This window comes from Cololabis saira, chromosome 24, assembly GCF_033807715.1.
Source record: "Cololabis saira isolate AMF1-May2022 chromosome 24, fColSai1.1, whole genome shotgun sequence".
Lineage (NCBI taxonomy): Eukaryota > Metazoa > Chordata > Actinopteri > Beloniformes > Belonidae > Cololabis > Cololabis saira.
Window position 1 is genome coordinate 24,544,535 of NC_084610.1, and position 137,964 is coordinate 24,682,498.

Consider the following 137,964-nt stretch of genomic DNA (forward strand, 5'->3'; position numbering starts at 1 on the left):
TTAGGTGGGCAGAGATCCCACCCTTAGGTGAGCACCCTAAGGTGTGCATCGTGATCTTCCAGGTCTGATTGACGGCTCCTCCCCCTCCATTGACCAGACTGCCAGTAAATAGGATTACTGTTCTATCTTACTGATCTATTCCTAGCGCCGCGTGTGACGGGAATCAGCGTTAGCGCCGTAAGACAGATCGGGGTGGAAGGTGAAGGTACGACGACACCCTTCAGACACACCTGTTCACCAGGTTCCTATAAAAACCACGTCTGCATCCTCCAAAACAAGGTCTGCATCCTCCAAAACAAGGTCTGCTTCCTCCAAAACAAGGTCTGCTTCCTCCAAAACAAGGTCTACATCCTCCAATCAGGGGGACAGACTCTCAAGGACTCTCAAACTAGCATCGTAGCATCGTAGCAACCGAAGACGTCTCTGCAGGTCTGGACGTGTTCAGGAGCTTCACAGAGTTAAGTTAATTAGTTAATTACCTTCTTCAGGAATAAAATCGGCCCGTAGTGAAAAACTAACGCAAATATATTTGGGTCTGTTTCAGTCCACTTTAACACTTTTAGCTGAATTTAACCAGATTGTTTGGTGTTTGGGTTTGGTTTAGTGGATGCCAGTGGAACCGTGACGCCTGAACCCCCTGATCTACACATACGCATGGATGGAGTTGTGTCGGTTGCTGTGAGCAGAGCCGTCTGGGAGATTTGCGAGGCCCTGTGCGAAACGGCCGGCGGGGGCCCTCGCGCGTGAGCAAAATTTTGGGGTTTTTCGGGTCGGATCAGGTGTGTATATGTGCAATTTTAACTCTCCAATGATCAAAATACTGGATACCTTCCCCTGCCTCATCATCATCTCTTGCCTCGACGCGGGCCCCCACGGCTGCTGGAGACCCGGTCAGATCGGTGATTTTTGTAACAAATTTATCAAACGAGCCTTTCAGAGAGACATTAAACTCTTCCATTTTCTTTAGTTTTTTTCTTTTTTCATCCCCTGATGGAAGTTTCCTGAATCTGTCTCGTTCTCTCGACATTGTGTGACAGTTTGTTCCAACTCCACCGTCTGGATCAGAGCAGCTTGTGTCTGCGCTTGGTCTGATCAGTTGTATTGAACAACAGACACATATATTTATTGATATGCACAGACTAGTACACATTTATGTCTGTAATGGAACGTGACTGTTGATATTTATAAGGGAAAAAAGGAAAAAAAAAAAAAAAAACGAAAAAAAATTCAAATTTTTCTTTTTTTTCAAAAACGGCCCATAGTGCGAGGCCCGTGCGGTCGCACGGTTCGCACACCCCTTGCGGCGGCCCTGGCTGTGAGGATCATGTTCTCACTACAAATTTAAAAAAACAACCGCTCCAGGTCTGGAATGGAAGCGAGCCGAGAACCGAACCCTAACCTCTCCTAGGATCTCGGCCCGTTTGTTTTGTGCTGCCTCCGAGCCGATTGTTGTGTTCACATAAACCAAACGTTCCGATCTTTAGGGGGAAACGCTCCCTTTTCCGGAACAACTGCTCCAGATGGGACAGCGGTGGAAGCTTCTTAAGAGTCCAGCGTTGTCGACATTAGCATGAGTTAGGACTCGGGGGAACAGGAAGCTGTTTCTAGCTACGAGGCGGCTACAGGTGAGTCTTACCTGACAGCAGCTCCGTGGTTCCTGTCGGGTCGGAGATCTCGTCGCTGTTGGACCAACAGAAAACACGATTAACGGAGAACAGAGAACCTGAACTGCTCTAGACTAAAGTTCCTTTGACGGCTGAGAGGATTCAAGAACTACGTGAAATCAGCCGGCAGCTAAAGCTAATCATAGCAGAAGCAGCCTAGCAAGTAGCATCATCTCTTTTAGCAGAAGCAGAAGCATTTTGGACTACGGTAGAACGTCATCTGGTTAATTCTTGTTTGCCAGTGTGTGGGGTCCTTTAAATCAGCCGGATTCCCCATTAAATCAGCCGGATTCCCCTTTAAATCAGCCGGATTCCCCTTCAAACCCATCGAGCTGCAGACGGTTTTAGCCAAACACGACGTTAGCCATCGCGTAGCTACGAGAAGCAGCGAAGCGGAGCGTGTGACGGGCTGGAGTCTCCCACGCCTCAGTGTCTCAGAATTAGGGATGGGAATTGATAAGATTTTTTCGATTCCGATTCCATTTTCGATTCTGCTTAACGATTCGATTCTTTATCGATTCTCATTTGGAAAAAAGGAAAAGAAACAATTTTAGTATCTACTTTGTTTTAATAAAACAAAGTTGATACTAAAATTCCTCCTGGATGGTGCCAGGGGGCTCCCACAAAATGATTTGTAATAAACAGTAAAATATGTATTTAATATAAATTAATAATAATAAATATTCTTCTGTAGAAATTAACTAAAAACAACAAATTATTTTGTAGCAATTACACAAGAATGTCCAGTAACATGTTCAACACCACAAACTTAGTCACTGCTGGTGACATTCATCTATTCTGGCCTGATACTCTTCCCTGCTGATGAAAAGAGAATCTAGCGGTAGAAGCTAGCGGTAGAAGCTAGCAGTAGAAGCTAGCGGTCTTTAACTTTAACTCTTTAACTTCTCCCATAGATGAGCTGACGAGCTGCAGCTGTATCAGGAGTGCCCGGCACGTCCGCGTGGCCGAGAGCGCAGCTCTGCTAAAGCATGAATTATGGTTCTGCGTTAAATCGATGCAGAACCTACGGCGTAGGGTACGCGGGGACGCGCCGTACGGTGCGTGTAGCCGCGTACCCTACGCCGTAGGATCTGCGTTGGTGTAACGCGGAACCATAAATCAGCCTTACCAGACGCCGGCTGACTCCGCGCTCCCAGCGCATCAGCCGGCCGAGTCCTAACAGTTCCCTTTGTTGAAATGTCCACATTGCAAGAATTGTCGCCCTGTTGTCGTCCTTTTTGGTAAAATGTAACCAAACTTTCGAGCGTTTATGCCGCTTTGTGTTTTCCTGCTGGGCGCGGATGCGCACGTGGCGCAACGTGCTTGGTGACGTCATTCGCGCCCACTGAAATCGATAAGGGAATCGTTTGCGAAAAAGGCAAACGATTCCAAGGAATTGAAACACTGGGAACCGGTTCTCGATTCCCATCCCTACTCAGAATCCAAAATAGATTTTTGAATCGTAAAAATGGTATCAATTCCCCATTTCTAGCGGAGATGATTGTGGGTAAGGGAGTCCCAGATCTGAGGGGTTTCCCGCCCAGACCTGCAGGGGCTCCAGGTGGTCAGTTACCTGCACGCAGGCGGGACCGTGGAAAAGTCGTCACTGCATCGGGTGATGAAACACAAACACAACACAGACGCTTCAATCAACATCAAGCTAACAAGCTAACGCTTCAAAACGAGACCTTCCTCCAAACCAGTGGAAACATCCTCAGTTTAAGCAGAAATAATTTAATAAAGACACTCACCTGTTGAAGGAAGCGGCCAGCGCTAACCTCTGAAATACAGAAACACATCATCAGCAAACAGCATCACGTAAAAATGTACAGCCTGAGCTGGAAGAGGAACAACCAGGATGCAAATAACTATTTCAGACAAATACTAGCATCCCTGACATTCAGTAAAACATGAATGGTGTTTTTAAATTTAGTTCCAAGTCCAAGTTAACAGTAAAATCAGATGAGTTTCTTTACAGGTTTACTTTTCCGCATTTTTCTGTTCATTTGCCTGTATGTGAACTCTGTTGTTTTTAACTGCTATATAAATAAAGTTTAGAGTAATTATTTCTGATTCTGGTTTCTGTATCAGCTGTAAACCTCTGCAGACTTGGTTAGCGGTTAGCAGTTTAGCGGTTAGCGTACCGTCCTGATCAGGTCTCTGTGCTCCTCTGATTGGCTGAAGAAGCTGCCGATGTCCACGATGCTAACGCTGCCGTCCATGCAGCGCGTCACCCAGTCCTGGTACTCGTCCCCCTCCGGCAGCCGGTCCCAGAAGATCTTGAAGGCTTCCCACACCGTCTCCTGGCAAACTGGGACAAAAGAGGACATGTTAGGAACCAAAACTAACGACAACGAAGACGAGGCCGGTCCCAGAAGATCTTGAAGGCTTCCCACACCGTCTCCTGGCAAACTGGGACACAATGGGACAGGTTAGCAACCAGAACTAGAACCATAACGGTCCCAGAAGATCTTGAAGGCTTCCCACACCGTCTCCTGGCAAACAGGGACACAATGGGACAGGTTAGCAACCAGAACTAGAACCATGACGGTCCCAGAAGATCTTGAAGGCTTCCCACACCGTCTCCTGGCAAACTGGGACATGTGTTGAGGAATTCAAGGCGCAAAAGGCAGGGAATACACAAGCCAACTGACAGACGAAGAGTAATTTACAGTTGGATGTGATCTGTGGCCAAATGTCCCCACCGGGCATTTGGCATGACAGTCACTAAGTTCCAAATCCCCCCATGGGGTGCTCTAGTGTTCCAAGTCTGTTTGAGACAACTTCTAAGGTGTCGTCTTCTGCAGGGGGGGTAGGAAGCTGATATTCAGGACGACCACGGTGCTATTACAATGCCTCATCACATGTTAGGACATGTTAGCAACCAGAACTGACGAGAACCGCTGGTCACCGTTGACGGTTTTCTGTGGCATTCTGGTCTTTTTCAAGTGGGTGTCACTAATCTGCTTGTTGTGTTTAGTTCAGGTGGAGATGGAGCTTTTTCTGCATCTGTATCAGTTTATGTGACTAAAAAGGGCTTGAATGATCTGTGTTGTTTTCCTCCAGGTCCAAGGACGCTCATTAGCAACAGGCTAGTTGTTAGCAGGAACATAAGTGGATTGTAAATGGACCAAAGTTCACTGTATTTAATTGGACTGCATTGATCTGGTTTACTTTACCTGAACTGCCCTGACAGGAACTTGAGGTACTAGAGGTACTAGTACCTCTAGGTGTAGTACTAGTACCTCTAGGTGTAGTACTAGTACCTCTGAGGTGGAAGTATCGGTAGTATTAGTACCTCTTAGGTGGAAGTAATTGAGGTGGTTGCTGACGGCCTGGTTAAACGTCTCCTGGTTGCAGAGCTTCACTCCGCTGGGAAACAGGATGTCCCTCTTCCTTCGGGTCAGAGACGAGTGTCTCCTGAAGGAAAGATGGTCAGAACCCTCCGCCAGCTCTGGTGGTCCAGGATTCTCCCCCGAACCCCCCGACCAATCCAGACTGGCACCTGGAGACACCAGAAAACAGGATTCATTATCAGGTCTCCAACAATCCCAGAGACAGACTCTAAACATTCCTAAAGATATTTCTGACAGTGATGTCATCACTGTTACCATCAGTGGTGACATCACAACCAGTAACTATATTCTAAAGTCTCCAGATCTGTTCAAGGTTGGATGTTTAACTGGTTTCGACCAAACTGTTCATTTCAGAGTAAAAGTATTGGAAAACAAAGACACATAAATGCGTGATGTAATAAAGGATTCTTTAATATTCAGGCCCTGTTTCCACGTATCAAAAACGCTGGTGTTTTCATGCGTTTTGTTCGTTCATTTACACGAAAACGAAGCTCAATGTCTCCAAAAACTATCATTTCTGAAAACTCCGGCCAAAGTGTAGATTTTTCAAACCTCCGTCTTCACGTTTGCTTGTAAACGGAGAGAAACGGACATTTAGGCTTCAGAACGTCACATTATGAGACAGAAACGTCACATTATGAGACAGAAACGTCACATTATGAGACAGAAACGTCACATTATGCCACAGGAATATCCGTTTTTGTAAATACCCGGCTACGTGTAAACGTGGCCTAAGAACAAACAAAAAGAACAAACAAAAACCCTCCATGGACGAATCTGCCTGGTTTTCAAGACCCAACATCAGCTTGTTCCTGTTTCATCTTCAAACCTGGTCTACACAACCATGAGGAACAAGTTTGGACGTCTAGTTGGCTTCATTCAAGGACTAAAGGTTCATCTGCAGCTGAAAACATTCAGGCTCCGGCTGGTGGACCAGATCTGACCATCAACGTCTCCAGAACTTCTCCAGAATTCATTTGTTCCATTTGAAATGATGGTTTTTGGAGACTTTGAGCTTCGTTTTGGTGTAAATGAACGGTCAAAACGCATGAAAACACCAGCGTTTTTGAACGGAGCCTAAGGCGACTCTACAACATTAGACGGCCGGACAAGATCAGGAATGAAGAGCTGTGGGGGACGGCAGGACAGGACCCAGTGGACAAACAAATCCATGAGAGGAAGTGGTGTTGGATAGGACACACCCTCAGGAATCCAGCATCACAACACAGACTCTGACTTGGAATCCACCAGGAGAGAGGAAGAGAGGCCAGTCTCGCGACAGCTGGAGGCTAAAACGACTGGACACCAACCGGAGTGGAGCAGTGTGGTGGCAAAAATTGTTCTTCGTTCAATAAAAGGTGTTCAAAAATGAATGTCAGGACACTCAGCTGTCTTTCTGGAGTTTTAATAAAAAGAGAAACATTCAGTGAATGGAGGATCACACAGTGCCGATCTGATCAGACGAACAGTCAGCCTGTAATTCCCTAGCAATGTTTAAGCACACGCTATCTTATAATGGCCAGGCTGGCAACAACTAGACAAAATATCACCCTGGCAACCGTGCTAGACTCTGTATCAAAGGAGCATGGCCTCGCCAAGGAATGTCCACTTGAAATTAGGATTTGTGCATTAGTCTTAAAGCATACAAGACAAAAAACATTGTCATACCAAAATGTCCCATTACAGCAGCGAGAGCAGCCCTGAACAGAGCGATGGCGGGCGGTCGTGGACGGCCTACGCTCAGTCACGAGCAATGGGCCTAAGTAAGTAAGTAAGTACATTCAACACATTAGAGGCGGTTTGACTTGGTCAGGAATCTCCGTTATTACATTATAGTCTCCGTCAGCACCTCTTTCTTCTGACTACCACCACTTTAATTTGACCTTTTTGATTTAGTTTTAAGGCATAAAAGACTCTCCAGTGTTTTACGGTGTTGCCGTGGTAACCAGCTCGACACCTTGACTCTTAACCCTGTTTTGATGGGAGGATGATGATCTGCTGAAGCCCCACCCTCTCCAGGACCCTCCTGATCTTTGACATCTTTGACGGACCAGCGTCCAGTTCCACATGGACCCGTCTGGGTTCCTATTGGAGTTCTGCTGCACTCGGGTAAGCAACGGTGTCGGGGGTTCAATTTGGACCCAAACAGGAAGTTAATTTAGCAAAATATAACAAACCATGAGGAACAGAAGTGGACAGAGGAGTCTGGGTTCCCCAACGTTCCATTAATGTCAGGATTAACTATGGTAGTTGGTCCCACAAAACCAGCTAGAACCAGCCAGAGTCCAGGTGTCCATCACAGGTAGGACCTCAGTGGGACCAGAGGACAAACACAGGTGGGACTGGTTTTGCTACATCTGGACCTTCTGGGACCAACATGCTGCCGGTTTCTCTTTGCTTGTCTGACCGGGAACTGTCAGGATTTGACTTTTCCCTGTTTTGTTTTGTAGCCCATGTCCTTGAGTTTCAGTTCTGTCCCTCCTGTTTCCATCTGCCCTGAGTGTCGTCACCTGTGTCTCATTATCCTCTGTTATTTCTAGTCTTGTCTTTCCTGCTCCTGCTGGTCCGGACTGTTTCCTCCCTCCATGTTCTCCTCGTTGGTTCTACCTAGTTTTCTTGTTCATGTTCCTGTTCGGTTATTGATCCTGCTCAGCAGCGTTTTTGGTTTTGTTTTTGGAAATAAACCTAAGTTTTTGGAACTTCTGCCTCCTGCTCTCTCCTGCGTTTGGGTCCTCACCTAACCATTCCTGACAGGAACCACCAACATCCTCAACCGCCCCGTTTCTGGGGTTCCCCGCACCGTTGCCGGGGTTCCCCATCATGGTCTCAGCTGTCACTTGATCCACGCTTCCTGTCAACTCAGTAAATCCCTAGTTTGACGGCTGCTACCTAACCAACCTCTGAGAGCCTGAAGTCTCAGAAACCAGAAACCCTCTACGCTGACGATGCTGTTCTCTCCGTTCAGAAACTAACGTGACGAAACTAATGTGATGAAAACTAAAGGAACAAAAACTAACATGAAAAGCACAGGTAGGACCAGAGGACATGTGTGACAGGTTTTGCTGCTACATCTAGACCTTCTGGAACCAACATGCTGCCTGGCAACGTTTCTCTTCGCTTGTCCGACCGGGAACCACCAACCCCTCCGCCCCGTTGCCACGGTTACCCGTCATGTTCTCAGCTGTCACTTGATCCACGCTCCCTGTCATCCCAGTAAATCCCTGGTTTGACGGTCGGTGCCTGACGTAACCGACCTCTGAGACCTGAAGTCTCCGACCAGAAACCCTCAGAAACCAGAAACCCTCAGAAACCAGAAACCCTCAGAAACCCTATACGCTGACGATGTTCTGCTCTATATCCAGGTTCCCAGGACCTGTAGAGACTCACCTGTTCCCGTGTACAGGTAACCCGACAGCAGCAGCGCGGCTGCTAGCGTCCACAGCACCAGCCTCCCTCTCCACCCGGACATCTCTGCTAAATCCTGGTCCTGGTCCCGGTCCTGGTCCCGGTCCGTTAGCTCCCCTGCAGGTTCCTGCTGGTTCCTCCGCCAGCTCTCATGGCAGAACTGAAACCCAGACGTCCTGGTCGTCACGGCGACGGCTGCTTCCTCCTCTCAGTCTCAGGAGCAGATGGGACTTTAACTGCAGCCGCAGATTTACAACCTGTTAATCCCATTAGTGGAGATTAGTAGGAGCTGCAGGAGGAGGAGACGGGTCTGGGTCCAGGACCAGGTCTAGACCTGGACCTGGTCCTGGACCTGGACCAGGTCAAATGGGCAGCCCTGTGGCACTCTCGAAATGTCTGCAAGGGAATTTTTCTAGTTAGTGCCACGGCCTTCTCCACAGCTATGCAATAGTAATGGAGGAGGCGTACACACACACACACACACACACACACACACACACACACACACACACACAGTAAATACACCCCAGTAAATGCTATAACCTTTGAAGTAAATACCCCCCCCCCCCCCACCCACACACACACACACACACACACACAGTTTCTATGAGTTCATGTTTGTTTTAGTTCTGGTTAAAAAAGAAAAGTACAAAGGCTGGACATTTTGTGCTACTTGTGCTTAATTTATTTTTTATTGTTATTTTATTTATTTTATTATTTATTAAAGTACTTGGATTTACTTTTAGATTTTAATTTAAGCTATTTTTTATTAATCTTATTATTTTATTGATTTAATTTGCCTGAAGATGATTATTTTGTACTTTTGTCTGTTTGAATGGTTGTGTTAAAAAAATAAATCAGACGTTACTCAACAGTTACTCAGTACTTGAGTAGTTTTTTACTTTTACTCCAGTAATTATTTTATTATTACTTTTTACTTCTACTGGAGTCATTTTATTCTGAAGTAACAGTACTTTTACTTGAGTACAGTTTTTGGCTACTCTACCAGCTCTGGTTTTAGCAGTTCCGGAGGTGAAAGCTGTTACTTCCAGTTCTTTAGTATCGGGTATAAATAAACTCCTCAGGAAGAACAAACATGGCGTCAATAGTTTTGGAAAAAACCTTGGACTTGGTGTCGAAGGAAACTTGTCAGAAACTTGTCAGAAACTTGGACAAGAGAAAAACATCAGCAGGCTGATCCTGCAGATCCGTCCCAAACATCAACATGTTTGGGAAAGTCCTTGCCAACCTTGTCTTTGAATAATGACGTCTAAATACAACTTTAAATTGTATGTGCATGTACAGGACTGTCTCAGAAAATTAAAATATTGTGATTTTCTGTAATGCAATTACAAAAACTAAAATGTCATACATTCTGGATTCATTACAAATCAACTGAAATATTGCAAGCCTTTTATTATTTTAATATTTCTGATCATGGCTTACAGTTTAAGAAAACTCAAATATCCTATCTCAAAAAATTAGAATATTCTGGGAATCTTAATGTTAAACTGTAAGCCATAATCAGCGATATTAAAATAATAAAAGGCTTGCAATATTTCAGTTGATTTGTAATGAATCCAGAATGGATGACATTTTTGTTTTTTTAATTGCATTACAGAAAATAAAGAACTCACAATATTCTAATTTTCTGACACAGTCCTGTATTTGCATTTTAATCATTTTTTTTCTTGTGACAATTTCATTCATTCATTCAGGCGGATCAATAAAGACCAGCGATCAGTTTTCTAGAATCAGACGGTCCAGACTTTAATCCCCCAAATCCCCCCAGAGTCAATAACAACGGAGGGTTTTTATTGGATAATGAGATTAAAGAAGAGATGAGGAGCTGGAAACCAGCAGGAGTCCAGGGCCCTCATTTATCAACAGTGCGTACGCACAGATCTGTGCGTAAAGTGTGCGTACGAGCATTCCCACGCAAAGTATGGTATTTATCAACATGTATTTGTGCGCAGAAACACGTGTAAATATACGCACAGCTCCGACCATGCGTACACACAAAACCTAGTGGTAGAACAGTGAAACTACAAATAGAACCCATTAAAAGAGTCTCAAACTTTACATGTGAAGTTTGAGATCGCTGAACTCTGACTGAACGGGGAAGATGTGCACATGTTCCCCGTTTCCTCCAATTAATAAAAATTCTCCATAAGTAATTCAGACATTTTGAATAATTGGTGTGACAAGCTATAAAAGACAGCTTTGGCAGGACGAGCTGAAAAGAAAATACAAGTACCATGGCTTATCTTGCACTGTTGGAGGATTTAGAGACCGTGCGCTCCGCAAAAACGCGCTCCGCAGAGAGCGTGTTTTCAAAGAGCGCGCTGATCTGTTCAGTGAGAGCACGGAGCGGCTGCTCATAGGAATCGCTTCCCCCAAAACATTCTGATGGATCTATGCTGTGATTTACAACTCAATCCCAGTCACATCCAGCTCCTGTCCACCCTGGGATGTTTGCACCGGAACATTTCAGAGAGAGATTGGAGACATGTGGCATTTCGCAGCAAAATCATGCCGGCAGTGTTGGATGCAATAATTTCTCTGGCCCTAATTTACACCCAGTTTCCATACACACATCACCAACAAGCCCAAATTAAACAAGGATTTCACGCCATCGCCGGATTCCCAAACATAATTGGAGCTATATTGCACCCAAATCGCCATAAAAGCACCATCACATAATGAATTCAGTTACGTGAACATGAAAGGATTTCATTCAATCAATGCACAAATAATCTGCGATGCAACTATGTCTCTGTTTCCCGTCGTTGCCCGGTGGCCTGGAGGAACGCAACACTCATTTATTCTGCAGAACAGCTCGGTTGGTGTTTGCACCTCCAAGCAGGAGCTTTTGACTCCAACCAAATCTTAATTTATGGATAATCTTCCAAGAAATATGTCAAACATGGTCAACATAATTATTTGACTAGGTAAATATCACATACATAAATGCAAATGGAATAACAGCAAACCCTCCATTGTACAACTGAAAAATTAATGTAAACTGTATTTAGCGGCCAGTGTTTTTCAATCCTGGTCCTCGTGTTCCCTGTCCTGCATGTTTTAGATGCTACCCTGCTTCAGCACACCGTGATAAAAGTACCTGTGTCATCAACAGAACTGTGCAGACCGTGGTGACAAGCTAATGAGGACCTTTAATTAGAATCAGGTGTGTTGGTGCAGGAAACATCTAAAACATGCAGGACAGGGAACACGAGGACCAGGATTGAGAAACACTGTCTTAAACTGATGCGTGAAAAAAACGATATTGTCAAAAGCTTATATGAAACGATGTCTTTGTTTCTTAATTTTTATTAATACACTTCCCATAGCTTGTCAGTAAATGTATTTTTTTGTATGTATTTTTTTTTTTTTTGCTCTCAACCCCCCCAAATGTTGAATGTCTGTAGATAATTGATTATTTTGTTTAATTTGCCTTTTGTTGTAAACTCTACAGAATTTTGTTCAATAAAGTTTGTAAACCTCCAAGCGGGAGCTGTTGTTGCTCCATATATGGCCAATTGGAGGCGTTTCTGAATGCAAATGACGGTAACCGTGCACGAGCACGGCAGTTTAGAACAGGTGGGATTTATCATCACTGATGTGCGTACGACCAGCGTCCGCACGTTTGATAAATCCGGATTTTTTTGTACTTACACACATTCTAAATTTCACTCCTACGACAGAATTTAGAACCTTTTCTACGCACCGTTGATAAATGAGGGCCCAGGATTGGACCGGGTTCTGGTCCTGGTACCAAAAAATAAATAAAGATTAAAATGCATATATATGCTTTACATTTTACCCCCAAAAAATGTAAATGCATTTATATGCTTTAAGTTTTACCAAGAAAAAAAAGATTAAAATGCATATCTTTGAATATATGGATTTTAATCTTTTTTTTTTTCTTGTTTTGGTAAAACTTAAATCATATTTAATCAGACGATCCAGACTTTAATCCCCAGAGTTAAAACCACATCACTGTGACGTTTTGATCAGGAATAAATGTGAAAACGAGAAGTTTCTTGATGTGACCAGGTGTTAATAATAATTAATACACAAGACCCAGAATAAACCAGGGGCAGAGACGGCTGTACCAAAAAATATAGATTTTATTTACAATGCATAGAATCAAAGTTTATGTCCAGTTGGAAACTTAGATGCCTCAATAAAATGGATGGATGAAAACAGTCAAATCAATAAACCAAATCAACAGGAAATGAACCCACGAGGAAAAATACACAATGTGGGATCAAGGTGCAGAGTTAAGAGTTATAGTATATAGTTATGCAGAGTTATGCATAAGGATAAACTGTCCAAAAATACGTAGGCAAACACCACTACACACAATCCAAGTCAGCTCAATTCAAAACTGTCTGCCACTCTCAAGTAAACGCTAAGGGGACTCAAACCACACAATAAAGTGCATTGTCAAGTTGTGCGTTTTTTCTGACCACAACTCTGCCCAAACTTGAAAAACTGCTTGATGGATTGTAGAAGGAAAAGCAAAGAACAACTCAAATCTTCTTAATAATAAAAGTTTTTATTTTCTTGAAGATGGGTTAAATGGGGATAATCAAATAATGGAATGGGATAAAGAAGAGTAGGTTGATAACCTTTAAGATGAACAGAAAATACATTAATTAGACTCAATTTAAACAATCAGAAGCACGTTTCCTTTAAGAGTCCTCAGAGTAACTCAAACATTTAAATTAACTTTTCAAAGTCAATTTCTTAACTTAATAATCTCTCAAAATGATCAATATTAACTAAACATGAAGTACCATCATGTTTATTTTCAATAATTTATACATGCATAAATTAACAAACAAATTAAGCCAACTTAAATTCCATTGGATTTACTAAACTAGAAAACCCAATCAAATCCACATTCAAACTGGTTCTTTCCTACCAGTTGCGTCTTTTAATGGATCAGGTGTGTGTGTGTGTGTGTGTGTGTGTGTGCGCGCGCGCGCGCGCGTGCGTGCGTGCGTGCGTGCGTGGTCAGGAGTGAGATGGAGCTAACTGAGACCAGTCCAAACATTTCCTGTCATGCCTTTCCGTGCACAGGTGAACATTAGTCTCAATTAGTGACTTCCTGGGAGCACCAGTACTGTGTGTGTGTGTGTGTGTGTGTGTGTGTGTGTGTGCACCAGTGCTGTGTGTGGTCGCCCTCTGCTGGTTTGGAGTATGAACTTGGTATTTGACACAACAGGCATTTGCCAAATGGCTACTGGACCACTCAGCCCCTCCTTAACGCAGCCAAAAGCCCAACATGAAAAATACATAAACAAAAGATGGCCCCGTTCATTGACTAGTTAAAAGCACAATAAAATATGTTAAGTCTGGGAAAAACTGTGGTTGGCTCCTCCAGTAATGTCCTTGTTTGAAAACTAAAAGAAACAAAAGCACATTAATATACAAACACAAACTTAAAAGAAACATTCTACAAAAACATGTGCAATATATAAAAAAGTAAATGTACCTTGCTAGACTGGAACACCGTTCCTTCCACCAAACAGAGACGAGCAGGTGACTGGACTCTTGTTTCTTGGCTGATGTGCAGAAACAATCACTCAGTTTTAGTTTTAGTTCCTCACCAAACATGAAAAATCAAATGAAGCACCAAACCAAAGCTGCTTCAGCTGCTGGAGGAGCTTCCCTCAGGTGAGCTACCTGAGCTGCTGAAGGTACAGGTAACTTCCCTCAGGTGAGCTACCTGAGCTGCTCTCCCTCAGGTGTGTCTCAGTGCAGGAAGAGAGGCCCAGGTGAGGCCCCGCCCCCTTTTATAGACTCCGCCCCTCACCTTGATGCTAATGCTAGACTGCCTGTTACCTTCCCTTCCACATTGGGAAAGAAACTGAAGAAAACAAGAGAAAACACACACTGTTTGACTGTCAGTCTCAGCAAACGTGTGGTTTTTACTCCAGAAACTCATCATTCTGTTATTTTCTATATTAATGATAAATGACGTTGGTGGAACAACTAATACTTTCTGGTGATTATGATGATGAGTTGATAAATCCTTTCTGTCCTTCATGTGATCAATTATCCTCCAGTTTCTGCATCTTATTCCTCTTTTCTCTGACTCTTTCCAGGAACAGCTTGTTTCTTCCATTTCTTTTGACGTTTAATTAAAGATGAAGTTTCAAACATCGGGTTTCATTTCAGACAAAACAACATCTGGGACTAATGAGGTGAAACCAGGATTACACTGAAAAACTAGAATATTTGTCTCATTTCTAGTTAAAACGTTTCATTTTTAGTTAGAAAAAACTCATTCCACTTAAAACAAGAGTCAACACTTATTTCATTACAAGCAAAAAAATCTTGTTCCACTGGCAGATTTTTCTACTTATTTCAAGTGAAAATTTACTTGAAACAGCTGAAAATTGTCAAATAACAAGTTATTTTTATGGTAATGACTCTTGTTTTAAGTGTAATGAGATTTTTTTTACTAAAAACTAAACATTTTAACTAGAAATAAGACAAATATTCCTGTTTTTGCAGAATAAGAAAGTAAAACCAGGACTAGTAGATCCAACTTTACTTTAAATAATTATCATTTAACTTTCATTTTAAGATGATCTTCTAATCAGTTTAACTATGTTTCTCCTTTTTAGTGTCATTATTGAGTAAACCTTGTTTTCCATTAAAGGTCTAAACTGCACTGGCGACTTTCCGCCACCAGATGGAGCCAAACTGAAAACCTGCAGTTCTTTCTCCTGCAGTATTTTATCTGTATCTTTATCTGTATTTTATCTGTATTTGTATTTTATTTTTAAAGGAAAAGAACAAGGGACATTAGTACATATTAATAACATTTTCATGTAAATATACTAGATTATAACCAGTAATTATCATCTTTAGTCCCTGGTTGATGGAAAAGACAAACATTAAATACAGTCCAGGAAATGACAAACAGCAGTAAAATACACTAATAAATACACTCATAAATACACAATACAAGAAAATACTATCAAATACACTAAGATATGAGATAAAACTATAAAAGTGAGTGAGGATCCTTATTAGATCATTAATAGATCATTATTATTAGATCTTAACAACGGGACTCTCCATCTTTCTCTGCTGCAGCTGCTGATCCATCTGTAAATACTTTAAACTCATAAAAGAGGAAAGTTTAACAGAGTCAAACAAATATTGAAGCTTCTTCACATAAATGAACATCTTTGACTTTATTCATGAAATTTCGACTTTATTCACGAAATTTCGACTTTATTAATGAAATTTCGACTATATTCACGAAATTTCGACTTTATTAATGAAACTTCGACTTTATTCACGAAATTTCGACTTTATTCACGAAATTTCGACTTTATTCACGAAATTTCGACTTTATTCACGAAATTTCGACTTTATTCATGAAATTTCGACTTTATTCATGAAATTTCGACTTTATTCATGAAATTTCGACTTTATCCTCAAAATTTCGACTTTATTCACGAAATTTCGACTTTATTCACGAAATTTCGACTTTATTCATGAAATTTCGACTTTATTCACGAAATTTCGACTTTATTAATGAAATTTCGACTATATTCACGAAATTTCGACTTTATTAATGAAACTTCGACTTTATTCACGAAATTTCGACTTTATTCACGAAATTTCGACTTTATTCACGAAATTTCGACTTTATTCACGAAATTTCGACTTTATTCATGAAATTTCGACTTTATTCATGAAATTTCGACTTTATTCATGAAATTTCGACTTTATCCTCAAAATTTCGACTTTATTCACGAAATTTCGACTTTATTCACGAAATTTCGACTTTATTCATGAAATTTCGACTTTATTCATGAAATTTCGACTTTATTAATGAAACTTCGACTTTATTCACGAAATTTCGACTTTATTCATGAAATTTCGACTTTATTCTCGAAATTTCGACTTTATTCACGAAATTTCGACTTTATTCACGAAATTTCGACTTATTAATGAAATTTCGACTTTACTCTTGAAATTTCGACTTTATTCACGAAATTTCGACTTTATTCACGAAATTTCGACTTTATTCACGAAATTTCGACTTTATTCATGAAATTTCGACTTTATTCACGAAATTTCGACTTTATTCACGAAATTTCGACTTTATTCACGAAATTTCGACTTTATTCTCGAAATTTCGACTTTATTCTCGAAATTTCGACTTTATTCACGAAATTTCGACTTTATTAATGAAACTTCGACTTTATTCACGAAATTTCGACTTTATTCACGAAATTTCGACTTTATTCTCGAAATTTCGACTTTATCAATGAAACTTCGACTTTATTCACGAAATTTCGACTTTATTCACGAAATTTCGACTTTATTCACGAAATTTCGACTTTATTCTCGAAATTTCGACTTTATTCACGAAATTTCAACTTTATTAATGAAACTTCAACTTTATTCACGAAATTTCGACTTTATTCACGAAATTTCGACTTTATTCTCGAAATTTTGACTTTATTCACGAAATTTCGACTTTATTCATGAAATTTCGACTTTATTAATGAAACTTGACTTTATTCACAAAATTTCGACTTTATTCACGAAATTTCGACTATATTCACGAAATTTCGACTTTATTCATGAAATTTCGACTTTATTCACGAAATTTAGACTTTATTCTCGAAATTTAGACTTTATTCTCGAAATTTAGACTTTATTAATGAAACTTCGACTTTATTCACGAAATTTCGACTTTATTCACGAAATTTAGACTTTATTCTCGAAATTTAGACTTTATTCTCGAAATTTAGACTTTATTAATGAAACTTCGACTTTAGTCACGAAATTTCGACTTTATTCACGAAATTTCGACTTTATTCACGAAATTTCGACTTTATTCTCGAAATTTCGACTTTATTCTCGAAATTTAGACTTTATTCACGAAATTTCGACTTTATTCATGAAATTTCGACTTTATTCACGAAATTTAGACTTTATTCTCGAAATTTAGACTTTATTCTCGAAATTTAGACTTTATTAATGAAACTTCGACTTTATTCACGAAATTTCGACTTTATTCACGAAATTTAGACTTTATTCTCGAAATTTAGACTTTATTCTCGAAATTTAGACTTTATTAATGAAACTTCGACTTTAGTCACGAAATTTCGACTTTATTCACGAAATTTCGACTTTATTCACGAAATTTCGACTTTATTCTCGAAATTTCGACTTTATTCTCGAAATTTAGACTTTATTCTCGAAATTTAGACTTTATTAATGAAACTTCGACTTTAGTCACGAAATTTCGACTTTATTCACGAAATTTCGACTTTATTCTCGAAATTTCGACTTTATTCTCGAAATTTCGACTTTATTCTCGAAATTTCGACTTTATTCACGAAATTTCAACTTTATTCATGAAATTTCGACTTTTTCTTCCCCTCTCAAATAATTTTTCTCCTGCATGGCCCTGATAATCTTCCTCACTTCCCAGTCTCTGGTTCTGGGTGTTTTATGGGGGGGATTCCCTGATCCAGGACCAGATGATGACTCAGCAGAACTCAGAGGGGGTTCCTGCTGAGCCATCATTTGGCTCCGGACCGCCCGACAGCTGCTGGATCCATCTGTGAATACTTGAACCTCATAAAAGAGGAAAGTTTAACAGAGTCAAACAAATATTGAAGCTTCATCACATAAATTAACATCTGTCTGGATTTAATCCACGACAACCGGAGGAATCCTGGAATCCTGGACCAGGATTCTGTTTCCATGGTAACAGAAACAGAGAGGAAAGTTCTGAATATTCGTCCAGTTTTCTGGTGAAACTCCAGCTGAACTTTAGTCCAGTTCAACATGCAGACCAGAATCTGGGACATCCTATGGTCCAGAATGTTTCCCAGAATTACTTTTACATAAATACAAACCGATCAATTTTTTACCTTTTAAAGTCTTCGTTGGGAAAACTCCAAGTTTCTCTCTCTTTCTAGCAACATTGTCATATTTCCGGCGTCTGTCTCTGGGTAAAGATAGTAGGGGTCTGAAGATCAGGGCAGACAAGTGCGTCCTTTTGATATCAATAATCTGCGATTGGTGCCACAATTCAGTGAGAGGGACCCAGATGTTTTTTTTGCGTTGTTTGAACGTGTTGCCATGGCGACGAGCTGGTCTGATGCGGACCAGGGTTATAATAGTTTTGAATTTTTCATTTTAGTTTAGTTTTATTTCGTTTTGACTTTTTCTCCTTCAATTCAGTTAGTTTTAATTCGTTTTTAGTGTGGGTTTGCTAGTTTTTATTAGTTTTTATATTTTCAAAAATGCTTAGTTTTAGTTTAGTTTTTATTAGTTTTAGTTTAGTTTTTATTAGTTTTAGTTTAGTTTTTTTTTAGTTTTAGTTTAGTTTAGTTTTTATTAGTTTTAGTTTAGTTTTTATTAGTTTTAGTTTAGTTTTTATTAGTTTTAGTTTAGTTTTTTTTAGTTTTAGTGTAGTTTTTATTAGTTTTAGTTTAGTTTTTATTAGTTTTAGTTTAGTTTTTATTAGTTTTAGTTCAGTTTTTATTTGTTTTAGTTTTAGTTTAGTTTTTATTAGTTTTAGTTTATTTTTTATGAGCTTTAGTTTAGTTTTTATTAGTTTTAGTTTTAGTTTAGTTTTTATTAGTTTTAGTTTTAGTTTAGTTTTTATTAGTTTTAGTTTAGTTTTTATTAGTTTTAATTTAGTTTTTTTTTAGTTTTAGTTTAGTTTAGTTTTTATTAGTTTTAGTTTAGTTTTTATTAGTTTTAGTTTAGTTTTTATTAGTTTTAGTTTAGTTTTTTTTAGTTTTAGTTTAGTTTTTATTAGTTTTAGTTTAGTTTTTATTAGTTTTAGTTTAGTTTTTATTAGTTTTAGTTTAGTTTTTATTAGTTTTAGTTTAGTTTTTATTAGTTTTAGTTTAGTTTTTTTTAGTTTTAGTTTAGTTTTTATTAGTTTTAGTTTAGTTTTTTTTAGTTTTAGTTTAGTTTTTATTAGTTTTAGTTTAGTTTTTTTTAGTTTTAGTTTAGTTTTTATTAGTTTTTATTAGTTTTAGTTTAGTTTTTTTTAGTTTTAGTTTAGTTTTTATTAGTTTTAGTTTAGTTTTTATTAGTTTCAGTTTAGTTTTTATTAGTTTTAATTTAGTTTTTTTTTAGTTTTAGTTTAGTTTAGTTTTTATTAGTTTTAGTTTAGTTTTTTTTAGTTTTAGTTTAGTTTTTATTAGTTTTAGTTTAGTTTTTATTAGTTTTAGTTTAGTTTTTATTAGTTTTAGTTTAGTTTTTTTAGTTTTAGTTTAGTTTTTATTAGTTTTTATTAGTTTTAGTTTAGTTTTTTTTGTTTTAGTTTTAGTTTAGTTTTTATTAGTTTTAGTTTAGTTTTTTTTAGTTTTAGTTTTAGTTTAGTTTTTATTAGTTTTAGTTTAGTTTTTATTAGTTTTTATTAGTTTATTTTAGTTTTTTTTTGTTTTAGTTTAGTTTTTATTAGTTTTAGTTTAGTTTTTATTAGTTTTAGTTTAGTTTTTTTAGTTTTAGTTTAGTTTTTATTAGTTTTTATTAGTTTTAGTTTAGTTTTTTTTTGTTTTAGTTTTAGTTTAGTTTTTATTAGTTTTAGTTTAGTTTTTTTAGTTTTAGTTTAGTTTTTATTAGTTTTTATTAGTTTTAGTTTAGTTTTAATTAGTTTTAGTTTAGTTTTTATTAGTTTTAGTTTAGTTTTTATTAGTTTTTATTAGTTTTTTTTGTTTTAGTTTTAGTTTAGTTTTTATTAGTTTTTTTAGTTTTAGTTTAGTTTTTATTAGTTTTTATTAGTTTTAGTTTAGTTTTTATTAGTTTTAGTTTAGTTTTTATTAGTTTTTATTAGTTTTTTTTGTTTTAGTTTTAGTTTAGTTTTTATTAGTTTTTATTAGTTTTAGTTTAGTTTTTTTTGTTTTAGTTTTAGTTTAGTTTTTATTAGTTTTTATTAGTTTTAGTTTAGTTTTTTTTGTTTTAGTTTTAGTTTAGTTTTTATTCGTTTTAGTTTAGTTTTTTTTTTAGTTTTAGTTTAGTTTTTTTTTCGTTTTAGTTTAGTTTTTTTGTTTTAGTTTTAGTTTAGTTTTTATTAGTTTTAGTTTAGTTTTTTTTGTTTTAGTTTTAGTTTAGTTTTTATTAGTTTTAGTTTTTATTCGTTTTAGTTTAGTTTTTTTTTTCGTTTTAGTTTAGTTTTTTTTCGTTTTAGTTTAGTTTTTTTTTGTTTTAGTTTTAGTTTAGTTTTTATTAGTTTTAGTTTAGTTTTTATTCGTTTTAGTTGAGTTTTTATTAGTTTTAGTTTTGACGTCACGGACCGTGAGGCGTTCAGGTGCCGTAGCTGCCAGTTGGAGATAAACGGCCAGAGCAGAATAAATTGATCAAACTAAGAGACTTATATTGACAGGGAGGAAAATGATATCTATAATTTCAGTTTGTTTTAGTTAGTTTTCTAAACACGCAATATAGTTTCAGTTAGTTATCGTTTTTGTCTTTTAATTTTCGTTTTTATTTAGTTCAGTTAACAAGTTTTTTTTTTTTAGTTTTCATTATTTCGTTCGTTTTCGTGAACGATAATAGCTCTGATGCGGACTGTGCGTTACTGCTCCAGTGCGTTCTAACGGGAAAGGCACAGGAATAATATTCGTCTTTGAGCCCTGAAGATAGCGCTAGCTATCAGAAGATAAAGTCTGCTGTGCTCAGGATTTATGAGCTTGTGCCAGAGGAATATCGGCAGCGATTCAGGTCAGGTGGGAGAAGAGAAATGGCCAGACGTATGTTGAATTTGCTAGCGACTTGGCTAGTCATTTTAAACGCTGGATAACTAAACTTGAGATAACCACTTTTGATGACTTGTGTGATTTGGTTATTTTAGAGCAGTTAAAAAATGTGCTCCCTGGCCAAATGGCAACATACATTAATGAAAAGAAGGTCACCACTGCTGCGGACGAATATCTGCTGCTCCACAAGGGGAGTTTTAGAGAGCGCACGGCTGTGCGTGATGACACGTGGAGAGGTGAAGGAAGAAAAAAGAAGTTTTGTGTCCTGAAATGTCCTTCATTCTCAAAAGAGTCATATCAGCTATGCACCTGTTGTTTATTGTAACTGTGAGAGAGGCGCTTGGTTCACACGGGAAGTTCAGTCCCGTGTGAGCCAGACCTCAGCGTGAGAACTGGCAGTCGGGGGTTGAAGGGGCAACCCCTCCGCAAGGTGCTGAGTAGAAAGGTATAAAGACGCGAGAGCCGGAAATCCGGATCAGAGTCTGCTGTGGGTCTAGTGCACGGAAGCCCAGCCGGGGTTTTTATCGCTTTGCCTGGACTGTCCGGCTCTCCAGTCCTTCTGTGTTAAGGTAAGAGGTACATTGCCTAGCCCCTATGTAATTGTCTGTTGCTCTGTCATTTGCGGGGGATAACTTGACACACAGTTATCCTAGCGAAGGACAGTTGTGTGTGAGTCTTTTTGTGAGCACTGTTTTTAATAAATGTATTCATTATAACAAAAGCGAGTGTGTGTCTGATTCATTTTTGCACAGCCGACCACTCTCGAACCATAAGTGATATTTCTCCCAAAACAAGAGGAAATCAGTTTGGAGCTAGGGTAAAGAGATTTGTTGTAATTATATTGAACTGTTTTGTTTTCTTTTGATGAATGAAATAAGGAAATAAATAAAGAAAAAAGAATGTCGTCAGCATAGAAGTGATATGTTAAAACTGCGTATGACGAGTTCTAAAAGATAAAGAGTAGATAATATGGGCCCCAGCACCGATCCCTGAGGGACACCAGAGGGATCAGAGAAACCCCCCTCGTCCATCACCTTGTTCCTCCCGTTGGTGCTGGAACCGGCCCGATTTTCCTAAAAACAGGGAATCCCCGAGCCAGAACGAGCAGAGAGCTGGAAATCTCTCCACATCGTAACTCAAACTGTCAGAAACTCACAACAAACACTGCAAAACTCCAAATCTTACCAGGAATATTTATCTTATTTCTTATTAAAATGTCAAATTTTTAGTAAAAAAAATCTCATTACACTTAAAACAAGAGTCATTACAAGAAAAATAACTTTTTATTTGACAATTTTCACCTGTTTCAAGTAAATTTTCACTTGAAATAAGTAGAAAAATCTGCCAGTGGAACAAGATTTTTTTGCTTGTAATAAGAAGATAAATCTTGTTCCACTGGCAGATTTTTCTACTTATTTCAAGTGAAAATTTACTTGAAACAGGTGAAAATTGTTGTTTTTTCCAGTGATGAGTCTTGTTTTAAGTGTAATGAGATTTTTTTTTTTTACTAAAAATGAGACATTTAACTAGAAATAAGACAAATATTCTTGTTAAGAATTTAAGTTTTTGCAGTGAAGAGAGGAGTTAGGGAACAAAGAGAAGAGTTAGAGAAACCCCCAAGAGAGACAGAAAACTCTGTCCTGAAGGTCAGACTTGGTAAGAGACGAGTCCGAACTCCCCGGCCCTGCAGAGTCACCACGGCAACGGTCCTGCAGAGAGTCGCTACGGCAACGGCCCTGCAGAGAGAGCGTCACCACGGCAACGGCCCTGCAGAGCTGTCACCACGGCAACGACCCAGTTGGGGGTCCAGACTCGGGTCCTCCCAGTCTCTGGTTCTGGAGGTTTTATGGAGGGGATTCCCTGATCCAGGACCAGCTGGGACCCCCTGGAACCTCTGGTGACTCAGCAGAACTCAGAGGGGGTTCCTGGTGACTCAGCACTTGGATCCAGACCTGGTTGGCTCCGGTCCTGGTTGGATCCGGTCCTGGTTGGATCCGGTCCTGAAAGGGAACTGAACTCTCAAGAGAGTCCGAACAACAAGTGGAAAACCAGTCTGATCCAACTGTCGGTTCCAACGGAGACAAAGCAACAGTTTTACTGAACGATGTGATGGATTAAAAACAGCTGCTTCTGCAGCAAATCATCTAAATCTGGAAATAAAACACATGAGGGAAAGTTGGTGATGGTTAGAATGTTGTTGATGAACTTTAAGAGGAAAACATTCTGGAATCAGCTTCTTTGTGGACTAAGAAGAACTGGACCTGATTTATGTCGTCCAGGTTTCAGAAGAAAAGACAAGTTTATCTGTAGAACAATAAACACAAGGTCATTAAAGTGTTTACATCAACATTAGAAACAGCAAGACACAATTACACAGTAAATAACTAATAAAAGTAATAAAAATATAATAAAAGAGGTAAATAATATTATCAGCAGTTGTTAGTCAGTAAGGGTTAGGGTTAGGGTTAGTAGTAGTAAGGTTAGTCAGTAAGGGCAGTCGATCCAGCAGCTTCATCTCATTCTAATGGTAATAATTACGTTTCTATACGTTAAAACGTACAAAGACCGGGTCAAATACAGGATTACAAAAGTAATCTGTAAAAAAATAAAAAATAAAAAATAAATAAATATATAATAGAATAGAATAGAATAGAATAGAATAGTAGACTTTATTGATCTCCCAGAGGAGAAATTCAGTCGTGCAGCCAAAACACTAACACACTTTATACAAAAAATTTAAAATAGAAATAACCAATAAGTAGTTAAATAATAAAAAGAGCAATATAAAAAGTAGAAAAAGAATATGTACAAGAGAGAAAAAAATAGTAAACACCAAAATAAATGGATAATATTTACAAAAAAATTACAAATATTTTCAAAAATGCTTGAGGTATTTGATAAAATATAAAAAATACATTTAAAAAACAAAATAAAATTATATATATATATATATATATATATATATATATATATATATATATATATATATATGCCTCAGGTTTGGTATTAAAGATTAATATAAATGCAGACAAAGTAAAAAAAAAAAAGAAGTAATCTGTAACAATTCATACAGTAAATAAAACCAGTTTGACAATTCTAGACCTGTTTCCAGGTCTGATTTACACAACTGGCTAGAATTAAGTTTCTATACGTCAAAACATACAAACACCAGGTCAAATACAGGATTACTAAAGTAATCTATTACGTTTCTATATGGTGAAAACGTACAAAGACCTTGAGGGTCAAATACAGGATTACTAAAGTAATCTATTACTCTTCTATACGTCAAAACTACAAAGACCTGGTCAAATCCAGGATTACTAAAGTCTGAAAGTCAATAATCTTCTCTCTTTATCTTTATCTGATCTTTATCTTTATCTTTATCTGATCTTTCTCCTCCAGTTTCTGTTTTTATTCCTCTTTTCTTTGACTCTTTCCAGGAACACTTCTTAGATTTCTCTTGACGTTTAATTCAAGGTGAAGTTTTTTAAACATCGGGTTTAACTTCAGACAAAAAAACATCTGCACTTTATTCTCTTTTATTCTGGAATTACATTTCTGTTTTAGTCAGAAATGTAAAAGCAGATGTGGACGATTTCCAGGAACACGAGTTCCTGGTCCTCGGGTTCCTGGAAATCCTCCGTAGAACCAGAACCAGAACCAGAACCAGGACCTGGATCAATCAAGGTGATCGGTTCTGATCGGTTCTGAACAAGGAGCATCATGGAAATCATTATTATTTCCTGTGTTTATCAGAAAAACCAGACAGAAGAACCAGATTAATCAGATTCTTCATCTTCTTTCACTTTAGTTTCACATTCTTCTGTTAAATTAATTTCAGCTCAATCGTCTCTAACTCTAAATCTTCACATTCATTCTTCCTTGTACATTCTTTTCTTGTCTCCGTCTCCGTCTCCTTCAGATTGGTTTACGTCTAAAATTGACACATTTACAGAGTTTTTGCAGCCAAATCTCCTCAGACCAGAACCAGAACCAGAACCAGAACTAGGACAGATGTCTGAACTCTTCTAAAGCTGATGTTGGTACTTTAGTTCTTGTTTTTGCTCCTGCACAAACAGCTAACAGCTAACAAACAGCTAACAGCTAACAGCTATCAGCTAACAGCTAACAGCTAACAGAAATGGTGTTGGATTTGTCTCAGTTAAAGGAGCTTGAGGCAGGATTTATGATAAAAATCCGTATACATTTTAAGTTTTCTAGTAATAATGTCAGATGAAGCGTTCCAAACCCAAAAGAATGATTCCTCTAGTGTATCTCTCCGTTGCCTTGAACAGGCTGTTGCTGCAAAATGTGCTGCAATTCCGGACCGGAATACGACTATTGGTGTTCTAGCTCATAGTTGTTGTAGTTACTGGTTAGTCACTCTAGGGGGAGACGTTGAGCTGGTATCAGACCAGCTGATCCATAACTTTGTGCGGTTTTCAAAAGGTATTTAATTTAATCTGATTTAATCTGATTGGTCCATATTTGATAGTTCCTACTTTGTGCCATAACTTTTGAATAGTTTGAGTTGGGGCTGGTTTCATCCACTAAATGTCCAGGCCTGAAGAATCTACATTAGTCAGGGGTCAAACCCTAAGATTGGTAACTCTGCTCACGCTTCTGGGTAAAGTTAAACCTTATGTTTTTGTTATTAGGAACCTCTAGGAGGAATAATAGGGTGTTTCATCTTGGATTGTTTTGCTGGTGACCACTGGAGGCACTGTAACATTCAAATACTCCATTCATGCATATGGTCACAATAATGGTCCAAATGTACAGTTTATATGCAAAATCTGCAATGTTCAACATTTTATATTTAAGGAAATGGATAAAACATCAATTGAAAAACATTTTTTTTTTTAATTGTATTTCTATATTTTGTCCAATATTGGTTAAAAAATATGACTTTTTTATAGGTGTTTCTAACACACATAACCATCTTTTTTTCTTTTTTTTTTTTACAGTGAAACACATTTTCTATGAAATCCTGTGTCAAAAACGTCTATAAAAAAGTGATATTTTGGATCCAATATTGGCTAAAATATTACAAAATGATTCATAAAGGCTTTTTTACTATTGTTTTATCTATTTCCTTAGATATACAATGTTTTAATCTTGACAATTATGCATATAAATTGTACACGTTGACCAAAACTGACCATATGCCTGAATGGAGAACTTGAATATTCTAGCGCCTCTAGTGGTCACCAGATAAAACATTCAAGATGACACAGCCCTAAAACTCCTTCTAGAGATTTGTTCTAACAAAAAAAATAGGTTGTCAAACTTTACCCAGACATGTGAGCAAAAGTCTTAACGGAGGCTTTTATAAAGTTGCCTCTTGACTACATGAAGTCATACAAGTTTCCACTGCAACCTGAACCTACACAAGGTGGAGGGACGTTCATCCGTTCATCTGTTCATCACTGCTGCAGCTTTCATTTAGTTTTATTAGTTATTTACTGTTTAATTGTGTCTTGCAGCTTTTAATGTTGATGTAAATCACTTTAATGACCTTGTGTTGAATTGTTCTACAGATAAACTTGTCTTTCCTATGAACACAGACACCTTTAGCAGGACCTGCTTTATTCCAGATCCTCAGCTGTCAGTTGAGTCTCCCCGGTTTTCTGGGGGATTTCCTCCGTTCCTGACGACCGGGTCTTATTTACGAGCCAATGAGAAGAAGGGGAGGAGGAAACTCCTCCCTCTTCCTCCTCCTCCTCCTCCTCCTCCTCCTCTTCCTCACAGAGCTGCTCTTCATTCAGCTGGGGTGATGGAAAAACCTCTGTCTGCTGCTCCGCTCTGCCTTCCAAGGCTAGTGGGGGGTTAGCATGGTTCCAAGGCTAGTGGGGGGTTAGCATGGTTCCGGGGGGGGTTAGCATGGTTCCAGGGGGATGACATGGTGGCGCTGCTAACGGCGACATCTGCTAACACTCTCCACATCACAGAACCAGCAGGAGGAAGATTCACAAACACGTGTCCATGTTAGAACTGTTTATAATGATGAACATTTGGATGTAAATAAAAATGTACCCAAAATTCTGCTGTCACACACCAGTCTGATAAATGATTAGGGTTAGGATTGTTTTCATGTGAGGATGAATCTAAAAGTCTTATGAATACAACTGTAATTTCTACGACTACGAGTCACGAATTCCAGTTTGTGGCTACGAGTCGAAATCCTGTTGAAATGACGTCACAGGGGAAAACAATCGAACCCTGAACAATGCTGAAGCCGAGGACCGCTAATGCTAACATGGACACCACTAACACTAACATGGACTACTCCAGAGTAAGGGGACGTGACTACGCTGACGAAAAAACGTACGAAAAAACGCACGCAAAACGCACGCACGCAAAAACGCACGAAACAACGCACGAATGCACGCAAAACGCAAGCAAAAACGCACGCAAAACGCACGCAAAACGAACGCACGCACGCAAAAACGCACGAACGCACGAAAAAACGCATGCAAAACGAACGCACGCACGCAAAAATTGCACGAACGCACGAAAAAACGCACAAATGCACGCAAAACGCAAGCAAAAACGCACGAAAAAACGCATGCAGAACGCACGCAAAACGCACGCAAAACGAACGCACGCACCCAAAAACGCACGTACGCACGAAAAAACGCACGCAAAACGAACGCACGCATGCAAAAAGGCACGAAAAAACGCAGAAAAAAAACGCACGAAAAAACACACGCAAAACGCACGCAAAAACGCACTAAAAAACGCACAAAAAAACGCACGCAAACGCATGCACGCACGCAAAAACGCACGAACGCACGAAAAAACGCACAAATGCACGCAAAACGCAAGCAAAAACGCACGAAAAAACGCACGCAGAACGCACGCAAAACGCACGCAAAACGAACGCACGCACGCAAAAACGCACGCAAAACGAACGCACGCACGCAAAAAGGCACGAAAAAACGCAGAAAAAAAATGCACGAAAAAACACACGCAAAACGCACGCAAAAACGCACGCAAAAACGCATGCACGCACGCAAAAACGCACGAATGCACGCAAAAACGCACGAATGCACGCAAAACGCAAGCAAAAACGCACGAAAAAACGCACGCAGAACGCACGCAAAACGCACGCAAAACGAACGCAAAACGCACGCAAAACGCACGCAAAACGCACGCAAAACGCACGCAAAACGCACGCAAAACGAACGCACGCACGCAAAAACGCACGAACGCACGAAAAAACTCACGCAAAACGAACGCACGCATGCAAAAAGGCACGAAAAAACGCAGAAAAAAAACGCAGAAAAAAAACGCACGAAAAAACACACGCAAAAACGCACGAAAAAACGCACGCAAAACGCATGCACGCGCGCAAAAACGCACGAACGCACGAAAAAACGCACGAACGCACGCGCGCACGCGCGCAAAAACACACAAACGCACAAAAAAACGCACGAACGCACGAAAAATGCACGCAAAAACGCACGCAGAACGCACGCAAAACGAACGCACGCACGCAAAAACGCACAAACGCACGAAAAAACTCACGCAAAACGAACGAACGCACGCAAAAACGCACGAAAAAACCTCCTAGAGTAGCGGTCTTCAACCCGCGGCTCTTCAGCGCCGCCCTAGTGGCTCCTGGAGCTTTTTCAAACTTTTTCAAATATGTTTGACCTTTTTTTCTTCTTTTTTTCCTTTTTTTCTTCCTTTTTCCTTTCCTTTTTAATCTCGACATTTCAACCTTTTTCTCGAAATTTTGACTTTTTTCTCGAAATTTTGACTTTTTTCTCGACATTTCAACTTTTTTCTCGAAATTTTGACTTTTTTCTCGACATTTCAACTTTCTTCTTGAAATTTTGACTTTTTTCTCAACATTTTGACTTTTTTCTTCGACATTTCCACTTTTTTCTCGACATTTAAACTTTTTTCTGTGTTCCTGAACCTGAACCTGCAGCTCCACTAACGTGTTCTTTTAACCCCCCGTGTTTCAGTGTATCATTGTAAATTGTATGAGACTTTCATAATAAAATAGGCAGGATTTGACAACAAACATGTACCGTCTTTCACAATAAGACTCCCATAGTCTTATTGTTGTGTCATAAAACATTCATAAATTATAAAACCGTCTTACAGCAGTGAAACATTCAAATCTGAAGGCAATATTTACACAATAATATTGAAATATCTCTGATAAAATGCTTTAATGTCTCTGTAACATGTGAGGCGCCAGAATGAAGCAGACCTTCACAATAAAAGCCCCTACTGAGATGATTCCTTTGTTTTGTTTTATAACGTGTTTGTGAGATTCAGCAGAAACTCATTATAGTTTATATGTTTACACACGTATTATGTAATTATCATTTACAAACACAGTGTACATTTACTGTGACTGTGTTTTTGTTGTTTTGTTAGTAAATGTAGCTGAAGGCGAGCGTAAAGTTTTACGGCTGTGATTTGTGTTAATAACGGCGGCGATAAATCGCTGGCGGTTAGCGGTTAGCGGTTTATACAGACTTTTCTGTTGGATCTTAATGAGCTGTGGGAAAATAACGGCTCGTTAGCAGCAGCTCGTTAGCCAACCTGGCCCCGTTAGCCCCGTTAGCTTCCTGGCAGGGGGCCCGTTAGCCGCTAGCGCTACTCACCGACCAGAACCAGAACCGTTGCATGCACGGTTTGATGTAGCAGGTTCTGGTTTACGAGGTGTGGAGTCGCTAAACGACACGAACGAGCTCCAGGAACAGAGAAGGAGAAGAAATAAACGTAGCAGGAGATTCAGAGTAAACAGGAAGTTAAAGGGAAGTTAACGGGAAGTTAACGGGAAAACCAGACTCAAGTCGGGAACAGGATTCTTACACTGCAAAAACTCAGAATCTTAACAAGAATATTTGTCTTATTTCTAGTTAAAATGTCTCATTTTTAGTCAAAAAATCTCATTCCACTTAAAACAAGACTCATCACTGGAAAAAACAACAATTTTCACCTGTTTCAAGTAGATTTTCACTTGAAATAAGTAGAAAAATCTGCCAGTGGAACAAGATTTTTTTGCTTGCAATAAGAAGATAAATCTTGTCCCACTGGCAGATTTTTCTACTTATTTCAAGTGAAAATTTACTTGAAACAGGTGAAAATGGTCAAATAACAAGTTATTGTTCTGGTGATGACTCTTGTTTTAAGTGTAATGTGTGTGTAATGTGTGTAATTTAGCTAGAAATAAGACAAATATTCCTGGTAAGATTTTGAGTTTTTGCAGTGAACTGTTGGAATCTGGAAAAGGTGATTAAAAATAACTGGGAGAAAAACTAGAGGAACTTCAGTAAAAACAAAGAGCTGAGACCACCAGGCTCTGGACAATGTTTGCCGCTGATATTTTCTCACATTTAACTAATTTTCCTCACATTTAAGACAGAAATTCATGTAAAACCACACGTTATCTGTAATTTGTGTATATATAAAAAGTAAATGTTAAATCTAAATGTTAAATCTAAATCTAAATGTTAAATCTAAATATAAATGTTAAATGTTAAATAATCCCAGTCTAAAAGCACAGGCATAAAATCCAGATAAGTGTATAAATAGATGCATTTAAATCCAAGTCATTCATATGGTTAAAAATGGTTAAAAACAGATTTAAAACTGGTAAAAAGCATCATTAAAATGGTTAAGATACATGCACTGGATAAAATGTATAAAAGTCATGTGTAAAGTTTAATAAATTCATTTAAAATAGGTTAATTTTCTGTTAAGAAATATCTGCGCAATCAGCCGTGCAACAAAACCTGTTACCAATAAACGTCAGTTTATCCAATTAGAAGAAATCCTGCTATCATAAATCCAATTATGAAGCATCTTCAACGTCCTCGACAGACAGAATCACCAAACACAACGGTCAAAAACAGTCAAAAACAGTTTTCTAAACTGACTTAATAAACCTGATTCTGATATTCTCCACCTCTCCTAGTATAAGATGAACCTGAACGTTTCCTTGGTCTCTGGAGTGATGGATGTTCTCCATCTCACGAAAAAACGTTCGAAAAAAGGTATGAAAAAACGCACGAAAAAACGCACAAAAAAAACGTACGAAAAAACGCACGAAAAAACGCACGAAAAAACGTACGAAAAAACGCACAAAAAAACGCACAAAAAAACATACGAAAAAACGAACGCACGCACGAAAAAACGTACGAAAAAACGAACGCACGCACGCAAAAAACGCACGCAAAACGCACGCACGCATGCAAAAACGCACGAAAAAACGCACGCAAAACAAACGCACGCACGCAAAAACGCACGAACGCACGCAAAACGCACGCACGAAAAAACGCACGCAGAACGCACGCAAAACGAACGCATGCACGCAAAAACGCACGAATGCACGAAAAAACGCACGCAGAACGCACACAAAACGAACGCATGCACGCAAAAACGCACGAAAAAAAACGCACGAAATTTGCACGCAAAACGAACGCACGCACGCAAAAACGCACGAACGCACGAAGAAACGCACGCAAAACGCACGGAAAAAAGCACAAAACCACGCACGCAAAAACGCACAAACGCACGAAAAAACGCACGCAAAACAAACGCACACACGCAAAAACGCACGAAAAAACGCATGCAAAACGAACGCACGTGCGCAAAAACGCACGAACGCACGAAAAAACGCACGAACACACGCAAAAACGCACGCAAAACACACGCAAAAACGCACGAAAAAACGCACGCAAAACGCACGCAAAACGAACGCATGCACGCAAAAACGCACGATCGCCCAAAGCACGAAAAAACGCACGCAAAACGAACGCACGCACGCAAAAACGCATGAACGCACGAAAAAACGTACGGTTCCTGGAGTGATGGATGTTCTCCACCTCTCCTGCTTCCTGGTAGAACATGAACATGTCCTCGTTCCTGGGGTGATGGATGTTCTCCAGCTGCTCTGGTTGAACATGAACATGATCATGAACATGAACATGAACATGAACATTGTTCTGCTGCTGTTCTGAACCGAGTCTCAGTCACGTGTCCAGTCCATCTGTTCTGGCTCAGAACCAGTTCCTCCTCACATGTGTGAAGTGGGCGGAGCTTGTTGGTGGTTTTCCCAGCATGCTCGGCTCCAGTTCCTCCTCACATGTGTGAAGTGGGGGAGCTGATGGGGGGCCCCTGGAGCCGAGCATGATGGGGAGGTTTTCCCAGCATGCTCGGCTCCAGGGGCCTCTCTGATGTCACGTGTGTGTAATTAGAGCAGCTGATTTACATTCCTGTGATTCCAGCTGCTCAAACACATCCAGCTGTGAAGCCGAGCCGCGGCTAAAGCCACGGCTAGTGATGGAGTTCCTGCTGTTGTTCCTCATGTGGTCTCTATTAGCGATGTTAGCGGCTAGCAGTGATGTTGTTCCTCATGTGGTCCTCGTTACGCTGATGGAGTTCCTCATGTGGTCCTCGTTACGATGTTAGCTACAGAACTAGACCACACGGAGACTGTCAGCGTCAGGTTTCATGTTCTGTTCTCAAACATGAGAAAACATGAACATGGTTCCCTCATGAAACCACTCAGGAAACCATGGAAACGACTGGAAAGAGACAGAAAACACCTCCGACCGGTCGCTAGTGTCTGATCCAAACACCAAAAAGTATCAGAGGCCACGGGTAAATTATGTTTTTTAATTCTGAATTAATTATTCCCAATTAAATAATTCAGAATTCAACTTTTACATGGAAATAGTAATTCTGAATTGGGGTTTCCATGGAAACACGTTTGATGGTCTTTCTCCAATTCCCCTCCAGGTCTGGGGGTTGGGAAGGTTCTGATTGGATAAGGGGGGACCGGAAGTTAAACTACCGGAAGTTACGTCTGCCGGAAGTTACGTCTACAGGAAGTTACGTCTACCGGAAGTTACATCTAGCAGAAGTTACGTCTAGTGGAAGTTACGTCTACTAGAAGTTACGTCTAGCGGAAGTTACGTCTACCGGAAGTTACGTCTACAGGAAGTTACGTCTACAGGAAGTTACGTCTAGTGGAAGTTACGTCTACCGGAAGTTACGTCTACTGGAAGTTACGTCTACTGGAAGTTACGCCCAACGGAAGTTACGTTAACCGGAAGTTACGTCTACAGGAAGTTACGTCTACCGGAAGTTACGTCTACTGGAAGTTACGTCTACAGGAAGTTACGTCTACAGGAAGTTACGTCTGTAAGAAGTTACGTCTGCCGGAAGTTACGTCTACAGGAAGTTACGTCTACAGGAAGTTACGTCTACAGGAAGTTACGTCTACTGGAAGTTACGTCTACATGAAGTTACGTCTACAGGAAGTTACGTCTCCTGGAAGTTACGTCTACTGGAAGTTACGTCTACAGGAAGTTACGTCTCCCGGAAGTTACGTCTACGGGAAGTTACGTCTACCGGAAGTTACGTCTACTAGAAGTTACGTCTACGGGAAGTTACGTCTACGGGAAGTTACGTCTACGGGAAGTTACGTCTACAGGAAGTTACGTCTACAGGAAGTTACGTCTACAGGAAGTTACGTCTACCGGAAGTTACGTCTACGGGAAGTTACGTCTACAGGAAGTTACGTCTACGGGAAGTTACGTCTACGGGAAGTTACGTCTACAGGAAGTTACGTCTACTGGAAGTTACGTCTACGGGAAGTTACGTCTACGGGAAGTTACGTCTACAGGAAGTTACGTCTACTAGAAGTTACGTCTACTGGAAGTTACGCCCAACGGAAGTTACGTTAACCGGAAGTTACGTCTACAGGAAGTTACGTCTACCGGAAGTTACGTCTACTGGAAGTTACGTCTACTGGAAGTTACGTCTACTGGAAGTTACGCCCAACGGAAGTTACGTTAACCGGAAGTTACGTCTACAGGAAGTTACGTCTACCGGAAGTTACGTCTACTGGAAGTTACGTCTACAGGAAGTTACGTCTACAGGAAGTTACGTCTGTAAGAAGTTACGTCTGCCGGAAGTTACGTCTACAGGAAGTTACGTCTACAGGAAGTTACGTCTACAGGAAGTTACGTCTACAGGAAGTTACGTCTACTGGAAGTTACGTCTACCGGAAGTTACGTCTACTGGAAGTTACGTCTACTGGAAGTTACGTCTACATGAAGTTACGTCTACAGGAAGTTACGTCTCCTGGAAGTTACGTCTACAGGAAGTTACGTCTACAGGAAGTTACGTCTCCCGGAAGTTACGTCTACGGGAAGTTACGTCTACCGGAAGTTACGTCTACTAGAAGTTACGTCTACAGGAAGTTACGTCTACTAGAAGTTACGTCTACTGGAAGTTACGTCTACAGGAAGTTACGTCTACCGGAAGTTACGTCTGCCGGAAGTTACGTCTACAGGAAGTTACGTCTACAGGAAGTTACGTCTACAGGAAGTTACGTCTAGCGGAAGTTACGTCTAGCGGAAGTTACGACTACGGGAAGTTACGTCTACTGGAAGTTACATCTACTGGAAGTTACGTCTAGCAGAAGTTACGTCTACGGGAAGTTACGTCTACTAGAAGTTACGTCTACCGGAAGTTACATCTACAGGAAGTTACGTCTACTAGAAGTTACGTCTACGGGAAGTTACGTCTACAGGAAGTTACATCTACCGGAAGTTACGTCTACTAGAAGTTACGTCTACGGGAAGTTACGTCTACGGGAAGTTACGTCTACTGGAAGTTACGTCTACTGGAAGTTACGTCTACAGGAAGTTACGTCTAGCAGAAGTTACGTCTAGCAGAAGTTACGTCTACTAGAAGTTACGTCTACGGGAAGTTACGTCTACAGGAAGTTACATCTACCGGAAGTTACGTCTACTAGAAGTTACGTCTACGGGAAGTTACGTCTACAGGAAGTTACGTCTACAGGAAGTTACGTCTACAGGAAGTTACGTCTAGCGGAAGTTACGTCTGGCAGAAGTTACGACTAGCAGAAGTTACGTCTACGGGAAGTTACGTCTACCGGAAGTTACGTCTACAGGAAGTTACGTCTACCGGAAGTTACGTCAACAGGAAGTTACGTCTATCAGAAGTTACGTCTACCGGAAGTTACGTCTACAGGAAGTTACGTCTACCGGAAGTTACGTCAACAGGAAGTTACGTCTATCAGAAGTTACGTCTACCGGAAGTTACGTCTACCAGAAGTTACGTCTGCAGGAAGTTACGTCTAACGGAAGTTACGTCTACAGGAAGTTACGTCTAACGGAAGTTACGTCTGCAGGAAGTTACGTCTACTGGAAGTTACGTCTACTGGAAGTTACGTCTAACGGAAGTTACGTCTACCAGAAGTTACGTCTACAGGAAGTTACGTCTACAGGAAGTTACGTCTACAGGAAGTTACGTCTAACGGAAGTTACGTCTGCAGGAAGTTACGTCTACCAGAAGTTACGTCTACCAGAAGTTACGTCTACCAGAAGTTACGTCTGCAGGAAGTTACGTCTGCAGGAAGTTACGTCTACAGGAAGTTACGTCTAACGGAAGTTACGTCTGCAGGAAGTTACGTCTACCAGAAGTTACGTCTGCAGGAAGTTACGTCTAACGGAAGTTACGTCTGCAGGAAGTTACGTCTAACGGAAGTTACGTCTGCAGGAAGTTACGTCTACTAGAAGTTACGTCTACAGGAAGTTACGTCTAATGGAAGTTACGTCTACTGGAAGTTACGTCTAACGGAAGTTACGTCTGCAGGAAGTTACGTCTACCGGAAGTTACGTCTACCAGAAGTTACGTCTGCAGGAAGTTACGTCTAACGGAAGTTACGTCTACAGGAAGTTACGTCTAACGGAAGTTACGTCTGCAGGAAGTTACGTCTACCAGAAGTTACGTCTGCAGGAAGTTACGTCTAACGGAAGTTACGTCTGCAGGAAGTTACGTCTAACGGAAGTTACGTCTGCAGGAAGTTACGTCTACTAGAAGTTACGTCTACAGGAAGTTACGTCTAATGGAAGTTACGTCTACTGGAAGTTACGTCTACAGGAAGTTACGTCTACCGGAAGTTACGTCTACCGGAAGAAAAACAAACTTACTCGATTAGCAACAACATGGAGGACCACATCACTAGCATCCTTTTTGGATTAGTTTTGATTTTATTTCCAGGTTATTTCATGGTCATTCAAGCTATTTATTAAATAAATGGTCTCTGTTCTTGACCAGCGTTTACTGCTGCTGCATCTTGAAACTTTGTTAAAACCAGCCCAGCGGAATATAAGATCATGGAGACAGACGGGTGAGGGAACGAGCAGAAAGAAAGACCGGGATTTATTTAAAGGTATTGTGACATCATTTTTAACATGCTTTTAACACTATTAAAAGTCTTGGCCAACATCCCTCAAATGTGTCTAAAAGAGTGTAACAAGAAAAACTTCACTCTAGTAATCTTTTCCTGGCTTTTTATTACAGTGTTTTTTTGCGCCGTGAAAAATGCTTCCTTTCCCCCTTTCCTGTCAATCATTGCTCCGCTCCTCCTCCAAACCTCCTCCTCCTCCAGCCATACGCTCACAGCGGCGTCGGAGCGACAGGCGAAGCATGCACGGAAAAGCAGGAGGGCGAACCACAGCAAACAATCATAAAAATAAAGGCATGCAAGCAGCAGTGTCCCCTTATCTTAAGTGCAGTCAGTGGCCGCGGGTCTTCTTAGCAGTTTTCCTCCGGTGATCAGAACAGAAGAGGCTCTAAACAGCTCCTTGTTAAGCCTCATTTATGGTTCCGCGTTAAATCGACGCAGAGCCTACGCCGTAGGGTTCAGCGTATTGGGCGCGTCGCCGCGTAACCCTACGCCGTAGGCTCTGCGTCGGTGTAACGCGGAACCATAAATCAGCCTTTATGGTGCGCTGGAGAGGAGAGGAGGCAGGGAGCTGGGTGGAGGGGGCGGTGATTTAGCGGGTTTATACGTAATGATCCACCACCAAACCACATGCGCCGTTTTTGCATAGTTATGCGGAAAATCCCAGAAAGCACACAATACACTGAATGTTAAAAGTTTGTTGTTTTTTGGGTGTAATTGATGTCAAGACACCCAACAAAACACAAAAAATCAAGAAAAATGTGTTTTTCATGTCACAATACCTTTAAAGAGGAATGAGTGTAAACATGATCTGGAATTATTCTATTCTGAATAAACCAGCCACTTACTTCAGAAATAGGTTTAATTCGGAATGGCCATTTTCATTCTGAATTAAAGAGGAATTAAACTTCCCTTGTAAACGCTGCCACTGTGTCAATGTCAATGCTGAACAAGGAACTTTTACATTTTGGGGATAAATGTGCAAAATGAAGTCCTGCATGTTCTGTACTTTTCATCTCTGTGGTAAAGGTAAAAAAACGATTAAAAAACAGGCTTTGAAGCAGCTTTTCATGTGGATGACATCACAGGGGGCGTGTCCAGTTTCTAACCTCAGAAACGGTGTGTGATGTTTGAGTAGCGACGTTAGAGCGTTAGAGCGTTAGAGCGTTAGAGCGTTAGAGCTGCAGGTGAAACCAGAACCAGCTTTTCCAGGTGGGTCAACAACCTGACCCTAAAAACACCCACAAAACCTGCAGAAATCCCCCAAAACCTGCAGAAAATCCCCCAGAATCCTGCAGAGAATCCTGCAGAAAATCCTGCGTTAAATCCCCCAGAATCCTCCAGGCCCTGCCTGAACCTCCGGGAGGTTTTTATAAGTATTTTTTGCTCCAGTGACCGAGGTTTTCCAGTCATCTTTTCCAGTATTTCCAGTATGTCATGCTGCAGCAGAAAGGACAGATTCTTGTGTTTGGCATCGACGTGTCGTCTGAGAGAACAGAGTGTCCTGCTAGCGCTGCCTGACGTTAACGGCCGCAAAAACAACTGCAGAGGAAAAAGCAGCAGGAGGGGGTACAGTAGGAACCAGAACAGCCATGTAAAAAAAATTAAAGAAAAAAAGAGAAAAAAAAACAAAACAAAAAAACAAAAACATTTAATTAATTAAAAAAAGAAAAGAAACGAAAAGAAAAAAAAATAATAATTTAAAAAATAAAGATAAATAAATAAATAAATAAAATGAAATTTAAAAAAATAAAAAACAGAAATAAATTAATAAATTAAAAGAAAAGTTTAAGAAAAGAAAAGAAAAAAAAGAAAAAAACAAACAAACAAACAAATATTAATAAAAAAAAAAAATGTAAACACTCATTTCACTTTAAATTAATTCCGGTCTTTCTGCTCTGCTCGTTCCCTCGTCTGTCTCCATGACGCTTATATTCCGCGCTCGTCTGTGAGCGAGAACAGAGTCCTGCCTGGCGCTAACAGGCTAACGGCCTCCAAACCTCCACAACAACTCTAGAGGAGAAAGCAGCAGCAGGGGGTTTATTTATATATATTATTACCGTATTTTCGCGACCATTCGGCGCACCGTGTGGAAAGGCGCACCCTCATTTTTGTGTGTCATTTTTAGATTTAAAACATACATATGGCGCACCGACCCAAAAGGCGCAGTCTACAGAGCAGAGCTGCACACACGCGTGCCGCAAAACACGCCGGCCGGAAAACACACACACCCGCTGCAGAACGCACACACATGCAGAACGCACACACAAGCACACAAGCGCTTATTTAAAAAATAGAGCAGGAGCAAAACCTCTGGTTCTGCATTAAAGAGCTCCACTAATTCAGCTGCGCCAGTCCGAATTTCCTCGGTGTCAGACACTTTCTGCACAACAGTAAATAAACTTTTCATACCCCGTTGTGCGGATCCTCCACCGCGCAGAGCCCGTCTCTCCCCAGCGGGGTGGAGCAGCGCGCGTCACAGCGGCTTTAACCGGGAATGTGACCTGTTCGGACCGGCTGGGACCGAAGCCATCCACCTGTATGGGAGCAGGGGCTCCCGGGGAAAGACCAGCGGCATTTCGGCCGGATCTGCCCCGGGGATGGTGCGCCCTGGCCCGGCAAACCCGCGGCGGGAGCCTGGCGGCTCCTGAGCGCATCCTCTGCATCTTGGTTACCGGAGATCAAACCGACAGATTTGCCTGAAAATCTCGCAGGGTGAAGTTGATCCGACCTGGGACAGACCCCTGAAATCTCTGCTCGCAAAGCGGCCGGGAACCAGGTCATCGGACCCCGCTTGGTCATCACCGCGCTGCTCCAGCCGCTGCTTTAACCGGGGAACGTGGACGGTTCCGACCGGCCGGGACCGGAGGAGCCCGCCTGCACTGTTGTAGGGGCTCCCGGGGAAAGAGCACCGGAATTTCAGTCGGATCTGCCCCGGGGATGCGGCGATCGGACCCGCAACCCCACAGCAGGTGCTTCCTCGGTTCCGACATGCAAAACACACGCGCGCTGCAGAACACACTCACACAAGTGTGCTTATTTAAATAGAGCGGAAGCAAAACTTAGTTTGATTGTATTTTATTTCACTTTACACATCAAGCAAATCCTTAAACGTTTTCATCATCTGTTTCGCATTAATCAGCTCAGTGGAGTCTCATTCACGTCGCAACTCACGGGGGCTTCACCCGCCCCCTTCTCTTTTTACAGTTCTCATGGTGGCCGGCCTCACATTACCGTAATTCAGGTAATAGACACGGCGCACCGTTTCTTAAGGCGCCCGGCACATTAAAAAAAAAAAAAAAAAAAAAAAAGTTGCGCCTTATGGTCGCGAAAATACGGTATATTATTATTACAGTATGAACCAGAACAGCCATGTTTGAATGTTTGAGATGCAGAAGAAGAGAGGGAGGAGAGAGGGGGCGTGGCTAGGCTCCGCCCACCGGCCAATAGAATAAAAATCCCAATAAAATAATTCATAACTCATTCAAAAACATTTTAACAAAAGATTTTAAAAAAAAAAATCATAAATTAAAACAAATAAATAAGTAAATAATAAAAAATTAATAAATTAAAAATGTCTTTAAAAAATAAAAAATGTCTTTAAAAAATAAATAAAACATAACAAAAATTAAAAAAATGAATAAATACATTAAAAAAGATAAATACAGTTAAAAAATAAAATAAGAAAAAATCAAAAATTTATTTTTAAATATTAAAAATAAATAAAATAAATATTTAAAAAAATGTCATTTAAAAAAGCAGGGCGCGGAAGGAGAGGGGGGTTACAGTATGAACCAAAACATGTTTGAATGTTGGAGGTCCAGGAGGAGAGATGGGGCGTCTCCAGGCCCCGCCCACCTGCAGAAGCCCCGCCCACCTGCAGAAGCCCCGCCCACCTGCATACTCTTTAGATGCAGATGTTCCAGTTGTTTCTGCAGAGAGAAGGAACCGACGGCTGCTCAAGTCCTGAGATCCAGAGAGAGAGGATTAGTGAAGTTGTTCAGCTCCGGATCCTTACTCTTCATCTTCATCCTCTTCTTCATTATCCTCCTCTTCCTCTGGAACCTGAACCTGGTCATGGGCGCCGGCGTGGTCCTGCTGAAGGTTCTGCTGCTGGGAGGAACGGTTCTGCTGGGAAGCAGCTCCGCACAGAGGATCAGAGGCAAGTGGAACCAGAAACTCTACAGGTTCAGAAAAACTCTGCAAGTTCACAAAAACTCTGCAAATTGAGGAGAAACTCTGCAAGTTCACAAAAACTCTGCAAATTGAGGAGAAACTCTGCAAGTTCAGAAAAACTCTGCATGTTCAGGAAAACTCTGCAAGTTCAGAGAAACCCTGCATGTTCAGAAAAACTCTGCATGTTCAGAGAAACTCTGCATGTTCAGAAAACTCTGCAAGTTCAGAGAAAATCTCTACATGTTCAGAGAAACTCTGCATGTTCAGAAAAACTCTGCAAGTTCAGAAAAACTCTGCATGTTCAGAAAAACTCTGCATGTTCAGAAAAACTCTGCATGTTCAGAAAAACTCTGCATGTTCAGAAAAACTCTACAAGTTGGAGAAATGCAGTAAAGAAGGATCAGAGGAAAGACAGGATGCATGAAAACTAAACCTGCATGAACACATGAGGGAAATTAAACCCTGCATGAACACATGAGGGAAATTAAACCCTGCATGAACACATGCAGCATGAACACATGAGGGAACTAAACCTGCATGAGGGAACATCTGTATGTGCAGCTGGTGGTGAACGGATGATTAAGCAGGACCTGCTGGGTTTGATCATGTGTTTGATCGTGTGTTTGATCAGGAATAACGTCTGGACTCAGATCTGAGACTCAGCTCTCAGCCGTCGTTATTAAAGTGGAGCAAGTGAAGGATAAACGCGTTTAAAACGAGGAACAAAAGCTGCAAAATGATTGTTTTAATATGGAAATGAATAGTTCGTGGAAAAGGAAAATGATGGTGAAAAACACAAAAACGGCAGCAAATAAACAAGATAAAGTCAGAAATAAAGTCAAAAATACATTTGGAGATAAAGTTAGAGATTAAGTCGTATATAGAGTCGGATGTAAACGAGTGGACAGAGTTTCCCAACCTGCTCCTCCAACACGGTCCCACAGGTTTCAGATGTTTCCCTTCATGAGTTTAGAACACTAACATTTACTGACCCTGTTTTCTCTGGTCCACTGTTTCCTGCTCCTCCAACACAGTTCCACATGTTCTAGATGTTTCCTGCACCAACACACCTGGTTCTCATTAATGTTCCTAATTATCCTGTCATCAATGTCTGCACAGCTGTGCTGATGACACTGGTATCAGGGTTAGTGAAGCAGGAAACATCTAGAACCTGCAGGACCGTGTTGGAGGAAACTCTGGACTAGAGGAAACACTAAAGAAACAGATTCAGTAAGTGTTCTAAACTCATGAAGAGAAACATCTCAAACCTGCAGGACCGTGTTGGAGGAAACTCTGGACTAGAGGAAACACTAAAGAAACAGATTCAGTAAGTGTTTTAAACTCATGAAGGGAAACATCTAAACCTGCAGGACAGGGTTGCAGGACCAGGTTGGGAAACACTGGACTAGAGCGGTTCCCAACCTTTGTTCCTTGTTCCTACTTGTGTCTCAGACCAGCCGGCTCCCCGACCCGTACGTACTAGCACCAAAATAGTCTTTAATTGGAAAAATGAACATTAATTATGTGTTTTTGATACATTTCTCTTTGTTTTACTCTGTATACACATGACTCTGTTTTTCTCCAATGTCACCAACGTATAAAATACGCACAAAAGGACATAAAAATATTTCTGAAAAATGTCTCTTTTAATATGAGACCAACATTTTTTTTAACATTTTTCCTTTAACAACCTGTCTGAGTAGATTAAATGTTGAGTAATGATATAATAATAATAAGGAATGAAATCATTTCCTGTGTTTGTCACCAGTGAATAAAAAACACAAAAATATTCAAGACATTCATAAATTATTACTAACAATGTTTTATGAACGACTCATTCACAAATATAATATTTACAACTGCTTAATGCCGGACCCCGGGTTGGGAAACTCTGGACTAGAGGAACCAGAGTTATTAAATGTGAGGGTTCTAAACCCCAGGAGACGGTAAACCCTTGAGCAGCACGTGAGTCAACATTAGCGTGACCGCTAGCACGTGGCTACAGATGGAGGAATCTGGTTCTGATCCTGGTTCTGATGCAAGCCCGTTCCCTCTGGACCCTCTTGGAGATCCAGGGTCCAGTTCTCTGGTCCAGTTCCTGGTTCTGGTCTGTGTTAGCGGGCCTGAGGCGGTGCAGCTGTCGTCTCCAGCTGTTTCTGTGTTTCTGTAGTTCCTGGTTCTGCTGAGTCACCAGCTCTGGCTAATATTTAGAGTGTTTGAGTTTGTGTGGGGGTTTTTCTGTAGGTTCATGCTAGCAGGTTTAGCTGCAGGTTCGTGCTAGCAGGTTTAGCTGCAGGTTCATGCTAGCAGGTTTAGCTGCAGGTTCATGCTAGCAGCTTTAGCTGCAGGTTCATGCTAGCAGGTTTAGCTGCAGGTTCATGCTAGCAGGTTTAGCTGCAGGTTCATGCTAGCTGTTTTTTCTGCAGGTTCATGCTAGCAGGTTTAGCTGCAGGTTCATGCTAGCTGGTTTTTCTGCAGGTTCATGCTAGCAGGTTTTTCTGCAGGTTCATGCTAGCAGGTTTAGCTGCAGGTTCATGCTAGCAGGTTTTTCTGCAGGTTCATGCTAGCAGGTTTAGCTGCAGGTTCATGCTAGCAGGTTTTTCTGCAGGTTCATGCTAGCAGGTTTAGCTGCAGGTTCATGATAGCTGGTTTTTCTGCAGGTTCATGCTAGCAGGTTTAGCTGCAGGTTCATGCTAGCAGGTTTTTCTGCAGGTTCATGCTAGCAGGTTTAGCTGCAGGTTCATGCTAGCAGGGGCTAATTAGGGCAAAGTGCAATCTGCATCAGCACTTTACAACTTTAGCACTTTAACTTTACGGTCACTTAATCACTGGTTTATCAACGGTAACATGTTTTATTGCTTAATGATATTTATCCAGCTCAGTTGTGTTTTTTAATGTTGTGTTTTGTTGGTATTAATGTCAGATCTCGTCTCCTTCGTCTGCTGGTTCTGATTCTGTCTGACATTAATTTGCCGCGGAGACGAATGGTGGAAATTACCGTAGCCTCTGGCTACAACCGTAAATATTTACACTGTTTATTAATATGTACGGTCCCTGTTCAACAAATACAGTCAAAGAAGAATTCCTGACCTCAGTGTGTGAAATACCCGTCCATATTCGGGGGGGGGGGGGGGGGGTTTAACAGTGTGGCCCTTTACAATAAACCAATACAATCTAGGACAAATACACGCACACTTTTAACCATTTTAGATGCACGTTGTTTTACTAACAGGAGGCAAAATTGTGCATTACGATGCAGAATGTTATTTACAAATTAAATCTGATAATTAAAATAAATAAAAGACATTAATTAGCACCACACTGGTGCACTTAATGAATAAATGCCAGGTATAAGACTTTGGCGCACGACCAGTGCATTGCAGAAACGAATAAACAAAAAAAATAGGCTAATGTATTTTTTTAGATCAATAAAAAAAATACAATGAAAATGAATTGTGCATTCAAATAACACTAATAACAACAAATGCCACTATGGGAGACGTGCAATCAGTGCACTTAAACAGATCCTCAGCCTGCACAATGATGACTGATTATTTAACCTTATGTAACCATCCAGGAAATTATGTTTTAACAGCTGCAGCTGTGTTAAAACATGTGAACACATTCACAAACTCCACTCATAACAGGTCATCACGCAAAATAAAAACCAAAACATGATGGCTCTCAACAGGTGGGTTCAAGCAGCTTACACATTCACAAATCACACTCATAACAGGCCATAACGCAAAATAATAATAACAATGATAAAAAAAAAACATTATCTCTCAGGTGGGTTCAGGCCATATTAAGCAGGCTGGCCTCTTACCTTAAGTTAAAACAGACCAAATGTGCCTTTTCTCGACTTCTTGTTTTTTTGCTTGTAATGAGAAGATAAATCTTTTTTTTTTAAAGATTTTTTGACTAAAAATGAGACATTTTAACTAGAAATAAGACAAATATTCCTGGTAAGATTTTGGATTTTTGCAGTGTGGATGAGGTTTTTAAAGACGGTATTTTCCTCCAGGAGGTTTTTAAAGACGGTATGAAGGCTAGGAGAGGATTAGCTCACCAGAAAATCTGCCAACAGCAACAGAGAGATGGAGTTCTGCTGAAATTCTGCTGAATTTCTGCAGGTTAAACTGGTGACAAAAACCCCCTGAATCAGATCCTGGAATGAACTGGTTCCAGTCAGAAACTGCTCTGATTGGACCAGGACAGACACTGTTTTTGTCATCATCTTTTCTTCCACTCGGGGATCCAAGTAGTTCTGAAGAAGTTGAATCAGAAGTTGAATCCGGGACAAGTGGACGGGTTTGGAGACGGTTCCTGGTCCAGCAGCTTCTCTCACACCTCAGTATTCTCATGATGAGAAGCAGACGCTGGAACTCAACTCTGCACCACTTCAGTTCACTTCTGTTCAGTTCTGGAAGGTTCCTGGGTCTGATTCAGTTCTGCAGGACTTCTGTTCAGTTCTGTTCAGTCTGGGTCTGGTTCAGTTCTGGAATGTCCAAAAAGAACCCGTGATAAGTGAAATCGGCAAAGTAGCAACCTTTATTTTTGCTACAGTTATTAAACAAGGCTTCAGATTGTGGAGATCAGCCCCCCCGAGACCCGAGTTACTGGATTTGAACGGGAGAAAATTAGGGCTGGGCGATTTTGGACACAAATAAAATCCCGATTATTTTTTTTTTTTTTTTTTTTTTTTTCTCTGAAAACCCGATTTTCGATTTAGATTTTTTTGGTAAAACTACAAAAGACAATGGAATAAATTGTTTCAAATATTTTATCTTTATTTTTAAAGAAAAATAGCAAACAAATTTCCCTATTGGGAAAGAAGTTCAATTGAAAGATCCTGTAAATCCTCCTTGAGTTTAGTAAAGTGACAACATTTACAATTTTCTTAACCAAACAAAGACTAGACGAGCTCCGTCTGTAATGCAGCTGCAAAAAAGGAACATCCATTTTCAAATTTTCCTTTTTTTAACATTGTCTTGATTAATAAATCCGATTTAGATTTAAAATCGATTAATCGCACAGCCCTAGAGAAAATGAAAAATACAATAACTCCAGTAGGACAGATTGTGACTTGCAGGTATTTCCTGCTGCAGCATCCCGACTCTGTAGCGTCTTTATCTCCTAAAGTTCATGTGCAGGAGGGTTTTAGAGAGAAGAACGTGGTTATGGGTCGTTGTTGTCTCTTTTCTCTTATGAACCGACACCAGGGATTTTATCTGAGGCCACGTTTCCACGTAGCAAAAACGCTGGCGTTTTCATGCACACGAAAACGAATATTTGTCTTATTTCTAGTTAAAATGTCTCATTTTTAGTCAAATTATCTCATTACACTTAAAACAATGATCATTACCAGAAAAATAACTTGTTATTTAACAATTTTCACCTGTTTCAAGTACATTTTCATTTGAAAAAAGTAGAAAAATCTGCCAGTGGAACAAGATTTATCTTCTTATTACAAGCAAAACAATCTTGTTCCACTGGCAGATTTTTCTACTTATTTTAAGTGAAAATTTACTTGAAACAGGTGAAAATTGTTGTTTTTTCCAGTGATGAGTCTTGTTTTAAGTGTAATGAGATTTTCTTTTACTAAAAATGAGACATTTTAACTAGAAATAAGACAAATATTCTTGTTAAGATTTTGGGTTTTTGCAGTGCAGCTGCAGAAACAGGTCAGAGGTCAGAGGTCAAACTAATCTGCTGGATCAGCAGCGTCGGTGCTCCGGTGTCAGTGACGTCGTCCCAGAACGATTAGCGGTTAGCAGAGGAACCTGCACAGATCCAGTTAAAACCTCTATAAAACTGAACCTTGTAAACCTCCCGGTGCATTGTGGGAGAAACTCCAACCTCCTCCCTCTCCTGCAGCTCCTGCAGCTCCTGCAGCTCCAAGGACGACGAGCATCCGGAGCTGATTCAGCTAATTAGCTCGTAGCGGTAACTCTGGAGAGCTAATTAGCTCGTAGCAGTAACTCTGGAGCAGCATGAAGACGTCTGAAGGCGGTTCTGACGAGTCCGGGCGTCGGATCTGAGTTACAAACAAGTCGACCTTGTTAACGACGGGAAAAACAGCTGCTAGTGGAAAAACATGACGTCTGGAGGTTCCTGTCAGACCTGCTGCCGCTCAGATGAGACCTGGACGCCAGGTCTCCATGGCAACGCTGGCAACGCCAGGTCTCCACGGCAACGCTGGCGTCTCCACATGAGTTGAACGCTGAAACCCAGGTCTGATCTAGGCCTGTGTTGAAAACATCGATTCTCCGATTTTTAAATCGATTCTCATATTAATTCCTAAAAAATCGATTCATATGTCTAAAGATCGATTTATAAAAAATAAAAAAAAAAATATATATATTTTTTTTTTGTCATCATTACAACTTTTGGTATTTTTTTGTTTTTGCCCAAAAAAGGAATGTTTTGTTGGACATAAGAATAACTGGTGCCCTGTTTTTGCCTTTAATCATGTTTAAAGGTATGAAAACATTAAAGTTTTCAGTTATAATTGCATAAATTGTATATATTTCTTTGCTTTATATTCTGTCTTGGGGTTACATTTGCATAAATGTTAAAAACCAAATTCTCATAAATGGGGAAAAAATAAAAGCGATTTTTCTTTCGTCCTCTGCTTCCTCCCTGGATCTGTTTGATAATTCTGACCCACGATGTTTCTGAAAGCAGTTACAGTTTTATATATATTTATATATATATATATATATATATATATATATATATATATATATATATATATATATATATATACACACACACAGCTCTATCAGCATTCTGGGAGCTGATTGGTCCTTACAGCATCATTAGCTGCAATACTTGCTGTTGAATATCAATATTATACTAGTATTAATATGTTGCAGAACTACAGTCATAGAATTCATGCAACAGCTGAAAAAACTGTTTTATTAACACTAACCCAAACCAATATCGGATCGAATCGAATCTTGATAATTGATTCTGAATCTTAAGAATCGGAATCGAATCGATTCTTGATAATTGAATCGATCCACAGCCCTACTCTGAACCCTGCAGACACGGAGGTCAGAACGACGGGGTCGTTAGCATGTTTGTTAGCATGTTCCTCCATGAAAACACGTAGAACTTGTTTTCCTTTTTCTGTATTCAGTCATCGTGATGAGTCACAGCTGAGTCGTTGACATGTGTCGGTGTTATAGGGTTAGGTAGGTCTCTATTGTCTCATCAACAATTGAGATTGTTAGTAAGTTAGATGCAAATCCATCATTGTCATCACACAAGCTTTTTCTCCTTTCACCTGCATCAATTATGATTGAGGTTTTAGCAACGAGAGCAGCTGTGAGTGGTGGGACCGCAGGCCAGAACGCAGCTCCCGAGGCTCCGGCCTGCAAACATGCACAAAAGAGAAAAAAGGGGGGCCGGCACAAGAAACTACAGGAACGATGGACAAAAACGATAGCTATGAGATATTTATAATAAATAAAAATGGAAATGGAGAAGAGAGGAAGGGAAGAGGAGAGGAGAAGAAGGGTGAGAGGCACCGCCCAGCGGATCATGTCGGTCCCCCCTGCAGCATAAGCCTATAGCAGCATATCTACCACCAAGCTATATTTTTGCGTGCGTTTTTTCGTACGTTTTTCCGTATGTGTGTTTTTTCGTGCGTTTTTTCGTAGGTTTTTTTGTACGTTTTTTCGTACGTTTTTTTTCATACGTTTCTTTCGTACGTTTTTTCGTCAGTTTTTTTTCGTACGTTGTTTTTTCGTACGTTTTTTTTCGTATGTTTTTTTCGTACGTTTTTTCGTACGTTTTTTTCTACATTTAGATACTCTAGGAACTACGAGTAAACCTGCACTCTGAGAACGGAGAGCTCTGCCAGGAACATAAGGCTCTATCAGGTCTTGGAGAGACCAGGAGCTAAGCCGTTTTGGGCTCATCATGTCTTCCTCTCTTCCTCCAGACCGTCACCAGTGGTTTCTCCCTCTCATCCTCTCTTTCTTCTTCCTCTCCTTTCTTTAGTCCGTCGTCAGAACATGAGGGTCCGCATCAACGCCACGGGCGACACCATCGTGATGAAGTTCCTGCGGCCCAGCCCGGACGTGAAGCTGGAAGGTTACATCCTCGGCTACGGCAGCAGCATGTTCTCCAAGCAGTTCATCACGCTGCCGGAGGACGGGACGCCCTACACGACTGAGCTGGGTAAGGAGAGATAACGTCAGCTACTTCCTACCAGACTGAGCTGGGTAAGGAGAGATAACGTCAGTTACTTCCTACCAGACTGAGCTGGGTAAGGAGCGATAACGTCAGTTACTTCCTACCAGACTGAGCTGGGTAAGGAGAGATAACGTCAGTTACTTCCTACCAGACTGAGCTGGGTAAGGAGAGATAACGTCAGCTACTTCTTACCAGACTGAGCTGGGTAAGGAGAGATAACGTCAGTTACTTCCTACCAGACTGAGCTGGGTAAGGAGCGATAACGTCAGTTACTTCCTACCAGACTGAGCTGGGTAAGGAGAGATAACGTCAGTTACTTCCTACCAGACTGAGCTGGGTAAGGAGAGATAACGTCAGTTACTTCCTACACGACTGAGCTGGGTAAGGAGAGATAACGTCAGTTACTTCCTAACTTCCTACCAGACTGAGCTGGGTAAGGAGAGATAACGTCAGTTACTTCCTACCAGACTGAGCTGGGTAAGGAGAGATGACGTCAGTTACTTCCTACCAGACTGAGCTGGGTAAGGAGAGATAACGTCAGTTACTTCCTACCAGACTGAGCTGGGTAAGGAGAGATAACGTCAGTTACTTCCTACCAGACTGAGCTGGGTAAGGAGAGATAACGTCAGTTACTTCCTACCAGACTGAGCTGGGTAAGGAGAGATAACGTCAGTAACTTCCTACCAGACTGAGCTGGGTAAGGAGAGATAACGTCAGTTACTTCCTACCAGACTGAGCTGGGTAAGGAGAGATAACGTCAGTTACTTCCTACCAGACTGAGCTGGGTAAGGAGAGATAACGTCAGTTACTTCCTACCAGACTGAGCTGGGTAAGGAGAGATAACGTCAGTTACTTCCTACCAGACTGAGCTGGGTAAGGAGAGATAACGTCAGTTACTTCCTAACTTCCTACCAGACTGAGCTGGGTAAGGAGACATAACGTCAGTTACTTCCTACCAGACTGAGCTGGGTAAGGAGAGATAACGTCAGTTACTTCCTACCAGACTGAGCTGGGTAAGGAGAGATAACGTCAGTTACTTCCTAACTTCCTACCAGACTGAGCTGGGTAAGGAGAGATAACGTCAGTTACTTCCTAACTTCCTACCAGACTGAGCTGGGTAAGGAGAGATAACGTCAGTTACTTCCTAACTTCCTACCAGACTGAGCTGGGTAAGGAGAGATAACGTCAGTTACTTCCTACCAGACTGAGCTGGGTAAGGAGAGATAACGTCAGTTACTTCCTAACTTCCTCCCAGACTGAGCTGGGTAAGGAGAGATAACGTCAGTTACTTCCTACCAGACTGAGCTGGGTAAGGAGACATAACGTCAGTTACTTCCTACCAGACTGAGCTGGGTAAGGAGAGATAACGTCAGTTACTTCCTACCAGACTGAGCTGGGTAAGGAGAGATAACGTCAGTAACTTCCTACCAGACTGAGCTGGGTAAGGAGAGATAACGTCAGTTACTTCCTACCAGACTGAGCTGGGTAAGGAGAGATAACGTCAGTTACTTCCTACCAGACTGAGCTGGGTAAGGAGAGATAACGTCAGTTACTTCCTACCAGACTGAGCTGGGTAAGGAGAGATAACGTCAGTTACTTCCTACCAGACTGAGCTGGGTAAGGAGAGATAACGTCAGTTACTTCCTAACTTCCTACCAGACTGAGCTGGGTAAGGAGAGATAACGTCAGTTACTTCCTACCAGACTGAGCTGGGTAAGGAGAGATAACGTCAGTTACTTCCTAACTTCCTACCAGACTGAGCTGGGTAAGGAGAGATAACGTCAGTAACTTCCTACCAGACTGAGCTGGGTAAGGAGAGATAACGTCAGTAACTTCCTACCAGACTGAGCTGGGTAAGGAGAGATAACGTCAGTTACTTCCTACCAGACTGAGCTGGGTAAGGAGACATAACGTCAGTTACTTCCTACCAGACTGAGCTGGGTAAGGAGAGATAACGTCAGTTACTTCCTACCAGACTGAGCTGGGTAAGGAGAGATAACGTCAGTTACTTCCTACCAGACTGAGCTGGGTAAGGAGAGATAAGGTCAGTTACTTCCTTCCAGACTGAGCTGGGTAAGGAGAGATAACGTCAGTTACTTCCTACCAGACTGAGCTGGGTAAGGAGAGATAACGTCAGTTACTTCCTACCAGACTGAGCTGGGTAAGGAGAGATAACGTCAGTTACTTCCTAACAGACTGAGCTGGGTAAGGAGAGATAACGTCAGTTACTTCCTACCAGACTGAGCTGGGTAAGGAGAGATAACGCCAGTTACTTCCTACCAGACTGAGCTGGGTAAGGAGAGATAACGTCAGTTACTTCCTACCAGACTGAGCTGGGTAAGGAGAGATAACGTCAGTTACTTCCTACCAGACTGAGCTGGGTAAGGAGAGATAACGTCAGTAACTTCCTACCAGACTGAGCTGGGTAAGGAGAGATAACGTCAGTTACTTCCTACCAGACTGAGCTGGGTAAGGAGACATAACGTCAGTTACTTCCTACCAGACTGAGCTGGGTAAGGAGAGATAACGTCAGTTCCTTCCTAACTTCCTACCAGACTGAGCTGGGTAAGGAGAGATAACGTCAGTTACTTCCTACCAGACTGAGCTGGGTAAGGAGACATAACGTCAGTTACTTCCTACCAGACTGAGCTGGGTAAGGAGAGATAACGTCAGTTCCTTCCTAACTTCCTACCAGACTGAGCTGGGTAAGGAGAGATAACGTCAGTTACTTCCTACCAGACTGAGCTGGGTAAGGAGAGATCGGTTTCCATTGATTCCTACAACTCTGACATTGAGAGTCACTTGGAACTCTCAAAGGAGAGTTAACTAGTTCTCTCAGGACGATTCTGACTCCTCCTCCTGAGCAGTAAACGTTCAGAGCAGTTTGACTCGTGCAGGCGTAAATTTCCCTCCGTGTGGGAAACGTTTCTGCAGAAATCCTGGTGGGAAAAGCAGAACTTGAGAAGCTTTGAGCAGCAGTTGATTCTGATCCGTCTCTGAACCCGGACCAACTTTCATCCCGTCGTCAGACGGACCGATGACACCTGAGACGACGGGACCGAATCCTCCATCATTCCAGAACATCTCAGGTTCAGGTTCCTGTACGGGAACAGGGAGTTTTTAGAGGTTTTTGAGGAGGAAAGGTGAGGTGAACTTTCCAAGTCCTGCATTCCTGCATTAGCCAATCAGAACTTCACATTCTGCGTTATGTCCCTTTTTGGGAGAAAACTGCCAATCAAACTTGAGTAGAGGTCAATGTTTGTAGCTAGTGCTTCCTGTTGAGTCTTTGTGCTGGAGGAATGTCCATCGTATAAAAGTATTTACAAGACCTGATAGAGCCTTATGTTCCTGGCAGAGCTCTCCGCTCTCAGAGTGCAGGTTTACTCGTAGTTCCTAGAGTTTTTTTTTTATCATTCTCATTTTACTATTTGTACTTGTCTTTGTTTCTGTTTTTCTTTTTCTTATTGCATTTTTACCTTTTCTGTTTTTAACACCTTACCTGCCGATATTTGACTACAGATGGAAACTAGCCTTGTGCTACAATCTGGCACATTTACATATGTATATATGTTCATCAATGTGCATTGTCCTGAGAAATAAGTAAAGTGTAAAGTAAAGTATAGTTTAACGTCAGGACCAGTTACTTCTTTGACCTTCCTGTGATGAAGTGATAAAAAAAAAAACAGAATTATACTCGATGAAAAAATCGGTCAACTCTTTGGCGTGATGCCGCTAATCTTTCAAACTTGCTGCCGGTAAATTTACAGCATTTGTTTTCACCATAAAGAGGACGTGGAACTATTACTCATTTACTGGATCCCAGAAATTATTGGATGCTTGGTTGGGTGTTTTTGTAATAAAATCAGTGTCTGTTAGGAGAATTAAGCAGGAATTGGCTGATGAGATGCTGACTCAGCATGGGTCATTTAACGACTCAGCAACTCCTCATCACTAGAACCTGATCCTCACGGTGAAGCACCAAACATGAGACTGTACAGTTGTTTTTGTTCTTCACTGAGGTTTTATCTCAGTGGTCGTTTTTACATCGTCACAATCTATGGAGTCAACGACTAGAGTCCAGATCTGGACCTGCAGTTCCTCTAATGTCCTCTAAGTCCTTTTTTATTTTATTTAACCTTTGTTTAACCTTTAGGCTCCAGACATATTAGTTTTTTGTGTTTTTGGTCCAATATGGATCTAAAACATTTTGGGTAGCTGATCCCTGGGCCAAGCGGATACAAGCTACAGTGGTGGGTGAGATGTTTTACAGCCAGAAACAAATCTGTAGGCACAAAGAGTGTGAAACAACCGCAGACACTGATGCTTCATGTACAACACATCACCATAATCCAGCAGAGGCAGGAATGTTGATGTTACCAGATACTTCCTAGCAGGAATGTTGATGTTACCAGATACTTCCTAGCAGGAATGTTGATGTTACCAGAAACTTCCTAGCAGGAATGTTGATGTTACCAGATACTTCCTAGCAGGAATGTTGATGTTACCAGAAACTTCCTAGCAGGAATGTTGATGTTACCAGAAACTTCCTAGCAGGAATGTTGTTACCAGAAACTTCCTAGCAGGAATGTTGTTTCCAGAAACTTCCTAGCAGGAATGTTGAAGTTACCAGAAACTTCCTAGCAGGAATGTTGATGTTTCCAGAAACTTCCTAGCAGGAATGTTGATGTTACCAGAAACTTCCTAGCAGGAATGTTGGTGTTACCAGAAACTTCCTAGCAGGAATGTTGGTGTTACCAGAAACTTCCTAGCAGGAATGTTGTTACCAGATACTTCCTAGCAGGAATGTTGTTACCAGATACTTCCTAGCAGGAATGTTGTTTCCAGAAACTTCCTAGCAGGAATGTTGATGTTTCCATAAACTTCCTAGCAGGAATGTTGGTGTTACCAGAAACTTCCTAGCAGGAATGTTGATGTTACCAGAAACTTCCTAGCAGGAATGTTGGTGTTACCAGAAACTTCCTAGCAGGAATGTTGGTGTTACCAGAAACTTCCTAGCAGGAATGTTGGTGTTACCAGAAACTTCCTAGCAGGAATGTTGATGTTACCAGAAACTTCCTAGCAGGAATGTTGATGTTTCCAGAAACTTCCTAGCAGGAATGTTGATGTTACCAGAAACTTCCTAGCAGGAATGTTGATGTTACCAGAAACTTCCTAGCAGGAATGTTGATGTTACCAGAAACTTCCTAGCAGGAATGTTGATGTTACCAGATACTTCCTAGCAGGAATGTTGGTGTTACCAGAAAATTCCTAGCAGGAATGTTGATGTTTCTAGAAACTTCCTAGCAGGAATGTTGATGTTACCAGAAACTTCCTAGCAGGAATGTTGGTGTTACCAGATACTTCCTAGCAGGAATGTTGGTGTTACCAGAAAATTCCTAGCAGGAATGTTGATGTTTCTAGAAACTTCCTAGCAGGAATGTTGATGTTACCAGAAACTTCCTAGCAGGAATGTTGGTGTTACCAGAAACTTCCTAGCAGGAATGTTGATGTTACCAGAAACTTCCTAGCATGAATGTTGATGTTTCTAGAAACTTCCTAGCAGGAATGTTGATGTTACCAGAAACTTCCTAGCAGGAATGTTAATGTTAATAGAAACTTCCTAGCAGGAATGTTGAAGTTACCAGATACTTCCTAGCAGGAATGTTGATGTTACCAGAAACTTCCTAGCAGGAATGTTGATGTTACCAGAAACTTCCTAGCAGGAATGTTGATGTTACCAGAAACTTCCTAGTAGGAATGTTGATGTTACCAGAACCTTCCTAGCAGGAATGTTCTTTCCAGAAACTTCCTAGCAGGAATGTTGATGTTACCAGAAACTTCCTAGCAGGAATGTTGATGTTACCAGAAACTTCCTAGCAGGAATGTTGATGTTACCAGATACTTCCTAGCAGGAATGTTGATGTTACCAGAAACTTCCTAGCAGGAATGTTAAAGTTACCAGATACTTCCTAGCAGGAATGTTGTTACCAGATACTTCCTAGCAGGAATGTTGATGTTACCAGATACTTCCTAGCAGGAATGTTGATGTTACCAGAAACTTCCTAGCAGGAATGTTAAAGTTACCAGATACTTCCTAGCAGGAATGTTGTTACCAGATACTTCCTAGCAGGAATGTTGATGTTACCAGATACTTCCTAGCAGGAATGTTGATGTTACCAGAAACTTCCTAGCAGGAATGTTAAAGTTACCAGATACTTCCTAGCAGGAATGTTGTTACCAGATACTTCCTAGCAGGAATGTTGATGTTACCAGATACTTCCTAGCAGGAATGTTGATGTTACCAGAAACTTCCTAGCAGGAATGTTGATGTTACCAGATACTTCCTAGCAGGAATGTTGATGTTACCAGAAACTTCCTAGCAGGAATGTTGATGTTACCAGAAACTTCCTAGCAGGAATGTTGATGTTTCCAGAAACTTCCTAGCAGGAATGTTGATGTTACCAGAAACTTCCTAGCATGAATGTTGATGTTACCAGAAACTTCCTAGCAGGAATGTTGATGTTACCAGAAACTTCCTAGCAGGAATGTTGATGTTACCAGAAACTTCCTAGCAGGAATGTTGATGTTACCAGATACTTCCTAGCAGGAATGTTGATGTTACCAGAAACTTCCTAGCAGGAATGTTAAAGTTACCAGATACTTCCTAGCAGGAATGTTGTTACCAGATACTTCCTAGCAGGAATGTTGATGTTACCAGATACTTCCTAGCAGGAATGTTGATGTTACCAGAAACTTCCTAGCAGGAATGTTAAAGTTACCAGATACTTCCTAGCAGGAATGTTGTTACCAGATACTTCCTAGCAGGAATGTTGATGTTACCAGATACTTCCTAGCAGGAATGTTGATGTTACCAGAAACTTCCTAGCAGGAATGTTAAAGTTACCAGATACTTCCTAGCAGGAATGTTGTTACCAGATACTTCCTAGCAGGAATGTTGATGTTACCAGATACTTCCTAGCAGGAATGTTGATGTTACCAGAAACTTCCTAGCAGGAATGTTGATGTTACCAGATACTTCCTAGCAGGAATGTTGATGTTACCAGAAACTTCCTAGCAGGAATGTTGATGTTACCAGAAACTTCCTAGCAGGAATGTTGATGTTTCCAGAAACTTCCTAGCAGGAATGTTGATGTTACCAGAAACTTCCTAGCATGAATGTTGATGTTACCAGAAACTTCCTAGCAGGAATGTTGATGTTACCAGAAACTTCCTAGCAGGAATGTTGATGTTACCAGAAACTTCCTAGCAGGAATGTTGATGTTTCCAGAAACTTCCTAGCAGGAATGTTGATGTTACCAGAAACTTCCTAGCAGGAATGTTGATGTTACCAGAAACTTCCTAGCAGGAATGTTGGTGTTACCAGAAACTTCCTAGCAGGAATGTTGAGTTACCAGAAACTTCCTAGCAGGAATGTTGAGTTACCAGAAACTTCCTAGCAGGAATGTTGATGTTACCAGATACTTCCTAGCAGGAATGTTGATGTTACCAGAAACTTCCTAGCAGGAATGTTTATGTTACCAGAAACTTCCTAGCAGGAATGTTGTTGTTACCAGAAACTTCCTAGCAGGAATGTTGGTGTTACCAGAAACTTCCTAGCAGGAATGTTGAAGTTACCAGAAACTTCCTAGCAGGAATGTTGAAGTTACCAGAAACTTCCTAGCAGGAATGTTGAAGTTACCAGATACTTCCTAGCAGGAATGTTGAAGTTACCAGAAACTTCCTAGCAGGAATATTGTTACCAGAAACTTCCTAGCAGGAATGTGGATGTTACCAGAAACTTCCTAGCAGGAATGTTTACGTTACCAGAAACTTCCTAGCAGGAATGTTGATGTTACCAGAAACTTCCTAGCAGGAATGTTGATGTTACCAGAAACTTCCTAGCAGGAATGTTGATGTTACCAGAAACTTCCTAGCAGGAATGTTGACGTTACCAGATACTTCCTAGCAGGAATGTTGACGTTACCAGAAACTTCCTAGCAGGAATGCTGATGTTTCCAGAAACTTCCTAGCAGGAATGATGTTACCAGAAACTTCCTAGCAGGAATGTTGAAGTTACCAGAAACTTCCTAGCAGGAATGTTGATGTTACCAGATACTTCCTAGCAGGAATGTTGATGTTACCAGAAACTTCCTAGCAGGAATGTTGAAGTTACCAGAAACTTCCTAGCAGGAATGTTGATGGTGCAGAAACTTCCTAGCAGGAATGTTGATGTTTCCAGAAACTTCCTAGCAGGAATGTTGATGTTACCAGAAACTTCCTAGCAGGAATGTTGATGTTACCAGAAACTTCCTAGCAGGAATGTTGACGTTACCAGAAACTTCCTAGCAGGAATGTTGAGTTACCAGAAACTTCCTAGCAGGAATGTTGACGTTACCAGAAACTTCCTAGCAGGAATGTTGATGTTTCCAGAAACTTCCTAGCAGGAATGTTGACGTTACCAGAAACTTCCTAGCAGGAATGTTGTTAGCAGATACTTCCTAGCAGGAATGTTGATGTTACCAGAAACTTCCTAGCAGGAATGTTGAGTTACCAGAAACTTCCTAGCAGGAATGTTGATGTTTCCAGAAACTGCCTAGCAGGAATGTTGAAGTTACCAGAAACTTCCTAGCAGGAATGTTGACGTTACCAGAAACTTCCTAGCAGGAATGTTGACGTTACCAGAAACTTCCTAGCAGGAATGTTGACGTTACCAGATACTTCCTAGCAGGAATGTTGACGTTACCAGAAACTTCCTAGCAGGAATGTTGACGTTACCAGAAACTTCCTAGCAGGAATGTTGATGTTACCAGAAACTTCCTAGCAGGAATGTTGGTGTTACCAGAAACTTCCTAGCAGGAATGTTGATGTTACCAGAAACTTCCTAGCAGGAATGTTGATGTTACCAGAAACTTCCTAGCAGGAATGTTGATGTTACCAGAAACTTCCTAGCAGGAATGTTGGTGTTACCAGAAACTTCCTAGCAGGAATGTTGGTGTTACCAGAAACTTCCTAGCAGGAATGTTGATGTTACCAGAAACTTCCTAGCAGGAATGTTGGTGTTACCAGAAACTTCCTAGCAGGAATGTTGATGTTAGCTGATACTTCCTAGCGCTGAGGGAGAAGCAGCTTTGTTTCCAAACAAGAAGCCTAAGAAAGCCCAAGTACTTATAGCTTTGTGTCCGTCTGTAGACGCTAGAGTTCATCTCCGTCTTCATTTCTATCACTTTTATCCGGTGGTTTCCTGGTTTGGTGGTTTGGTGGTTTGGTCGTTTCCTGGTTTGGTGGTTTGGTGTTTTGGTGGTTTGGTGGTTTTGGTTCTTTTCAGCCACATGAGACAGACTTGTGGCTTCAGGACTTATTGGAAGAGGCTTCTCTGTTTTCCGCAGAGGAAAAGCTGTTGCTCTATTTGACTTTGGAAAACCTTTAAAACCTGCAGAGTTTTCTAAAACTGTTGCAGAGCGACGGTGTCGGTGTGATGGACGCCGCTAATCCAAGAGCAACAAAACCTGCCGTGTTTGTTTTAGTGAAAACAGCTCAAGGACTTTTTTCTGGCTCTAAAAACTAACAGCCCGTCCTGGTTTGTGATAAATGTTCCTACGAGCTCTGCCAGATGTTGAGGACTTCATCCCTGAGATAATCACTGCACGTTTATGGGTCACGGACTGGAAACGCAGGTGCAGGTTTGAAGCCGTTTCCATGCGATCGTAAATAAAACAGCTAGCGCTGGATCGTAAATAAAACAGCTAGCGGTGGAGCGGCTCCAGCTCCGAGCAGCAGACGAGCTGCAGCTGCTGCTTCACGGCCGTTCTTCACTTAAATAACCCTCCGGAGACGGGGAATAAACCCGGAGAGACGGCTAATAACCCGCCGAGAAGCTTTTATGGAGCAGAGATGTTCCACATAATCCTGCTGTCATCACAGGGTTTCTGAGCTCACCTGGAATCAGAAATACGCCGACGAAGCTGCCGCCAAACCCCAGCTGCTGCTGCTGCTTGATACCCGGACGAATGGTGGAATCCGCCTCATCGGTGTTGACACAAACTGGTCTTTTTAGCATCGTCATGATGGCCTACGATGCTAACTAGCCTTACCGTACGTTCTTCCTGACTGGATCTAGGGAGGGGGGGGGGGGGGTACCAGTAACCAGGTTAGCTCGGATAGATGGACCGGTTTGGAAGGCGGTGAAGAAGTGGTTGCATTTAGCATTGTCCACGTGCAATGGGCTACTTTATTTCAGATGTGGTGATGGGGGATTGGAAAGACTAGTACCATCAGTACAGTTGCCTAGAACACACCGGATGTCCAAATCTACGGATTATTGGACACAAACTCTTAGGGCCAATCCCAATACACCCCCTACTTTCTACCGCTAGCCCTAAAAATCAAGCCACACATTTTTAGGGCCCTTGTAATCTTTTCCCAGGGCCCTGTCCCAATACTCTCACTACCACTCGTTTTCATCCCTACCCATATCAGGAAGCTGAGAGCCAAAAGCTGTTTTAATTTCAGCTGTAGCGCTGTTAATATGGCACTTTATTAAGTTTTAATATTTTTTCAGGCCTAAAAGTAACTTTATTAAGTTTTAATATTTTTTCAGGCCTAAAAGTAACCGTTAAGATCCCCAACCTGGGCTCAGTTTATCCAAATAACGCCTGTTAAGAAATTTGATCCAAAAGTTTCGAGATGAGAATGGCCTGCCGGCTCGGGATCTGATTTACGGTTCCGCGTTAGGGTACGCGTTCCGCGTAGGGTACGGCGTAGGTTATGTAACCTACGTCGTAGGCTCTGCGTTGGTGTTACGCGGAACCATAAATCAGCCTTTATTCTGGCGAGGTTTGAAAAGACTTCCCAACAACGGGCAAACGAGTGATTATGTACATTCACTGAGTGAATATTATGAAAGTAAAATATATATTTCTCGCTAGAAATGTAATCAAAACGCATTTTTATGCAGAAACTAACTCAAAATATTGATTTTATTCACTAAAAAATAAGAAATGTCCGCCATGTATTTTTTTTTTTATTCAGTCCGCAAGCATTCTGCGAAATTTTTCTGGCCCTAGATCAACTAGTCAGCATCTGAAATCCCTCGCTGTGAAGGGCTAGATTGATGCCCCCTAGCCCTCGTTTAAGCCACTACCACTAGGTGAAAAGAGGAAGCGAGGGAAACGGATCTCTGGACGGTGTAAGAAGCCAGCCAGTCTACCCAGGACTGGTGGCATGTGGAAAATCTGGCCTGGTCGGCCCTGCCCGTCCAGGGTGTCGGTGCCGAGCAGTTTCAAGACAACAAGATCAGCAATTCATGGCTTGCTTATCCAATGGCCGTTGGTTTCAGGCAGAAACACTGGCTTGCGGGTCTGGTGCTGACGGCTGGGTGTAACCCTAACCCCACCAGGGAGTTTCTGGCTCGGGGATGGACAAGTCAGGAGCAGCATGTAGGCGCTGCCAGCCCTGCCCTGAAAACTGTGGGGCAGTGGGATGATTACATCGAGCTAGCTAGCACCCGTGGAGGTACGGTGGTACTGGCCGGCCCCCGTCAACTGGATGGCCGGTGGGGGAGCGTGGGCGTCTTTCCAGGGCCGGCTCTGCTGGTCCTGCTTCCTGGCTTCGGCCTCCGCTCCCCCTCCTTCCCCCCCTACACGATTCATACGCACATAGGAGAAGGGGCGGGGGGTCCGGGTCGTGGGGGGGCATTGTCCTGCGTGGCCGGCACTCCCCGCCCCATGGTTTTAATAACACTGTAGACACTGCACATTCAAGATTTAATATACATTTAACAAGGATACTTAGTTAAAAAAATCAACTGCAAATTCCAGTCAGAACGAAACAAGCTAGCCCTAGCTGGTATCAGGAGTTAAGCTAAGCTAGTAAGTCGTTGAGCGGAGTGGTCTAGTGTTTGAACCCTGGCACTGGCGGCACTTTTTGCATCCTTGGGAAAGATGCTTTTACTCTCGGTGGTTACCATGGTTACCACCTGTTACCATGGTTACCACCTGTTCGTTTGCGCTACAGAAACCGGAGATAAACACCGGCTCTACAGACCTCAAGGCTCGAAAAGGACGTACTTAACTCATGCAGCAGGTTTAGCTTGATGTTGTAGTTTACAGCGTTTTTATTCTGCAGTCTGTGGGGTAACTGATGCTCGCGCTGAGCTGAGTAACTCATGCAGCAGGTTTAGCTTGTTGTTGTTGGATTTACGGCATCTGTGGGCTAACTGCTAGCGCTGGCTGGTATCAGCAGTAACTCATGCAGAAGTTTCAGTTGGATTTACTGCGTTTTTAGCCTCCGTGTGGGTTAACGTCTGATTTACGGTGTTTTTAGCCTCTGTGTGGGGTAACGTCTGATTTACAGCCGTGTTTATCTCATTCTCTCTGATCATCCGAGTGTTTTCAGAGGCGTCTTCTTAATTCCTCTTTAATCTGTTATTTCCTGAGGGATTCTGTTCTTCGTTAAAGGGATTAAATGTGAAGTCAGAGCCAGAAAGTCGTGGAATCAGAGAAGAGAAGAGAAGAGAGACTAGAGGAGCAGTTTGGATGGAAATGTTTTCATGTGGAAAGTCCTGGAGTTTCAGCAGAAACTGCTCAGCGCTAACAGCTAACATGTGTGGGTCTGGTTAGTGTCCGGGGGGTTCTGGGGGGGGGGTTTGGAGGTTCTGAGCCGGGCTGGGCTGTGGGGGGTTCTGGGGGTTCTGGGGGCCGGTTGGGGGGGCCATGACAAAACCCCCGTGTTTCCATAACAAGGTCCAGATTCCTCACGTGTTTCAGCCTCATGTTGCTCAGACAATTTCTTGTTCTGCTGAAATACAGCTGGATTAACCCGACGTCCACCAGCTTGCAGACTTACAGACCAAGAGTTTAGCATAGCAAGTTACAGCCCATCAGAACCTCGACCAACTGGGCTGAAGAACCAACACCCAACCGAACCTTCTACAGTCCTGGTTCGTGATGGTTCAGCATCACAATCTGGGATACGGAGCATCTATGAATAAAACTGTATCTCCTTCACTCTGAGTGGATAATACCTGAAGTGACTAAAGCCTGATTTAAGGTTCTGCATTAAACCAACGCCGTTGCCGCGATGCCGTTGCCGCGATGCCGTTGCCGCGACCCTGTTGCCGCGACGCTGTTGCCGTGATGCCGTAGTGAACCTTCTAACTTCTCCATCTCTCCATTTCTCCGCGCTGCAAAACCCCCCAGAGTGCTAGTTGATACTTTGTTTAGCTTCCGGTTTTCCGGTCACAGTGAATCGAAGAGATAAGGACAACTATTGTGCAAAAAAACAAAACAACCCAAAAACAAAAAATCCCACACACACGAAGAAAAGAGGCTGAAAGTTCACGACTGCTTCAACAACCCGAACCGGAAGTGCGTTGCTACCAAGCGAACCAATCACAGCCCTCTCGTCTGTGTTGGGTCGTAGTTACATTTTTTGGGAGGTGCTAGCAGGCTACGGCATAGCTACGGAGAGCCTAGCCTAGCGGGACCTACGGTGTAGTTTTAACGCAGAACCATAACTCAACCTTAACCCCAACCCCCCTGTGAGGACTCAGATCCACCAGACGGTCCTCAGATACGCCCTGGTTCAAACAGTAAGACCTGGACCTGAGACTGGACCTGGTCCAGGTACAAGAGACAGAATAAATCAATATTCTGATCACAGATCAAGTCATTAAAGAACAGATCCAGATGGGAAAAGATCTCTGAATGAAAGTTAAGCTCTTGTCTCCAGCAGGACCAGCAGTCCTGGTCCAGCAGGTGCTGAGATGTTTCAGGATGGGTTTCCAGATCTGTTCACATTCCCTTGCTACTGACTGAGACCAGGAACCTCAGAAACCGGTTCCTCAGGAACCAGTTCCTCCTTCCTGCTCCTTGAAGTCCAACCTGAACCAGAACAAACCTGAACCAGAACAAACGTTGACCTCGGCCCGTATCTCTTTCCAGACGCAGAACCAAAGTACCTGGTGGCGGTTCAGCCCATCCCGGTCAACGACGTCAAGAAGCACTGCACAGGTACGTTAGCATCGTCCGCCGATCTTTACCCCCACAGGAAGTCTCAGTGTCTCTGGTTCCCCCCAGGTTAGAACAGGAAGTTACCCCCCAACAGGAAGTTACCCCCCCTTCCACTCAGGAAGTCTGAGGCCACGTTTCCACGTATCCCGGTATTTCCAAAAACAGATATCTCCCCCTCTACGTTTATAAAAACCCCATCATTTCCAGGAACCTGCATAAATATCTGTTAAGGTGCTATGAGCAGCCAAACCTACAGGGGGCAGTGTAACGAGAAGATAAAGTCATGCTAGCCAATCAGAATCCTGGAAAAAAACATCAACAAATGATACGAGTAACTTCCAGTTACTTCCAAGATGAACCAGAGTCTTTGGTTTGGAGTGACAGAGAAGTGGAGTTACTTTTAAGTGTGACGTTAGAAAATATGGAATTTGTGAAAAAATTCAAATGGAATTTGTGGAAAAATAACGTGGAATTTGTGGAAAAATAACGTGGAATTTGTGGAAAAATAACGTGGAATTTGTGGAAAAATAACGTGAAATTTGTGGAAAAATAAAACGGAATTTGTGGAAAAATGAAACAGAATTTGTCGAAAAATAAAATGGAATTTGTGGAAAAATAAAACAGAATTTGTCGAAAAATAAAATGGAATTTGTGGAAAAATAAAACAGAATTTGTAGAAAAATAAAACGGAATTTGTGGAAAAATAAAACAGAATTTGTCGAAAAATAAAATGGAATTTGTGGAAAAATAAAACGGAATTTGTAGAAAAATAAAACGGAATTTGTGGAAAAATAAAACAGAATTTGTTGAAAAATAAAATGGAATTTGTCGAAAAATAAAACGGAATATGTGGAAAAATAAAACGGAATTTGTGGAAAAATGAAACAGAATTTGTCGAAAAATAAAATGGAATTTGTGGAAAAATAAAACAGAATTTGTCGAAAAATAAAATGGAATTTGTGGAAAAATAAAACAGAATTTGTAGAAAAATAAAACGGAATTTGTGGAAAAATAAAACAGAATTTGTTGAAAAATAAAATGGAATTTGTCGAAAAATAAAACGGAATATGTGGAAAAATAAAACGGAATTTGTGGAAAAATAAAACGGAATTTGTGGAAAAATAAAACGGAATTTGTGGAAAAATAACGTGAAATTTGTGGAAAAATAAAACGGAATTTGTGGAAAAATGAAACAGAATTTGTCGAAAAATAAAATGGAATTTGTGGAAAAATAAAACAGAATTTGTAGAAAAATAAAACGGAATTTGTGGAAAAATAAAACAGAATTTGTTGAAAAATAAAATGGAATTTGTCGAAAAATAAAACGGAATATGTGGAAAAATAAAACGGAATTTGTGGAAAAATAAAACGGAATTTGTGGAAAAATAAAACGGAATTTGTGGAAAAATAACGTGAAATTTGTGGAAAAATAAAACGGAATTTGTGGAAAAATGAAACAGAATTTGTCGAAAAATAAAATGGAATTTGTGGAAAAATAAAACAGAATTTGTCGAAAAATAAAATGGAATTTGTGGAAAAATAAAACGGAATTTGTAGAAAAATAAAACGGAATTTGTGGAAAAATAAAACAGAATTTGTTGAAAAATAAAATGGAATTTGTCGAAAAATAAAACGGAATATGTGGAAAAATAAAACGGAATTTGTGGAAAAATAAAACGGAATTTGTGGAAAAATAACGTGAAATTTGTGGAAAAATAAAACGGAATTTGTGGAAAAATGAAACAGAATTTGTCGAAAAATAAAATGGAATTTGTGGAAAAATAAAACAGAATTTGTCGAAAAATAAAATGGAATTTGTGGAAAAATAAAACAGAATTTGTAGAAAAATAAAACGGAATTTGTGGAAAAATAAAACAGAATTTGTTGAAAAATAAAATGGAATTTGTCGAAAAATAAAACGGAATATGTGGAAAAATAAAACGGAATTTGTGGAAAAATAAAACGGAATTTGTGGAAAAATAAAACGGAATTTGTGGAAAAATAACGTGAAATTTGTGGAAAAATAAAACGGAATTTGTGGAAAAATGAAACAGAATTTGTCGAAAAATAAAATGGAATTTGTGGAAAAATAAAACGGAATATGTGGAAAAATAACGTGAAATTTGTGGAAAAATAAAACGGAATTTGTGGAAAAATGAAACAGAATTTGTCGAAAAATAAAATGGAATTTGTGGAAAAATAAAACAGAATTTGTCGAAAAATAAAATGGAATTTGTGGAAAAATAAAACAGAATTTGTAGAAAAATAAAATGGAATTTGTCGAAAAATAAAACGGAATTTGTGGAAAAATAAAACGGAATTTGTGGAAAAATAAAACGGAATTTGTGGAAAAATAAAACGGAATTTGGGGAAAAACAGGTAAAATACAAGAAAATATTGACGGTTACAAACTAATTGTAACCACAGGTGTCACTCATGACGCTGGTGACGTTTCTGTCTCATAATGTGACGTTCTGAAGAATAAATGTCCGTTTCTCTCCGTTTACAAGCAAACGTGAAGACGGATGTTTTAAAAATCTACACTTTGGCCGGAGTTTTCAGAAATGATGGTTTTTGGAGACTTTGAGCTTCGTTTTCGTGTAAACGAACGAACAAAACGCAGGAAAACACCAGCGTTTTTGATACGTGGAAACGGGGCCTCAGTGTCTATGGTCCCCCCCCAGGTGAAAACAGGAAGTTACCCCCCACCAACAGGAAGTCTGATTCTCTCTGGTGTCTCCACTTCCCCCCAGGTTAGAACAGGAAGTAAAACAGGAAGTGTGATTCTCTGTGGTGTCTCCACTTCCCCCCCAGGGAAGGTGAACCTGGAGAAGCCGCTCCACCTGGTGATCGGTTCCGTCGGGCCGTCGGCCGTTCTGCTGTCCTGGGGAAACAGCCTGAAGACGCCGTACGAGGGAAACGTGATGAACGAGTGTCTGGAGGACGGGTACGTGACCTCACTTCCTGTTAGGAGAGTCTGGAGGACGGGTACGTTACCTCACTTCCTGTTCAGTTACCTCACTTCCTGTTCAGTTACCTCACTTCCTGTTCAGTTACCTCACTTCCTGTTAGGAGAGTCTGGAGGACGGGTACTTTACCTCACCTGTTATTTTCGGGTTTTTTGGGGTTTATTGTCGGGTTTTTTCGGGTTTTTTGGGGTTTATTGTCGGGTTTTTTCAGGTTTATTTTCGGGTGTGTTTCGGGTTTTTTCGGGTTTATTGTCGGGTTTTTTCAGGTTTATTTTCGGGTGTGTTTCGGGTTTTTTCGGGTTTATTGTCGGGTTTTTTCGGGTTTATTTTCGGGTGTGTTTCAGGTTTTTTGGGGTTTATTGTCGGGTTTTTTCGGGTGTGTTTCGGGTTTTTTTCGGGTTTTTTCTGGTTTATTTTCGGGTGTGTTTCGGGTTTATTTTCGGGTTTGTTTCGGGTTTATTTTCGGGGTTTTTTGGGTTTATTTTCGGGTTTTTTCGGGTTTATTGTCGGGTTTTTTGGGGTTTATTTTCGGGTTTTTGACGGGTACGTGACCTCACTTCCTGTTCAGTTACCTCACTTCCTGTTAGGAGAGTCTGAAGGACGGGTATGTTACCTCACTTCCTGTTAGGAGAGTCTGGAGGACGGGTACGTTACCTCACTTCCTGTTCAGTTACCTCACTTCCTGTTAGGAGTGTCTGGAGGACGGGTACGTTACCTCACTTCCTGTTCAGTTACCTCACTTCCTGTTCAGTTACCTCACTTCCTGTTAGGAGTGTCTGGAGGACGGGTACGTTACCTCACTTCCTGTTCAGTTACCTCACTTCCTGTTCAGTTACCTCACTTCCTGTTCAGTTACCTCACTTCCTGTTCAGTTACCTCACTTCCTGTTAGGAGTGTCTGGAGGACGGGTACGTGACCTCACTTCCTGTTAGGAGTGTCTGGAGGACGGGTACGTGACCTCACTTCCTGTTAGGAGTGTCTGGAGGACGGGTACGTGACCTCACTTCCTGTTAGGAGTGACTGGAGGACGGTACTTTACCGGGACAGATGTTGGGGTAGATGCTAAGTTCAACGTTGTGTTGTGGTTTGACCTCATTTTTAAAAACTTTATTGATTGATTAACATGTTTTTCCTGTTTAATTAGTCTTGTTTCTCTTAAAATGACACCTGGACATCCTGGAACTGGAACTGAGACAGTTTTTAACCAGGTTTTAACCTTTATCTTCTGAAAACTCGTCTGTTTCTCGTGCTGATGTCTTGGATTTCTCTTCCTTAAAGACCAAACCAGGAAATCAGTCGTTCCGAGGACGTTTTTCTTCTTCCGGCTCTCGACGAAGGCGGACGCTTTTTCTGCTCCTCTCCCTTATCTATCTGCTACTGCTTTGTCCTGTCTCGTCTTCAGAGTCTCTTCTTTTCACTCCTCCCAAACTCTACAATCATGGAATTGATTAACTGGTCTCTCAGCACAACCAGAAGTCAGGGGGTAAGGGAGCCCTCCTGCCCCGATGGGATGTTTTTTTCTGGATACACAATGGATTCCTGGAAACATTGGAAACCGTTGTGTTTGGTGATTCTGTCTGTCGAGGACGTTGAAGATGCTTCATAATTGGATTTATGATAGCAGGATTTCTCTTGATCGGAGGAGGGGGATTCCTGGTGTACCGACAAACGCGTAAGTCGTTGACAGCTGTTTTGGCTCTTTCAGAGCTGCCGGACGTGGCTGAAGGATCAAGCAAGGTGATCAACACTCAGACTTTAACGCTGGGGGAGCAAAGCCGTAAGCTGGATGTGATTCTTGAACAGAATCTCAGGCTGGCGGCGTCTTTGAGCTCATTGGCAAGATGGAGAAGACCTTGGAGAAGTTGGAAGCTCGGCTTGGCGGGAATTGATCACAAATTCGTCTGATTGGAGTCGCCATTGATGAACTAGAGACTAAAGGCAGATGGAAAATTACTGAGTCTGTCTGTTTTTAATATAATTGTTGATTCTATAATCTGGCCTTGACAGGGCGGTTTTGGCCGATCTCTCTGGTCACAATCTCCCTGGTGGAATGTAAACAGGGGACTCTGCCCCCACTAACCCTCCCCTCTCAGGAACATCTGTGGACCTGTTTCAGAACTGACCGAGCCGTCTGATAACATCAAGGACATTGGCTGAGGAGCAGATCTGGAAGAAGGTTCACGGACTCATCGCTTCACAGACAGACACTTACTGATAAACACACACAATTCCCTCAATTCAACGCCTTCCTCAGCTCCTCCCTCTTATCAGCCCCAACAGTCTCCGGGTTTCGAGCGCCAGACGGCGATCACTTGGATGTGCCGGGACCCCCACCCCCCCCCCAACTCCCCCAAACCCACAAGCAAGTCTCGTGATGATGTCTGTTGCTCTGTGTGCTGCTGAGGTGTTTTTTTTGCACCTTGACACTGTGTATTACACTCAGTGTGAAGATGTTTCCCCCCCTTATCCCAGTTTTACCCTTTGGAAAACAGAAGCACAAAACCATTGTGTCGCCGCTGGTGTATCCAAAGTCAAAAACAGTTTTCTAAGCTGACTTAATAAACCTGATTCTGATTCTGAAGGTTTAGCTGCTGCTGCTAAAACCGAACCCCAGGTGTCGCAGGTGCTTCATAAAAGCCTCGTAAACCTACGTAGCGGTTATTTAAGGACGTTAGCGCCCCGCTAGCTCCCCCCGGTTATTTAGGGACGTTACATCTCCGTCCGTCGCAGCTCGGAGGGTTCAGGTCTGTTGGTTTGCAGTGTTTGACGTCATCTCTTTCACGTTCCAGGTTCTACACCATCCGCTACCGGGAGAGGAACAGGAAGTGGATCTACCAGACGTGCCCGACCAGCGACACCGTCATCGACAACCTGAAGCCCAACACGCCGTACGAGTTCGGAGTCCGATCCAACAAGGACGAGCGGAGCAGCAGCTGGAGCAAATCGGTGGTGCACAGCACCAACATGGACAGTAAGACGTTCCACAGCACCAACATGGACAGTAAGACGTCCCACAACACCAACATGATGGACAGAAAGACGTTCCACAGCACCAACATGGACAGTAAGACGTTCCACAACACCAACATGGACAGTAAGACGTTCCACAACACCAACATGGACAGTAAGACGTTCCACAACACCAACATGGACAGTAAGACGTTCCACAACAACAACATGGACAGTAAGACGTTCCACAACACCAACATGGACAGTAAGACGTTCCACAACACCAACATGGACAGTAAGACGTTCCACAACACCAACATGGACAGTAAGACGTTCCACAACACCAACATGGACAGTAAGACGTTCCACAACACCAACATGGACAGTAAGACGTTCCACAACACCAACATGGACAGTAAGACGGTCCACAACACCAACATGATGGACAGTAAGACGTTCCACAACACCAGCATGGACAGTAAGACGTTCCACAACACCAACATGATGGACAGTAAGACGTTCCACAACACCAACATGGACAGTAAGACGTTCCACAACACCAACATGGACAGTAAGACGTTCCACAGCACCAACATGGACAGTAAGAAGTTCCACAACACCAACATGGACAGTAAGACGTTCCACAACACCAACATGGACAGTAAGACGTTCCACAACACCAACATGGACAGTAAGACGTTCCACAACACCAACATGGACAGTAAGACGTTCCACAACACCAACATGGACAGTAAGACGTTCCACAACACCAACATGGACAGTAAGACGTTCCACAACACCAACATGGACAGTAAGACGTTCCACAACACCAACATGGACAGTAAGACGTTCCACAACACCAACATGGACAGTAAGACGTTCCACAACACCAACATGGACAGTAAGACGTTCCACAACACCAACATGGACAGTAAGACGTTCCACAACACCAACATGGACAGTAAGACGTTCCACAACACCAACATGGACAGTAAGACGTTCCACAACACCAACATGGACAGTAAGACGTTCCACAACACCAACACGGACAGTAAGACGTTCCACAACACCAACATGGACAGTAAGACGTTCCACAACACCAACACGGACAGTAAGACGTTCCACAACACCAACATGGACAGTAAGACGTTCCACAACACCAACATGGACAGTAGGACGTTCCACAACACCAACATGGACAGTAAGACGTTCCACAACACCAACACGGACAGTAAGACGTTCCACAACACCAACACGGACAGTAAGACGTTCCACAACACCAACACGGACAGTAAGACGTTCCACAACACCAACACGGACAGTAAGACGTTCCACAACACCAACACGGACAGTAAGACGTTCCACAACACCAACACGGACAGTAAGACGTTCCACAACACCAACATGGACAGTAAGACGTTCCACAACACCAACATGGACAGTAAGACGTTCCACAACACCAACATGGACAGTAAGACGTTCCACAACACCAACATGATGGACAGTAAGACGTTCCACAACACCAACATGATGGACAGTAAGACGTTCCACAACACCAACATGATGGACAGTAAGACGTTCCACAACACCAACATGATGGACAGTAAGACGTTCCACAACACCAACATGGACAGTAAGACGTTCCACAACACCAACATGGACAGTAAGATGTTCCACAACACCAACATGGACAGTAAGACGTTCCACAACACCAAAATGGACAGTAAGACGTTCCACAACACCAACATGGACAGTAAGACGTTCCACAACACCAACATGGACAGTAAGACGTTCCACAACACCAACATGGACAGTAAGACGTTCCACAACACCAACATGGACAGTAAGACGTTCCACAACACCAACATGGACAGTAAGACGTTCCACAACACCAACACGGACAGTAAGACGTTCCACAACACCAACATGGACAGTAAGACGTTCCACAACACCAACATGGACAGTAAGACGTTCCACAACACCAACATGGACAGTAAGACGTTCCACAACACCAACATGGACAGTAAGACGTTCCACAACACCAACACGGACAGTAAGACGTTCCACAACACCAACATGATGGACAGTAAGACGTTCCACAACACCAACACGGACAGTAAGACGTTCCACAACACCAACACGGACAGTAAGACGTTCCACAACACCAACACGGACAGTAAGACGTTCCACAACACCAACACGGACAGTAAGACGTTCCACAACACCAACATGGACAGTAAGACGTTCCACAACACCAACATGGACAGTAAGACGTTCCACAACACCAACATGGACAGTAAGACGTTCCACAACACCAACATGGACAGTAAGACGTTCCACAACACCAACATGATGGACAGTAAGACGTTCCACAACACCAACATGATGGACAGTAAGACGTTCCACAACACCAACATGATGGACAGTAAGACGTTCCACAACACCAACATGATGGACAGTAAGACGTTCCACAACACCAACATGGACAGTAAGACGTTCCACAACACCAACACGGACAGTAAGATGTTCCACAACACCAACATGGACAGTAAGACGTTCCACAACACCAAAATGGACAGTAAGACGTTCCACAACACCAACATGGACAGTAAGACGTTCCACAACACCAACATGGACAGTAAGACGTTCCACAACACCAACATGGACAGTAAGACGTTCCACAACACCAACATGATGGACAGTAAGACGTTCCACAACACCAACATGGACAGTAAGACGTTCCACAACACCAACATGGACAGTAAGACATTCCACAACACCAACATGGACAGTAAGACGTTCCACTTCCTGTGTCATAACCCGCAGGATCGAAAAAAATCGATTTTCTACCAATTATGTTCAAGTATTTAAAACCAAGTCCGATGACTCCACCATGACTCTCTATATCAAACCATTCAAAAGTTATAACAGAAAGTAGGAAATAAAAATATCGACCAATCAGATGAAGGGGGGGGGGGGGGGGGGCGCTTTTTGGCGTCTAGCGTCGCCACGGTAACACTTTAGAAAGAGAAAAGTAATGCGTGGTGTCGCGGGATGGAGACGCACATTTTGATGTATAACACACCTGGGTGCACGTTACGGTTCGGGCTGAATTAACTGATGAAGGAATGGCATAAATTGCGTGAAAATTACACGATTCATTGAAAATGGCCGACTTCCTGTTGGGTTTGGGCCATGGCTCCAAGAGACTTTTCTTTAAGTTGTGACATGATACAGGTGTGTAGCGATTTTCGTGCATGTACATCAAACCGTATTGTGGGGCTTGAGGAACAAAGTTTTCTAGGGGGCGCTGTTGAGCCGTTAGGCCACGCCCATTAATGCAAACCATGAAATATCACATTTATCACCAGGCCTGGCTTGGTGCAAAATTTGGTGACGTTTGGGGCACGTTTAGGGTGAAAAAAGACCCTCATTTCATCAAAGAAAGAAAGAAAGAAAGAAAGAAAGAAAGAAAGAAAGAAAGAAAGAAAGAAAGAAAGAAAGAAAGAAAGAAAGAAAGAAAGAAAGAAAGAAAGAAAGAAAGAAAGAAAGAAAGAAAGAAAGAAAGAAAGAAAGAAAGAAAGAAAGAAAGAAAGAAAGAAAGAGATTCCTACAGATACATTATTACAAGTCCAGAGTCACTCAAGCTAATACAAGCTAAACTACGCCACCCAAAGTCAGTTATCAAGCTAACAATGAGACACAGGAGCGTAACAATAGCAGTGTTGTGAGTTGGGATATAAAACAGTTGATTGTGATTGTTTTGATGCTGTTAGCCATTAGCAAAGCCAACAAACTCCTGCTGAAACTGAACTTTAGTTGTTTGTTTTTCTCCCGTCTGATTTCTGTCTCTCTGGATTTCACAGATAAAAACGTTGACAAGACGCACAAGCTGCACAATCCTCTGAACAAGCCGCTGGTACGTACGTTTACGACTCACGATCTTATTGTTCTACTATATTATCTTATCTTATTGTTCTTACTGATCTTATTCTTATTTTGTTTATAAAGAAGATATATTCCGTTGGTAAATCGAACTGCTTATATTTACAACTAATGCCAACCCAACCTGATCTCACAAAAATCTGTGAAATGCCCACGACCTCTCACCACTATTTTCCGTGGTATATACACGGAAAATGGTATAATTCCGTGTGAGCACCACGGATATAGTACTATGCAAAGTCAATGGGATCCGTGGTCGTGATATATACACGGATTATGACATTATTATTATTTATATATTATTCTTTATTATAGTGGCTAAATTATGAGTTTTTGTGGCGCAAGGTACTGTTTGTTACTGTCAGTTTGTAAAAGCATGTTTTTAACGCTGTTTTAGCAGTGTTTTATTGAGGTTTTAATGGGAGCACCACGTATATAGTACTATGCGAAGTCACCAGAGCTGCTGAGCTTTAAGTGGTTGGTTGGATTATTTTCACAGAGATCCACCAGTTTTTATGTTTTATTGGATTTTATCTAACATTATCTTTTATTGTATTCCAGAAACCTGCTGCGTTCTTCCCTCCTCGACCAGGTAGGATTTATTTCTTTATTTTTCTTTATCTCAGTGAGAACTGAGACTAACGAGGAAGGTGAAGCCGCTGGTTTTAGATACTTTATTGTTATTTATGACTGAGTTTGGTAACTGTTTGGTGGTTTACGGTCATTAAAGAGTTTTCATGTCTGATCTAAACCCTAAAAACACCAATCCTGACCAGTTTTCCTCCTGAAACGTGTTCCTGATCTAAACCCTAAAAACACCAATCCTGACCAGTTTTCCTCCTGAAACTTGTTCCTTGTGTTTCCAGCGCTGCACAACAACTCCAGGCCCCGGTTCCCCTCGCTGAACAAAAACACAGGATTCTCCGGGTCATCGCCGCGCACTTCCTTCGGTGAATATCTATCAATATCTATCAATATCTTCCTTTCTTTATCCCACTTAGAGCTGCAGGGATGTTTCTAGTCCAGGGGTCGGCAACCCAAAATGTTTTAGATCCATATTGGACCAAAAACACAAAAACTAATATTTCTGGAGCCGCAAAAAATGAAAAGTCTTGTATCAGAATTAGAATGAAGAAACACATGCTGCATGTTTCTATGTTAGTTAGAACTGGGGGAAGATTTATTTTTTCATTATGCACTTCGAAAAAAAAAGTTGAAATTTCGAGAAAAAAGTAGAAATGTCGAGAAAAAAGTCGAAATGTCGACGAAATAGGCAAAATTTAGTGAAAAATGTCGAGATTAATGTTGAAGTACAATCTTGAGACAAAAGTCGAAATGTCGAGAAAAAAAAGTCGAAATGTTGAAAAAAAAGTCGAAATGTCAAGATTAATGTTGAAGTACAATCTCGACGAAAAAGTCGAAATGGTGAGAAAAAAGTCAGAATTTCGAGAAAAAGTCTAAATGTCGAGATTGAAATGGAAAGGAAAAAGGAAGAAAAAAAGAAAAAAAAGAAAAAAAGGAAAAAAAGGAAAAAAAGGAAGAAAAAAAAAGAAAAAGGAGAAAAAAAAAGAAAAAGGAAAAAAAAGGTCAAACATTTTCTAAAAAGCTCCAGGAGCCACTAGGGCGGCGCTAAAGAGCCGCGGGTTGCCGAGCCCTTTTTTAGGGCTTCAGAATCTTCTTAACAGGTTCAACTGATGGAATCGTCCTCCAAATTAAAACTTTCATTCCTTACCTTCAGTATCGAGCGGCAGATAAAGATGGGATTATATGGAAAGTATAAATAAAAGATAATTCAGTGATTCTGACCGTCCAGTCTCCTTATCCTCTCGTTCCTCAGCCGTGTCCAGAATATGAGCTTATTTTCAAATCCATGGACGTTTCTGTGGACAGATGTGGCCAGATGTGGACAGCAGATGTTTTTATACGTTAATGTTCCGTCAGGAGTTGGAATGAGGGACGCTGATAAAACGGTCGGGATTCTGGACTGATTTCTGACACCAGTCTGGATCAATGACAGATCTGGGATTCTGACCAGGATCATAAATCACAGTGTCGTCTGCAAATAAACGGACATTTGTAATAAATCAGCCCCAGATGGAACTGAGTTTTATGCTGAATTAATAATGATAATAGATTTTATTTATTGAGCACTTTTCATTCAAAGAATCTCAAAGTGCTTACAAGATTAAAACGAGTTAAAAACAGGTACAAATTTAAAAACTCAGAGACGGAGAAGCGGTGAACAAACACGCCGGCGTCCTCTCTACTCCTTAGCGGCTAAAAGCTTTCCTGAATATGAAGGTTTTTAGGCCTGGTTTAAAATTGTCCAATTAAAGAAGCAGAAATCCTCGTACAGAGCCTTGTGGAACTCCTCGGTTAGTCAGAGAATCACCGTGTTCATTTCTGAAGCGTCTTTGAGAACAAGAGAAAAGGAAGTCCGGCCGTTTTTGATTCAAGGCTTTTCAAACCTGAGAGAAAAATATGGGACGCACACAATTTTTCCCTTTTTTAGCCAATTGAGTCCATTTTTATCCCCAATGGGGCCTGAATATTCACATTAGGGTTCATAATACTTCATAATACTTCATAATCCCGGAGGTTTGTGTTTCTAAGGCTCCATCGTTGGAGCTTTGGCTGTAACTCTTCTCTCCAACAGGTTCCAGTGTTTTGTTCCAGTGTTTATCTTCTCTCCTCTTTCCTCTTCCTCATATAAAGTGTTGTTTCCACAGTTTCTTCCTCATATAAAGTGTTGTTTCCACAGTTTCTTCCTCATATAAAGTGTTGTTTCCACAGTTTCTTTCTCTTCCTCACCTGAAGTTTGTTTTCCAGTTTCCCCCCAGAGTCAGCAGGAAACTCTCCCTCTTCCCGGCTCGTCTGAGCCCGTTTTCCCCCGCGAGTCCATCGGTAACAAACGTTATTTAATCATCAGCTTCATCCATTCATGCAGCTTCAGCTTTGCAACTGGGACTACGTTTACATGCAGTCAAAGTTCAGGTCAATATTCTCGAAATGTCGAGATTAATGTTGAAATGCAATTTCAAGAATAACGTCAAAATTTCGTGAAAAAAGTCGAAATTTCGAGAATAAAGTTGAAATACATTTAGACTTTTCTCGACATTTCAACTTTTTTCTCGACATTTCGACTATTTTCTCGAAATTGTACTTCAATATAAATCTCGACATTTTGACTTTTTTCTCAACATTTTAACATTAATCTCGACATTTCGTACGTATCCCGTTAGGCTAATCATAACCAAATATTCAGTTAGAAAAGGAGTCATTTTTGGGGTTTTTAAAAACCGTTATTGGTGTTTACATGGCCGTGTGGCTAATTGCTAATATTCCGTGTTATTGCTAATATTCGGGGTTAATGCTAATATTCGGGGTTAATGCTAATATTTGGGGTTAATGCTAATATTCGGGGTTAATGCTAATATTCGGGGTTAATGCTAATATTCCGGTTAGAAGCGACTATTGACTGCAGGTAAACGTAGCCTGTTTGGCGGTTGTTGCATGTTAGCATGAGCCACGTTAGCATGAGCCAGTCAGAAAGTCGAACCGAGGATGATGATGTCACCGGAGGAGTAAGTTGGCCCCGCCCACGAGGGCAGCCATGGTTGGTTGTTTCAGGTCATGTGACCAGTCATGTGACCCGTCATGCTTCAGCTCCATCAGCGGCCACTCTTTTCCATTTCCATTTCATCATGTTTTTCTGTTTCTCTCCAACTCTACTCTTCTTTTCCTGGAAGACATTAGATCTAAAAAGTTCCTTGGGCAAATAGTACTCAGTTTTTTTTATTTGTTTTAATTTTTTTTCTTTATTTCATTCATTAAAAGAAAAACAAAACAGTTCAATATAATTGAATGAAAGGAAACAGAAAGAAGAATAAGCTGATTTTATCTGTCCATTTTTCCTTAGAAATCACATTTCAATTAACATAATAAAAAAAAAATTACAAATTATGCAATTTAAAAAAAAAAACACTTTCCAATAAACGTAATTAAAAAATAATAATTACAAATTACGCAATTAAAAAAAAATAAAACACTTTCCAATAAACATAATTTAAAAGAAATTACACATTACGCAATTAAAAAAAATTTTTTTTTTCCAATAAACGTAATAAAATAACTAAAAAAAAACAAAACTACAACAAAGTTATAAAATAACACAAAATAGCTGTCATCAAACATAGATAGTCGTATTCTTTTTTGATCTAAAGTTAAAAAAATATGACAATGGTGCTAAAAAAAAGAGAGAGAAAAAACAGATATTTCTGCATCAAACTGGATTTATTCTTCTGTTACAGTCCCGGCTCTGACTGATGTTTTTGTCTGCTCAGCTTTTCTTATACGAGTTTTACAGTCCTAATGTGATAAAGCAGCTCAGACACGTGTCGGAAAACGTTTCCAGGGCCAGATTTGTCCCAAAGTTCTACAGAAACGTAGATTTGTTCCAGATTTGTCCCAAAGCTTTACAGAAACGTAGATTTGTTCCGTGTCTTGTAGATTTGTGACGGCGTTGAAGCCAAACGTGAGTAATGGAAAGATCAGACGTCTGTCTGGATTCAGAGTTTAGAAAGTATTTCTGAAGTTCCTACCAGTTCCTGCAGTAGATTCATCAGGAAAGTGTTTGCAGCTGCTCGGCAGGACAGTTTTAATCAGTTTAACATATTCTGATAGTCTAACACTGATACTAATATTGTGCTTGATCTACTTAAAGAAAATAAATCAACTTTTTGCATGGAATTATTATGTAGATCAAGAAAGTCTCATTTTTTTTATGTAAATAATTCATTTTTTAAGTACAGCCAGCTTGTGTTAAGTTCACCTTATTTATCAAAATTAAGTTGACTTTACTTGCAAATGAATTTTGTACAAACTAAAAAATGTAAAATTAAATTAAGGCGACTTTTTCGCATGAGATTTTTATGTAGATCAAAAAAGACTAGTCTTTGTATAAACTACTTCATTTTTAGTATGAACAAAATTCATTTGCAAGTAAAGTCAACTTTAATTTGTTTTTTATTTTTCCCTTTTTTTGTTTTGTTTTTTTCTTTTTTTTCCTTTTTGTTTCTTTTTTTCTTTTCTTTTTAGAGTCAAATTCATTTTGATAAATAAAGTAAACTTAACACAATTAAGTTAATTAGCAAATTAATTTGTACATACTAAAAATTACGTTTTTTCTAGTGTTTTGTATTTATCTTATGTTTTTATTAAGTTTTTTTATTAGTTTATAAAACAAAAAAATGAAGTAGTTTATACAAAGACTAGTTTTTCTTTATCTACATAAAAATCTCATGTGAAAAAGTCGCCTTAATGTTTTTAAAGTAGATCCAGATATTTTTTACTGTGTTTTCTACCTAAAAAAAATAAAGCATGTTTCATCTAAACATTGGTCAATCTGCCCAATAGATTAAAACTGTTAAAGGAAAAGTAAATATGTAGTTTGTGTGTAAATGTAAAGATTACTGGGATTACAGAAATATTGCACAAATGCAGATTAAGTTCAAAACTAGACGTTTTCATGTAAATAAACAAACTTCATTTTTAATTGTTAATATCACAGATTTAAATATGTGATATTTACATTGTTTTCAGTGCAGGATAGACCTGGTTTGGTTCTTGTTGTTGAAAACAAACCCGTGATTCCTGGTAAAAACCAGACAGATGTTAAAACTCCAGATGTTAAAACTCCAGCTGTTAAAACTCCAGATGTATTTCTGTATTTCTGGCTCTTCCAGCTGCATCAAGTGTGAAGTTTAACGGTTAAATGTGTCATTTCTAGTAACATCTGGTCATCAGGACAAAGAATCTACAGTTATTCTGTTATTGTTGAGTCTTCCTGGCGTTCGCTGGGGAAATTCTGTCCCGTCAGAAACACTCGCTCCAGTTCCTGCTGAGATTCCTCCGTCGTCCCGGTGCACTTTAGAAAACCCTCTGGTATTTCTAAAAGTTAAAGTCATTTCTTTAAACCACAGCCTTTTATAAGAACATTCCTGCATCAATAACAGAACTTGCAAGACGTGCAATCAGTGCACTTAAACAGATCCTCAGCCTGCACAATGATGACTGATTATTTAACGTTATGTAACCATCCAGGAAATTATGTTTTAACACAGCTGTGTGAACACATTCACAAATTCCACTCATAACAGGCCATAACGCAAAATAATAACAACAGTAATTTAAAAAAAACATTATCTCTCAGGTGGGTTCAGGCCATATTAAGCAGGCTGGCCTCTTACCTTAAGTTAAAGCAAGTCACTGCTAGCAACTTCCTTTATTGCAAGGAACTCGTGGGTCTAGAACAGGAAGTAGTTAGTGGTTACGATCCTTCTTTCCTCTGTTTTCTCCTCCATCCTCCATCCCTCCATCCTCCATCCCTCCATCCTCCATCCCTCCATCACCCGTCGTTCTGCATGACAGCAGCATGAGGTTCAGACGCAGACGTGGTTGGACTTTCTCCTGGAGAAAGACGACTCCAGTCGTTCTGCAGACGTCCTTCCAGAACCAACTCGTTCTCCCAGATCGACGTCGTTCTCCCAGATCGATGTCGTTCTCCCAGACGTTCAGACCAAAACCTCAAAGCATAGACGACAAATTGCGGAACCATTCAACCTCCACCCAGAAGTTCTTGCAGGGGCGAAAATCCCGGGGGGTTCGTGTGTCCCCCATCAGTAAAGCTGTCCCCCGCAAGAATAATTTCAGACGGAATTAATAACTTTTGAACAATGCAGTAGTATTTATTGAAAGTGCAATGTAAGCAGAGCTCATTGTAATCGTCAATAATGTGCTAAACATCTTTGAAGAGGGTGGTGGTGTAAGAGGTGAGTATCCACACAGATATAGTGACATAAGTTACAACAAACTAGGGGTGTAACATTATATCGTGCCACGAAATTTCGCGATACAAAAACGTCACGATACGTGTCGTGGAGGTGACAAAGTGTATCGTGATATTGGTTTATTAATATTAAGCTATTGTGTTGACTAGTAACGCGCATCCGACCGCGGCCGGACCGCGACCGCGCGGACCAAAATCTTACTCCGCTCAGAAGAAACTAGTACCGTTTTGAGCTCTGAACTTTTACTGATGTAAGGCTGGTGTAGAGTTAATCCTTACCTTATTAAATTAAACCTTTTTTGGGTCGTGAGTAGGATAAACACGGGGACAACTTCTTTTTTATTTAATTTTAGTTGTTAAATTTCTGGAAAAGATAAAAGTCAAATCGTACATGAGAGAAACTATTCAGTTTGTGTCTAAATATTTGTACTTGTATGAAACTGAAGATGCATAATGCAAACCTGACATTTACTTTTAGTTCAGTTTGTGGAAAATGGTTGGCCTGGCTTTCTCTTTAAAACTTAAACAGTTATAAAGCATTACAAACTGTAACAATAGGGCAAAGGCACAGCATTGTTTTGTATTTTGTGTCTTTCAAATAAGAGACAATTTTTTCCAGTCATATGTTCCTCATTCAAGGTTGTTAAAAAAGTACTGCTATAATATCGTATCGTTATCGTGACGTCAGTATCGTGTATTGTACCGTATCGTGAGATTAGTGTATCGTTACACCCCTACAACAAACATCCTATTTACAAAAAGCTCCAGGTCCAGGACGTCTGCAAAATATATCCTGCATTGTTGAAAAAGCTGCTCAGTTACCAGTGCTGTTAAGCTAGCTTAAAAGCTACAAATAGTGATAGTTACAGACGGAGAAGAGGAGCTGCTTTACTATTTACATTTGGTTAGAGACAGAGATAGAGAGTTACAATAACTACTGTTTTGTGGCATAATTGTCAGATGTTTGACAACACAATGAATTCTAGAAATTGTTTTGAGTTGGATTATTCTTTAAGGTATTTCCTTTAGTTTTTGGACTGTGGTGGAAAATGTCAAATTGCGGTAAAAAGCAGGCTACAACTTTTATTCCTGGCCCCCTCCCGGGAATTATTCTCTAGAATTTTTCTATTTATTGTCGCTGACAACTATGAAATGGGATTTTCGCCCCTGACTTCTTAATGATGTTCTGTTTGGAGAAATCTGGTGTTGAATTGGCTGAAGGTCAGAGCTAGCAAACGCAGGAGGCTTTACTGACGAGTTTCTACCTGGAAATGAAGTCTTGGAGGTATAGACCTGATCAGACCTGATCAGACCTGATCAGAACCCCCTGGACGGAAGTTCTTGGAGGTAGAGACTAGTGATGCACTGATTGTTCGGTAACCGAAATTGTTCGGCCGAAAATGGCAAAAAAACACTTTGGGTGTTCGGTGGAATAAGTGGGGAAAAACCGAACAATTAATAACGGCGTTGTAAAATAAGGAAATAGACTGGCCGCTCCGTAACGGTTGCACCACAAACATAAATCGTTGGCCAACCAAAAAGTAACCACATAAGAATTTTACCAACATTCACCAGGAGGTGGAACCAAAACAACATCATGCTGGAAATTAAAAAATGTTCAGTTTTTTATGTTCAATAAATATTTTCTACCTTGTAATTTTGTCAAAGATTTTTTTCTTTGAAAAGCCTAAATCAAATTTATTGGATTTATGCAATGGTGAAAAAAGTCGAAATGTTAAGAAAAAAAAGTCAAAATTTTGTGAAAAAAGTCAAAATGTTAAAGTCGAAATGTCGAGAAAAAAAGTCAAAATCTCGAGAAAAAAGTTGAAATTTTGTGAAAAAAGTCAAAAAGTAACCACATAAGAATTTTACCAACATTCACCAGGAGGTGGAACCAAAACAACAAATTAAAAAATGTTCAGTTTTTTATGTTCAATGAATATTTTCTACCTTGTAATTTTGTAAAAGATTTTTTTCTTTGAAAAGCCTAAATCAAATTAATTTGATTCATGCAATGGTGAAAAAATTGGCAAAATAAATGAAAAACTGCTGAAGAACCATGTTCAGTATTGTTCGGTATTCGGCCAAGTGTTTATTATTATTTTCGGTTTCGGTTTCGGCCACAAATTTTCATTTCGGTGCATCACTAGTATAGACCTGATCAGACCTGATCAGAACCTCCTGGAACTGAAGTCTTGGAGGTATAGACCTGATTAGACCTGATCAGAACGATCAGACCTGATTAGAACGATCAGAACCTCCTGGAACTGAAGTTCTTGGAGGTATAGACCTGATCAGACCTGATCAGAAGGATCAGACCCTCCTGGACCTCCATCATCACGGTTCCTCTCTTCCCCCCAGAACTAGGAAACAGTGTTAAACTCGACCCTCGACCGGACCGTCCGACTGCCGTCCTCCCCAAACTCCGGTCCAGCTCCGCCCCTCAGACCTCCACCCCCCCCTCTAAACTCCCGGCCAATGGCGGCCCACTTCCTGTCCAGCCCACCAAGACCCCCAGTAGACCTGAGAGACCTGAGAACCCTGAGAAATCTGCCGGTAATTTAACTCTCCAGTTTCTACGATTCTGCTCTCTGAAAACCTGCTGGTTGTTTGAAGCCTGGATTCTGGTTCTGCGTTAAATCCACGCCGCAGGTTGCGCCGCGTCGCACGCCACACCGTGCCTGACGTGCACCTTCTAATAATTGTAACTAGAACCCAACGCAGACCGAAAGGCTGTGATTGGTTCGCTTGGTACCAACGCATTTCCAGTTCGTGAAGCAGTCGTGAACTTTCAGATCTTTTCTTCGTATAGCCAGGCACATTAGTGAAACCATCGTTCACTTTGTGAGACAAGTGCCAAATTTTGCACAAAGTTTGTTCTAGTTCTACTTTTTCAAAAAAGCCTGTTAGCCACGCAAAAAAAAACAATATGGCTGCCGTTTTCCAAAATGGCCGCCACAAAAGCCGTTTTTATGTGTTTTTTGACCTCACAACGTTTCATCGCATTATGAGCTCGTAGATCGGCGATCATCAACATTTTTTATAAATGTTTTTTTTTTTAGATTTTAATCCGGTTAAAATTTAGAAACTTCATTTCTGATCGAATTGCAACAGAAAACAGATAATATTAGTCCAAATTGGCGCACAATCTTGAAAACTGGAAGCCATATTTAATTTGTATTGACATCATAGAATTTGTTTTGCCAAAACACATGATAAAGAAATCATTAAAATATGTTCAGCAATTCAAGTTCTACACCGACAACCTTGTTTTAGCTTTAGCTTTAGCCATCTTGAAAAACGGCCGCCATCTTGGATTTTCAGGTGGCTAACGGGCTTTTCTGCATTAGTAGGTACTAGGCAATGTTCATGCTAAATTTGGTGCTTGTCTCACAAAGTGAACGATTCTCCTAAAAACCTGACTTAATTTCCCTCACTAGTATGTATGGTTGTTTTTTTTGGGGGGGGGTTTGGTTTTTTGCACAATAGTTGTCCTTATCTCTATCAACTAGAGATGACGATAAACCATTCAGGAAAAGATTGCATACCCCTAGCGCTCTGGGGGGGTTTGAAATGGAAATGGAGTGACAGAGAAGTCTGAAGGTTCACGATGGCGTCGCGGCAACGGCGTCGCGGCAACGGCGTCGCGGCAACGGCGTCGCGGCAACGGCGTCGCGGCAACGGCGTCGCGGCAACGGCGTCGCGGCAACGGCGTCGCGGCAACAGCGTTGGTTTAACGCAGAACCTTAAATCAGGCTTTAGCGGAGAGAGTCTGTATTATCTCGGTTTTGTTTTTGAAGTCTGCAAATATGTCTGCAAACGGATTTCCACGCTTTATTATCTCTCCGGTTATAACAAACGTACAAACTTACCGGTTACCAACTGGGTACTCGGCTGCTAATGTAGCATGCTAATGTCTTTCCACATGACTCTCTTTGTTATTGCACAACTTATCGCTACAGAGCAAACATTTAGGCAATGAACGCAAATGATTCGCTTCAAGAAATGTTCAATCTTCTTTTCTCCTCAGTTATTTTTCTCTTTTTCCCTTTGGAAACAATCGCCGGTTTGTTTCCAACAGCGCCCCCTGCTGGTAGAAACGTGGCTATGACGCAAATCTTGAGAAATGTTGAATTTAATGTTTATTCTACATCTTTTACAGTGTGGAAAAGAATGTTTGTGTCATGTTTGTCCTCCTACAGAAACCATCGATTTCCATTTTCAAACATTTTTGAAAAAGCTCCAGGAGCCACTAGGGCGGCGCTAAAGAGCCGCGGCTAAAGTGGATAATGTGTTTATTCCTGGTTTGTTTAACCTTCTCTTTCCCTCACAGCCGTCGTCAGAACCCAGGACGGCTCTTCGCCGCTGCTGCGCTCAGCGCTGGCCAATGAGAGGGCTAACGCTAATCCCCGAGCTAGCCCCTGGGGTAATGACCTCACTTCCTGTCGGCCATGATTGTCTGTTTGTTCTGTCCGGCTTCACGGCAGCTTTTCCAGGAAGCGTTTTTCCCTCCCCAGGTCTGGCAGCAATCTTCCAGTCATGGCTGCGTCACCGCCGCCGCGGCGCGGCTAACGGTGTTAGCTTCACTGACTGGTTCACCCAGATTGCTAGCAAGACCGTCCATCCCTCCATCACATCTCCGTGTTTTCCATGATTAAACCCCATCAGACGACCTGGTCCTTCACTAACGCTGCTACGCTACCAGCTCGCTCTGTCTGCCAGTGTAGCTAAAGTTCTGTAACCGTGGCCCTGCACCTGTTTTTTGGTCTTCTAGGTCACGGCAGCGTCAGAAACCTGCCCCTGCGGCCTCATTACCCAGCAGCCCCGGCGGTGGCCACGCCCTCCAGAACCGGAGCCAGAAACCCCTTACTTTCCTTCTCTAGCGGACTTAGACCCGCCCACCCGTCCTCTAGATCCGCTAGCTCCAACCCGAGCTCCGGGAAACTCGGGGGTAAACTCCCTCATCCTTCTCTCTGAGACGCTGCAGCCTTGCTAACTCGAAGCTAAACTCCGCTAGTTTTCAGGCTCAGATTGACGTCAGTGAAAGAGTCTCACATGTTGTCACACGTCCTGATTTTGGACTGTTACCTTTAAAGTGAATCTGCTAGCTAAGCTTCCCGGGCAGTTATAGGAGGCAGATTTTGGCTAAACCATCACCTGCTTACAAATATGAGAAAGGGAAAAGATAAAAGCAAATTAAAATACACTGACTTGGAGTGTTATGTTGAGAAATCTTCAGTTTTCAGAAATCACAACCAAAATTGGCGAGCCAGCTAGGAGGATTTTCTGGTGTGTTTACACTTGACGAGTTCACTTTTACCAACATTTATAGACAATTTACAACATTAGTATCAGTATTATCATTATTACTATTAATTATTATTAATATTATAATAATGATAGTAATACATTTTATTTATAATGCACTTTACATTACTGAAAATCTCAAAGTGCTACAGTTTGATAATTAAAAGGAAACAGAAATAATAAAATCAAGATAAGGGATAAAAAGTCAAGACATGGCAGAAAAGAGAATAAAACAATTAAAAACAGCAACTAGGGGAAAAAACAATAGCTTTGTTTAGTGATAAAATGCTTATTATTATTATTATTTATTATTTATTATTATTATTATTAATAATTATTATTTGCAAGGAATGCAGAAATAAAGTGAAAGCAACTAGCATCGTCACTTTAGTGATAGCATTAGCATATGTGAGCATTAATAGTTTAGAGGTTTTGGCTTTTGATTAAAAACTAACTTGTTTGGACTTTGACTAAAACATGAGCCTAACTTATAAAAATATATAAACCAAAAACATTGTGAGATGTTTCCTGATTCCTGATTCCAATACCTGAATCAGCTGATACTAGATAGCAGATCAATATCAGTGCTAATGCTAATGCTAGCTCATCCTGCCTCTTCTTCTGCACCTGCTGAATAAAAACGAGACGTTGCAGGCGACAATGTGTGACTGGTGGTGGGTGTTTCTTTATGCTGATGATTCAGTGGTTTGATTTGAACAAGCATCGCTGCTCTGATCGTTCGATCGAGGTTAATCGTTACAGTTCGGTACCGGAACCATCGCAGCGTAAAGTAACTTCAGTTTTCAGCCGCTTCCGTCCAGCTGATTTGATTTGATATGAAGATTTTATTTCAAACATGCATGTTAAAAAAAAAAGAATACAAAAAAGTTACAACGCCCAGCATTTAGTTGTTACTATGTATGTATGTACTAATAGAAGTAATTATAATGTGTAGTATTACATTATCATTACTCTACTATAATACTATAATATAATAGAGAACAATAGACAGCAATGGTATAACAATATACTTGAATAACTATATAAGAGTAGATATACTGGTTCATATATTTACCTCCAATTATATACATACAAATTACTAAATCTATATATCGACATATAACTATAAATCAATATGTATTAATAGAGATATAGATATATAAATACTAATATATCTATATACATACCTACATATAACTAAGTATAGTAGCGGAGCTCCCAGTGTCAACACACCGTTAAATCCTGAACTGGCAGCAACCGGGTTAGGGCTTGGCTAAGCTAGGCTAGGCTAAGTTCCTTCCTGTCCAGGGTTGAAGGGCTTCCTTGGCTAGGCTAGGCTTAGACTGGCGACTGGTTGTTCTGGGTTCAGGTTAGCGCTAGGCTAGGCTAGGACTTCCTTGGTTGTTCTGGATTCAGGTTAGGGCTAGGCCTAGCTAGGCTAGGCTAGGCTAGGCTAGGACTTCCTTGGTTGTTCTGGTTCAGGTCCAGCTCTCAGAAACAGCTTCTTTTCCTCCGTAACGCTCACTTTTCTCCAGAAACAGCTTGTTTCCTCCGTAACGCTCACTTTTCTCCCAACAGCCAACGGCCAGCCGTTCCGGGGAATTTCCCCTCCGAGACCAGCGTTATGGTCCCGACCGCGACTGGGTAAAGAGATAAATGTGTCCGTGTGTGTCTCATCATTAACCCAGTCACCTCCGCAGCATCTCACCAAAGCTGCTGTTGCTGTTCGTCATCATCCATCGTTCATTAATCCTGTTACCTCCATGTTTTCATCCCTCCATCATCCATCCATCCATACGTCGGTCTGTCCGTCCATGTTGTCTTTTAGTTTCATGTTCATGTTTGTTTTGGGAGGCAGATTTTGGCTAAACGTTGGGGAAACTTCCAGCCCCAAACCTAAACCTGAACCCTAACCTTCACCTATTTACAAATATAAGAAAGGGAAAAGATAAAAGCAAAGTAAAATACATTGACTTGGAGTGTTTATGTTCAGAAATTTTGAGTTTTCACAAATCACAATCATAGATCTCACCTTTCTAAATTGGCGAGCCAGCTAGGAGGATTTTCTGGTGTGTTTGACGAGTTCACTTTTACTAACGTTTATAGACAATCTGCAGCTTCCTCACCCTCACCAAAGCTGTTGTTGCTGTTCCATCGTGTTCATTAATGCTTTTACTTCCATGTTTTCATCCCTCCATCATCCATCCATCCATCCATACGTCCATCCATTTTGTCTTTGTTGTTTCATGTTCATATTTGTTTTCATGTCAATCGAACTCCTGCAGGTTTCCACCAGAGTGTTTCTGCAGAGTTCTTCAAATAATCAAGTGTGTGTTTGTGTGTCTTGATTATTTGGGCTGTTTTCTCAGCATGCTAATGCTAGCTAACCTTCCCCAGGAGTTTTGGGAGGCAGATTTTGGCTAAACGTTGGGGAAACTTCCAGCCCCGAACCTGAACCTGAACCCTAACCTTCACCTATTTACAAATATAAGAAAGGGAAAAGATAAAAGCAAAGTAAAATACATTGACTTGGAGTGTTTATGTTCAGAAATTTTGAGTTTTCACAAATCACAATCATAGATCTCACCTTTCTAAATTGGCGAGCCAGCTAGGAGGATTTTCTGGTGTGTTTGACGAGTTCACTTTTACTAACGTTTATAGACAATCCGCAGCATCCTCACCAAAGCTGCTGTTGCTGTTCCATCGTGTTCATTAATGCTTTTACTTCCATGTTTTCATCCCTCCATCATCCATCCATATGTCCGTCCATGTTGTCTTTTTTGTTTCATGTTTCAATTGAACTTCTGCAGGTTTCCAACAGAGTTTCTGCAGAGTTCTTCAAATAATCAAGTGTGTGTTTGTGTTTCTTGATTATTTGGGCTGTTTTCTTAGCAAGCTAATGCTAGCTAACCTTCCCCAGGAGTTTTGGGATGCAGATTTTAACTAAACTTTAAGATAAACGCAAATTAAATTACGTTGACTTGGAGTGTTATGTTCAGAAATCACAATCATAGATCTCAACTTTCTAAATTGGCGAGCCAGCTAGGAGGATTTTCTGGTGTGTTTGACGAGTTCACTTTTACCAACGTTTATAGACAATCCACAGCATCCTCACCTTCTCCAAAGCTGCTGTTCATCCATCCATCATTCATTAATACTGTTACCTTCATGTTTTCATCCCTCCATCATCCATCCATTCATACATTGTTCCATCCGTCCATGTTGTCTTTGTTTTTTCATGTTTATCCTCAATCGAACTTCTGCAGGTTTCCACCAGAGTGTTTCTGCAGAGTTCTTCAAATAATCAAGTGTGTGTTTGTGTTTCTTGATTATTTGGGCTGTTTTCTCAGCATGCTAATGCTAGCTAACCTTCCCCGGGAGTTTTGGGAGGCAGATTTTGGCTAAACTTTAAGATAAAAGAAAATTAAAATACATTGACTTGGAGTGTTATGTTCAGAAATGTTCAGTTTTCAGAAATCACAATCATAGGTCGCAACTTTCGAAATTGGCGAGCCAGCTAGGAGGATTTTCTGGTGCGTTTGACGAGTTCACTTTTACTAACGTTTATAGACAATCCGCAGCATCCTCACCCTCACCAAAGCTGCTGTTGCTGTTCCATCGTGTTCATTAATGCTTTTACTTCCATGTTTTCATCCCTCCATCATCCATCCATCCATACGTCCGTCCATTTTGTCTTTTTGTTTCATGTTTCAATCGAACTCCTGCAGGTTTCCAACAGAGAGTTTCTGCAGAGTTCTTCAAATAATCAAGTGTGTGTTTGTGTTTCTTGATTATTTGGGCTGGTTGTGTAACATCAGCTACGTCTGTCTGTCTATTTCCATGGCTGGTTTTGTTTTACCAGCATTTAGAAGAAGCTTCAGGTTAACAATTAAAAGTCAGTTGTAACTGACAGAGTTCCTGGTTTAGCGAAGACGCAGAACAATAAATCACAGTATCTTCTGCATAAAAGTTGATTCAACAAGTCTCTTTTGGGATAAAAGGAAAAATAGGCCTGATTTCTAAAATAAAAACCCAATTTCAGCTTCAACGTCTTGACTAGATGCTGAATATGAGGCTTAAAAGGTAATGAATCATCAATTAGGAATCCAAGATACCGATATTGTGACACTGACTCAGTTTCAGAACCTTGAACAATAATTGATGGAGATTCTTGGATTTGGCCTTTGAGAAAGTGGTGAGTTTAGTTTCAGATCCAGCGGAGATTCTAGCTACAGATGTTTCAGCAGCAGCTTCTGAAATGAGGACGTAACGTCAACTAGCATCGTAGGTTAGCGTGAGCTAACGGCTAACTGTGATTGAGCTGATTGTTCTGCTCGTCTACAACACGGAGCAGGATATTAGATACGTCTGAAACATAAGTATGTACTCAATAGTATTTCTATCCATACTCATTCTGGAGAAATGTATTAGTGTGGATTGATGGACACTAGCTGAGCAGAAACTTCCCACCATGCAATGCAGCGGTGTTTGGTTGCTAAGTGCTACGCAGTTACTTAGCAACCAACAAAAATGGAGGATCATTTAGCGGTACAATTCAAATGTGAGGAATTAGCTGTGATTTCACTTTGGTTTCCATCAGATATTAACCAGATGATTCAGCATTTATCACATTATTGTTGGGGAGATGTGTTTGTTTACCAATGAGCTACAGGCAGCCAATGATAGCTAGTGCTAATGTTATTGTTTTAATAGCGACGCTGCTACCGCTGCTGTGACAGGAGCTGTGAGCATGGTAACAACGTCCGGATTAATGCTACTACTGATATTTACTCAAAAGCGTACTTTTTGAGTATATACGTTTTAAAAAAGTTGAAATGTTGAGAAAAAAGTTCGAGAAAAAAAGTTGAAATTTTGAGAAAAAAGTTGAAATTTTGATGAAAAAGTTGAAATTTTGAGAAAAAAGTTGTAATTTTGATGAAAAAGTTGAAATTTTGAGAAAAAAGTTGAAATTTTGTAATTTTGATGAAAAATTTGAAATTTTGAGAAAAAACTCCAGAAAAAAGTTGAAATTTTGAGAAAAAAGTTGTAATTTTGATGAAAAAGTTGAAATTTTGAGAAAAAAGTTGAGAAAAAAAGTTGACATTTTGAGTAAACGGTGAAATTTTGAGCATTTCGGACATACCAATTGGTTTGGAAACCTGTGACATCACAGGGTTTGTCCAGTTCTTCTGCAGTCTTTCCAACCAGAGCATCAAGCTAACGGCTGAGAAGACGGGGTTATAATTTTAGCAGTGATTTTCAGTTGTTTAACCAGAATTGTTGAAGGTTCCAGGAGCTAAAACCGTGTTTTTCTGGGATGTTGAAGAAAGAGAAGCGTGTTTTAATCGCGGCGTCTCTCGTCTCCAGCCAACAGCTCTCTGGACGGCAGGAAGTTTCCTGGCGCCTTCGGCCGCCTGAGTCCCGGTCAGGACCGGTTCTACGGTTGGTGACGGCATGAATCTGCCGCTATGCTAGCTGTGCTTCAGTCGCTCTGCTCTGCCAACGCTGCATGGTTCTGGTTCTGGTTCTGGTTCTGGTTCGTTGACGTCCCTGGGAGGGAGGTTCTGGCTGCTAGCTTGGTAGCACTAGCCAACGGCTTTGGCTGAAACTGTGGAAAACCCTCCACTTGGAGAGAACCGGCTCTGATCGCTGACTGATCGCTAGCTGCTCTGCAGAACTTTATACTTTCTCTGGACACAGAGGAAGAAACGGTGGAGCAGGACCTGGAGACCAGTCCTCCAGTCCTCCGGTCCAGGGTCCTGTAGAACAGTCCTCCAGACCCTGGTCCTCCGGTCCCGGGTCCGCTGTCCCGGGTCCCGGTTCGGTGCTTCCTGCTTGAGCTGCAGATGTGTTTAAAACCTCCTGTGAAGCGGCTAGCATGGTGCGTTAGCATGGCGCGTGTGGAGCTGCTGCCTTTGGAATGTGGAAAACGCTGTTTGCTTTTAATTTACAACTGTTTGTGGATCAAAAGAGGAAATCAGACCAATAGAGGGTAGCAATGACGTCACTTCCCCACTGGACCACGCCCCTTACTCTGGACCACGCCCCTTACTCTGGACCACGCCCCCTTACTCATCAAAACATCAGCAAAAATTAAAGTGATGACACTGGACTTTATGATTTGACCGTTTTTAACGTTAGCTACCCAAAAATACCGATACACAAAAAAAACTTGTCTCCGACTTGGTGGTTAGATGCTAGCTACCCTTAGCTTAGCTCATACTAACATGTGACGTTAACAAACGTTGTCTCACTAGCGTTAATTCTGAAACTTTGTTTCAGATATTTCGACCAAAAAGAACATCTGAAACAAGGACTGCAGGTGCAAACGGCTAGTTAGCCACCTAGCCGTTTGCTGGCTAGCGGCTAGGTGGCTAAAAAATGACCTGACACAAAATGGGAACCGCAACAGCTCTTTCCTGTTTTTACGGAAGAGTATCAGGGCCGTGCAGGAGAAAAAACACTTTAGAGGAGGAAGATTTTATTTTATTGTGAAAAAAGTCGAAATGTCGAGATTAATGTTGAAATACAATTTGGAGAAAAAAGTCAAAATTTCTCCTTTTTTCTCAACATTTCAACTTTATTCACGAAATGTTGACTTTTTTCTCGACATTTCGACTATTTTTTCAAAATCGTATTTCAACATTAATCTCGACATTTCGACTTTTTTCTTGACATTTCGACTTTTTTCTCGAAATGCATAATGAAAATAAACTCTTCCTCCTCTAAAATAATATTTTTATTTTTCTCCCCAGTCTTTCTGCCACTCAGTAGATTAACCCACAGTGAAGTCGCATCTGTGACGTCATTCCCTCTATATTTACCATAATAATTCCTGTATTGTAGTCAGGATTCATTTGTTAACGGAGCAGTAATTCCCTCTATATTTACCTAAATAATTCCTGTACTGTAGTCCCGATTCATTCGTTAATTCCCTCCCAGTTTCCACTCGTTCCTCCAGAACAAAACTGGTCCAGGTTTTGCTGACCAAGTTTCTAATTTAGGAATAAAAGTTTACTCAGAAACAGCGGAGGAAACTCCACCACGTCCAGCCTGCAGGCGTCACATTTACACGATTTAACAGAAGAAAAGGCTCAGTGTTTCTGAGTTTCTGCAGGACTCCATCATCTCATGTTTTCATGTTTTCATGTTCCATGTCTTGCATTTATTACATTTGTTCCTGGAAGCCGTTCAGCTCTTGATTGGGAGGAATTTGGCTCCGGTTCTGAATCCGGGGGTTTTAATTGGCTGCAGGTTCAGGACTCTAACATGAGAAATTAATAAAGGCTCGCTGGAATTACAGGATTGTTGGAGTTTTCAGCTCCATTTGGCTTCAGAAAGAGGCTTTGGAGGAAAAACGAGCTTTTACAGGAGATTATAGAGAACCTGGAACCAGAAAACCTTTACTTTTACCGTATTTAGACAGAAAAGCTTTACTTTTTACCTTATTTAGACAGAAAACCTTTACTTTTACTGTATTTAGACAGAAAAACCTTCACTTTTTACCGTATTTAGACAGAAAAGAGAGATGGGTCTTGTTTTAAGTGTAATGAGAATTTTTTACTAAAAATCAGACATTTTAACTAGAAATAAGACAAATATTCTTGTTAATATTTTGGATTTTTGCAGTCTTGGTAGACGAGGCTAACAGCTAACAGGCTAGGAGGATCTGATTGGCTGTGATTGGCTCCTAGGCGTCTGATTGGCTCTGATTGGCTCTGATTGGCTCCTAGGCGTCTGATTGGCTCTGATTGGCTCCTAGGCGTCTGATTGGCTCTGATTGGCTCCTAGGCGTCTGATTGGCTGTGATTTTTCTCCCAGGATCCCCGGCTCGTCCCTCCATCAACAACAGACCCAACCTGGTTGGGAAACCCGGAGAAACGGGTGAGAACGACGTCGTCAATGATCCGTTCAGCTCAATGTTTGTTAGTGAAACTGCTGCAGGAACATCTGATTAATCCTTATTTCCATGTTCAATGTTTGTTAGGGAAACCTGCTTCAGAATCATCTGATTAATCCTTATTTCCTCTTTCTCTATCAGATAAAATAAACCTCTTCAAACCTTCAGACAAGCTGGACATTCTGAAACTCAAAGTTCCTGCAGCGACGACGAAGCCGACCAAACAGGAGAGGAGGAGGATGTTCCCGGCTCTGCCGACCACACCAGGTACGTGTTAGGTCTCTAAATCAACATACATGAATTAATAATCACACTGGGTACGTGTAGCTGATCTCTGGTTGATCATGAAAGTTGTTGTTGCCGTTTTGAGAGTGGATTTTGTTCTTTTAAGGTCCTCAAAAATTCATAACTTAGGAAAGACACAAGAGACTGTCGGAATGATCTTTAAGGCCTTCTGCGCAGAAGCTTGGGGAGGAAAGCTGAGTAGTGCAGGGCATGCTGGCCCTCATTCGAGAACTCGTCAGCTCTTCTTTTATTGAGCAAACGATGACAGGAATGACCATATTTGGTAAACAGACGTTGGGGTTCCAAAAACACACATGTGACATTTCAGTTAAAGAGCAACTAATCTGTGGTCTGCAGAAACAAACAGACAGACATCTTTAGCTTAAAGTCTTTTCTTGAACAGATGGTTCAACTGACAATGGGATAGTTGTGGGACAGCCCAAAACCCTGACGGAACACAGGAAGGGCTGCCCTCATCTGTTAACATGTGATAAGCATGAGGACTAACCTAATAAACCTGATTCTAATAGTTTCATAAGGACAAACTAGTTCAAAAAGGTTGATTAACCTCACAGTTCCCTCAAAGTTATTTGTGTCACAAACGCAAAATTCAACAAGAGTGCTCATATAGTTCAACAGGTTGAGCAGGCGACTTATGTAAACTTTCCCCTGAACAGCGACGCTGGTTCGATTCCAGTCGCGGTTATTTTGCCCTCACTTCCTCCACCCTTGGCCTACAGGATTTATCGTTTGTTTGGTATTTTCAGCATCACAAGACGGTTTAGCGTCTGATTCAGACAAGCCTCTGATTTTTAGTCTTCATGCCACCTTAGACCAGGTTCAGATCAGAAACCTTAACGCTCAGACGGCTCCATCTTGGATTAAGTGAAAGGTGTCAAATTGTAGAATTGCTGTGATAAGGATTTAAGAATGTGTACCTCAATTAATGTTTTCAAAAAAATGTTGAAATCTAAAACGATAAACAGTTATAAAGAAATCTGTTAATTATGTTGGTATATGTTGGTATATGTTGCAGCTGTGAGACTACACAACCAGCACTGCTCACAGTAGACCACAAACAATACAAACAATCCTGACAATAAAAACCATTCTGCAACGGGCATAAATAACATCTGTAAATATCCATCTGTTTTTCTTTTTGTATACTAGAATTTTTTTATTTATTACTATTTTTATTCTCCTTTCTTATTCTTCTTATTATTATTATTGTATATACTGTTTATAGTGTTATAGTGTTTATTATTATTATTATTGTTGTGTGATATTGTGTGATATTGATGCCTCTTGTTTTGCACTATCCCCTTTGCTGCTGTAACCTGGAAATTTCCCCTCTGGGGGACTATTAAAGGATTTCTTATCTTATCTTATCTTATAGCCTATTATAGATTAACATGAAAATAGCACCACTATATACCCCTTTTTGCATTGTTGGTTTTACTATTTTTATATAATATAATGCAATGACAGTTTCTCTTTGTTTTCTTTTTATATATTTCTTTTCTTATTTGTGTATTATCTTCCACCGGATGATACACACTGCACAGGATAGGCTAGAATAAGCCCTCGGCTTCAGCCTACTCCTTTTTCGGACATTTCTATTTACCTTTTATTTTATTTGTGAAATGAACATGTAAATGTTTCAATGTATTCTGTCCGAAATAAACCGTTCGTTCGTTCGTTCGTTCGTTCGTTCATCAAGTCATTAATCTACATATTATCGGGTGTGTGATGGAAGTTACTGTGAGACAGACAAACCACCTCAGGGATTAATGTGTTTCTGTTGTAGGCAGGGAAATCTGGAACAGCCTTCCATCTACAACAAGGGATTGTCCCTCATCCTCTTCCTTTCAGGGAAATGTTAGGTCTAAAATAGCATTACATAAGTTCGTAACGAGGAAAAATGATCTTTTAACCACTTCTGCAGAAGGGGGAAACGAGGAGTGCAGAGTAACAAGACTCTCGTGAGAGAACTCCTGAATGTTTTCCCAAAGTTCCTCCTCCTGCATGATGCTTTTATTGAGAAACTTGACAGGAACTGACCGTATTTGGACAGTTAACAATGAATAATGGGAGGAAGTGATAACGTGTGATTGAATCATGACACTACAGTAGATTACAGTTACATTACATTACGTTACACTACAGTAGAGTGATTGAACCAGGACAGTCCAAACCCTGAGTAGATCAGGAAGTGGCTGCTGTGACATCGGTTAACAAAGCATGTGACAGTTTCATAAGGACAAAAACAGGTTTAAAGGTTGATTAACCTCACAATTCCCTCCTGTTGTCCTTATGAAACTTCAACTAATATCCGTCCATTAGGCTTAGGATATTATATAACAGACTTAATGCACGCTTGTTAACGAGTAATTATATTTCAAGGGAGAGGTGAAAACCCAGGCTATACGGGGCAAAATTCCTCTCCGACCCTCCTAGTGAGCGATCACTCATGGCCAAGACACATACAAGCTTAAAACATTTCACATCAAACAAAATGAAACAGTTCACACTCCAGTGTCATCATAATCATCCTTGTTATCAGTTGGGGTTTGTTGGAGTTGTTGGTAATAGACTTCAGAATACTGGACAAAGGAAGTGTGAATGGTTCTTTGGACCATTGCGCGGAGACACGGAAGGTTACAGGTAATGAAAACACAGAACAGTACCAGGACAGTGATGATCGGTATCATAATTTTAGTCACTATGTCAGTCCAGGGGCCAGAAGTCAGCCAGGACCAGAAAGACGTGTCTTCTGACACGACTTTGACCAACTGACGTTATTCGGCTATAGCTTTGGTAACATTAGCTTCAGCACCACATTCATCAGGGATGAACATGCAGCAGTGTTCCTAAATTACAACAACAATGTAAGTAAAGAGTTTGAGGAACAATTCCTAACATATCAGCATGACTCCAGTCTGTTCCACTGGGAACCAGATTGTGGTCAGGAGGGCCACAATGGCCATGATGATGAGTGGGACTCTCATGATGGCAGTGCAAGGGGGCACTGACCCGTGGCTGGTAAGTAGGCGTCAGGTGAGTTCTTCAGCGGACAAAGGTTTTGATGCCGTCCGACTTCCGGCCTACTCAGGGTCTGGAAAGCTTCTACCAGCCTGCACTGTGACTGGGGGACCCACGCAGATCATTCAGCAGCCTTTACTGCTGTCGGTGTCGTGATATGGACAACAAAGGGGCCGTCCCAACGGGGTGATGACCTTGTTTCTCGTCTCACCACTCAAATCAGGATCTGGTCACCCGGTTTCAGTAATTCCTGCGTAAGAGAGAGAGAGAGGGGAAAGCGGCAGCTTACAAGAACTTTGAACATCTTTTTCAGCAAAAAATTTACTCATCCACATCAAGAGTGGATCTGCCTCTTCGGCTTTCTCTTGCCATGGTTCTCCTTCCCATAGAGGGAGCTGGAACGGGCGACCATGCACTACCCCAAAGGGCGTGAGGCCTGATGGGTTTGGGACGATTCTCATGTACATTTCGACCAATGGCAGGCATTCAGGCCATGGTTTTCCAGTTTCTTTCACTAAGCCTGCTCCTACAAACATTTTTAAAGTACGTATTTAGTCCTGGTGATGTACCATACCCTGCCTCCCTCCTGTTGAGACATGGGACTCCACATGGCTCAATTTAGCCACCAGGGGGAACAGGTTTTTTGGGAGTACTGGTTTGTCATGCCAACTAGAATTTGAGTTGGATGTCAAGAGGGATAGAGGTCCCGTTGTCATCATCCTCTTCTTCCTGACCTTTCCCTGGAAGGGCCAGGGCTGCCAGAGTCCTGACCTCCTCAGTTAAGTGGTTCTCCCACTTCTTGACCTTTGCACCCTGGCAGGTCAGCGGTCTGACTTAATGATCCTCTAGGGTTGGTTATCTCTATGTCCCTCAGATCCCCCCGCCGTCACCTTTAGATTAGAACTAAGTGGCAAAACCTGTTAAATTATGTCTTCTACCTGAGTCAAAAACTACAGAATGTTCTTATTTCAACCCAAGTGGGTTATGGTTTTACTAAAGTAACAACACAAAAGATAATAACATAACGGCCCAGTGACAAAACGGTTAATCACATAACGGTCCCGGCCGTTCATGCTCGGGTGCCTCACACACAAAACTGTCCGTGCAGCAACTCTCCTGCAATGTAAAACAATAGTTCCTACTGAACCTATATATATATATATATATATATATATATATATATATATATATATATATATATATATATATATATATATATATAAAAACAATAACTTATTGTTACAAACCCTACTCCCCACTGATCACATCTGTTCCTGAAGTCGGAACGGCTGTCGACAGTTTTAAGTGGCCGCTTGATCCCACGTCGTCCCGACGCCACAGATCTTGGTTCCCGGGTTTCGGCACCAGAAAATGTTAGGTCTAAATCAACATTACATAAGTTCGTAAAGAGGAAAAACACAGAGACTGCTTGGAATGGTCTTTTAACCACTTCTGCAGGAGGGGGAAACGAGGAGTGCAGAGTAACAAAACTCTCATGAGAGAACTGAATGTTTTCCCAAAGTTCCTCCTCCTGCATGATGCTTTTATTGAGAAACTTGACAGGAACTGACCGTATAAGGACAGTTAACAGTGAACAATGGGTGGAAGTGATAACGTGTGATTGAGTCCTGACATTACAATAGAGTGATTGAACCAGGACAGTCCAAACCCTGAGTAGATCAGGAAGTGGCTGTTCTGACATCTGTTAACAAAGCATGTGACAGTTTCATAAGGACAAAAACAAGTTAAAAGGTTAATTAACCTCACAGAAATCTCAAGGAACGGCTTAAAACATCTCAAATCTGTGATCATTAATTGTTTATTGTATTAACTATTACAGTGATTTTTAATTGTTGTTTATATCGTATTGCTTGTATCTTTTTACCGAGTCTTGCAGGGGGACTGCCAATGCTAATTAGCCTTTTGGCTACAATTGGGTATATTTACATTTTAAAACGTTTATCAATGATGTCCCTCTACACAAAATAAAGTGAAATGAATGAATGAATATTAAAGTCCATCTTGGCCACGTGTTATTAGCAGCTCTCTGTGCTGCGACTGGCCCTGATCTGCACGTAGAAACCTTCAGACCAGATTTCTGCGTTGCTATGTTGCTATGTTTGCATTAAAGTTGGGAACTGGCCCAAAGCGTTCTGGAAATGTTTTCACACGTTAAGTCCTAGTTTTATCTCTGTTTCTGTTTCCAGCGACTCGGCAGGAGAGCTGGGAGGAATCGGATCTGTTTAAGGCTCAGCCGAGCTCCGACGTGGACGCCATGGGGAAGAAACGCTACGTAGGTAAGAAAACAAGAAACGCTACGTAGGTAAGAAAACAAGAAACGCTACGTAGGTAAGAAACGCTACGTAGGTAAGAAACAAGAAACGCGACGTAGGTAAGAAACGCTACGTAGGTAAGAAACGCTAGGTAAGCTGCTAGAAATGCTCCCCCGTCGTCCTCAGCTCCCCACGTGGTCTACCAGACGTCTATTGTCTAGTTCCTAACCATAACCCCGGTCCCCCCCCAGCTAGTGATTAATCATTTCCCGTTCCTCCCCAGCCCCCCACGTGGTCTACCAGACGGGGAAGCAGCCCGATGAGCCGTGCTCCATCACCTCGTCCCTCAACTACTTCCCCGAGGACGAGCCGGGCGAGGCTAACGTCACGTCTCCGCCCAGAAACGCCCCTTCCAACCTGACGGTGGTGACGGTGGAGGGATGTCCGTCCTTCATCATCCTGGACTGGGAGAAGACCGACAACGACACCACCGGTACATCGGTTAACGCACCAAACACCCAAACAAACACTCAACCACTCAGACCGACAACGACACCACCGGTACCTTCGCTAACACACCAAACACTCAGACCGACAACGACACCACCGGTAGCTCGGCTAACACACCAGGGTTGTTTCAGTTGTTTTAGTGTGTATAGTAACTCCCCCTCCCAACGGCAGGAAGTGCTGCTGTTACCATGGTAACAACTCCCCCTCCCAACGGCAGGAAGTGCTGCTGTTACCATGGTAACAACTCCCCCTCCCAACGGCAGGAAGTGCTGCTGTTACCGTGGTAACAGCTCCCCCTCCCAACGGCAGGAAGTGCTGCTGTTACCGTGGTAACAGCTCCCCCTCCCAACGGCAGGAAGTGCTGCTGTTACCGTGGTAGACCAGGATGGTTGTTTGTAGTTGGAGACCAGAGTAGGGGGACGTGACTACGCTGACGAAAAACGGTCCGAAAAAACATACACAAAAATGTACAAAAAAACGTACAAAAAAACTTACGAAAAAACTTACGAAAAACGAACCCACGCACGCAAAAACGCACGGAAAAACGCACGAAAAAACGCAGGAACGCACGCAAAACGCACGCACGCGCAAAAACGCACGAAACAACGCACGCACGCAAAAACGCATGAAACAACGCACGCAAAACGCACGCAAAACGAATGCCCGCACGCAAAAATGCACGAACGCACGCAAAAACGCACGCAAAAACGCACGCAAAAACGCACGAACGCACGCAAAACGCACGAATGCATGAAACAACGCACGCAAAACGCACGCACGCAAAAACGCTGGAGTAGTACGTCCAAATCAATGGATAATACTGATATTTACTCAAAAGTGTGCCGAACTAAAGTATACTTTTTGAGTATTTACTGTTTAGTACGGCATTTGGGACGCAGCGCTAGATTAGTGTGAATATTGATCATATTCTGGGAGTTTTAAAGGGAACGGATGCATCAATGAGGTTCATGTGAACGTAACCAGTCAGGGAACCAGAACTCTTACTGGTTGGCTGGGAATCAAACCCACGCTTCTTTTTAAGTGCATAAACAAATCCTGTGTCTAACAAATAATCAGAAAGTAAAGTAACCGCCGTGTCTCTCGACTTTCAGAGTACGAGGTCATTTCCACGGCTAAAGGACCAGATGGAGAACAGGTTTCCATCCTCATCACCAACCAGACGCACACGGCCGTGGAGAACCTGAAACCTGAGAGCAGGTAGGAACTAAAACCTGGAACCTGAGAGCAGGTGAGAACTAAAACCTGAGAGCAGGTAAGAACTGAAACCTGAGAGCAGGTGAGAACTAAAACCTGAAACCTGAGAGCAGGTGAGAACTAAAACCTGAGAGCAGGTAGGAACTAAAACCTGAGAGCAGGTAGGAACTAAAACCTGAAACCTGAGAGCAGGTAGGAACTAAAACCTGAAACCTGAGAGCAGGTGAGAACTAAAACCTGAGAGCAGGTGAGAACTAAAACCTGAAACCTGAGAGCAGGTGAGAACTAAAACCTGAGAGCAGGTAGGAACTAAAACCTGAGAGCAGGTGAGAACTAAAACCTGAGAGCAGGTGAGAACTAAAACCTGAGAGTAGGTAGGAACTAAAACCTGAGAGCAGGTGAGAACTAAAACCTGAGAGCAGGTAGGAACTAAAACCTGAGAGCAGGTGAGAACTAAAACCTGAGAGTAGGTAGGAACTAAAACCTGAGAGCAGGTAGGAACTAAAACCTGAGAGCAGGTAGGAACTAAAACCTGAGAGCAGGTGAGAACTAAAACCTGAGAGCAGGTAGGAACTAAAACCTGAGAGCAGGTAGGAACTAAAACCTGAGAGCAGGTGAGAACTAAAACCTGAGAGCAGGTAGGAACTAAAACCTGAGAGCAGGTAGGAACTAAAACCTGAAACCTGAGAGCAGGTAGGAACTAAAACCTGAGAGCAGGTAGGAACTAAAACCTGAGAGCAGGTAGGAACTAAAACCTGAGAGCAGGTAGGAACTAAAACCTGAGAGCAGGTGAGAACTAAAACCTGAGAGCAGGTAGGAACTAAAACCTGAGAGCAGGTGAGAACTAAAACCTGAGAGTAGGTAGGAACTAAAACCTGAGAGTAGGTAGGAACTAAAACCTGAAACCTGAGAGCAGGTAGGAACTAAAACCTGAGAGTAGGTGAGAACTAAAACCTGAGAGTAGGTAGGAACTAGAACCTGAGAGCAGGTGAGAACTAAAACCTGAGAGCAGGTAGGAACTAAAACCTGAGAGCAGGTAGGAACTAAAACCTGAGAGCAGGTAGGAACTAGAACCTGAGAGCAGGTGAGAACTAAAACCTGAGAGCAGGTAGGAACTAAAACCTGAGAGCAGGTAGGAACTAAAACCTGAGAGCAGGTAGGAACTAAAACCTGAGAGCAGGTAGGAACTAAAACCTGAGAGCAGGTGAGAACTAAAACCTGAGAGTAGGTAGGAACTAAAACCTGAGAGCAGGTGAGAACTAAAACCTGAGAGTAGGTAGGAACTAAAACCTGAGAGTAGGTAGGAACTAAAACCTGAGAGCAGGTAGGAACTACAACCTGAAACCTGAGAGCAGGTAGGAACTAAAACCTGAGAGCAGGTAGGAACTAAAACCTGAGAGCAGGTAGGAACTACAACCTGAAACCTGAGAGCAGGTAGGAACTAAAACCTGAGAGCAGGTAGGAACTAAAACCTGAAACCTGAGAGCAGGTGAGAACTACAACCTGAGAGCAGGTAGGAACTAAAACCTGAGAGCAGGTGAGAACTACAACCTGAGAGCAGGTGAGAACTACAACCTGAGAGCAGGTGAGAACTACAACCTGAGAGCAGGTAGGAACTAAAACCTGAGAGCAGGTGAGAACTACAACCTGAGAGCAGGTGAGAACTACAACCTGAGAGCAGGTGAGAACTACAACCTGAAACCTGAGAGCAGGTAGGAACTACAACCTGAAACCTGAGAGCAGGTAGGAACTAAAACCTGAGAGCAGGTGAGAACTACAACCTGAGAGCAGGTAGGAACTAAAACCTGAGAGCAGGTAGGAACTAAAACCTGAGAGCAGGTAGGAACTAAAACCTGAGAGCAGGTAAGAACTGAAACCAGCCGTCTAAAATAAGACGTCTAAAACAAAACGTCTAAAACAAGACGTCTAAAATAAGACGTCTAAAACCAGCCGGTTGCAGGTTTTGTAACAGGTTAACCTGTTTAAACCTGGAGTTAAAGAGCAGAATCACAGCAGAACTGCTGCTGTAACTTCTACACATTTCAACCTGATCTCACAAAAATCTGTGAAATGCCCACGACCTCTCACCACTATTTTCCGTGGTATATACACGGAAAACGGTATAATTCCGTGTGAGCACCACGGATATTGTACCATAGGTTCATGTTAAGGACATCTGTTTTAATTAGTTCTCCTTCGATTATGACATGTTATTAATGCTCAGTAGGCACAGGAGGTTTGTTATGTATTGTTATAGGTTTGCCTGTGAGGCCTATTTCGTGTCTATTTTTGCATAGTTCACTAACGCTTTGAGCTAGGAGGCTGAAATTCTAGACTCTGTATCAGGAGGCGACTTTCATCCACTGTGCCGAGGTCCAGACCCGTGCGACCTTCGGAAGTGTCAAAGGTCACCGCGTGTGTTGCTTTTCGGCCCTGCAAAGCCTATTTCGTGTCTATTTTTGCACAGTTCACTAACGCTTTGAGCTAGGAGGCTGAAATTCTAGACTCTGTATCAGGAGGTGACTCTCATCCACTGTACCGAGTTTCAGATCTGTGTGACCTTCAGAAGTGTCAAAGGTCACCGCGCGTGTTGCTTTTCGGGCCTGCAAAGCCTATTTTGTGTCTTGTTTTGCATAGTTCACTAACGCTTTGAGCTGGGAGGCTGATTTTTGACTATGTTGCAATGCAGAAGGCCCTTTGCTAGGATCTTTTTGTCCCGTGGCTGTACGACTTCCACAGAGCTAGTTGGCATTGCAGAAGGTTCACAGAGTTTAGACTTGGCAATTCCAATCTAGGCCCCAAATGGAGGCCACAGGTCAAGTTTTACTTGGTTTGGTTGTTATTGTTGGTTGTTATCGTTTTGTCCTTCATTCAATGGTATGACTGCAGTCAAATCGGGTGACGGATCCCATTGACTTTGCATAGTACTATATCCTTAGTGCTCCCATTAAAACCTCAATAAAACACTCCTAAAACAGCATTAAAAACGTGCTTTTACAAACTGACAGTAACAAACAGTACCTTGCACGACAAAAACGCATAATTTAGCCAAAATAACAAAGAATAATATATAAATAATAATAATAATGTAAAAATCCGTGTATATATCACGACCACGGATCCCATTGACTTTGCATGGTACAATATCCGTGGTGCTCACACGGAATTATACCACTTTCTGTGTTGGTACCACGGAAAATAGAGGTGAGAGGTCGTGGGCATTTCACGGATTTTTGTGAGATCAGGTTGCCACATTTGAACCAGAGACACGACGACATTTACAGTAACCAACCAGCTGGAACAGCTTCACTGCATCACCAACTCACCAAACTACTTTAGTCCAGGATAATCTTTCCTCCTGATTTAAATGAGAAACTTGTTCCATCAGTCGGTTCGGTTCTGTCTGCTGTTGTTTTCTGTTTTGGAAGAAAACCTGGTTAAGATCCAGCAACAGCAGTCGACAAACGATGAATTAAACAAACACAATTAAGATAATAAAGTGAAGAACAAGGTGGTTTGTCCCGGCCAGCGTTGCTCGGTGAACAGCTGTTTATAGCCGGCCCCGGCTGTAATAAACCGGCAGAGGCTCCTCCGGCGTTCTGGGGTCTTTGCCATCACCGAAGAGCCGTAAATGCAAATCCTGCTGTGTATTTGAGTCTTTATGGAGGTTCCTTTGTTTCAAACCATGCAGTCAACAAATGGAGGCTGGAGTCAGAGTTGTAATGAAGTCTTCCCAAGTTCAACACAGAGCTGTGGCCCAACACGTTGGAACATGAATTTGTTTAATTTGTATCTTTATTTAGCATTAATTTATCCAGGAAATGTCTCACTGAGATACCAGATCTTCTAGACCAGGGGTCGGCAACCCGCGGCTCTAGAGCCGCATGCGGCTCTTTAGCGCCGCCCTAGTGGCTCCTGGAGCTTTTTCAAAAATGTTTGACATTTTTCTTCTTTTTTTTCCCTTTTTTTCTTCTTTTTTTCTCTATTTTTCTTTTTTCTTTTTTCTTTTCTTTTTTTTCTCTTTTCTTCTTTTTTTTTTTTTTCTTTTTTGCTTTCCTTTTTAATCTCGACATTTCGATTTTTTTCTCGAAATTTTGACTTTTTTCTCAACATTTTGACTTTTTTCTCGACATTTCGACTTTTTTCTCAAGATTGTATCTCAACATTAATCTTGACATTTTGACTTTTTTCTCAACATTCCGACTTTTTGTGTGCATACAAAAAGTGCAAATGAAAAATAAATCTTCCCCCAGTTATAACTAATATAGAAACATGCAGCATGTGTTTCTTCATTCTAATTCTGATACAAGACTTTTCATGTTTTGCGGCTCCAGACATATTTGTTTTAGTCCAATACGGCTCTTTCAACATTTTGGGTTGCCGACCCCTGAACTAGAGATCCTGGTCCAGACACATGAGTTTCACATACAAGACAATAAAAGATACAGTACAGACTAAGAATTTGGACAAACTTCATCTTTGTTCTGCAGCAGCTGAACTGCAGCTGCAGCCTGAACCTTAGAGGAGTTTTTATGTAACATGTGGACCAACATCTGCCTCTTTTACAGCCCATAATATCCTCATCAGACCAACATCTGCCTCTTTTATAGTCCATAATATCCTCATCAGCTGCTGTTGTTGGCTCTTAATTCTCCCAGGCATTTTTATTGGTGATGTTTGTGTTTGTGGGTCAGCAGGTTCTTCTGTCAGAATCAAAGACGTTCCTCGCATTTCTCTTCCACCTGTTGTTGATTGTTGTAGCTGCGTTAGCTGCGTTAGCTGCGTTAGCTGCGTTAGCTGCGTTAGCGTTACATTGACACTTTACACTGTATATTTACACTGTCACTTACACTATATATTTTATTTAAACCACAGTCACACTTGTACATTTTTTCTGACATTCTTATATTTATATACTTTTTTGTACATTCTTTCGTTGCACATTTCTTGTACATATGAGGAATGCCCCACTTATCTGTTTATTTTATCCTTATTTTTTATTATCCTATTTGATACTTTCAATGTCTTGCTGCTCAGTTGCCCCTCGGGGATAAATAAAGTATTTCTGATTCTGATTAGCTGAATTAGCTGCATTAGCTGCGTTAGCTGCATTAGCTGCATTAGCTGCGATAGCTGCATTAGCTCTGTTAGCTGCGTTAGCTCTGTTAGCTGCATTAGCTGCGTTTGCTGCGTTAGCTCCGTTAGCTGTGTTAGCTCCGTTAGCTGCGTTAGCTCCATTAGCTGCGTTAGCTGCATTAGATGCATTAGCTGCATTAGCTGCATTAGCTACGTTACCTCCGTTAGCTGCATTAGCTGCGTTAGCTCTGCATTAGCTGCGTTAGCTGCATTAGATGCGTTAGCTGCATTAGATGCGTTAGCTGCATTAGCTACGTTAGCTCGGTTAGCTGCATTAGCTATGTTAGCTGCGTTAGCTCTGCGTTAGCTGCGTTAGCTGCTTCAGGTCCATTAGCTGCGTTAGCTGCATTAGAGCTGCGTTAGCTGAATTAGCTGCATTAGCTGCGTTAGCTGCGTTAGCTGCGTTAGAGCTGCGTTAGAGCTGCATTAGCTGCGTTAGCTGCATTAGAGCTGCGTTAGCCGCGTTAGCTGCGTTAGCTCCATTAACTGCGTTAGCTCCATTAGCTGCGTTAGCTGCGTTAGCTGCGTTAGAGCTGAGTTAGAGCTGCATTAGATGCGTTAGCTGTGTTAGCTGCGTTAGCTGCATTAGCTGCGTTAGCTGCGTTAGCTGCAGGGTTGGAGATGCTACAGTAACTCAGACAGTCTGTCCGCTTAGTTTATTTTTACAACACTGACTGACTCAGGGAAAAAACCTTATCCATGAAGTCTGATACTAATTATGTCACAACACGACCAACTTTCCTTCAAATGGGCTTGAATATTTTGTGAAAGGATATTTAGAAGATCTGTCAACAGATGTGGTTGGAAACAGCTGGAATTGGAGGTTACAGAGTTTACAGAAGCTGACTGTCGTTACGGTTAGAGCCCCACTGTTTTATTTATTTAATCTTTATTTCTTTCATTAAAAGAAAAACTAAACAGTTCAATACAATTCCAACAAATCTCTTTCCTTGAATGAAAGGGAACAGAAAGAAGAATAAGCTGATTTTATCTGTCCCTTTTTCCTAAGAAATGACATTTCAATGAATGTAATAATTAAGAAAACAGAAACATATTAAAAATTACACATTTTACAAGAAAAACACTTTCCAATAAACGTAATAAAAAAAAACTACAACAAAGTTATAAAATAACTAAATATCTGTCGTCAAACACAGAAAGTCATATTCTGTTATGATTCAAAGAAAAAAATATGACAATGTTGCTAAAAAGAGAGAGAGAAACAAAAGAAAACCCACCGAACTTAACAATTATCATGATATTTCTTCATCAAACTGGCTTTTATTATTCTTTTAAATGTAATGTAGCCGGTTCCTCTGCTTTTCTCTTCCATCCATTGTTGATTCTCTGGACGACAAGCGTTATTAGAATACATAAGAATCCTGGTTGGTTAACGGTTAGTGACAGATTACTTTACTCATTATTATCATTTATTAGAAATATGTCCATAACAAAGACTAGATCACGACTCCTGCCAGAGCTGCAGCTGACAGACACAAACACATATGTGAAGTTGGAGTTTCTCCATCATTTGATCTCAACTGATCTCTGTTTCTCCATCATCAAAGAAGTTGAAATGTGGAGAAAAAAGTGGAAATGTTGAGAAAAAAGTCGAAATGTCGAGAAAAATGTCGAAATTTCGAGGAAAAAAGTCAAATGTTGAGAAAAAAGTCAAAATGTCGAGAAAAAAATCAATCATCATTCCTCTGAACTGATCTCTGTTTCTCCATCACTCTCTTCTTCCGGCTCTCGGCGAAGGCAGACGCTTTTTCTGCTCCTCTCCAACTTTATCAACTTTCCCTGCAACTGCTTGTCTGTCTCGTCTTCATAGTCTCTTCTTTCCACTCCTCCCAAACTCTACAATTATGGAATTGATTAACTGGTCTCTCAGCACAATTGACCACATTTTTGCAACAAGAAGTCAGGGGGTAAGGGAGCCCTCCTGCCCCGATGGGACATTTTTTTCTGGATACACAATGGATTCTTACAAAAACTGGATGCCTTTGTGTCTCAAAACTCTGTCTGTCGAGGACGTTGAAGATGCTTCATAATTGGATTTATGATAGCAGGATTTCTCCTGATAGGAGGAGGGGGATTCCTTGTGTATCGGCAAACGCAATCACAAATTTGTCTGATTGGAGTTGATGAACCAGAGACTAAAAGGCAGACGGAAAATTACTGAGGCTGCCTGTTTTTAATAAAATTTTTGATTCTATAATCTGACCTTGACAGAGCGGTCTTGGCCCGACCGCTCCTGCTCACAATCTCCCTGGTGGAATGTAAACAAGGTGACTCTGCCCCCACTAGCCCTCCCCTCTCCCACGAACACCTGCAGACCTCTTTTCCTCCTCTGAACTGATCTCTGTTTCTCCATCATCAAAGAAGTTGAAATGTGGAGAAAAAAGTGGAAATGTTGAGAAAAAAGTCGAAATGTCGAGAAAAATGTCGAGAAAAATGTCGAAATTTCGAGGAGAAAAGTCGAAAATGTCGAGAAAAAAGTCGAAAATGTCGAGAAAAAAGTCGAAAATGTCGAGAAAAAAGTCGAAAATGTCGAGAAAAAAGTCGAAAATGTCGAGAAAAAAGTCGAAAATGTCGAGAAAAAAGTTGAAATGTTGAAAAAAAGTCGAAATGTCGAGAAAAAGTCAAAATTTCGAGAAAAAAGTCGAAGTGTCGAGAAAAAGACTGATCTGTTTCTCCATCATTGATCTGAACTGATCTGTTTCTCCATCATTGATCTGAACTGATCTCTGTTTCTCCATCATTGATCTGAACTGATCTCTGTTTTTCCATCATCAAAGAAGTTGAAATGTGGAGAAAAAAGTCGAAATTTCGAGAAAAAAGTCGAAAATCTCAAGAAAAAAGTCGAAAATTTCGAGAAAAAAGTTGAAATGTTGAAAAAAAGTCGAAATGTTGAAAAAAAGTCGAAATGTCGAGAAAAAGTTGAAATGTCGAGAAAAAAGTCGAAAATGTCGAGAAAAAAGTTGAAATGTTGAGAAAAAAATCAATCATCATTCCTCTGAACTGATCTCTGTTTCTCTCTCTGTTTTTCAGCTATGAGTTCAAGGTTCTTCCCAAGAATGATCTGGGTTCTGGTCCTCTCAGCGACCCGGTTTCCTTCAACACAGAATCTGGTACGGAACCCACTCACAGTTACCGACTCAGAGAACATGACCCGTTACTGAATCCTGACTCGTCTCCTCTTGTCCTCTTGTTTTTCTGGTTTATTTTCGGGTTTTTTCGGGTTTATTTTCGGTTGTGTTTCGGGTTTTTACGGGTTTATTTTCGGGTTTTTTCGGGTTTATTTCCGATTGTGTTTCGGGTTTTTTCGGGTTTATTTTCCGTTTTTTTCGGGTTTATTTCCGGGTGTTTTTCAGGTTTTTTCAGGTTTATTTTCCGTTTTTTTGGGGTTTATTTTCCGTTTTTTTTCGGGTTTATTTTCAGGTTTTTTTCGGATGTGTTTCAGGTTTTTTCGGTTGAATCCTGACTCTACTCTTGTTTCCTCTGCAGCCGATCCGCGGGTCAGCGAGAACGTTTCAGGTAGGAGTTCCACACCGTCGTCAACACTTCCCAGTATCAGTAAAGTTTTTATAAACTTTATAACCATGTTCTTCTTCTTCTGCAGGAAAAGACGCGATCTGGACTCAGTTCCCGTTCAAGACGGACTCGTACTCCGACTGTCACGGGAAGCAGTTCGTCAAGAGAACCTGGTACCGCAAGTTCGTAGGAGTTCAGCTGTGCAACTCTCTACGGTACAAGATCTACCTGAGCGACACGCTCACCGGTGAGTTAACTAGTTACCTAGCTAGTTAGTTCAGCTCTGCAACTCTCTACGGTACAAGATCTACCTGAGCGACACGCTCACCGGTGAGTTATCTAGTTAACTAACTAGTTAACTAGTAACTGTAACTCTCTACGATACAAGATCTACCTGAGTGACACGCTCACCGGTGAGTTAACTAGTTAACTAACTAGTTAACTAGTTAGTTAACTAACTAGTTAACTAGTAACTGTAACTCTCTACGATACAAGATCTACCTGAGCGACACGCTGACCGGTGAGTTAACTAGTTAACTAGTTAGTTAACTAGTAACTAACTCTCTACGATACAAGATCTACCTGAGCGACACGCTCACTGGTGAGTTAACTAGTTAACTAGTTAGTTAACTAGTAACTGTAACTCTCTACGATACAAGATCTACCTGAGCGACACGCTGACCGGTGAGTTAACTAGTTAACTAGTTAGTTCAGCTCTGCAACTCTCTACGATACAAGATCTACCTGAGCGACACGCTCACCGGTGAGTTAACTAGTTAACTAACTAGTTAACTAGTTAACTAGTTACCTAGCTAGTTAGTTAGTTAGTTAGTTAGTTAGTCAGTGTTGAGGAATTTATCAAAACCAGTTCAGAAGTCCGCTTGTGAGTAGTGAGTTTTATTCAGTAGCCGGCGGTGAGCAGGACCAGCACAGATCGAGTTGGTGTGTCGACCCAGAGAGATTTTACAACAGGGTTTTTATACAAGACGTTCAATCAACAAAAGACAGGAATACACAAGCCAAGTGAGAGACAAAAAGTAATTTACAGTCAGGTGTGATCTTTCAGTTTGGCACTACCCCCTGAGGAGTCAGGAAGTCCATATATAGGATCAGGTCCTCGTCTCTGCAGGGGCTGGAAGTCAAAGCCACTTCCACGGTGCCATCTCGGCAGGGATTCAGGACGCCGGAACTTGCGTGACAATGTGTCTCGATCACTGAATGAGACTGGAGCCGCCTGCAAGTCGTCTTCCCTGCAGGGGTCCTCAGGAACTGGAACATGCTCAAGCAGGGTGCAGGGGTAGGAGTCGTCTTCCCTGCAGGGGGTAGGAAGCTGGAACTTGCTCAAGCAGGGGTGCAGGGGTAGGAGTCGTCTTCCCTGCAGGGGGTAGGAAGCTGGAAGTTGCTCAAGCAGGGGTGCAGGGGTAGGAGTCGTCTTCCCTGCAGGGGTCCTCAGGAACTGGAACTTGCTCAAGCAGGGTGCAGGGGTAGGAGTCGTCGTCCCTGCAGGGGGTAGGAAGCTGGAACTTGCTCAAGCAGGGGTGCAGGGGTAGGAGTCGTCTTCCCTGCAGGGGTCCTCAGGAACTGGAACTTGCTCAAGCAGGGTGCAGGGGTAGGAGTCGTCGTCCCTGCAGGGGGTAGGAAGCTGGAACTTGCTCAAGCAGGGGTGCAGGGGTAGGAGTCGTCTTCCCTGCAGGGGGTAGGAAGCTGGAACTGTCTCAAGCAGGGGTGCAGGGGTAGGAGTCGTCTCCCCTGCAGGGGGTAGGAAGCTGAAACTTGCTCAAGCAGGGTGCAGGGGTAGGAGTCGTCTTCCCTGCAGGGGGTAGGAAGCTGGAACTTGCTCAAGCAGGGGTGCAGGGGTAGGAGTCGTCTTCCCTGCAGGGGTCCTCAGGAAGCTGGAACTTGCTCAAGCAGGGGTGCAGGGGTAGGAGTCGTCTTCCCTGCAGGGGGTAGGAAGCTGGAACTTGCTCAAGCAGGGGTGCAGGGGTAGGAGTCCTCGTCCCTGCAGGGGGTAGGAAGCTGGAAGTTGCTCAAGCAGGGGTGCAGGGGTAGGAGTCGTCTCCCCTGCAGGGGGTAGGAAGCTGGAAGTTGCTCAAGCAGGGGTGCAGGGGTAGGAGTCGTCTTCCCTGCAGGGGGTAGGAAGCTGGAAGTTGCTCAAGCAGGGGTGCAGGGGTAGGAGTCGTCTTCCCTGCAGGGGGTAGGAAGCTGGAACTGTCTCAAGCAGGGGTGCAGGGGTAGGAGTCGTCTCCCCTGCAGGGGGTAGGAAGCTGAAACTTGCTCAAGCAGGGTGCAGGGGTAGGAGTCGTCTTCCCTGCAGGGGGTAGGAAGCTGGAACTTGCTCAAGCAGGGGTGCAGGGGTAGGAGTCGTCTTCCCTGCAGGGGGTAGGAAGCTGGAACTTGCTCAAGCAGGGGTGCAGGGGTAGGAGTCGTCTTCCCTGCAGGGGGTAGGAAGCTGGAACTTGCTCAAGCAGGGGTGCAGGGGTATGAGTCGTCTTCCCTGCAGGGGGTAGGAAGCTGGAACTTGCTCAAGCAGGGGTGCAGGGGTAGGAGTCCTCGTCCCTGCAGGGGGTAGGAAGCTGGAAGTTGCTCAAGCAGGGGTGCAGGGGTAGGAGTCGTCTTCCCTGCAGGGGGTAGGAAGCTGGAAGTTGCTCAAGCAGGGGTGCAGGGGTAGGAGTCGTCTTCCATGCAGGGGGTAGGAAGCTGGAACTTGCTCCAGCAGGGGTGCAGGGGTAGGAGTCGTCTTCCCTGCAGGGGGTAGGAAGCTGGAACTTGCTCAAGCAGGGGTGCAGGGGTAGGAGTCGTCTTCCATGCAGGGGGTAGGAAGCTGAAACTTGCTCCAGCAGGGGTGCAGGGGTAGGAGTCGTCTTCCCTGCAGGGGGTAGGAAGCTGGAACTTGCTCAAGCAGGGGTGCAGGGGTAGGAGTCGTCTTCCATGCAGGGGGTAGGAAGCTGGAACTTGCTCCAGCAGGGGTGCAGGGGTAGGAGTCGTCTTCCCTGCAGGGGGTAGGAAGCTGGAACTTGCTCCAGCAGGGGTGCAGGGGTAGGAGTCGTCTTCCCTGCAGGGGGTAGGAAGCTGGAACTTGCTCCAACAGGGGTGCAGGGGTAGGAGTCGTCTTCCCTGTAGGGGGTAGGAAGCTGGAACTTGATTGACAATGGGTCAAGCGGGGGTATGAGGCTGGGGCAACCTGCAAGGCGTCGTTGTCCCTGCAGGGGGCCACGTGCTGTCACAATGCTTCATCGTTAGTTAGTTAGTTAGTTAGTTAGTTAGTTAGTTAGTTAGTTAGTTAGTTAGTTAGTTAGTTAGTTAGTTAGTTAGTTAGCAAGGTGCCGTAACGTTAATCTCATGAATTGGCGCTACATTAACTTAATTTTACCGTGTCTGGGGTGACGGTTCCTCCGCTCTGGGGGTAAACATGGTGTTGATGGAGACGCTACGCTATGCTAGCGCTGGCTGTGCTAGTGCTGGCTGTGCTAGCGCCGGCTATGCTAGCACTGGCTATGCTAGCTCTGTCTTACAGTGAAGATGCCACAGTGTTGCCTTGGTCTCCAGCTGGAAATGCTGCCAGACTTTTGACATTTTTTGCCTTTTCTTTTAGTTAAAACCAAACATTTCCTCCTCTTTCTTCTTCCTTTCCCTGCCCGGCGTCAGCGCGTTGACGCATTAAACGTAGTACCGGTGAAATTCCTGCTTTTAACTGCAAAATTAAACGATGGAACCGGAGGAACCGGATGAACCTGTTCCTGGTTCCTGGTTCTCACCTGTTCCTGGTTCTCACCTGTTCCTGGTTCTCACCTGTTCCCGTTACTCACCTGTCTGCTGTTTCAGGTAAATTCTACAACATCGGGGACCAGAGCGGCTTCGGTGAAGATCACTGTCAGTTCGTGGACTCGTTTCTGGACGGACGGACCGGCCGACAGCTCAGCGGAGACCAGCTGCCCTCCAGAGCCGGTAACTAGTTACTTAGTTACTTAGTTAGTTAGGAGACCAGCTGCCCTCCAGAGCCGGTAATTAGTTACTTAGTTAGTTACTTAGTTACTTAGGAGACCAGCTGCCCTCCAGAGCCGGTAACTAGTTACTTAGTTAGTTAGGAGACCAGCTGCCCTCCAGAGCCGGTAAGAACCAGATCCAGGTTCCCCTTATCCCGACACACAGGGACCAAACGATCCACTGACTAAACGACCCCACAATTTTATAAAATGCTAACTCTGATGCTAACACGGTTCTCCATGCTAACAGTGTTCTACCGGGCTCTGATGCTAACTCTGATGCTAACACTGTTCTCCATGCTAACAGGGTTCTACCGGGCTCTGATGCTAACTCTGATGCTAACTCTGATGCTAACACTGTTCTCTAATGCTAACTATGATGCTAACACTGTTCTCCATGCTAACAGGGTTTTACCGGGCTCTGATGCTAACACTGTTCTCTAATGCTAACTCTGATGCTAACACTGTTCTCCATGCTAACAGGGTTCTACCGGGCTCTGATGCTAACTCTGATGCTAACTCTGATGCTAACTCTGTTCTCGTTGCTAACAGGGTTCTACTGGGCGCAGATGCTAACTCTGATGCTAACACTGTTCTCTGATGCTAACTCCGATGCTAACACTGTTCTCTGATGCTAACTCTGATGCTAACACGGTTCTCCATGCTAACAGGGTTCTACCGGGCTCTGATGCTAACTCTGATGCTAACACTGTTCTCCATGCTAACAGGGTTCTACCGGGCTCTGATGCTAACTCTGATGCTAACTCTGATGCTAACACTGTTCTCTAATGTTAACTATGATGCTAACACTGTTCTCCATGCTAACAGGGTTCTACCGGGCGCTGCGTCAGGAGCCTGTCAACTTCGGCCAGATCGGAGGACGTTCCCACGTCAGCTACGTGTCCTGGTACGAGTGCGGAACCCCCATCCCCGGGAAGTGGTAGACGTGGAGGCCGCTAACGATGCTAACGAGGCTAACGAGCCCCGCCTCCCTCCTCTCATCCCAGAACTGTAAAAACATTAGTCGTCAGGGAAGCGACGGTAAAGTTATAGCTACCGTCGCGCCTCAACGAGGCTACAGTGATGAACAAACTCACGCTAGATCTGTTTTATTTTGTGTTAAGATAATGGGAAGCTGGCTCCCTGGATTACTATTTTCATAACGTGTGAGATGTTTATTTATCAAAGGTCTTAGGTTATTCTTTATTCATGAGGACCAAAGGGGATTCTGGGGGATTTTGGGGGTTTGTTTGTTTCCATTTAGGCTGATTTATACTCTCGATCAGTCAAAGGAACTTTTATCAGAGATCGATGCTAACGTCCATGTTCTCAGCCGGCAGCTGAACCAGAACAAACGCTACACTGCACAATCTTTCACATAGTTTCGTATTTCTAACTCACAAAAGCTCTGCTAACTCTGCTAATTCTGCTAACTCTGCTATCTCTGCTAACTCTGCTAACTCTGCAGCAAAATGGCAGTTAATATTAGCTCGTTAGCAGGATACGTTGAAACTAGGGCTAGGGCCATACTTTTTTAATCGCGATTAATCGCATGTTGTCCGAGTCCCGTAGCTTTAGCTTTAGCCACGGTTTTGGGTGACGTGTGTAAAACTCGTCTACACTTGCAGTTTGCACAGCAGAAATGCATTTCTATGTTTATGGAGAAAATGTACTTGTTCACCTTCCATGACCATAGAAAACAGTTTTCCTTCATTTTCTCGCTTCACGCTGAAGCACGAATAACGAAACCGCAGAAATACAGCAAAATACAGCAAAATACAGCAAAATACAGCAGAAATACAGCAAAATACAGGAGAAATACAGCAAAATACAACAAAAATACAGGAAAATACTACAAAAATACAGGAAAATACAACAAAAATACAGCAAAATACAGGAGAAATACAGCAAAGTACAGGAGAAATACAGCAAAATACAGCAAAATACAACAAAAATACAGCAAAATACAGCAAAATACAGCAAAATACAGCAGAATACAGGAGAAATACAGCAGAATACAGGAGAAATACAGCAGAATACAGGAGAAATACAGCAAAATACAGCAGAAATACAGCAAAATACAGCAAAATACAGGAGAAATACAGCAGAAATACAGCAGAAATACAGCAAAATACAGCAGAAATTCAGCAATATACAACAAAAATACAGCAAAATACAGCAAAATAAAACAAAAATACAGCAAAAAACAACAAAATACAGCAAAATACAGCAGAAATACAGCCAAATACAACAAAAATACAGCAAAAAACAACAAAATACAGCAAAATACAGCAGAAATACAGCCAAATACAACAAAAATACAGCAAAAAACAACAAAATACAGCAAAATACAGCAGAAATACAACAAAAATACAGCAAAATACAGTGAGAAACATCGTCTTCATTAGCCTTTCTGCGTCTCAGGATGCTAACTGATGCTAACTGATGCTAACGGTCACATAAGTTACCCTTCTATGTTACTATGGTGACGGTTTATAACTAAACTAAAAGGTTAGCATCTGTGAAACTACAGCTAACTGTTTCCATGACTACGACACCAATTTACTTTGCACTTTAAAGTTTGTTTACATTCTTGAAATATCTAACTAGCTAGCTAGCTAGGTAGTTGTCCATAACAAGGTGTGACTAACTAGCTAGATATGGAACCAGCCGTTAGGCAGCTAGCCTGTCTTTGGTAGCTAGCTAGCCACCTAGCTACCAGGGGAATGTTTAACTGCTGGGTTGATGTTTTAGCCCAAAGACATATATACATAGTATAGCAACTGCTATGCTAGCCAGCAGCTTGCTAGGTGTCATATTTGTGTTTTCTCTTCAACTCCAACCATTTGACGGATTTTCCACATTTTTCTTATTTTTCCACATTTTTCTTATTTTTCCAAATTTTTCTTATTTTTCCACATTTTTCTTATTTTTCCAAATTTTTTTTATTTTTCCACATTTTTCTTATTTTTCCAGACAAAAGTCAAACCAACCAGATTTTTTTTAAAGGAAATATTAAATTGCTCATTGTTTCTAGTGACTTTAGCAGGAAACTCGCTAGATATTTGGCCCAGTCTTGGACAAACTCACATGCTAGCATGCTAGCCGTGTTTCCAGTCCAGTTTCAACCTGCTAAGCTAAGCTAAGCTAAGCTTGTCCAACACATTTGAAGGACTTTATCCAGAGTTTTCTGCTTCTTACTGGAGGAAATAAACTTGAAATGCTTCACCAAGGTTTCCCTCCAAAGCTTGAAGGTTTTATTTGAGACTGTACATATTTAGCATGCAGGTATAACGATCCTAAACAACCTCTTTATTGATTTGCTGTTGATTGATTACGAAACCGCAGAAATACAGCAAAATACAGCAAAATACAGCAAAATACAGCAGAAATACAGCAAAATACAGCAGAAATACAGCAAAATACAGCAAAAATACAGCAGAAATACAGCAAAATACAACAAAAATACAGCAAAATACAGCAAAATACAACAGAAATACAACAAAAATACAGCAAAATACAACAAAAATACAGCAAAATACAACAAAAATACAGCAGAAATACAGCAAAATACAGCAGAAATACAACAAAAATACAGCAGAAATACAGCAAAATATAACAAAATACAGCAAAATACAACAAAAAAATACAGCAAAATACAACAGAAATACAGCAAAATACAGCAAAATACAGGAAACTCGCTAGATATTTGGCCCAGTCTTGGACAAACTCACATGCTAGCATGCTAGCCGTGTTTCATGTCCAGTTTCAACCTGCTAAGCTAAGCTAAGCTAAGCTAAGCTAAGCTTCTCCAACACATTTGAAGAACTTTATCCAGAGTTTTCTGCTTCTTTCTGGAGGAAATAAACTTGAAATGCTTCACCAAGGTTTCCCTCCAAAGCTTGAAGGTTTTATTTGAGACTGTACATATTTAGCATGCAGGTATAACGGATTAAACAACCTCTTTATTGATTTGCTGTTGATTGATTTCCTGCCCCGTCCAACGGTATCAGATATTATAATATCAGATATTATAAATATCAGATATTATAGATATCAGATATTATAATATCAGATATTATAGATATCAGATATTATAGATATCGGATATTATAAGTATCGGATATTATAAGTATCAGATATTATAGATATCAGATATTATAAATATCAGATATTATAAATATCAGATATTATTAATATCAGATATTCTAGATATCAGATATTCTAGATATCAGATATTATAAATATCAGATATTATAGATATCAGATATTTTTTCCATCGTTCTTGTATTGGTCGTAGCACTAACGGCTGGAACTCCCATAAAAACAGCATAACGTGCCTTTAACTCCTGACGTTAGCAGGAATCATTTACAGGAAAATGTAAGGAAAGAATAAGAATGTATTAATGTTGATGTTTTTCTACATATGTTCATGTCTGTATTGATTTTCAATAATAAAAGTTTTTATTCCTTTTTTTAAAAAACATGTGCCTCATTCAGACTCACGTCTGCGGTTCATACGGTAAGAGTGAATATATTTTATTCTGGTAAGAGTGAATATATTTTATTCTGGTAAGAGTGAATATATTTTATTCTGGTAAGAGTGAATATATTTTATTCTGGTAAGAGTGAATATATTTTATACGCTGGTAAAGTGAATATATTTTATTCTGGTAATAGAGAATATATTTATACGCTGGTAAAGAGTGTATATATTTTATACTGGTAAGAGTGAATCCATTTTATTCTGGTAAGAGAGAATATATTTTATAGCTGGTAGAAAGTGAACATATTTTCCACAGCTCGTCTGAAGAGTTTAATTTAGTCTATCTGAAAAAAACTGGCAATAAAATCCCAGTTTCCCGAGAGAGAGAGAGAGACTTAGCAACCGTTTATATTGAATTTCAATATAAATGTACAAAAAAAAAAAAACAATCAGCAAGTTTCACATTAATTTCACAGTAAAATGCCAGCAGGTCTTAGTGTGTAACACACAGATGAAAACAGAACAAGGCAGAAATCTCTAAATTTCCGGAGCAAATTTCTTAACAGGCGTAGCTACAACTGTTAGATTTCATCTATTAAACCAACATCTTCCTAAATGATTTATTTCAGCCAGAGGTAATTCTCCACCGAGCTGCAGGTTTCTCCCCCGGGACGACGGCGCAGGTTGACCTGGCGATCACGTCTGTTCTCTGGCTGCTGCTGCTGTTACCATGGTAACAGCTGCTGCTGCTGCTACCATGGTAACAGCAGCAGCAGCAGCTGTTACCATGGTAACAGCTGCTGCTGCTGCTCCCCGGGGCCGGCGGCTCTTCTCATCTCCGAAAACATTGGGTCAAATTTCTTACCAGGCGTTATATGGATAAACTGAGCCCATGTTGGAGATCTTAACGGTTACTTTTACACCTGATAAAATATTAAAACTTAATAAAGTGGCATATTAAAGGAGCATGAGGCTCCTTTTAAGAAATGAGACTCTCTAGCGCCACCCTTCACCACGACGGCCGTTGGGGGTACTGCAGCCAACAGTGAAGCCGGCACGGGAGAACGGGGAGAACGTGCATGCAGAGGGGGGAAAAAGAGAGGAAGAAAAGAGGAAAAAAGAGGGAAAAAGAGGAAAAAAGAGGAAAAAAAAGGGGGAAAAAAGAGGGAAAAAAAGAGGGAAAAAAGAGGAATAAGAGGAAAAAAGCAAAAAAAAAGGCGAAAAAATAGGAAAAAAAAGGAAAAAAGAGAGAAAAAGAGGAAAAAATAGGAAAAAAAGAGAAAAAAAATGAACAAGAGTAAAAAAGAGAAAATAAGAGGAAAAATAGGAAAAAAAGAGACATGACACTGCAGCCAACAGTGAAGCCGGCACGGGAGAACGGGGAGAACGTGCATGCAGCGTCATGTGACGTCACATCCACAGGACAGCGCGGGAAATTCCGGTCACAATTGCAGCAAATTTTTAGCACACAGCCGGGAACCCCGACCGGTCCGGACCGGTCGGGGTTCCCGGCCCGGGAACTTCTCCTGCGGTTCCGTGTTGTGTTTCCAGAACCAGCTCACATTACCCACAATCCCCGGCTGGTGTCCCGGCCGAGACCGCGGTTCCTCCGGCCGCTGATGTGATGGATTATTACCTCATATTTCCAGCCCCGAGCAAAAAACCGCAGGGCCGTCGCCGCGGCAACCACGGCCGTCGCCGCGGCGACCACAGCAACCACCAACAACCGTCCCAGAGAGGAGACGGATCTGAGCGGTTCTGGACTCTGAAGGAGACGAGGAGACGAGAGTAAGGAAACCTGGTCAGCTGTAACTCCAGCTGCTGCAGATCTGGTTACGTAAGTCTGTAAGTTCCTCCGGGATCAGAGCAGAGTGGAAAAGAAACGCTTTATTACCGACAAAAACCTTCACAGAAACCACAGAGTCTATTAAAGACCTGGAAACTCCCCCTGTGATGTCATCGTTAGATTTCTGGAGCCGCCGTAGCGACCTGCTCAACGGTGCCATGTTGGCGGGAACCAGAGTCTTGCACGGGACAGTTTTCTACATCCTGCTCCCGCTGCATTTCTGACCATTACCGCCCACTCCCGCAGAGTTTACATTTATTTAGCGTCTCAGCGGGTCGTCCGGGTCGTCCGGGTCGTTCCTGGGTCTTAATCAGCAGCAGACGAGCTCATCCTTTAATTTATGTTTTTGTGTTTTTGTGTCGACATGAAGGATCAGAGTTCCTGAGTTTCTGATGAATGAATGTTTCTCTGAAGGATGAATGTTTCTGTAAAGTCACTTCAGGCTGAACGGGCCGTAAATCAAGAGTCTCATCAGTAAAAACATGAAAACTTCCTCCACATGTTTCCCAGAAACATCTGCTTTTAGTTCCTGCAGGTCTGAGACCAACGTGGAGAAGATTCACAGAGCAGGTTAGATCTGGTTAGATCTGGTGAGGACACTGTTCATTTCATTTCCTTTTTATTCTTTATTTCATCATTAAAAGAAAAAAAAACAGTTCAATATTTCATTTTTCATTTCATTTCATTTTTATTTATTCAGTATCATGAAAATAGTTCACATACATGTTCCATTCCATGATCGAAAAGGGGCAAGAAGAAGAAAGCCTTATATAACAAGCCCCTTTCTCAAAAAAATCAAACAATTCGTGGAAAAAAAAAATGCATGCTCGCACGCAAGACCCACGCACGCAAAAATGCACGAAAAAAAGCACAAACGCACGCAAAACGAACACATTGCACGCAAAAACGAACGCAATCAAAACGAACGCACGCACGCACGAACGCACGAACGCACGCAAAACGCACGCAAAAACGCACGAAAAAAAGCATGAACGCACGCAAAACGAACGCACGCACGCAAAAATGCACGAACGCACGAAAAACGCACGAAAAAACGCACAAAAAAACGCACGCAAAAACGCACAAAAAAAAGCACGAACGCACGCAAAACGAACGCACGCACGCAAAAATGCACGAACACACGCAAAAACGCACGAAAAAAGCACGAAAAAACGACTTTCCAATAAATTTTATTTAAAAAAAAAAACCAACAAACAAACAAAAAACAAACCAAAACTACAACAAAGTTATAAATTTACACAATAACTGTCGACAAACACAGATATTCGTATTGTTTTTTGATTCAAAGAATAAAATATGACAATGTTGCTAAAAAGAGAGAAAAAAAGAAAACCCAGCTAACTTAACAATTATGATGATATTTCTGCATCAAACTGGCTTTTATTATTCTTTTAAATGTAATGTTTGATTTTCATTATTTTTCTTCTGTTTCCAGATTTTTCCATAAACTGAAACCTTTTACAGAAACACAACGTTCCATTGATTTTGTCCTGAATGTTTTAAAGATATCGTTCCTTTTAAGTTATACTTCTCTTTATCAGGATTTTTCTGTATATTGATTGGCAAAATCCACATAATAAGCATAATTCTGTGATTCACTAATTCAAGAAACTTCAGTTTGAACTGAAGGAATAATGGATTTAAAGGATGATTATATTGTTTTCTACTAATTAATCTTATGTCTTGTGGGAGATAAAGTCCTGCAGGAAACGGAGGTTTAACCGCTGGAAACTCCTGTTGGTTTGAGGATTGAGGTTTGAGGGTTATTACAGGAATATTTAAGGTTTGAGGGTTTCTCCAGGAATATTTATTATTCTGAGGAGTTTCCAGATTATTCAGGATGTTCCAGAGGTAATACGGGGTTTAGGAAAGGATTCCTGAGGATTTAAACGTCTTACCGCAGCTCCAGAGGGAAATAAGGAGGTTTTTTGACATTTCTGTAGAGTTTTTAAAGGTTTTTAATGAGGTTTGGGAGGGTTTTGTGTTAGATTAAATGTCTTTAAGATGTTCCAGGTGATTCCCAAGGAAATAAATCAGGTGGAAAGTTAAAAATGACGATGTCTTGTAAAGTATCTTAATGGTTCGTTAGAGACGTCCAGGTTGTTGTAGAAGTACTGTACGTGTTTGTGGAGGTTTCAGTTTGTTTGGAAGATCTAAAGACGTTTCAGACATTTGTGTTTAACGACTAAAGGTTTAAAGATGTTCTAGATCAGCGGTCTACAACCCAAAATGTTAAAAGAGCCGTATTTGACCAAAAACACAAAAAACAAATATGTCTGGAGCCGCAAAACATGAAGAGTCTTGGCTTAGAATGAAGAAACACATGCTGCATGTTTCTGTATTAGTTATTAATTATTAGTTTCTGTATTAGTTAGAACTGGGGGAGGTTTATTTTTATTATGCATTTCGAGAAAAAAGTGGAAATGTCGAGAAAAAAGTCGAAATTTTGAGAAAAAAGTCGAAATATCGAGATTAATGTTGAAGTACAATCTTGAGAAAAAAGTCGAAATGTCGAGAAAAAAGTCAAAATTTTGAGAAAAAAGTCGAAATGTCGAGAAAAAAGTCAAAAATTTGAGAAAAAAGTCAAAATGTCGAGATTACAAAAGGAAAGGAAAAAGGAAGAAAAAAGAGAAAAAAAGGGAAAAAAAGAAGAAAAAAAAGAAGAAAAAAGAGAGAAAAAAAACAGAAAAAAGGAAACAAAAGAAAAAAAGGTCAAACATTTTTGAAAAAGCTCCAGGAGCCACCAGGGCGGCGCTGGAGAGCCGCTGGTTGCTGATCCCTGTTCTAGCAGTTTCCTATCAGTTCTTATAATGATCTGTTGAGGTTGCAGAGTATTGCTAAGGGGGTTGCTATGGTAACTGATGAACCTGCATCTAGAGGCCACTGACTACATCTCATAGACCAATGCTTTAGTTTCATAGTTTTTTCGTACGTTTTTTCATACATTTTGTCATACATTTTTTCGTATGTTATTTCTTGCGATTTTTCATGCATTTTTTCGTGCCTTTTTTCGTGCGTTTTTTCGTGCGTTTTTTCGTACGTTTTTTCGTACGATTTTTCGTGCCTTTTTTCGTACGTTTTTTCGTACGATTTTTCGTACGTTTTTTTGTTGCGTTTTTTCGTACGTTTTTTCGCACGTTTTTTCATGCGTTTTTTCATGCGTTTTTTCGTACATTTTTTCGTGCGTTTTTTCGTACGTTTTTTCGTTGCGTTTTTTCGTACGTTTTTTCATGCGTTTTTTCGTACGTTTTTCCGTACGTTTTTTCGTACGTTTTTTCGTTGCGTTTTTTCGTACTTTTTTTCGTGCGTTTTTTTCGTACGTTTTTTCGTTGCGTTTTTTCGTATGTTTTTTCGTTGCGTTTTTTCGTACGTTTTTTCGTGCGTTTTTTCGTACGTTTTTTTGTGCGTTTTTCGTGCTTAGTTTCATAGACCAATGCTTTAGTTTCATAAATCAATGCTTTAGCTGCACATTCGTCAGAGGTTTCTTAGGTTTTTCCGGATGCTCCAGAGGTAAATCCTGCAGATTAAAATACCTTAAAGGTTTCAGGAGGTCGTGGATGAGGATTAAAGACGTCTGTCTGGGGTTAAAGACGGTCTTTAGAGGGTGAAGGGCCGTGGCGTAGGCAGAAATATGTTTTAGGGTGGGCCATATTGTCCCAGACAAAGCAGACTTATAAAAACATTTAAGCAGAAAACATGACAAACAGACAGATTAAAGTCAGTGTTAATTTTACTTTGTAATCTGCATTAAATGCATTATGGCAGTTAAACACAACATGCTCAACGACAGAGCATGAAAACCTGGCTATAGAGGCCAGTAGCCACGAGTTTATCAGGAAATATGAGGACCCAGATGCAGGAGAGACCAGTAGCCACTATTTTATCAGGAAATATGAGGACCCAGATGCAGGAGAGACCAGTAGCCACTATTTTATCAGGAAATATGAGGACCCAGATGCAGGAGAGACCAGTAGCCACGAGTTTATCAGGAAATATGAGGACCCAGATGCAGGAGAGACCAGTAGCCACTATTTTATCAGGAAATATGAGGACCCAGATGCAGGAGAGACCAGTAGCCACTATTTAATCAGGAAATATGAGGACCCAGATGCAGGAGAGACCAGTAGCCACTATTTTATCAGGAAATATGAGGACCCAGATGCAGGAGAGACCAGTAGCCACTATTTTATCAGGAAATATGAGGACCCAGATGCAGGAGAGACCAGTAGCCACGAGTTTATCAGGAAATATGAGGACCCAGATGCAGGAGAGACCAGTAGCCACTATTTAATCAGGAAATATGAGGACCCAGATGCAGGAGAGACCAGTAGCCACTATTTAATCAGGAAATATGAGGACCCAGATGCAGGAGAGACCAGTAGCCACTATTTAATCAGGAAATATGAGGACCCAGATGCAGGAGAGACCAGGAGGCAGGAGTTTCCCAAAATACTGATTTATTTAATGGGGCGTGGAGTGGCTTTTTTCTCTCAGGACCAGGACCAGTACTGGTATCCACATCCCTGGAGAGACACCTGGAAACACCTGGAAACACTCACATCTCAACCGCCCGTCGTCTTTCCTGGAACCGTTTCAACAACTGAAACCAAGGGATTCTGGGTAATTCCCCTCAGCTCATTTCCTGTGGAACCTCCGAGGTAAAAGTTTGACGGATTGTTGTCACCAGTTGTAAAACACAGTAATGTGATGAAATAAACACCATGATTCTGGCTGTTGTCACTGCTGAGATGAAGATTCAGATGAAGGTTGGAGCAGCTAGCATCAGGTGTAATGTAGTCAGACATAATATCATGACAGTTTTACTGAATTATGTTATTATGACAGAGTTAACGTAACGCTGTGCTTCATGTACCTTCCTGTGAACTCAATCCTCTCATTCTGGTCTGGTCTGGACTCTGGTCTGGACTCTGGTCTGGATTCCAGGCTGGTCTTTGTTTCCTAACTTTCCTCTCTTTGTTGAGTTTCTGACAGTTTGAGTTACGATGCAGAGAGATTTCCAGCTTTCTGCTCGTTCTGGCGAGGGATTCCCTGTTTTTAGGAGAATCAAGGCTGGTCCAGGTCCAGGACCAGGACTAGGACCTGAACGAGGTGATGGACGAGTTTCTGCTGGAGTCGGGGAAACCCTGCACTGAAAAAAAGTTTGTTTCTTTACATGAAAACATCTAGTTTTGAACTTAATCTGCATTTGTTCAAAAAACAAGACACTGAGCATTTTTTCCTGAACCAGCAGTATTTATGTAATCCAGTAATCTTTTCATTTACACACAAAAGCATATTTACTTTTCCTTTAACAGTTTTAATCTATTGGGCAGATTGACCAACGTTTAGATGAAACATGTTTTATTTGTTTAAGTAGAAACCACAGTAAAAATATCTTGATCTACTTTAAAAACATTAAGGCGACGTTTTCTCATGAGATTTTTATGTAGATCAAGAAAAACTAGTCTTTGTATAAATTATATTAAATTTTAGTATGTAGAAAAATTCATTTGCAAGTAAAGTCAACTTAATTTTGGTAAATAAAGTCAATTTCATGTTTTCTTTTTTTTCTTTTTTTTCCTTTTTTCTCTTTTTCTTCTGTTTTTTCTTTCTCTTTTTCTTTCTTTTTAAAGTCAACTTAATTGTGATAAATTAAGTAAACTTAACCCAATTAAGTTGACTGTACTTGCAAAATGTATTATTTACATACAAAAAATGAAGTAGTTTATACAAAGACTAGCCTTTCTGGATCTACATAATAATCTCATGCAAAAAGTTGACTTATTTTTTTAAGTAGATCAAGCACAATATTTGTATCAGTGTTCTGGAGTCGGGGGAAACCCTGGAAACCCTTGAAACCCTTGAAACCCTGGAAACCCTTGAAACCGCCCAGGTGAGACACTCCCGGATCAATGAGCTCGACTGCAGGTGAATCATTCCTGCACTGAATATGTTTTACAGGAGAGTCTGAAACCACCAACACGTCTGAACCTGCAGTCCGATTTAGTCGGTTTGAAGTCTGTAAATCAGACCACAGATCACCTGCTGACTGATTGAACACCTGCTGACTGATTGATCACCTGCTGACTGATTGATCACCTGCTGACTGATCGATCACCTGCTGACTGATTGATCACCTGCTGACTCATTGATCACCTGTTCAAACTACAGCCCAAACCGGTTACAGACGCTTGACTGAATCAGGAATGGAGGATTCTACGTCTATGATGAAGCATTCCAACAGCACGTGGCCCTGCAGGGACAACGACGCTTTGCCCCAGTCCTACCTCCTGCAGGGCTTTGAACTAGGACCCAACACCTTTGTGTTAGCTTCAGCTCCCTACCCAGCTCCCTACCCCCCCCCCTCCTGCAGGGCTTTGAACTAGGACCCAACACCTTTGTGTTAGCTTCAACTTCCTACCCAGCTCCCTACCCACCCCCCCCCCCCCCCCCCTGCAGGGCTTTGAACTAGGACCCAACACCTTTGTGTTAGCTTCACCTCCTAGCCAGCTCCCTACCCCCCCCCTGCAGAGACGACACCTGGAATTTGGTTCAAACAGACATGAATCACGAGAACACCCTAGATCAGCGGTCGGCAACCCAAAATGTTTTAGATCCATATTGGACCAAAAACACAAAAAACAAATATTTCTGGAGCCGCAAAAAATGAAAAGTCTTGTATCGGAATTAGAATGAAGAAACACATGCTGCATGTTTCTATATTAGTTAGAACTGGGGGAAGATTTATTTTTTTATTATTCACTTCGAGAAAAAAGTCGAAAAGTCGAGAAAAAAGTACAAATGTTGAGAAAAAAGTCCAAATTTCGAGAAAAAAGTCTAAATGTTGAGAAAAAAATCGAAATGTTGAGAAAAAAGTGGAAATGTCAAGATTAATGTTGAAGTACTCTCTTGAGAAAAAAGTCGAGAAAAAAGTCAAAAATTTCGAGAAAAAAGTCGAAATATTGAGAAAAAAGTCGAAAATGTCAAGGAAATAGTCAAAATTTCATGAAAAATTCTAAATGTTGAGAAAAACATCGAAATGTTGAGAAAAAAGTTGAAATGTCAAGATTAAAAAGGAAAGGAAAAAGGAAGAAAAAAAGAGGAAAAAAGGAAAAAAAGAAGAAAAAAAAAGAAAGGAAAAAAAAAAAGGTCAAACATTTTTGAAAAAGCTCCAGGAGCCACTAGGGCGGCGCTAAAGAGCCGCATGCGGCTCTAGAGCCGCGGGTTGCCGACCCTTGCCCTAGGGGTAATTTAGAAGTTAGTGACAGTCAGATGTGATCTGTGGCCAAATGTCTGATAATGACATTTGGCCACAGATCACATCTGACTGTAAATTACTTTTGTCTCTCACTCGACTTGTTTATTCCTGCCTTTTGTTCGTTAAACTTCTTGTATAAAAACCTTGTTACAAAATCACTCGAGGTCGACACACCGATCTGTGTAGGTCCGCTCACCGCCGGCTGCTGAATAAAAACTCACCATACCACAAAGCTGAACTGGTTTGATAAATTCCTCAACACTGCGTTTACATGCAGTCGATTTCTAACTGGAATATGATCAATAACCGGTTACACGGCCATGTAAACACCAATAACCTTTGAAGAACCGGGGTTTGCTCATATTCAGTTTTTTGAATTTGCTCATATTCCGTTTTTTTTCCCCCAATATGACCCCTGGGTATCACGGGTCCAGGTTCAGGTCCAGGTCTGGATCCAGGTCCAGGTCCAACAGAGACCAGGACCAGGTCCAGGTCCAACAGAGACCAGGACCAGGTCCAGGTCCAACAGAGACCAGGTCCAGGTCCACAAAGATGTTGATACCAGAATGTTTCCCCAGGACAAGTCATCAACAACATTCTAATCATCACCAACTTTCCCTCATGTGTTTTTATTTCCAGATTGAGATGATTTGCTGCAGCAGCTGCTGTTTTTAATCCATCACATCGTTCAGTAAATCTGCAGCTTTGTCTCCGTTGGAACCGACAGACGATCAGACTGGTTTTCCACTTGTTGTTGGGACTCCCCTGAGAGTTCAGTTCCCTTTCAGGACCGGGATCCAACCGGTCCGGAGCCAAGTGCTGAGTCAGCAGGAACCCCCTCTGAGTTCTGAGTCACCAGAGGTTCCAGGAGGTCCCAGCTGGTCCTGGATCAGGGAATCCCCCCCATAAAACACTCAGAACCAGAGACTGGGAGGACCCAAGCCTGGACCCCCATCAGAGCCTGGACCCCCAACTGGGCCGTTGCCGTGGTGACAGCTCTGCAGGACCGGGGACTTCTGACTCTCCGGTTCAGGTTTCCTGCACATTAATATCGACTTCAAGACAGGATTTGTTGTAGAAATTAAAGTGATGACACAGAACTTTATGATTGGACCGGTTCTGTACTGAGTAACACCGTGTCATCACTGCATGCGACGCGTTACCTTGAGGCCAAAACCCATATATATATATATATATATATGTATGTATGTATGTATGTATGTATGTATGTATATATATATATATATATATATATATATATATATATATATATATATATATATATATATATATATATATATATATATATATATATAATTATATATATATATATATATATATATATATACATATATATATATATATATATATATATATACATATATATATATATATATATATATACATATATATGTAATTATATGGACCTGTTTTGTTTTTGTTTTAATGAATGAAATAAAGAATAAAGAAAAGCAGAATGAGTCCAGAAATAGAAAAGATAGAAAAGCTCTGGGTTTCCTGTGGAATTCTGGGAGTTTAGTTGTTTTGATGCGTTAGTTTTTATAGTTTTATAGTTTTTAAGCTGCTTCCCTGTTGGTTTGATAAGAATCATAAATAACTCTGAGCTGTAAAGATAAAACCATAAAACCATAAAACACTTCTCTGCACGTCGTCTTTCCTTCAGTTCAATCAATCAATCAATCTATTGATCGATCAATCAATCTAAAGATAAAACCATAAAACCATTTCTCTGCACGTCGTCTTTCCTTTAGTTCAATCAATCTATTGATCAATCTATTGATCAATAGATCAGAATGTGCAGTTTTATCTACAAGTTCAAGAAAATGTTTAAAGAAAATATTATAAATAAATATTAAACACTATAATTATAAAGTATATTATCAAAAACATTCTAGAATGTGAAACGTTAATTTATATTTTGTCTTATTTATTTTTCTTTCCTTTTCTCTTTTTTCTTTTTTCCTCTTTTTTCTTTTTTTCTGTTTTTTCTTTTTTTCTTTTTTTTCTTCTTTTTTTCTTCTTTTTTCTTTTTTTTCTTCTTTTTTTTCTTTTTTCTTTTTTTCCATTTTTTCTTTTTTTCTTCTTTTTCCCCTTTTTTCTCTTTTTTCCTCTCTTCTCAACAACCTAAAAATGTGCAGTTTTATCTACAAGTTCAAGAAAATGTTTAAAGAAAATATTGTAAATAAATATTAAACACTATAATTATAAAGTATATGTGGCAGGGTGCAGGATTGGGGCGGGGTCTGCAGGGGAGAGAGGGAGTGCGGGGGAGTGGCACACAGGTGACGCGGCTGGAACAGCTGACGGTACACAGGTGAATCTAATCATTCTCTGTGTATTTCAGTAGGGTGTGGGCTCTGGAGACGGGAGAGGACGGAAGCAGAGCGGAGCGGAGGTGCAGCTCTGATGACAGTGCGGATGCACAGAGATCCTCTAAAAAGACGTGAAACATTGTAGAAATAAATATACATTTCTACAAATCTCCCGGTGTCTGCTGTCTGTGTGACCCCCGTAGCAACGAACCGTGCTACAGTGGCACGGTTCGAAATACACAGAGAATGATTAGATTCACCTGTGTACCGTCAGCTGTTCCAGCCGCGTCACCTGTGTGCCACTCCCCCGCACTCCCTCTCTCCCCTGCAGACCACGCCCCAATCCTGCACCCTACCACAGTATATTATCAAAAAAACATTCTAGAATGTGAAACGTCAATTTATATTTTGTCTTACTTATTTTTCCTTCCTTTTTTCTTCTTTTTTCTTCTTTTTCTTCTTTTTTTCTTTTTTTTCTGTTTTTTCTTTTTTCTTCTTTTTCTTCTTTTTTCTCTTTTTTCCTCTCTTCTCAACGACCTAAAAATGTGCAGTTCTATCTACAAGTTCAAGAAAATGTTTAAAACACCATATTCTAGAATGTGAAACATCAATTTTATATTTTGTCTCATTTATATTTTCTCTTCTTTATGCATCGTTTGTTTCCACGGATTAATGTTAAAGTTTCAGATTTAAGTTGATAAAAGATAAAAATGAAGAAGCTTCGGCTTCAGCAAAATAAATGTTTATTTTACTTTTTTCATTTTTTGTTTTGTAAAAATAGCTTAACTTTTACAAGGATTAAGACCCAAATAAAGACTGTTCTCTTCTATTCTCTTCTCTTTTCTTCTCTTCTATTCTATTCTCTTCTCTTCTATTCTATTCTATTCTATTCTAATCTATTCTATTCTATTCTATTCTTCTCTATTCTATTCTATAACCGACCATTAAATGCACCAACATTTGCTAATAAGCAGCTTTCACTCCTACAGGAATATTGTGATAAAGTTCTTTATTTTCTGTAATGCAATTAAAAAAAAAAACTAAAATGTCATCCATTCTGGATTCATTACAAATCAACTGAAATATTGCAAACCTTTTATTATTTTAATATTGCTGATCATGGTTTACAGCTTAAGAAAACTCAAATATCCTATCTCAAAAAATTAGAATATTCTGGGAATCTTAATCTTAAACTGTAAACCATGATCAGCAATATTAAAATAATAAAAGGCTTGCAATATTTCAGTTGATTTGTAATGAATCCAGAATGTGTTGTTCTTTTTTTCTTCTTTTTTCAATTTTTTTTCTACTTTTTTCTTTTTTTTTTCTTTTTTATTTCTTCTGTTTTCTTTTTTTCAGTTTTTTCTTTTTTCCTTTTTTTTCCTTCTTTTTTTCTTATTTTTTCTTTTTTTCAGTTTTTTCTTTTTTCTTTTTTTTCTTCTTTTTTTTTCTTTTGTCCTTTTTTCTGTTTTTTCTTTTTTTCTTTTTTTCTACTTTTTTCTTTTTTTCTTCTTTCTTTTTTTCTTTTTTATTTCTTCTGTTTTCTTTTTTTCAGTTTTTTCTTTTTTCCTTTTTTTCTTCTTTTTTCTCTTTTTCTGTTTTTTTCTTTTTCCTTTTATTTCTTCTTTTTTCTTTTTTTCAGTTTTTTCTTTTTTCTTTTTTTCAGTTTTTTCTTTTTTCTTTTTTTCTTCTTTTTTCTTTTTTTCTTCTTTTTTTCTTTTTTCTTTTGTTTCTACTTTTTTCTTTTTTTCTTCTTTCTTTTTTTCTTTTTTTCTTTTTCTTTTTTTCAGTTTTTTCTTTTTTTCTTCTTTTTTCTTTTTTTCTTTTTTCTTTTTTTTTCTTCTTTTTTCAGTTTTTTCTTTTTTTCCTTTTTTTCTTCTTTTTTCTTTTTTTCTGTTTTTTCTTTTTTTCTTCTTTTTCAGAATGTGTTGTTTTTGTAATTGCATTACAGAAAATAAAGAACTTTATCACAATATTCTGATTTTGCCGATGATTAACGAGTGCTCAGATGAATAAAACAGATAAAACTCTCCGTCTGAACCACGACCTTTGACTCGTCATTAAACGTTTTACGACTCACATGAAAATGTTCACAGACACTTCCTGAAAGCTGCTCAAACGCTCGGCCGTGAATAATAAGAGTTTATGAAGTTTAACACAAACTTTAGAGGAGTTTAAGCTGCAGAATGGACGGATGTTTGGGGCTCGTCTTCACGCTGGGTGAGTTAGCGGTTAGCGCTTAGCGCTTACACTGCTAAAACTACAAATATTACCAGGAATATTTGTCTTATTTCTAGTTAAAATGTCTAATTTTAGTAAAAAAATCTCATTACACTTAAAACAAGACTCATCACTGGAAAAAACAACAATTTTCACCTGTTTCAAGTAAATTTTCACTTGAAATAAGTAGAAAAATCTGCCAGTGGAACAAGATTTTTTTGCTTGTAATGAGAAGATAAATCTTGTTCCACTGGCAGATTTTTCTACTTATTTCAAGTGAAAATTTACTTAAAACAGGTGAAAATTGTCAAATAACAAGTTATTTTTCTGGTAATGACTCTTGTTTTAAGTGTAATGAGATTTTCTTCTCGACATTTTCAGGAAAAAGGAGAAATTTCGACTTTATTCTTGAAATTGTATTTCAACATTAACATCTTGACATTTCAGAATAAACCAACTAACTAAAACTGACTTCCTTGCTAAGTTCTGCTTTTCTTAATTTATTCATTAATCCAGCTTTATTGTTTATCTCGGTTAAAGGTGGTGGAAGTTTATTACTAGATATGTAGATTGGATTGTAATGTAGGTCAAATACAGTTTATTGGGTCAGTCACATTCTGACTATCTGGTGTAGTTCAGACATTCCTCTCTCCAAATATAATTACCATCAGAGTATATATATATATATATATATATATATATATATATATATATATATATATATATATATACTTAGTTTATAGGCTATTATTCCACTAATCCTCCATTCGGAATGACTTAATTTACTGTTTCAGAGAGGAATGTGTCTAAAGAAATCTCATTTTTAAGAGAGCTGGACCAGATATCTCCATAAAACCACTGGTTAGTATTCAATAGCATTCAATACAACTAAGTAATAGTATAATTTATAGGGATTTATGTTTATCTGATAAATTAGAGAAAAGTGAAGGAGTCCTATTTTTTCTTATTACCAAAAAGTACAATTTCCGCCTAAACTAAAGGTGTGATTACAGAGTTATATTTCACTATTTTCTCAGGTAAATCATGTTCTGACTGTTTGATGATGTAGTTCAGACACCTGGTTCATGACTCAGCAAGTTTGATGTAGAAAAGAGTGAGAATTCTCAAGTTATGGGCTGTTTTTCTCACTTTTCCCCTGTTGGAACTGGGCCCGTTTGGCCCCTTTTCAGGGTTGGGAGTAGTTCTAAAGAAGAGCCAGAAGAACTAATTTCCCCCCAAAATCTAAAACCACAACATCCAATTCCACTAATAGGAGACCCTAAAGATGATAAAAATAATTGTTGTGGTTGATTCTAGGGATATCTTGAAATCAGGCCACGTTTACACATATTTACAAAAACAGATATTTCCCCCTCTACGTTTATAAAAATACCATCATTTCCAGGAACCTGCATAAATATCTGTTAAGGTGCTATGAGCAGCCAAACCTACAGGGGGCAGTGTAACGAGAAGATAAAGTCATGCTAGCCAATCAGAATCCTGGAAAAAAACATCAACAAATGACACGAGGAACTTCCAGTTACTTTCTTTTTTACTCGACTTTTCGACTTTTTTCCCAAAAATTTCGACTCTTTTCTCAGAATTTCTACTTTTTTCTCAACTTTTTTCTCAAAATTTTGACTTTTTTTTTCTCAAAATTTTGACTCTTTTCTTGACATTTCATCTTTTTTCTCAAAATTTCTACTTTTTTCTCAAAATTTTGAGTTTTTGAGATTTTGAGTTTTTGCAGTGTAAATTCCAGATAGCTAATTATTAGCATGTTAGCTATGCCACACCAACATTTGAGAAATATGTGTTTTCTTCCCGACAGCGTCTCTGTTAGCCTCGTCGCCGGCAGCAGGACAAGCTACGACAACAAATCCTGCTACGACGACTGGAATTAGCTTTAGCTCTGCTGCTACTACGACTGGAATTAGCTTTACCACAACAAATCCTCCCGATGCTACTACGACTGGAATTAGCTTTAGCTCTGCTGCCGTTTCTACTGGTTCCAGTACACACAGTACCACAAGAAATACTCCTGATGCTACTACGACTGGAATTAGCTTTAGCTCAGCCGGGCCTGCAAGTACTTCTATCATAGAGACGACTGCAGAAACTCCAGAAAGTACTACAGAGACTCAAGGACCAGTATTTACACAAGTAGTAAGTTCTGCATCTGCTTCTCCTGAAAGTACTACCAGCGATTCAGAGACTACTATTCCAACTACTTCTCCTGGAGATACTACCGTCGATTCAGAGACTAGTATTCCAACTGATTCTCCTGGAAATACTACCGTCGATTCAGAGACTAGTATTCCAACTGATTCTCCTGGAAATACTACCGTCGATTCAGAGACTACTTCTCCTGGAAATACTACCAACAATTCAGAGACTACTTCTCCTGACAGTACTACCAGCGATTCAGAGACTAGTATTCCATCTACTTCTCCGGGAAATACTACCAACGAGTCAGAGACTACTATTCCAACTTCTTCTCCTGGAAATACTACCAGCGATTCAGAGACTACTTCTCCTGACAGTACTACCAGCGATTCAGAGACTACTATTCCAACTTCTTCTCCTGGAAATACTACCAGCGATTCAGAGACTACTATTCCAACTTCTTCTCCTGGAAATACTACCAGCGATTCAGAGACTACTTCTCCTGACAGTACTACCGGCGTTTTAGAGACTACTATTCCAACTTCTTCTCCTGCAAAGACTACCGTCGTTTCAGAGACTACTTCTCCTGACAGTACTACCAACGATTCAGAGACTACTATTCCAACTACTTCTCCTGGAAATACTACCAGCGATTCAGAGACTACTTCTCCTGACAGTAATACCAACGATTCAGAGACTAGTATTCCAACTTCTTCTCCTGGAAATATTACCAGCGATTCAGAGACTACTTCTCCTGACAGTACTACCAGCGATTCAGAGACTACTATTCCAACTTCTTCTCCTGGAAATACTACCAGCGATTCAGAGACTACTTCTCCTGACAGTACTACCAGCGATTCAGAGACTTCTTCTCCTGACAGTACTACCAACGATTCAGAGACTACTATTCCAACTTCTTCTCCTGCAAAGACTACCGTCGTTTCAGAGACTAGTATTCCAACTACTTCTCCTGGAGATACTACCAGCGTTTCAGAGACTACTATTCCATCTACTTCTCCTGGAGATAGTACCAGCATACCAGTGGCTACGACTGAAAGTGATGAAAGTACTCCCAGCGATTCAGAGACTAGTACTCCATCTCCATCTCCTTTAAACCCCACTATTCCAGCTACAACTCCTTTATACAGCACTGAATCTCCAAATCCAATAACAACACAAATTGTTGAAACCACCGATCCTACTGGAACCACCGATCCCACAACTCCTGAAACCACCGATCCTCCAACTCCTGAAACCACCGATCCTACACCTACTGGAACCACCGATCCTACACCTACTGGAACCACCGATCCTACACCTACTGGAACCACCGATCCTACAACTACTGGAACCACCGATCCTACACCTACTGGAACCACCGATCCTACACCTACTGGAACCACCGATCCTACACCTACTGGAACCACCGATCCTACACCTACTGGAACCACCGATCCTACACCTACTGGAACCACCGATCCTACACCTACTGGAACCACCGATCCTACACCTACTGGAACCACCGATCATACTGGAACCACCGATCCTCCAACTACTGGAACCACCGATCCTCCAACTACTGAAACCACCGATCATACTGGAACCACCGATCATACTGAAACCACCGATCGTACTGGAACCACCGATCATACTGGAACCACCGATCATACTGAAACCACCGATCATACTGGAACCACCGATCCTACAACTCTTACAACCACCGATCTTATAACTTCTGAAACCATTCGTACAACACAAATTGCTGAAACCACCTCTACTGCACCTCATTTAACCACTGATCCTACATCAACTCTTGAACCCGCCTCTAGTGCACCTGATTATCCTACATCAACTCTTGAACCCGCCTCTAGTGCACCTGATTATCCTACATCAACTCTTGAACCCGCCTCTAGTGCACCTGATTATCCTACATCAACTCTTGAACCCGCCTCTAGTGCACCTGATTATCCTACATCAACTCTTGAACCCGCCTCTAGTGCACCTGATTATCCTACATCAACTCTTGAACCCGCCTCTAGTGCACCTGATTATCCTACATCAACTCTTGAACCCGCCTCTAGTGCACCTGATTTAACCACTGATCCTACATCAACTTCTGAAACCGCCTATACTGCACCTCATTTAACCACTGATCCTACAACTCCGTCAACCTCCAATCCTCCAACTCCAACTCTTCCAGCTACATCTCCTCCATACACCACTACTCCAGCTACAACTCCAACTACTTTATACCCCACTACTCCAGCTGAAACTCCTTCAACCCCTGATACTCCGCCCACAAGTCCTCCAACCAGACCTCCTACAACCACAGCTTTTCCAACCACAACTCCTCCAACCACTGATCCTCCAACCACTGATCCTCCAACCACTGATCCTCCAACCACTGATCCTCCAACCACTGATCCTCCAACCACTGATCCTCCAACCACTGATCCTCCAACCACTGATCCTCCAACCACTGATCCTCCAACCACTGATCCTCCAACCACAACTCCTCCAACCACTGATCCTCCAACCACTGATCCTCCAACCACTGATCCTCCAACCACTGATCCTCCAACCACTGATCCTCCAACCACTGATCCTCCAACCACTGATCCTCCAACCACTGATCCTCCAACCACTGATCCTCCAACCACAACTGCTCCAACCACAACTCCTCCGCCCACATCTCCTCCATGTATTAATGGAAAGCCAAACGCGAACAACATCTGCATCTGCGACGACTTCTGGACCGGAGAATCATGTTCAATCGGTAAGAGCCGCCGACGAATAACGACAATAATAAAAACAATAAAAGCAATAATGATAAAACCCAACACATTCAGCTCGATGGTCAAGAGTCACTCCAGGAATCCAGGAATCCAGAAAGCTGCAGTTCCTCCACAGACCACTGTAGCATCTGGAATGTTCCTCCACAGACCACTGTAGCATCTTGAATGTTCTGCAAACCGGCCACTAGGGGGCCGTCCCTATTCGTTTGCAGTGGTTTTTTGGAAACCTTGTGTCCATAACAAACACCACACCAAATGACGAGGTGTCAGCGGTGCAAAGACATAAATGCTAGCAGACCCCAATAGGGATAGGAATTGATACGATTTTTACGATTCCATTTTTGATTCTGCTTAACGATTCGGTTCTTAATCGTTTCCTTATCGATTCTCATTTGGGGAAAAAGGAAAACAATGAGGCAAATGGCGCTAATATGATAGGCAGCGTTTGTTCGTTAATTAGTTACCTGCAGCAATGCATGGAGTCAGCTAACATGCTAACGTTGCTGCTGCTGCTGCTGCTGGGTGGAGAATTACTGACGTCGGTCCGGAGTGGATTGAAAACTCGACCTTTATTGATTGTTATTGCATATTGTGCGTGCAAATGTTTTAGCGTGTTAGTAGTATTTCCTCCCTTTGGTGAAGTATTGACTTGCCAAGTGTTGCAAGTCAATATTTGCAACGGGGTCTTGTTGTCGTCTTTTTTACTGAAATGTTGCCGGACTGTGGAGCGTTTGATCACCTCATGTTTCCTATCGACTGCTAGCTTACGCAGCGTGCGTGATGACGTCGTTCGTTCCCACGGGAATCGAAAAGGGAATCATGGCACAATTTCCAAACAATTCCAAAGAATTGAAACAGTGTCCACACAGACAGCTGGAGACAGAACAACACTTCCTGTTAGAGTGTGAACATTACAAAGACATTAGATCTAAGTTCTTTCCTAAAATTAAAGTCCAGGATTTTGATTCCCTTCCAGATCAGGACAAAATCCTACATTTAATTGGAGAAAAAAGGAAAGTTCTTTAGAAGCCGCTAAATACATCAGCGCATGTTATAGATGGAGAGAAACACAACGGGAAGAAGGTGGGAAAAAGGCGGAAAAAAGGCAAAAAAATGTGAAAAAGGGGCGGAAAAAAGGCGGGAAAAAGGCAGAAAAAGGGGCGAAAAATGGCGGAAAAAAGGCAAAAAAAGGCGAAAAAGGGGCAAAAAAGGGCGGGAAAAGGGCGGAAAAAAGGCGATAAAGGGGCGAAAAAAGGCGAAAAAGGCGGAAAAAATGTGAAAAAGGGGCAGAAAAAAGGTGGGAAAAAGGCGAAAAAGGGGCGAAAAAAGGCGAAAAAAGGCAAAAAAGGGGCAAAAAAAGGCGGGAAAAAGGTGAAAAAGGGCGAAAAAATTCATAAAAAAGGACAAAATCCTACATTTAATTGGAGAAAAAAAGGAAAGTTCTTTAGAAGCAGCTAAATAGATCAGCGCATTCATAGATGGAGAGAAACACAACGGGAAAAAGGTGGAAAAAAGGCGGAAAAAAGGCAAAAAAATGTGAAAAAGGGGCGGAAAAAAGGTGGGAAAAAGGTGAAAAAGGGGCAAAAAAAGGCGGAAAAAAGGCGAAAAAAAAGGTGAAAAAGGGCGGGAAAAGGGCGGAAAAAAGGCGATAAAGGGGCGAAAAAAGGCGAAAAAGGCGGAAAAAATGTGAAAAAGGGGCAGAAAAAAGGCGGAAAAAAGGCGAAAAAAAAGGTGAAAAGTGGCGAAAAAATTCAGAAAAAATGACAAAATCCTACATTTAATTGGAGAAAAAAAGGAAAGTTCTTTAGAAGCCGCTAAATACATCAGCGCAGCCATAGATGGAGAGAAACACAACGGGAAAAAGGCGGAAAAAAGGCAGAAAAAATGTGAAAAAGGGGCGGAAAAAAGGCGGGAAAAAGGCGGAAAAAGGCGATAAAGGGGCGGAAAAAGGCGGAAAAAAGGCGATAAAGGGGCGGAAAAAAGGCAAAAAAGGCGAAAAAAGGCGAAAAAAGGCGGAAAAAAGGTGAAAAAAAGGTGAAAAAGGGCGAAAAAATTCAGAAAAAAGGACAAAATCCTACATTTAATTGGAGAAAAAAAGGAAAGTTC

The 137,964-nt window shown here is 41.1% G+C and overlaps 2 protein-coding genes across 2 annotated transcripts; one reads left to right on the plus strand and one right to left on the minus strand.

Annotated features, from left to right (window-relative positions):
* Positions 1-4,008: 4,008 nt before the first annotated feature.
* LOC133425123 (uncharacterized) lies at positions 4,009-40,491 on the minus strand. The gene is made up of 5 exons (XM_061715804.1): positions 40,467-40,491; positions 32,021-32,116; positions 8,408-8,632; positions 4,963-5,169; positions 4,009-4,076 (listed from the first exon to the last, which is right to left on the minus strand). Exons 1-5 carry the CDS (start codon positions 40,489-40,491, stop codon positions 4,009-4,011), a joined length of 621 nt encoding a protein of 206 aa, XP_061571788.1.
* Positions 40,492-40,499: 8 nt separating this feature from the next.
* Positions 40,500-114,513, plus strand: abi3bpb (ABI family, member 3 (NESH) binding protein b). The gene is made up of 24 exons (XM_061715805.1): positions 40,500-40,610; positions 48,635-48,814; positions 62,770-62,838; positions 65,653-65,785; positions 68,597-68,778; positions 72,623-72,675; positions 73,263-73,293; positions 73,568-73,651; positions 75,531-75,605; positions 81,910-82,104; positions 83,882-83,974; positions 84,323-84,499; positions 86,434-86,499; positions 90,223-90,297; positions 92,677-92,739; positions 92,897-93,022; positions 98,290-98,379; positions 98,639-98,848; positions 99,978-100,083; positions 108,268-108,347; positions 108,724-108,753; positions 108,839-108,997; positions 112,573-112,695; positions 113,562-114,513. Exons 1-24 carry the CDS (start codon positions 40,526-40,528, stop codon positions 113,675-113,677), a joined length of 2,601 nt encoding a protein of 866 aa, XP_061571789.1. The 5' UTR covers positions 40,500-40,525; the 3' UTR covers positions 113,678-114,513.
* The last annotated feature ends 23,451 nt before the right edge of the window (positions 114,514-137,964 follow it).

Bases quoted from the DNA above. Each gene is read 5' to 3' on its own strand.
- LOC133425123 (XM_061715804.1), bottom strand. From the start codon at position 40,491: ATGAAGAAGAGGATGAAGATGAAGA. The intron at 5,170-8,407 runs GTGAGTCTCTAC...TGGTGTCTCCAG, and splicing joins TTACCTGTACACGGGAACAG to GTGCCAGTCTGGATTGGTCG. The intron at 4,077-4,962 runs GTACTAATACTA...ATTGTGTCCCAG, and splicing joins CAATTACTTCCACCTAAGAG to TTTGCCAGGAGACGGTGTGG.
- abi3bpb (XM_061715805.1), top strand. From the start codon at position 40,526: ATGGGCGCCGGCGTGGTCCTGCTGAAGGTTCTGCTGCTGGGAGGAACG. The intron at 90,298-92,676 runs GTTGGTGACGGC...TTTTTCTCCCAG, and splicing joins CGGTCAGGACCGGTTCTACG to GATCCCCGGCTCGTCCCTCC. The intron at 92,740-92,896 runs GTGAGAACGACG...TTTCTCTATCAG, and splicing joins TGGGAAACCCGGAGAAACGG to ATAAAATAAACCTCTTCAAA.